Source organism: Rhinopithecus roxellana, chromosome 11 (genome assembly GCF_007565055.1).
Source record: "Rhinopithecus roxellana isolate Shanxi Qingling chromosome 11, ASM756505v1, whole genome shotgun sequence".
NCBI lineage: Eukaryota > Metazoa > Chordata > Mammalia > Primates > Cercopithecidae > Rhinopithecus > Rhinopithecus roxellana.
In genome coordinates this window covers 23,870,870-24,012,667 of record NC_044559.1, presented here as the reverse complement: position 1 = coordinate 24,012,667, position 141,798 = coordinate 23,870,870, and the positions used below count along the sequence as shown (strand labels likewise).

The 141,798-nt window shown below is 47.9% G+C and overlaps 4 protein-coding genes and 1 non-coding gene across 18 annotated transcripts; 2 read left to right on the top strand and 3 right to left on the bottom strand.

Moving 5' to 3' along the window:
• Positions 1–20,203: 20,203 nt before the first annotated feature.
• POLL (DNA polymerase lambda) lies at positions 20,204–30,525 on the bottom strand. Of its 7 annotated transcripts, none has more exons than XM_010356125.2 (9): positions 30,459–30,510; positions 29,501–29,661; positions 27,721–28,015; positions 26,859–27,021; positions 26,145–26,462; positions 25,040–25,213; positions 24,315–24,443; positions 21,521–21,689; positions 20,204–21,095 (listed from the first exon to the last, which is right to left on the bottom strand). In XM_010356125.2, the coding sequence occupies exons 2-9, from the start codon at positions 29,613–29,615 to the stop codon at positions 20,731–20,733; spliced, it is 1,728 nt and encodes a 575-aa protein (XP_010354427.1). In that variant the 5' UTR covers positions 29,616–29,661; positions 30,459–30,510; the 3' UTR covers positions 20,204–20,730. The 7 variants fall into 7 exon arrangements, with proteins under 7 accessions (XP_010354427.1, XP_030796504.1, XP_030796502.1 ...); XM_030940644.1 differs by having other exon boundaries at positions 29,501–29,658; positions 30,459–30,498; XM_030940642.1 differs by lacking the exon at positions 30,459–30,510 and adding an exon at positions 30,288–30,435.
• Positions 30,526–30,544: 19 nt separating this feature from the next.
• DPCD (deleted in primary ciliary dyskinesia homolog (mouse)) lies at positions 30,545–52,918 on the top strand. Of its 4 annotated transcripts, XM_010356126.1 has the most exons (7): positions 30,545–30,657; positions 37,570–37,650; positions 44,350–44,474; positions 44,812–44,945; positions 48,399–48,443; positions 52,097–52,199; positions 52,622–52,918. In XM_010356126.1, the coding sequence occupies exons 1-7, from the start codon at positions 30,594–30,596 to the stop codon at positions 52,724–52,726; spliced, it is 657 nt and encodes a 218-aa protein (XP_010354428.1). In that variant the 5' UTR covers positions 30,545–30,593; the 3' UTR covers positions 52,727–52,918. The 4 variants fall into 4 exon arrangements, with proteins under 4 accessions (XP_010354428.1, XP_010354429.1, XP_010354430.1 ...); XM_010356127.1 differs by lacking the exon at positions 48,399–48,443; XM_010356128.2 differs by lacking the exon at positions 37,570–37,650 and having other exon boundaries at positions 30,551–30,657.
• Positions 38,223–38,564, bottom strand: LOC115900372 (40S ribosomal protein S27-like). The gene has a single exon (XM_030940649.1). It carries the CDS (start codon positions 38,530–38,532, stop codon positions 38,278–38,280), a length of 255 nt encoding a protein of 84 aa, XP_030796509.1. The 5' UTR covers positions 38,533–38,564; the 3' UTR covers positions 38,223–38,277.
• Positions 52,919–53,917: 999 nt separating the features above from the next.
• On the bottom strand, positions 53,918–140,524 carry FBXW4 (F-box and WD repeat domain containing 4). 5 transcript variants are annotated; one of them, XM_010356129.2, is made up of 9 exons: positions 139,321–140,524; positions 121,924–122,019; positions 119,083–119,268; positions 118,511–118,643; positions 113,475–113,569; positions 69,451–69,516; positions 55,596–55,736; positions 54,874–55,015; positions 53,918–54,656 (listed from the first exon to the last, which is right to left on the bottom strand). In XM_010356129.2, exons 1-9 carry the CDS (start codon positions 140,229–140,231, stop codon positions 54,537–54,539), a joined length of 1,890 nt encoding a protein of 629 aa, XP_010354431.2. In that variant the 5' UTR covers positions 140,232–140,524; the 3' UTR covers positions 53,918–54,536. The 5 variants fall into 5 exon arrangements, with proteins under 5 accessions (XP_010354431.2, XP_030796236.1, XP_030796238.1 ...); XM_030940376.1 differs by having other exon boundaries at positions 139,734–139,843; XM_030940378.1 differs by lacking the exon at positions 139,321–140,524 and adding an exon at positions 138,929–138,947.
• On the top strand, positions 67,200–67,306 carry LOC115900550. The gene has a single exon (XR_004060231.1). It is a non-coding gene; the product is annotated as a U6 spliceosomal RNA (small nuclear RNA).
• Positions 140,525–141,798: the final 1,274 nt, after the last annotated feature.

The window sequence follows — 141,798 nt, the reverse complement described above, 5'->3', positions numbered from 1 at the left end:
CCACCCTCTCCTGCTGCGCCTACTACACCCCTTGCTTTCAATTAACAACTCTGAGGGGAGCAAGGTCATTACCAAACCCGGGCTGGAGTGCCCACCATCACCAGCACCACCTCAGGCTGTGTGCGATCCTCAGGGACTGGCCAGGCCCCCAGACACCACCTGAGCCTGGGCCCAGGGAAGGAGAGGCTGGGCAGCCCAATGGGGAGTGTGCTGTCCCCACTAAGGAATGGAGCGTGACTCCCCAAGCAGCTCAGGTGAATGTCACCTGGTCCTCATCATCCCTAGCAATCACTGGATGACCAGTCACTTGTTCACATAGTGTGAATCCCCATGCCCCTTTCCTCAACAAACACTCATGATTTCATGGAGGAAATGTGCCCTTCCCACCCGTGAGGGACAGTCCCTGGTCGTTTTCCAAGAGCACAGCCCACGTAGAGCCTGAATGGGTCCAGGAGAGGGGGCTGACAGTTTTACAGTCCCAGCCATGCTGACCTTTGAGAGACTCCTGGCCCTGAGCTCACGTCAAATGTGAGGCACTTCCCCTGGACGGTCTGATGAGCCCCCTGCAAGACAGGAGAGCCTGGCTATGACCTAGCACATGGGGGCTGGCATGCAGGGACACCCCCTCTCCAGAGCCCTGCCTCTCCCATCTTGTGCCCACCTCACCCCTCAGTTAACTGCAGAATTAGCACCAGCCCAGGCTGTGAGGGCAGATTTATGACTAGGCCTGCCTCCCTCCACTTAACCCGAGGCCGGCCCAGGCTCCAGACACTAAATTAGATTTTTGACAATTAGAGAGACTAATGGGCACATAGCCATCCCCAGAGCCAGATATCCAGATCCAGCAAGGCCATTCTTTAATATCCACCACCAGCCAGCCCAACCCTCCCCTGGCTGCCCCTTTCTCCCTCCCATGAGTGGGCATTTCTCTCTCTGCCCCGGCTCTACATGCACTCCCGAACTGTCTCTGGTTCCTCTTCCCTCTCTCACCTACTCTTGCCTTCCAGCCCCTTGCCCAGTGCCAGCCTGGCTCTAGAACTCTGCCCCTCTCATTGCCTTCAGCCTCCTTTTTGTACTTTGAACACTTCTGTCTTCAGCCCCCCTTTCCCTAGGGCCCATCTATCTATAATCTTCCATCTGCCCTGAGGTGATTGCAAGCCCCTTGAGGGCAGGGGCTTAGGCCCTCTCTGGATCCTAAATGCTCTGCACCCAGTCAGTGTTTACTGTTTGTTGTTTCCTGAGACTCCGACTCCTTCCTCTCCCTTCCTCTGAGCTGCTGGGTCTCCAAGGCCCACCCACCTTGCCCTCTTGGCCCCAGGCCCACCCTGGCTCTGGCCTGGCTCTGCTCGGCTTGGGTGGCTCCCCCTTCCCTGAGCCCCACAGCTCTGGCCAGTCTTGGGTTGGCCGGGTAATGAGATTGCAGTAAGTAGTGGGGGGAGCAGCTCACATTCACTCAGGCAGACTCATAGCTCTGTCAGGCTGATTGGTCCTGAGTGGAGGCACAAATGGCCCCCCATGGACACACTGCGATTGGTTATAAAATTACAAGCATTTGTCCTGCTGTCAGGGGCCTTCCTCCCACCCCTCTGCCTCCCTGCCTGGGCTCCCACCATTCCCCACCCATCCCTCTCCCCAACGGGGTTGGACCACAAACCCCGAAGGACCTGGCCAGGGACCACCATAGCAGGTAGGGCTAAGAGGCTGAGGCCACCAAGCTCCCAATGGGTAGGTTTTCATGCCTTGTACCTGGAGTGGTCACAGTGCAGGCTGGCCTCAGAGTGAAGTGACCCTGTGCTCAGAGTTTCCTGGCCCCTGAGGGTAAGTGGGGGTGGGGGCCCCAGGGCAAACAGGCCTTGGGATCCTCAGGAGAGGAAGAGGTGTCCCGAGCCCCAGGCCTCCTAGGGACAACCAGTGCCTGCAACTTTAGATGTGGTCCCAGGCTGGAGCTGTGGAACGAGGGGTGGCTGGAGGCCTGCCCTGCTGAAGGGGAGAGCAGCAGAAGCCCGGTCGGCCACAAGAGCCCATCTCTTCTCCCTCCAGGTGGCCAGACCCTTGCCCTGTATCCTGACCCCCAGTTAAGCACAAATCAGCCCTCGGGAAAGTCCCTGAAGCCTAAGCCAGAACGAAAAGCCACCATGGCGCACCAGAGTCTTGCTATGGTTACTGGTCTGCAGGCTGAGTCCTCTAGGCCTGGCTCTTGGACACCCCCACCCTGGGCCTTGGCAGGGGCTGGGTTACCCCCGAGCATGAGTGCCTTGAAATCCCACCTAGTGCTCTCTTATGCTCACACAGAAACACCCACTTCTTCCTGGTTGAGACCCAGGCGTCAGCCCAAGCCCTGTCACCCCAGCTGCACGGCCTCCTTCCCACTCTCATTTCTTCAGCCAGGCCCCAGACCCCAGCCCCTGACCAGCTCCCAGCTCCAACCTTGGTCCTTCCTCTCTGGAGGCACCAGGGCACCTTGTAACCTGCTTGGAGGGATGCTGAGGGACGGTTTCCCCAGCTTGAAGAGGGGAGCGTTAGGGGAGCAGCGTCTCCTGGCTGTGGGCCACAAGGTGCCTTCCTGCCATCCGTCACTCATTCGCAGCCCAGAATGTGTTTGCTGTAATTACATCTTTAATTAGAGTGGTGACGGCTCATTGTTCACCAACAATGATGGATGGGTCCTCCTGCTTGCCATCCTCCCTGTCCAGCACCCTCCAGGTCAGCTCTCCCCCAGCTTTGGGGCTGGGAAAGATACATGAGCACAGGCTCTTCTCCCACCGAGTCCCAGGCCCTGAGGCCTAGGAGCAACCGTGAGCTCTACCCCAAGGGTGATGATGTCCTTCTGGGCCCCGGGGGCTCCCAAGGGACTTGACAGATCCTGATACCTTCATCCAGGGCTCCCTGCAGCAAGGCTGCAGATCTCCTCATAGCCACCAGATGTCTCCTTGGTCCAAACTGGCCAGGCTGGGGGTGGCCTGACATTGCCCCACTCCCAGCTGCCACACACATGCCACATCACCATGCCCAGATTGGTCCCTGGGCCACATGCTCCTCATCACAGGAGCTGACAGGTGCAGAAAGAAAGACTCGCGGTTCGCAAGCTGGAGGGTGAGTGTGCAGCCTTAACTCCAAGCTCCCTGTGAATGAACTGGGGTCTCTGACCAAGGCGAGGCTTCCCTTCCCCCACACACCTACACGCACCCAGGCCGTATGCCCAGGCCCCAAGCTGCAGGTGGTGGATGTTTGGTGACTCCGAGAGCGAATGGGTCCATCAGTGAGAGGAAATCCATGCTCCTGTTTGGAGATCACGGGCTGGTTGGGGCCCATGGTGAGCAGGGGGGCCGGGACAGGACACGGAGGCACAGGAGCCTCCAGGAGGCTTGTGGAGATGAGAACCCTAATCTGGGTTAAAGCCCCCAGTGGCATGCTCCTGGCTGTATGACCTGGGTGTGTCCCCTAACCTCTAAGTGTTCCCTCATTTATAAAAGGGGAGTGAGAACAGAACCCCACCGCAAGAGATGGCTGCCTGGATTTTCACTGCAACACTACATGCCAAGTGAACACAGGAGGCCAAGGTGGGAGCCACAAGGGAAGGGGAGTGCGGGGCAGCTGCGGCCACAAGGAGCTAGGAGAGGGACCTCACACCTTGGTGTGAAAAAGACCTCAACAACTCCAAGCTTTGTTGGGCACAGAATGGGAGGAGGGGGTGGCAGGGCTGTGACAAGGGTGGCATAGGATTGGGTGCACAGTAGTTGCACAGGACATACTTGTTGATAGGAATTGGGTGGGGGGACTCATTTCAGAAGCTGAGGAAGCTCTTCCCAGTGTGGGCATGATCTGCTCAGGGCAGGGCCCTGGTGAGGGAGGCCGCCATGGGAATATAGGGATGATATCTTCTTCCTAGGATGGTCGTGAGTACACTGGGAGAGGTGAATGGATTAGAAGTGCTCAGGGGGCTGGGCACAGTGGCTCATGCCTGTAATCCCAACACTTTGAGAGCACAGATTACCTGAGGTCAGGAGTTCAAGACCAGCCTAGCCAACATGGTGAAACCCTGTCTCTACTAAAAATACAAAAAAAATTAGCCAGGCGTGGTGGCATGTACCTGTAATCCCGGCTACCTGGGAGGCTGAGGCAAGAGAATCTCTTGAACCCAGGAGTCGGAGGTTTCAGTGAGCCGAGATCGTGCCACTGCACTCCAGCCTGGGCAACAGAGTGAGATACTCTCTCTCAAAAACAACAACAACAACAACAACAACAACAACAACAAACTCATCAGGGGACTGGGAGCGGTGGCTCATGCTTGCAATCCCAGCATGTTGGGAGGCCCGGGAGGGCGGATCGCTTGAGTCCAGGAGTTCCAGCCTGGCACAGGGGGAAGGGGCACAGGGGGAAGGGTGTTGGAGAGACACCTTTGAATGCCAGCACGGGCGTGGAGCCCGTGGACTGCATCTCTTTTGTGTCAATGTTTATGGATATGTGGTCGTTGTAGTACCTTATCTTTAAGGTACTGGCCTTGGAGACAGCAGGGCAGGCAAGCACAAGTGGCTTCAGGAAGGGTAGCCAGCAGGAGTGGAGGCAGATGGGGTGTGCCCTCTGCCCTTTCTACTTTCAGCTTTACAATTCTGTGACTCCCATCCCTCCATGGGGCCTGTCATTTCCCATGGAGCTGCCCTACTCCCGGGGATGGCCTTTCAGCATCCCCGCTCTTCCCCAGCGACCCTCTCCACCCCGTAGGGACCCCCTCCCCAGGATGGAAGCCCAGGCTGGCAGGAAGAGTTGTACCTAGCGGTAAGTATGCGCAACATTACATATGTATATTGGAGAGTAAATAACCCCAAAAAGCGCCTTGTAAATAGACTCCGAGTTTATCCTTTATTAATGAGGCACCGAGTGCCCCGCTGTTTTAGAGCAGCGAGACTTTCATAATATCAAAACCTAAATTACACTTGCGTCTCATCCCAGGAACGAGCATCTTTCAGCCCCATTTGCAGAGTGAGTAAGCAGGAATCCCTCCTTGCCTGGCTGGGAGTTGGTGGCACCTTTCTTCTGACTGGAGTGAGGGTGGATGTGGACACACACACCCCAAGTCCCTGGAGAGCCCCGAGTCTAAGGCCTCAGGGTCCCATGGATGAGGGCTGCCTAGGGTACTGGCCTCCGTTCCTTGCACGGAGTTGATCAGATCCAGGGGCTGCCCCAGGCTCTGAGGTTTACTCTTTCAACATAAGGCAGTGGACACTTAGAAGCTTTGTGATCAAGTTACTCCCCATCTCTCAGCTTCAGTTTATACATGTGTAAAACAGGGATAATATCTTCGTAGGATGGCCACGGGGACACCAGGAGAGGTGAATGGATTAGAAGTGCTGGGGGGTGAGGGGGGCTGGGCGCGGTGGCTCATGCCTTGCAATCCCAGCATGTTGGAGGCCAAGGCAGACAGACTGCTTGAGCCCAGGAGTTCCAGACCAGCGTGGTCAACAAAATAAGAACCTGTCTCTACAAAAAATACAAAAATTAGCTGGGTCTGGTGGCTTGTGCCTGTAGTCCTGGCTACTCAGGAGGCTGAGATGGGAGGATCACCTGAGCCCAGGAAGGTGGAGGCTGCAGTGAGCTGTGATCGTGCCACTGCACTCCAGCCTGGGCGACAGAGTGAGATCCTCTCTCAAAAAAAAAAAGTGCTTGGGGGTGGTGCTTGACAAATGTGAGCGGTGATGATAATGATGGTGACAACAATGACTAATTCCCCTCTTTGGGATGGGACAAAGAGTGTCTTCTGTTCAATTCCTGGAATGGACCATGTTGGGGGGGTAGCCAAAACTCCAGCCCCATCCTGGCACCAAGGCGCTGCGCTGAGGATGGGATGCCAGGGCCCCTCTCACTCCAGCACGTTCAGGATCTGACCTTGCTGTGTCCCCCAACTCTGGGGCAGAACCCAGACCCTCTGGGCCCCCTCGATTCCCCAGGTCCAAGATCCCTCTCAGGCTCCCTGGGGATTGCATCTGTTCTGCTCTGGGCCTGGGCCAGACTGGCTAGGCAGGCAGGTGGGCAGGCGGGTGCAGTGTGGGCAGGATTTACAGCTTGGCCAGCCAGGTTCCTGGTGCTCCGGTGGGCGTCATGTCGCGTCTGTCCCATTATATGGACAGTTGAGTTTAATAGTCATTGTGTGCTCACTCGGAGCCCAGCAAACATCGCGGGGCGACACCCCCTCCACGCAAGCCGCCCGCTCCCCAGCCACACGGCCCATCCGTACAGTAAATTAAAAATATGAATCACTTCTCCCCACTGCCTCCCCAAACGCTCATCTTGTCAGCCTCTATGTTGCCTTCATTTGTATTACCTTAATTTAATGTTAATTATGGTCTTCATTTACAAGGAACAAGCGAGCCCTGCTCTGCCAGGGGAACTTCCCCCCAGCCCTCCCCCTCAGCCCAGGAGGGAAGGGCTGGGGGAGAAGGGGAATTTGGGGGACTGCAAGAGTGAAAAGGGGAGTTAGGGAGAGGGTATGAGATGAGATCTTGGCCATTAGTGGCTAGTGGCCATTCTGGGAGGGACTAGGAGGACCTCCCGTCTCCCCCATACACTCTGTCTTCAATCCTTTACTCATTCCACAGCTATTTACTGAACACATAATATGTGCCAAACAATCAGGAACCAGAGAGGTGGGGGTGGGTGTCTCTCTCTAATAAGCACTAATGGAGTCCCCTCTGGGATCCTGAAGTGAATGTGGATCAGAAAGACATATCCATGCCCCAAGTGGGCTGGCCCCTGACCCAGCCTAGAGGGCATAGGACACAGACAAGTTGGGGAGGTTCCTTCCCTTCCAAGCTTCCCTGGACTTCCAGTGTTACCCTGCCCCAATCTGCCTCACACCCCTTCCAGGCAGGAAGTTCTTTCTGGAGTGTTTCCTAAGTCCCTCTTGTTGCAGATCAGCCTAGGCTCAGAGCCTGAATGGGGCCAGGAGTGGAAGAGTGACTCCCACGCCACACTGTCTCTGGAGGGTTGGGAGGAAGGCATTGTGGGGATCAGTCATCCCACCACCCAGCACCCATCATGCCCCCACCTCATCACCTCCCCACAGCCAGCCAGGCAGACTCCACCAACATCCTTGTGTCTGAGAATCCTGGGAGCCCTGATTGTGACTTTCTTTTTCTGATACGGAGTCTCACCCTGTCGCCTGGGCTGGAGTGCAATGGTGCAATCTCAGTTCACTGCAACCTCCACCTCCCAGGTTCATGCGTTTCTCCTGCCTCAGCCTCCCAAGTACCTGGGATTATAGGCGCACACCACCATGCCCAGCTAAATTTTTTGTATTTTTAGTAGAGACAGGGTTTCACTATGTTGGCCAGGCTGGTCTCAAACTCCTGACCTCGTGATCTGCCTGCCTCGGCCTCCCAAAGTGCTGGGATTACAGGCGTGAGCCACCGCACCCGGCTTGATTGTGACTCTTTGGCTGTCCCTGTGCTGCCAATGGAACGCACAGTCACATTCAGGCCTGTACAGCCTGTGGGGAGCACAGTAAATGTTGGTGGCTGATGTCACACGTGTGCACACGGAGCTGGCAGAGGGCCACCTGCACACGAGCTGCCATTAACCAGGAATATCCTCCCCCCTGCCTCCCCTACATCATACAGCTCTTCCACTGGGGAAGAGGATCTCCAGCTGGGAATATCCTCTCGACAGATGAGGCTGCTGTGAGTGTGTCCTCTCCAGGGAACCTTGATTCCTGCATAGGGACATGTGTCCCCCAGGATCGGCGTGCCTCTCAGGTTCCGCGTGCATGTGTGTGTGTGCGCTAGCATCTGTCCAGCAGGCCCATGTGCATGTGCGCGTGCCTGTGCTCATGCACGCCCCCCTTCCGCTGTCAGCCGCGCTGATGACATTGGCGCAGAGGAAAGTGATGACAAATGCCCGTTATCAGCGAACGAGGCCGATGACAAATGGGCGGGCGCCCGAGCAGCCCCATTACGCTGTAATAACAGAAGATGGATGGCCTGGCGCCCCACCCCCCACCCCCACCCCGTGCCGGTAACGGGAGCCGATCCTGCTCCACTCGCCCGGGAGGGAGCCCAGCCTCTGCCGCCGGGCCGCCAATCACGGTGGGGCCCAAGACGCCCAGACCTAGGAGCTTCGAAACCACGCGGCCCTCCTCGGCGGAGGAACAAAGCCCTGCGCTCAGCGGCCGCAGGGGGGGCTCACCGGGCGTCTGGCCTGCCTGCTGCCAGGACATGCAGCTGTGCACACACATGGCCTGCACACGCGCCAGGCGCCTATGTCCTTGTAGGGTGCACCTGCAGCACTTGTCCAGGCACAACCGTGACCTCATGGGACCACGCACACATCCTTTTGTGTTATGCACACAAATACATCTGCCATCAGACATGGGTATACACCCGCCAATGTAAATCCATGCACACACCGCTGTACACACCCGTGTACCTTCAGTTCTTACACATGCCTACAGAAACCACTATGTCCATACACATGTATGTGCCTAACATGATTGCTCATGTAGATATGGAAATATGTACACATATAAGCAGAAATGCTTGGACATGAACACAAGCCCTACACACTGCTCTGTGCACAAAATTCAGGGTGTCTGAACACCCACACACGTAAAAGGTGCCCGCCCACAGCTGCATCAACAAGTATTGACTGAGTCCCTACCATGTGCCTGTCAGTTAGGTGCTGGGGCAGTTATAATGAGACACCATCCCTGTCTTCTAGAATCTTAAGTTTATGGGAGGGGGCAGACAAATGGCTATGAGTGAAGGCAGAAAGTTGCTATGTGCTTTGACCCAAATAGTCTGAGATAGAAGATTTACAACTGTTAAATCGAGATAATCTTCCTGGAGGAGGTGGCTAAAGGAAGAATTTTTTTAGAGGAACTGAATTCTGAACAAAAGGTATGGAAACCGGGAGATGTAAGGAGTGTTTGAGGACAAGAAGTCTAAGAGGACAGGAGTCCAGGTGAATGGCACTGGGTGAGTGTGGTGGGAATGAGACTTCTCAGACAGACTGGGACTGGGAGGCTGGAAGCCAGGAGGCAATCCAGGAGGGTGGAGCTGGTCCACCTGAGAGATATATGAGGCCTGGGCTAGCCTAAGACATAGAAAGGAAAGGAGAGGATCAGGAAGTCAATGAAGGGGAGAGTAAGCAGCTGGGAGGCACCAGGCAGGCTGACTTAACAGGGCCTTGCACTTACACAAGCTCCATTCCTGATTGTACATTCTGCTGTCTCTGTCTTGAAATTCCACTTTTTTATTAAGAAGCTCCGTGTTTTCATTTTGCACCAGGCCTTGAAGATTATGTTGCCCATCCTGGATCCTGAGGTTTCCAGACAGAACTAGTAAGACAGGCCAGCAGGAGTAGGTTTGGGAGAGGAGCTGGTGAGTTTGGTTTGGGAGGGCGGGTACATAAGAGGCTGGAAGTGGAATGGGGGTTGAGGAGACGGGGGAAGATTCCATGTCTCCATCTGCAAAGTGAGAATTGCTGCATCACATCTGTCAGTGCCCAAGTCCACTTCTATTCTGCAGTGAGTCCGCACCCCACCACGAGCCTCAGACATACCTATCCTGTGCGCACCCCTTGCTAGAATACAGCACTCGCAAGCTCCCAGAGTTGCCCCTACATTCTCAGGGCCTGACACATGGTAGCCACTCAGTACCTGTTTGTTGAATGAATAACTGTATTCATGAATACATGTGCACATACAAATCCACATACATACTCACAGGGCTTCCATTGTCCCCACCATGATGGGAACCTGCAGGACCGAATATCTTCCCCTTTCCCACTGTCACGGCCCCACACTTCCTCCAAGACTTTTCTGTTACCCTGTGTCTAACCTGGGGGTGGAATGCCCTTGCCTCAGTGGCCCTCTCATTGGGTGTCTCCTTTGCAGGGAGAGTTGGGCCGGAGTTAAGGAGGAGCAGAGAGCGCGAGAAGCCCAGGACCCCGGGGAAGTTGGGATAGAGGAGAGGCTATGACTGAATTCCAGTCTCAGCTCCTCCCTCTGCTGGCGGCTACTCTCAACTTCTTCATCTGCAAAATGGGGACGGCAGACAGAAAGGCATTCAAACTGGCACCTGACTGCTGACACCGAGGCAGAGTAAATCGAGGCAGGTTTTGAGAAGGCTGCTTCCCTACCCCCAATTCTGGGTTCCCAGCAGTGTTGAAAGTGGATGAGGGGCCCAGGGGATGACCCAGGTGACCTCAAACAGGGGGAGGGAGACTGGCACTCCTGAGAGGAGGTGGCTGTGGTCCACTCCCAGTAGAAACCAGATGATACAGGAACTGAGACCCCAGCCAGTGCCTTGTACAACCCACATATAAGCAGGCACAGAAATGAGGTGGCCCCCAAAGATTACAGTAACACTCTGACCTCAGGTAGCTTGGGGTGGAAGGAGGCAGAGGACACCAGAGAGAGGGGCCTGGGGAGGGAGCCCAGTGGACAGGGGTGGAGGGCACCAGGGTTCCTCTGCAAGGGTACCCTGCCTTCCACTGGCAGGGACTGCTCCCTCCCGCCTCAATCAACGCTGGCTTCCCAATATGAGAATGGAAAAGGTGTGTGTTCCCAGGAACCCCCACCACCCCCACCTGTTTCCTTCACCTTCCTGTGACCCATTTTGGGTCTCTCCAATGTGTTCTGGTCCCGCCTCTATCCCAACCCCCACCCCCATTGCAGCGGTGTTAACCATCACCTCTCAGACCTGTCAGGAGGCCCTTGGGAAGCCCTCAGCAAGGGGGCTACAGTGAAAGGCACCAGGATGAGAGGGGAGATCCGGCAGGCAGGGGATGGGCCGGCTAATGGGCCTCATCCCTCCTCCCTTCACTAGTTCACTTTTTCTGTAGCGTTATTGACCCGTCATTAGTTATCCGTCCAAGGTCGACCAGCCTGGCCCAGCCATAAATCACAGCGGCTGGAGGTGGGCTACAGGCGGAGCGATGGTCCCTGGGATGCAGTCCAGAGCTCAGCCCGGGAGGAGGCACAGACAACAACAGTCTCGGAAGACAGCCACAGTCTCGGAAGAGCTTCCCCGGGGGAGCTGGGCCCGCCTTCGTCTCCACGCATCGCGGCCCTCCTCCGTGAACCTTCTCAACTTCCCCACGCTGCTCCAGGCAGCCCCTCCCTCCGTCTCTCACGCCTTTCTCCACTCCCCATCTCTTTCTTCTCTCAGGCTCTGCGTTCAAGGTGGGCAGGGAAAGAGGGATGGGGTGGGGACCCGGGGAGGTGCTGGTTCCCGCCCACTTGGTGTTCTCACCCCACCTGGTCTCCCAGTTTAGAACATCCAGGATCAAGGATAGAACACACCCAGGGGGAAACTGAGTCCTGACCAGAGTTGAGTGTGGGGAAGGGGGTCCCACCGGATTCAGCACCAAAATCACCAGTCCCAGATCCGCGGTCTCAGCTCCCAGCGGGGTGACGGGGAGGCTCTATCCCCCTCGAAGGGCACGCCAGGCCCACAGGCATCGGGCCGCCTCCTGCAGAGAAGAGCGGGGCGGGGGCTCGCGCTGCAGCAGCGCAGTAGGGACCCTTCCGCCCCACCCCACTCCACTCCCACGCCCGAGATCGGAGAGAAGCCCGGCCGCAGGTCTCCTGCCCCGCACCCACCGCACCCTTAACTACACCCCACCCGCGCCTTACCGCGCGGCCGGGACTCTTCGCCGGTCCTCGCGCGCCCTCTGCTGGCGGCTTCCGGGAAGCGCGCCCGTGGCCTCCAATACCCGCCCCGCCCCCAGCCCGGCCCCCAGCCCGGCCCCCAGCCCGGCCCCCAGCCCGGCCCCCAGCCCGGCCCCCAGCCCGGCCCCGCAGCCCGGCAGGCCCTGCACACGTCTCTGAGGACGCCCCACGGAGCACTCCCCATCCCGCCATCCCCGTTTCTGGGCGGCCGCTCCCATTCAGATCCCAGAGGCCCGTTTATTCCCAGAGGGTAGAGAGTGTTAGGATCAGGAAGGCAGAGCCTGAAGCTGGAGAGTGAGGCTCCTCCCTGCGGAGCCCGAGGGGCATCTGCAGCCCGAATTTATTCTTCGCAGGGAGGTAGGGAGGGGCCATCTCCTTGCAGACCGCCCCTCCGCTTGGTGGTCCTGCGGCTCCCATGGGCACGGGGTAAGGGAGGGTCAAGGAGGCCCTCAGGTGGGTGGACTCTGGTTCTCAAAGGCTCTGAGGTGGGAAGCTGGCGCTCAGGACTGTTGCCGGCAGGAAAAGGAAGAGCGTGGCCTCTGGGTTCTCCTGTGGTGCCACGCCCGAGGGTCCTCGGCTCCCTCCCCTTTAGGCAGCTCAGGAGGAAGGGGAACAGGCGGGAGGTGATCCCCTTGCAAGGTGCTGTCTGGCTGGCAGGTAGGGAGGGTAGCTCGACCGGAGGCTCTGCTCAAACTGGTCCCAAAGGGCTCCACACAATGCTGGGTTCCAGGCCAGGATGATGAGGGAGGATTCCTCAGCAGACGCCTGGAGCTGTGGGAAGGGGACGTCTCAGGCCAGGTGAGGCCCCCATCAGGCCCTGTGGTGGAGTTGGCATGGGGACAAGTGACGCATGTGTGGGAGGTGGGGCCGGGCCCGGTGTGTGCAGGGACATGAGGCCAAGGGCTGAGGGGAAAGGGTCAGGTGTGTGCAGGCTCGCTGGGGCCATGGGGGACAGGGTGGGCACGTAGGGATGTCTCTGAGCTACAGAGCCCAAAGATACCCGCCTCCAGCAGGGCTGGAGCTCAGGAGTGCTCAGGCATTGGAGCCCCCGACACCACTAATTCCCAAATGGAGGTGGAGAGGTCAGGAGACCCCACCTCAGGGCAAGCGGCCGACTGCTGATTCTAAACCCTAGGTTTCAGGACCGGGGGCTGTATCCTTCAACATCAGCAAGGGAACCCTCCACAGACTAAAACCCTCAGGCTCCTTGCTTCAGATAAGGGGGAAGGAGGGAAAGAGGTTAGGACAGAAAGCCCAGTTAGATCTGAGCTCGACCCACTCCCAGAGAGAAGCCAGGGAAACCAGCTGGGCTTCCCGGGTCACACAAATCTGAGCTGAAACCCAGCTCTGTTCCTCATATGGTGTGTGACTTAGGACTAGTAAATGAACCTCTCTGGACCTCACTTTCCTCATCTGCAAAATGGGGATAATACAACTACCAGAGAGCTGTTGGGAAGCCTACATGATATAATCCATGTGCAGAATGGGTTAAGGGTGGACTGGCCAGGCTCAGGAGTCAATAAATGATGGTGAAATTCTGCTGAAACAAACCAGAAATACGGTACAGCTAACTCAGGTCTCCTCACTGGAGGCCCCTTTCATAATCTGCAAAATGTGCCTCGGTCTTCTCCAATCTCCATAGAAGCTGTTGCCTTCTATCTAGTAGCAATCAAAAACATCTTTGGCTGGTCGCAGTGGCTCACGCCTGTAATCCTAACACTTTGGGAGGCTGAGGCGGGTGGATCATGAGGTCAGGAGTTCGAGACCAGCCTCACCAACATGGTGAAACCCTGTCTCTACTAAAATACAAAAATTAGCTGGGAGAGGTGGCATGCACCTGTAATCCCAGTTACTCAGGAGGCAGAGGCAGGAGAATCGCTTGAACCCGGGAGATGGAGGTTGCAGTGAGCTGAGATGGTGCCATTGCACTCCAGCCTGGGGGACAAGAGCGAAACTCTGTCTCAAAAACAAACAAACAAACAAAAACAAAAACATCTTTTACTGGCACCAATCCAGGCACCACGAATACATACATTTGAAAAACTCTGGTTTGGGAGGAGGAAGGGAACTCTAGTTTGAAAGGGCGTCAGATCAGCCTGTCTGGAGTGCCCATAACCTAGAAGGCTCTGCCTGAGCCAATGCCACAGAAACTCCTCTTGTCAAGAACCCACTCCTGTGAGAGGGAAGCTCACTGCTGCTCACCACGCAGGGGCCCAGACTCCACCTGGGCAAGAGTCACAAATACAAATGCTTACAGGGTTCGGTCCCAGGTACAGCAGTAGGGAATGGTGAGGATTTCGGGTCCAGTCAGTTACTGCCATGTGGGAGTATAGCGGAGGGATGGCATTAGGATAGAGCACCCAGCCCTCTCCCAACTTCATCCCCTGCCCACCTCCTAGGAGCTTCCTAAGACTCCCTTCCCCTAGGCCCTGTGAGTCTGTTTCCTCTGCTGCATAACAGATTATCACAAACTCTGCCCCTTAAACCAACACCCACTTATGATCTCACAGTGCTGTAGGTCAGCAGTCTGAGCAGGCTCAGCTTGGTTCTCTGCTTAGGGTCCCACAAGGCTGAAATCCAGGTCTTGCCAGCCTGGGCTCTTCGCTGGTGGCTCTGGGAAAGGCTACGTTCACATGCATTCTTGTTGCTGGTAGAATTCAGTTCCTTGTGGCTGTAGGACTGTTTCCCTGCTGGCTGTCAGCCGGGACTGCTTTTTAAGGACCCTCTCTGACCCTTCTCATGCTTCACATCTCCCTGACTTCCCTTCTGCTACCAGCCAGAGAAAGCTCTTTGCTTTTAAAGATTTCATGTGATTAAACTAGGTCCTTTTGCCATATAATGTGACATGACCACATGAGTGACACCTCATCACAGTCATACCCACACTCAAAAGAGAGATAATCCAAAGGCAAAGATAACTGGGGGTGATCCTTTGAATCCTGCCCACCACACTCAGCCTCCGGGGTGGGGTGGAAGCATGCCTGGGGTGGATCCAGCCCTCCTGACCTCTGAGAGACCTTGAACCAGGGCATATCCCATCGCTGGGCCTCAGTTTCCTTTTTTATAAATGGGGAAGGGGGTTGGACGGCATCTAAAATTCCTCCCAGGTCCCAAATACTAATTGTGACACAGGGGATGGGGAATTCAGATCCCTTGACTGGGGGGCCCCACTGACCATGGAAGAGCAGGACTGCATTGCCCTCCAGCAGCACCCCCATCCCCACCTCCCATAGGGCCTTGCTAGGGACAGCAGTATCGGTGACAGCCACACAGCACAGCAAAGATGCCCAGCATAAGGTGGCCAGCTCCCCCACTGAGCTGAGTTGTGGGCAGGTGGAGAGGCTGCTTCTGTAGCCAGAGACCACAGTGCCTCTGAGGCTCCAAAGACCATGATGGGTCCATTATGGAGTCTGCACAGGGCAAGGTGGGCTGGATCTACTTGGGGGTGGGGTGGGGCAAAGTCCATGTTGGGTGGGCAACAACGCTTCTCCTACCTCTCCATTCAAGCTGGTTTCCAGGCTCCTCTCCCAGATCCATCTTGTCAGTCCTGACCTCGGCTTCTGCATCTCCAAAAGGGCCTTCTCAGGCTCTTCCTGCCCCTCCCACCTGGCCCTAGCTGGGCAGGGGGCATTGACCTCAGCATCCTAGGCCCTCTGAGAGTCCTAATCATTCAGCCCCACCTGCTTCACTCCCCGTCTTTCTCCCAGGCCCCTTCTACCCTCCCCAGGTGTCACTTTCAGTTCCGCACACAAGCTCATTCCCCCAGGCTCCCACCAAGGCCCAGCAGAGGGGCTGGAAGGAGACCCTCCCCAACTCCATCCAAGCGTGGGAGCTGGGTAAGAGGCGGGGAAATGAATATTAATTTATCATGATTAGGCAAATCCGGCAGGGAGAGCCGATTCCGGCGGAGGAGGCTAAAAAGACGAATTTCAGCAATAAAATTAAATAAGGACGGACGGGCAGCCCCTCCTCCCTCCCGCTTTGCTGATCTCTCTCTTTCTTACAATTTATGAGGCCAATTATGAAGATGAGGTTGGAAGTTCCTGGAACTTCACTAAATGCAAGCGGCGGTCCCTGCTGTTCCCATCAAATTAATTAACCACACGCTATTGATGGCCGCTCAAGGCTGACGCAGGCGGCCCACCCTGCGGCCTCCTCCATGGACACGAGGACACAGGGTCCGGGGCCCAGCCAGGGCTCCACCTGCAGTAGGGACTCCAGCACCACTGGGGACTTCCAGGGACTCCCACCTCCTTCTACCCAAGGCCCTGCCTGAGCCCTTAACAACACAGGGCCTCCACCGAGACCTAAACAGACAGGGCCACGCGGACACATGCCCAGGGTTGAGCACACACATGCACGCAGAGACAAAATCATGAACATGCAGCACAGACACAGGGTCCAGGAATGTGTGTTAGGCACACACATGCCCCTTCAGTGGAACATGAACACACATATGCATGGGCACTACACACACAACAACCGAGCTGAGGGAACCGGAGCAAGGGGTCGGGGGGAGGTGCGCTGTGTCTGGGGCTCTGGGCCTGCTCCATCAGGGCCAGGCTGAGTCCAGCAGGGCAAAGGTGCCACCATTGCTAAGAGGCTCCACAGCGTTGCTAAGAGGCTCCACTCAAGCAACGGGCAGTGGCCTGCCTTCCCTGGCGTCTGTACTGCCCTCCAGGGGCAACCTCGGGGCCCTACCCATTGCCCCTCAGCCCCTGGGACCTCTCTTCATCTCCAGGCCTGGGGCCTTCTTCAGGGACGTTCCCTGCAGTGTGGGGACCAGGTCTTGCCGAGACACCCCAGTAGGATGATGAGGCTGAGACCTGGCCCAGAGCCTCAGGCCAGTTGGGGACTTCATCCCTGAGGACTCCCCAGTTCCAGAGCTCAGAAGCAGTACTGCCCAGTGGCTCAAGGGTTCTGGAAAACTAAGGGCAGAGCAGACATAGGGCCAAAGGCGCCTGTGGCTGAGCCCATCAAGGCCTGTAAGCCCAGCAGCAGGTGCCCCAAAATCTGTAACTTGCCTGGGAGGCTGCTCCCTCAGATAACAGGGGAGGGCCTGGAAAGGGGCGCCCCTGTTTGGGGTGCCCAAGTCTTCTCCAAGCCAGTCCTCCATCCTGGCAAGAGGCATCCTGTTCCATTTAAAGGGAGAGTAATTCCATGATTCTCCTGGAGAAGCAAGACAATGGGCCTGGGTTTGCCTTTCCCAGCCCTTGGAACTGTAGGACGGGACATAGCTGGACTTGCCCACCTTGTCGTGCCCACTCCAGGTGCTGCCTGGGAAGCCCCTGGCCCATGGCCACACCTGCCTTGTGAGCAGCCAGAACTCAGGAGGAAAAGCCGGGGCCTGTCTTGTTCCCCTTTCCTGGTGCCCACACCTGCCCTGTGAGCAGCTGGAACCCAGGAGGAAAGGACAGGACCTGTCTTGCTCCTTTTAGTGTAGGTCTAAGGTCAAGACTGAGGTCGCCACCCCAGGCCCTGGGAAAAGATGAAGCTCCGAGCTCGGTAGGGTGGGGCAGAGCAGCCAGGGGGACTTGCATCTTGCACAAAGCGTCAGGAAGAAACTGAAATTAGGGAGGCTCGGACTGAATATGTGGCGGCCCTGGGCTCATGTGAGGCTCCCCTTTCCCCACACACTTCAGAGGACGCCCTCTACCTCACAGCAGAGCTTGCTCCCACTTGCTGTCCCTCTGCCTTTGTACAGGGAGAGCCCAACACACACTCAGTCTATCGGGTATCTGCAGTCACATTAACAAATGACACCAACTTACTGGCTTAAACAACAAAGTCATTATCTCAGTTCCACCAGCTCAAAATCCAACAGGCCTCCCTGAGATAAGGCCAGGCATCAGCAGGGCTGCCATCCTTCCGGAGGCTCTAGAGTAGAAGCTGTTCCCTGCCTTCTCTGACTCCTAGAGGCTGCTCACACTCTGCTGGAGATCTTTCCCCATCTTCAAAGCCAGAAACTTTGCATCTCTCTGACCTTTCCTCATCAAGTCTCTCTTTGATTGTAGCTTTTTTTTCTTTTTCTTTTTCTTTTTTTTTTGAGACAGGGTCTCACTTTGTTATAGCTCAGGCTGGAGTGCAGTGGTGTCATCTCAGCTCACTGGAACCTCTGCAACCTCTGCCTCCCAAGTAGCTGGGATTATAGGCACCACCACGTCTGGCCTCGCCTCACTAACTTTTGTATTTTTTTTTTGTAGAGATGGGGCTTTGCCATGTTGGCCAGGCTGGCCTCAAACTCCAGGGCTCAAGTGATCAGCCCGCCTTGGCCTCTCAAGGTATTGGGATTACAGGCGTGAGCCACTGCGCCCGGCCATGACTGTTGCTCTTAAGAACTCATGTTTACATTGGGCCCACAGGATTCCCCAGCATAATCACCTCATCTCAAAATGCTTAAGCTTCATCACATCTACAGAGTCCCTCCAGCCAACTAAGGTGACATATTCACAGGTTCCAGGGATTAAGACATGGACGTCTTCAGTGGACCATTATTCTGCCTGCCACATGTGGCCTGTCCAAGGACAACCCTGGCTCAGGGACAGAGTGATGAAGAACTGGGCTAGAGCAGGGAGCAGGCTTGTGGGGTCTCTCTCCACCTACTCCAGGCCAGGTGGTGACTGGGTGGTAGGTGTGTGGGGTGCTCAGTTGCTGGACAGAACCCGAGTTCCCACCAGGGCCCTGCAATGGAGTCTCCCTGTCTGGCAGGATGGGAGACTGGGCTGAAAACCTGCTCAAGAACCAGGTTCAGTGCTAAAGTGCCTTGGAACCCCCAATACTCACATTCCTTGCTTACTTGGACTCAGAGAACCTCATTTCACCCCCAAACTGGGAAGCCTTTCTCAAGACTCAGAAATCCCTCCATCAGCTCCTCTGCCTCAGTGGGTCTTCTCCTAGGCTTCTGTGTCAGACTGGGCAGCCAAAGGGTCACCCAGATGGGTTGCTGGAGGTGGGGCATGCTCCCTCTTTATCCCACGACTTTGTGTTGCCCTGGCCAGGAGGTGGGACCAGGAGTCTGCATGGTTTCAAGGCAGTCTCTGAATTCTGAGTCTCCTGGGGGAAGGAGTTAAGGCAGATGGGGAGGGATGTCAAGAATGGAGGTCAGACCCTGATTTCAGACAAAGAAGCAAGCAGTATCCCTCCCTGCAGTTCTGGGACTTCCCTCTGTGTAGGAAAAGAACTTGGGTGAGCTACTCTATGGCCTGCTGCACACTGGTTCCCTCCACCCCTGGCCCTGGAGGTCCTGTTCCTTGGGCCTGGAGCAGGCTGGGGCAAAAGGAGAGAAGCAACTTCCACATTTGGACCCAGACACGCGTCTTTGGACTTCTGCTGACTCCAACTCTTGCTGGGGACAGCAGCAGACACTGAGGGACGAGTCCAGAGAGGGACCAAAAGTAGCCTTCACACCCGGGGGCTCAGGCTTTCCCCAGTGCCTCTCCTGTCTACCCAGGCCCACTGTGGCTCTTGGCAGCCATGTGTCCCTGGGAGTAAACGTTCTCGGGGGAGAGGCTCGCCCCTCCAGAAGGCTTCTGGGCTTTTGATTGGCCATCTCTCGGGTTGGTGCTGAGCTGTGAAAGGGCCCTCCAGGTCCTGTGGGCTTCTGATTCCTTTCCCAACATGATCAGTGATGGGAAGACCCCCTGACTTACATGTCAGGGGTGTGAGCTTGAGTTGGGGGGCCTACTCCAGGCTGCTAGGATCCTATGATAGAGACCAGGCAAAGGCGGGCTCCACAACTCTGCAAGTCACCAACAGGCATGTCGCCCACCCAGCACACTCAAGGTGGGATTCCCCCTCTGGAGCTGGAGCTGCCCTCACGCATCACCACCCAACTCCCAGCACGGGGCCTCTCCAGGCTCCTCGCTCCCCCTCCAGTACAGTCTCCTTCTGACTCTGTGCCCGCTCCTCCTCATGCCTGGGCTGCCTGAATCTCCTTCCACGCCCCCACGCCCCCGCCAAGTCTCCCTGCCTGCGAAGCAGCCTCAGGAAGCCACCCTGCACCCCCAGCAGGGCCTGCCCGTCTGCTCATCAAACCAAGCTCTGCTTCCAGTCCTCAACCAGCCCAGACTGCTCCTGATGCCCAGCACACAGCGTCCTCTCTAAAGCTGGTCCTTAATCGTCCCCCAACAGAGCCTGCTGACTCCTCTCAGAGGCAATTTCCCTGCTAGTCTGCCTCTCTCCTCCTCCGGGAAGCCTTCCCTGGCCGCCCATCCCTGTGTGCACAGGTCACTATTTAGTTGTTCCTAATGGTTTCCTGAGTCTTGCCACTTTTGCTTATGTCCCTGATAGCCTGGTCTAAGGCAGGGCCTGCAGAAGTTGGTGATGGCTAGATAGGAGCTCCAGGTGCCTGACTCCAAGATTCTCCCTGGTCGCAACCACTGCTGTCCTTGCTGTGAGTTTAGGAGCTGACTCACGCCAGTCCTGTCTAGAGGGCAGTTAACACAGCCTTTCTGGGCTCTTTTCAGTTCCCATCTCCGTTGTCCCTGCCTGGGTGGAAGAAGGTAGGTAGAGGCTGCAGCAGTTCAGACACCAGGCAGGTTCAATGTCAAATGCACTTTACTGGGCCCCTGGGCCTTCCAACACTGTCCTCACCGAGGCTGGGGCACCCCATTCCCAGCACCACCAGCTGCCCAGGAAGCAGCATGGGTAGAGGGAACACATGTGGAATGGCTGTTCTCCTACCCCAGAGGGTCTTGGACAATGTTGACAGCACAGCTGCTTCCCTCTCCCCGGCAGCTTCTGTCCCCACCCAGCAGCTCAGCCTTTCCCATAGCAGGGCAGGGGGATGCCTAGGCTTCAAACCAGCCACCTGCTCCTGCTTAAAATGGGACAAGGGGCCACTTGCAAAATTCTTCGAGGCAGCCTGCTCCTGTCTGGGAGAGGACTGGGTAGACACTGGGAGCCATGCTGGCTCTCACTTCAGGCCCAGAGCCCTGGGCCCAGCTCACTGAGGAAGCTGGTGGTTGGAGCAGCAAGCTTTGGCCAGCTGAGGCTGGAGGGAGTACTGGGTGGCCAGAAGGGGTAGCCAGTCCAACTCAGCTCTGCTCCGCACCCCCAGCCATGGGTCACCAGTCTCGCTCAGCAGGTTCTCGGTAGGGGAGGCCTAAGAGCCTGAAGACATCCTTCTCAGTGGGAGTGGGCAGCACTCGGCCAGGCCCCACCTTGCAGCCATGGGTGTTCCGGACCACAGCAGTGCTGAGAGCATGTTCTGACAGACTCATGCCCTTGGTCTTGGCCAGGGCTCGCATGGAGCGGTTGAAGTGTGCAGAGCCGGTAAAGTAGAGCAGGGCACAGGCAAACTCGCTGTAGGGCACCACAATGATGTCCAGGCGCCGGTGCCGCCACCCTGGCCCTGGGAGCCGGCACACCCCCAAGTACTTCTGTTGCTGACCATTCTCCTCTTGGCTCACCAAGTCATCTGTGAGGAACCCTGGCCCAATAAAGGGGACAGCTGGGAGGGCAAGGAGCCAGGCATGGGCTATCCCATCCTCCCAGGTCTCTCCTGATCTCTAAGCTGGGGCTTGCCCAGGTATTAGCTGGGTGACACTACCCTCTCTGGGCCCTACTCCTTTTCTGTAAAACATGGATAGTAATTCCTATCTCCCCCATAGTGTCACAGAAAGAGCAGATGAGATACTCGGCCTCCAGGGGTCACTGAGCACCTCCACATAGGTGTGGCAGGGCTGTTTCATCTCTCCCTGGAGAGGATTCTAGCCCCGATAGAGACGGGATGCTGGCAAAGCACTGTTCCTCTGCTTCCCGCCTCGGGACTGGAACTTCTAAGGTTCTCCCTCAGAGGCCCCCAGCCCTGTGCTGCCCTCTGTCAACCGGCTCACCCAGAGATGGAGCTTATACCTTGCTGCCGAAGGCTGTCAAGGAGGCGGCTGAAGATACCCCGGTGGGACCGGCCATCTGGGTGAGTGATGAGCACGTCGACATCACCACAGGTCGCCTTTCCCCGTCGGTATGAACCACATGCCACACATAGCAGCCCGGAGTTAAAGGCCTGGGCTGCTTTCTGGACCTGGGAAAGAGAGCGGTGACAGGTGAGGGGCCGTGGGGAGCTCCTCTCCCACAGCAGCACAAGGGCCTTCCCGGACTCGGGCCCACACCCTCAGCTTATGCCCATTCCCAGATGCCTGCTGCAAGCCCGGGGGAATCCACCCTGGGGAGCTGCTGTTCTTTCCCTTCACTAGGATAGGAGAGAAGAAAAAGCTCACTGTGCAGGAGGCAAGCCTGAGAAGAGATGGGAGAAGGTGCCAGTTCTGCTTCTCAGAGTGGGCACTGAGCTTGCCCCGTGGAGCTCTTTAAGAGTAGGGAGACACAGACTCTCTCTGCCTCTGCCCCAGCCCACATGCCCAGGTCTGTGAAACTCCACTTAGGACAAGGGGCCAGTTGCTGAAAGCGCTCAGTCAGGCCTAGGCAGCCCCAGATATCTACTGATTTGGAGCTAAAGGTTTGGAATATGTGAGCTGGGGCTTGAGGCCTGAGCAGGTGGCTGGCAGCATGCGCCAGGCCCAGGCCCAGGAGAAAGTGGAGTACAGAAATACAGCTGCACCTGTGGGAAAGGAGAGGCAACAAAGCACAGAGGGGGCAGTTCTGAGCCAATACCCACATCCTTTCTTGGTGGGGAGGGAGCTGAGACGGCAACTGTCAGCTGAAGGATTGTCCCTCTGAGGAAAAACAAACCCATTAGCCTCCACCCCTGAGACACTGAGGTTCTTTCATATGCAGATGGCCTCCCGCCTCCACCCCAGGACACTGAGAATTCTGGGGCCCTGGACACCTCAAGTCTCCTCACAGGAGGGCTCTGCTAATCCCCTTACTCCCTTCTTGAGCCTCCCAAGAGAATGGAAGGAGGAGGTCCATGTGAGTAATCCCATCAAAACTCTTATGGCTGGAGCCCTTAAATGGGGGCACAGGAGGCCAGGTGGGAAGCCTCTTTTGTTCCAATGAGCTGGGGACTGACTGAGGCATTCTCCATGCCTGGATACCATGGCTGAGTGACAGTGTCATCACTAGCACCAAGGCCTGGTGATGGGCAGACAAAGAGGCCTGTCCATCCGTCTCATACCGGCCTCATAGCCTTGTGGCCTGGAATGAAGCTGGAGGCTGATTTCAATCAAACTGGGCCAGTCTCCATGGGATCCCACTCTATCAGAATCCCTGACCAAAGTGAGCAAACCTTGCCTATTATAAGCAGCTCCTAATCCTAATGCCCATTGAACAAATGACACATCTAGCCCTAAATGCAGCCCAGTGTCTCTCTAATCTAGCTTTTACATGAATTTAATCGCTAACCCAACTCTAAACCAAACCCAAATCTTATTTCTTGGACAACTACAAATCTTAACTTAAAAGCAACCAACATTAAGAAAATCCTGCTGGGTGTGGTGGCTCACGCCTGTAATCCCAGCATTTTGGGAGGCCGAGGTGAGTGGATCACGAGATCAGGAGATGGAGACCATCCTGGCTAACACGATGAAACCCCGTCTCTACCAAAAATACAAAAATTAGCCGGGTGTGGTGGTGAGCACCTACAGTCCCAGCTACTCGGGAGGCTGACGCAGGAGAATGGCGTGAACCCTGGAGGCAGAGCTTGCAGTGAGCCAAGATCGAGCCACTACACTCCAGCCTGGGCAAAAGTGCGAGACTCCATCTCAAAAAAAAAAAAGAAAAAAAGAAAAAGGAAAAAGAAAATTGAAGCCTAACTTTAACTCAATCTTTTTTTTTTTTTTTTTTTTTTAAAGACAGAGTCTCGCTCTGTTGTCTTGGCTCACTGCAACCTCTACCTCCCAGGTTCACACAAATCTCCCTCTTCAGCCTCCCAAGTAACTGGGATTATAGGCATCAGCCACAGCACCCAGCTAACTTTTTTGTATTTTTAGTAGAGACGGGGTTTCGCCATGTTTGCCAGGCTGGAAATTTTTGTGTTTTATAGAGACAGGGTTTCACCATGTTGGCCAAGCTGGTCTCGAACTCCTGAGCTCAGATGATCTGTCCACCCTGGCCTCTCAAAGTGCTGGGATTAAAGGCGTGAGCCTGGTCTTAACTCAATCTTGATGGCACTTTCTTCCAACCCCAAACCAAATCCTACTGACGCTGTGCTTTTACACCAACTCTACCCCAAATCCTGAGCCAGCCTTGCATGGGCTTTAGAAGGTCTATGCATCTGGAAAAAGACATAAACCTTTTCCACATTTGTGCATTTTGGGGAGAATAGAGTCCACAGTTTTCATCAGGTTTTCAAAGAAGTTGGTGAAATAAAAAATAAGATAAAATAAAACATTAAAAACCTCTGCCCTGACCCACCCTAACCTCAAGTAATACAGATATAATCTACCTGTAATCTAACCCTAACAACCCAATCCTAACACCAATCAGTCTAGAATCAAATCCAATCCTAATAGGCCTGACTACTGAGAACTAGAATCTAGAGGGCTGGTGTTACAGTTCTTTCCTCCCAAAGCCACCCACCCCACCTCTGGGCCTGGGGCTTCAATCTCAACTTGCTCTGTGCTCAACCTCTGGTGACCCAGTTTCCTCTGCCTGCTGTGCTCCCCAGCTGAGTCGTCGGGGGTTCTTGACTTTGACCCAAGACCTTAGAGCAGGACCTGGCTGTCCTCACTGCTCTGGGACACCCGCTTACTGTCTGCTCAATCTCTGTAGCCTCCTCCCTGGGCATGCGTTCCAGGAAGTCATTGTAATGCTTCAGGCCGATGGCCTGCTGGGTTGTCAGGGAGGCCTGGCTGTGGATGTCTTCCAGACTTCGGAAGCCCTGGAAAAAAAGCAGCCAGATGGGGAGCTGTGAGGATCCAGGACCAATGAAGAGGCATGAGTGAGCACACACATGAAGCTTCCATCGCCCCAGGCTCTAGGGAAGGCTAGAGGCAGGACCAACCTAGGGGCAGTTGGGTCTGTACTCAGCAGGACTTGGGAAAGGCAGGGGGCGTGGGAAACATGCCATCATCCAGCCCTGCCACTATCCTAAAATACTCATTCATGATTCCATCAGTCTGAGGATGGGCCTTGTCATCTTCATCCTTACCAAGCTGCCCTGGTGATTGTGGGCAGAGCCAGGATTGGGAACCACTGCTCTAGACATGCAGTGTCAAGGCCTGGCCTCCTCAGGAAGGCCCTTGCTGGTCTGGGGAGACAGAGAAACATACTTCTTGTCCCTGTCTACTCCTTCTTAAGGATACCAAGCAACAAGGCTGTTCTGGGAGCTGAGGGGTCTATATGAGTCCTGGTCCCCTTGAAAAATGGTCTCCCTATACTGTGGGTGCATTTCCATCAGAACACAGGGTAGGGAACTCTGGGGCAGGAACTCTGAGACACAGCAAAACTGAAGTAGGAGCTAAGCCAGGGTGTGACCTGTTGGTACCACATCTGGGCAGTCTTGGTCCCAGCTCCCCAGATGTTGGAGAAGAGCTCTAAGACAGGCACACTCTCACTGATATGGTCCAGCTTTCGCAGATGCCCGCTCTCCAGGATCTCTATGATTTTCTCAGCCATCCGCTTCCCAATCCCAGGGATACTGCAGGCCTCCTAGAGGAGGAGGAGGCAGAGGCAAGAAAGAAGAGTGAAGAGAAGGAAGTGGTAGAGCCAGTGGAAAGGAAGCTGACTCTTCTAGCAGATGCTGGCGTAAAAGCCCCCCCAGCTGCTTGGCAACTGTGTGGCTGTGTAAAGCTTGGGTGTAGTTGAAGATGAGAATGTTGGATAGAATGAGGGCTGGGTAATTTGTCTTTTGGTTCCCAAAAGGATGGAGACCAGCAATAAGAAGTAGAAAATAATGATGATATTAGTCACCACCACCACCACCATCACCATCATCATCATTCCAACAGCAAGAGCTAACATTTACTGAGGGCTTATTGTATGTCAGGTCCTGTGCTACAGGGACCATTTCATTTAATGGTAGCCCCTTTTTACTAATGAGAAAACCAATGCTTTGAGAGTTTAAGTAACTTGTCTGGAGTCACACAGTTAGTGAATGACAGGAACCAGAGTTCAAACCCTGGTCTGTTAGGCTTCAGAGTCTAAACTTCTTTTAAACAATTTTTTAGGCTGGGCACAGGGGCTCATGTCTGTAATCCCAGCACTTTGCAGGGCTGAGCCAAGGGTGGATTGCTTGAGCCCAGGAGTTCGAGACCAGCTTGTGTAACATGGCGAAACACCATCTCTACTAAATAAATAAATAAATAAAAACAAAATTACAAATAAAAAACTTCTAATTATGTTAAAAAATTCAAAAGTAGAGAGATCAGTATAACAAACCCCCAAGTACCCATCTCCCAGCTTTAACAACTATCAAGATTTTGCCAATCTGCTTTCATCAATTTTCCTTTTTTTTCTTTTGTGCAAGTCCTAGACCCCATAAAATCTTCACCACTGTACCTGAACCCCACTGGTGACTGACAGCGCCTTCACTAACTGCTGGCTAGTAAAGACCCCTCTTCCCACCCTAGCCCCTGAGTACCTGGTACGAGGTGACAGGCTTATGGAAGCTCTTGAGGGCATTGATGGCCTTGGCATAGCCCAGGGCCCTCCACTTGTCTCCCTGAACACTGTAGGCTTTGGCCAGAACTTCCAGCTTCTCTGTGATATGGAGGTTGTGGTTGGTCGCCTTCTGGCTTGAGGGCTGTGCACAGACCCACTTATCCAGGACCACAGGGGCTGGGCTAGGCTCACAATCCCCCTCAAGAGAGGTGGGGTAGTGGCCACTGATGAGGGCTTCCAGATCAGCTGCGCTAACCTGGGTTTCTTCCCCATCGCTGGCTTCATCATCAGAGATGGGCTTGGGGTAGAGAAGAAAATAAAACAATAAATTCTTGTCCTCCAGGAGAAGGGATCCTTAAAGGTGGGGGTCATCTTCTTTGTGCAGGGGGAGGGTCTTCTAGTCAGACCTAAGAATGAGGTGGGGCCTTCTGCATCAGACTTGGATCACCTCGGGTGTGGGGCCACATTCCCTTTGGCTCCCCGCAGTGCCTAGCCCTAGGATCCCCGGTGGTATGTGTTAGATACGGCCTAGATGAATGCAGGAGTGATGAGTGTTGGGAAGAGCTATATGGCTTCACAATGGAGTCCTCCTCTCTCAGGGGACTGGGACTTTCTGAACAGTCATCAGGCCCTCCCCATTTCTGTGATCTGCTTCCTAGGGGAAGGGAGCTCTGAGGGATGGAAGGCTCCTGACCTGGGCTTGGGTGTTTGGTGCCTCTTTTGTCTTTTGGGGAGGAGACACAGGTCTGGTGGGAGAAGAAGGAGGAGAAAGGGCTGTCTGAAGCAGGGCCTCATGGGTACCAGGAGGAAGAGAAGCATCCTGCTCTGCCTTGCTGGGCTGTGACTGGTCCAAGTACCTGTGGGGATGGTGATGGGAGGTTAAGACACCAAAGGTCTCACCCTGTTTCTGTCCCCAGTCCTAATGTATTCTGAAATACTTGGTTTCCCAGTGTGTTCAATTAAGAAAATGAGTTTTTTGAGGTTTTTGGAGTTTCTCTTGAGACAGGGTCTTGCTCTATCACCCAGGCTGGAGTACAGTGGTATGATCAAGGCTCACTGCAGACTCAACCTCCCTGGCTCAATCAATCCTCCCACCTAACCCTCTTATAGCTGGGACTACAGGCATATACCACCATGCCTGGCTAATTTTTAAATTAATTATAGTTATTTTTATTTTTATTTTTATCTTTGAGACGGAGTCTCGCTCTGTCACCCAGGCTGGAGTGCAGTGGCCGGATCTCAGCTCACTGCAAGCTCTGCCTCCCGGGTTCATGCCATTCTCCTGCCTCAGGCTCCTGAGTAGCTGGGACTACAGGCACCTGCCACCTCGCCCAGCTAGTTTTTGTATTTTTTAGTAGAGACGGGGTTTCACTGTGTTAGCCAGGTTGTTCTCGATCTCCTGACCTCGTGATCCGCCCGTCTCGGCCTCCCAAAGTGCTGGGATTACAGGCTTGAGCCACCGCGCCTGGCCAATGATAGTTATTTTTAATAATTCAAGAAGAGAGCTCAAGATGCTACTAGAAAACATTGGAAAAAAAAGACTGGGATCAGCCCACCTACTGGGGATGAAGATGCTGAATCCAGCTACATCCACCAGCCTCCTCTCCTGAAGGCACAAGCTCAGCCAGGCTGACTTCACCAGCTGAGCACCCGGAGGCAGCCGAGGTAGTCTAAGAAGGCGGAGGGCTCGCTCATAGTCCATGCCTTCATCCACCACAATGTGAGTGACACCTGGGCCCTGGACAGGGCATAACTGGCCACCATGCTGAACAATCTGCTTCTCAAAGAGTTCTGCCCGGGCTCGTCCAATGCCAGTGCGCACAACATGGGCCCGAAGGGAGCTCAGCCACTCTGGGGAAGGAACATCCAGATGACTACTGTCATAACTTTTTAATTTTTATCTGCCACCCCCTGGCCACAACTTCTAACATGATCTGAATACAACTTCTAACATGATCTGAATACAACTTCTAACATGATCTGAATACAACTTCTAACATGATCTGAATGACGTGTTCACAGTCCCCTACCCTGAAAATAAGCATCTGTCTTCCATCCAGGCAGGTTTCCTTCTACATACAGCAAATTTTCTCACAGGCCAGCACTTGAATGTAAGGGACAAGGATTTTTATACGTCTTGTTCCTTGGTGCAACCTAGAAGTGTCTGGCACATTGTAAGTAACCTGTAAATATCTGCTGAATGAATGCCTCCTCCCTTCTTACTTTGTTTTTGTTTTTGTTTGTTTGTGTGTTTGGAGACAGTCTTTTTTTTTTAGTTTGTTTGGAGACAGTCTCACTCTGTTGTCCAGGCTGGAGTACAGTGGTGTCATCTTGGCTCACTGCAACCTCCATCTCCCGGGCTCAAGCGATTCTCATGCCTCAGCCTCCCAAGTAACTGGGATTACAGGTGTGTGCCACCATGCCTGGCTAATTTTTTTTTTTTTTTTTTTTTTTTTTTTGAGACAGAGTCTTGCTCTGTCGCCCAGGCTGGAGTGCAGTGGCCAGATCTCAGCTCACTGCAAGCTCCGCCTCCCAGGTTCACGCCATTCTCCTGCCTCAGCCTCCCGAGTAGCTGGGACTACAGGCACCCGCCACCTCGCCCGGCTAGTTTTTTGTATTTTTTAGTAGAGATGGGGTTTCACCATGTTAGCCAGGATGGTCTCGATCTCCTGACCTTGTGATCTGCCCATCTCAGCCTCCCAAAGTGCTGGGATTACAGGCTTGAGCCACCGCGCCCAGTGCCTGGCCAATTTTTTGTATTTTTGGTAGAGACAGGGTTTCGCCACATTGCCCAGGCTGGTCTCGAACTCCTGAGCACAGGTGATCTGCCTGCCTTGGCCTCCCAAAGTGCTGGGATTACAGGCATGAGCCACTGTGCCCAGCCTCTCTCCATACTTTGAATCCTTTATCATTTATTCTTTCAACAATGCACGTTTCTTGCCCTTACACTCTGAGAGACCCGACAACCCTGCCTCCAAAGCCTCTGCCATTTATTTATCAATTTGGCTGCAAAACAACTAACAACAAGCCTGGGTAATGGAGGGGGGTTTCTGTCCCAGTCCCCCAGGGCAAAAATTATACTGGTCATTCCCTGAGGGTCCAGGGAGTCTTTTCCAATTGATAGGGGTCTTCAGGTAGAAAAGAAGATAACACAGCAAATGGCCTGTCCAAGACCCAGGACCAAGCTTAGTACAAGGCAGATACAAACAGACCTGCTGGCCCTGGACAGGCAGAGTCAGCTCCAATATCTGATTCTGGACATGAACAACATAGGGCTGAAGCACATGAAGGCTGAGGGTTCAAGCGCGCGAGGGTTCTGAGAGTGGGTCATCTCACCTTCTGCTTCTTCTCCCTCTTCCCTCCTGGGAATCTTTGCAAGTACTTTCGATGATGCATCAGCATGAATTTTCTTCCGCTTGGGAAATGCCTTCAAGATACCCCTGGGATCCATTGAAGTACGGCTGGATCCCGGCCTGTTGGAGGGTTGGTCAGGGCTGCTGTAAGGTGGAAATACAGAATTAAGGATCTCCAACCCCTTTGCCTATGGAGGTAGGGGGTAACAGCCCAGTTTGGGGAAGCAGGAGGTGGGGGGGTGGGGTGTCTCTTCAAACCCGGTTAAACTAGGTTTTCAAAAGCCTAGCTTCACACTCCCCAGTCTTTCAAAGTTGGAGTATTAGGGGAAATGAGGGGAAGGCTGGAGCCATCGGGGGGTACTTTTGAGGAGTAGGAAACGATACCCATTCCTCAGAGGGGTTGCTCTAAAGATTCAGCACAGCCCTCCTGCTGCGGCCCACTTCGAAGTGCTTTACCAAAATGGGATGCTGGGCTAGGAAATGGAGCTTTAGGGGATGGAGCGGAGACTGGGGAGGATCTGCACATAAACTCCACATACTCTTTCTCTACCTCCAACACAGACTTGCAGAGGAAAACCTGAGGAGGGGGGCTTTCGCGGGTGAGTGGGAACGCCCTGCACCTGCCCTGGTCTCAGCCTCTCGACATGGGGATGCTCAGCGCCGCAGCTGCGGGGAGATGGGGCACGGCCGCAGCAGGTGTGGGGAGCCCTCCGGGAATGGAGGAGTCTCGCAGCTGGGGGTGAAGACCCGGGCAGGTGTAGTGTACTCGCCCTGTACGCAGCTGGCGCAGGCCAGGGAATCCCAGCTCGGGGCTAGAAGAGAGTTGGAGTGCCCAACCCCGGCCCCAAGAGTCTCTCTCCAACCGCCAGAGTCAGTCCCCGGGTGCGGTCCACAACTGGCCAAGTTGGTCACCCGAGGGTGAGCAGGAATAGGCCACTTACCAGGAGAGCCAATGAAAACTGACGAAGGGGGGAAGGAGGGCAAATGCCCAGAATAGCTTCCGAGTCAGCCGGAAGTGACCGTCGGTGGAACGGTTGCCATGGTAGCGGCCGGGCGCGCTGCTTAGCAGAGGAAAGATGGCGGTGACGGGCTGGATGGAGAGTCTGCGGACAGCCCAGAAGACTGCGCTGCTGCAGGACGGTAACTCGAGGGTCCCCGCGAGCTCCTTCGCTTTTTTCCCCCAGGGTCCGGCCCTCCGGGAAGGGCCTCAGGGCCTGGGTCGGCAGAGCTGGAAGGGTCTCGGTCGTCAGCCGAGCCAGGTCCTGCATTTGCGGATGAGGAGACTGAGGCTCGCAGAGATGACATGACTGGAACACATGTCTCCGGACACCCCTTAAATTCCTCTACACCATCTCGCCCCGCTCTGAGTTCTGTTTCTAATATAGTAATTTCTTTTACATTCATTATCTCATTTGCTCCTCACCACTGTCCTGAGAGGCTAATTTTCCACCCCGTTTTACAGAAGAGGAAATTGAAATTCAAGAATGTTTTAGACTTTAGAGAGGAGAGAGGCCTGGGCTCTAGTTCCGACTGTGCCATTAATTCACCACGGGCTCTCCAGTCGGCACCTTTACTTGTTTGGGCCTCACTTTCCTCATCTGTAAAATTAAGTGGATGGACTACCATTGTTATCTCTGAGGTCCTTTCCAGCTGTAATATTTTTGTTAAGTGAACCTCTAAATGTTTTCTGTGTCTTTAGGGGAGCTAGAGCAAGGACCAAGGGCTGTGCCTGGAAGAAGTGGGCACAGGGGCATGGATACCTAACTTTTCCTCATCCTAGAATTGGCCAATGTCGGCCCCCTGTGCTCTTGGGTCCTTTCTGGACCCACTGGGTAGCCAGGATGAATTGCGTCTGAAGTTCCTGAGGCTTTCAAGATAATAGCTGGTGATTCACATTCACAGGCAGAGGCCAACCAGGGAAGCCTGGAGTTTGTGGAAATTAAAATCATTTACTTGTTCGTGCAACATTTAGGGAGGCTTTTACTATGTGCCACGCTCTAAACTAGAACAGAAAGAAAAAGATATGTTGTCACAGGACTTAGACTGATTGGGAAAAACATGTACTTAAATAATAAGATGTGTTAAATAGAGGTTGTAGTCTTGTATAAAATGGTAGGGAAGAGTGAAGGTGTAAGCGACATCTCTTTGGAAGAAAACCCAACAGAAGTGATGATGTTTCTGGGTCCTGAAGAATTAATAAGCAGGCACAGTGGCTCACGCTGGTAATTCCAGCATTCTGGGAGGCTGAGGCGGGTGGATCGTTTGAGCTCAGGAGTTCGAGACCAGCTTGGGCAACATGGCCAAACCTCATCTCTTCAAAAAATACAAAAATTATGGCTGGGTGTGGTGGTTCACGCCTGTAATCCCAGCACTTTGGGAGGCTGAGGTGGGCGGATCCCTTGAGGCCAGGAGTTTGAGACCAGCCTAGCCAACATAATGAAACCCCATCTCTACTAAAAATACAAAAAAATTAGCCAGGCATGGTGGTGTGCACCTGTAATTCCAGCTACTCTGGAGGCTGAGGCAGGAGAATCGCTTGAACCTGGGAGACGGAAGTTACAGTGAACTGAGATCGCACCACTGCATTCCAGCCTGGGTGACAAGTGAGTAAGACTCTGTCTCAGACAAAAAACAAACAAACAAACAAACAAAAGTCAAAAGTTAGCCGGGCATCACGGTACATGCCCCGTAGTCCCAGCTACCTTGTGGCTGAGACCAGAGGACCACTTGAGCCAGGGAGGTAGACGCAGCAGTGAGCTGAGATCATGCCACTGCACTCCAGCTTGGGTGACACAGTGAGACCCTGTCTCAAAAAAAAAAAAAAAAGGAAAAAAAAAAAGAGAAAAAAATAGAATAGGTGTTTGCTGAGTGAAGAAGAGGGGATATCTATTCAAGGAAGAACGACTCACATATGAGGGCCCATATGTAAAGGTGTGAAGGTACGTGCCTGATTACTAGGGGAGTAACAAAACGTTTAGTAATGTTAAAGCAGTCACCCAGTCAGAACAAACCACCTGTAACTATGTCAGGTACTATACTACATGCCAGGATAGAAGGGAGAATAAAAAGGTCCCTTTTCTCAAGCAGAAATAAGGGGATGTGGAAAATGAAGAGAGGTTACAGATAAATTGGGACATATTGTGATAGATTTCTTATGCCTTGCTAAATATTTAGGACATTTTCTCATAGGACAGTGGGTTTTATTTTTATTGTGGTAATAAATACATAACAGAATTTAGCATTTTAATCATTTTTAAGTGTACAGTTCTGTGGCATTAAGTACATTCACATTGTTGTGCAACTATCACCACCATCTTCAGAACTTTTTAATCTTTCTCAACGGATATTTTTTTCTTTTTGGAGACAGGGTCTTGCTTTGTCACCCAGGCTGTGGAGTACAGTGGTACGATCATAGCTCACTGCAGCCTTGAACTCCTAGGCTCATGCAATCCTCCCACCTCAGCCTCTTGAATAGCTGGGACTACAGGCATGTGCCACTACACTCAGCTCAAGTGAAATTCTGTACCCATCAAACGCCAACTCCTCATTCCCTCCTCCTCCCATCCCCTGGCAACCACCAATTGACTTTCCGTCTCTATGAATTGGACTGCTCTAAGAACCTCATCTAAATGGAATCATACAATATTTATCTTTCTGTAACTGGCATATTTCACTTAGCGTAATGCTTCAAGGTTCATCCATGTTGCCACAGTTGGACGCTTCCAGCTGTGCCGTTAATTCACCACAGGCTCTCTAGTCGGCCCCTTTACTTGTTTGGATCTCACTTTCCTCATCTGTAAAATGAAGTGGATGGGCTACGATTGTTATGTCTGAGGTCCTTTCTGGCTGTAATATTGTTTCTAAAGTAAACCTCTAAATGTTCCCTGTGTTTTTCGGGGAGATACAGCAAGGACCAAGGGCTATGCCTGGAAGAGGTAGGCACAGAAGTATGGATATTGTAGCATGTGTCAAAGTTTTGCTCCTTTTTAAGGCTGAGTGGTATCCCATTGTATGTCTGTACTGCATTCTGTTGATTCATTCATCTGTTGATGGACACCTGGGTTGCTTCCAACGTTTGGGTATTGTGAATAATGCTGCTCTGAACATGAGTATACAAAGATCCACTCCAGTCCCTGCTTTCGCTCTTTTTGGTCACAGTAGTGTTTAAACAAATATTTTATCGGCCAGGATTTTGTTAAGTTCTTTTGTTAGTAGCATCACAAAATGATGTTAGATTCCACCCTATCCCCAAACTGAAAAACAATTCAGTATCGCATATGTTGTTATGCCTTGTCAAACCTGCAGATTTACCCCTGGGTGTGTAGGAGGGGTGTGGGAGTGGGGGAGGGTTACTCCCCTCCACCAAGAATCATGGCTATTGATATCTTGGGTTGGATAATGAGAATCCAATGTCCTTTTTTTTTTTTTTTTTTTTTTTGAGACGGAGTCTTGCTCTGCCACCAAGGCTGGAGTGCAGTGGCCGGCTCTCAGCTCACTGCAAGCTCCGCCTCCTGGGTTCACGCCATTCTCCTGTCTCAGCCTCCCGAGTAGTTGGGACTACAGGCGCCCGCCTCGTCGCCCGGCTAGTTTTTTGTATTTTTTAGTAGAGACGGGGTTTCACCGTGTTAGCCAGGATGGTCTCGATCTCCTGACCTCGTGATCCGCCCGTCTTGGCCTCCCAAAGTGCTGGGATTACAGGCTTGAGCCACCGCGCCCGGCCAATCCAATGTCCTTTTGATTTTTTAAAGAAATAATTCATTGTGGAAATAAGAAAAATAAAATAAGTCACATATAATATTAAATATTACTACCTAGATAATCATAATTTCGTTTAGTTTTTTTTTTTTTTTGAGATGAGTTTCACTCTTGTTGCCCAAGCTGGAGTGTAATGGCGCAATCTCGGCTCACTGCAACCTTTGCCTCCTGGGTTCAACGGATTCTCCTATCTCAGCCTCCTGAGTAGCTGGGATTATAGGCGCCCGCCACCATGCTTGGCTAATTTTTTTTGTATTTTTAGTAGAGACAGGGTTTCACCATGTTAACCAGGCTGGTCTCGAACTCCTAACCTCAGGTGATCTGCCTGCCTTGGCTTCCCAAAGGGCTGAGATTACAGGCGTGAGCTGCCACGCCCAGCCCATAATTTATATTTTTATACATAAACTTCTATATTATTCCATGCTTACACTCACAGTTATCTTTTCTTTTACAAAAATATACTAATATACTTAATAATTTATATATACACTTATTTCTAGAATAAATATACTATTAAAACAAAGTATAGATAAGTATCGCATAATCATTGGGTAAGGGAGGATACTCTGAGCGCAACTTCTAAGGCAGTAACCACAAAGAAAGAAAATACATAGTTGACTTTATAAAAACTAAACACCTGTGTTGGGCACCTTAATCCCAGCTACTGGGGAAACTGAGGCAGGAAGCTCTCTTGAGGCCAGAAATTTGAGGCTGTAGTGTGCTATAATCATGCCTGTGAATAGCCACTGCACTCCAGCCTAGGGAACATAGGCAGACACTCTTAAACAAAAACACTTGTTTGGGAAAACCCACTTTAAACAAAGTTGAGGGCCGGGTGTGGTGTCTCATTCCTGTATTCCCAATACTTTGAGAGGCCAAGGCAGGAGGATCGCTTGAACTCAGGAGTTTGAGATCAGCCTGGGTAACATAGTAAGACCGCATCTCTACAAAAAAATTTAAAAATTAGCTGGGCATGGTGGTGTGCAACCATGGTCCCAGCTACTCGGGAGGCTGAGGTGGAGGATCACTTGAGCCCAGGAGGCAGAGGTTGCAGTGAGCCGAGATCACACCACTGCACTCCAGCCTCAGCAATAGAGCGAGACTCTCTAAAAAAAGCCTCAGTTGGCCGGGCGTGGTGGCTCACGCCTGTAATCCCAGTACTTTGGGAGGCCAAGGTGGGTGGATCACGAGTTCAGAAGATTGAAACCATCCTGGCCAAAATGGTGAAACCCTCTCTCTGTTAAAAATACAAAAATTAACTGGTGTGGTGGCATGCACCTGTAGTCCCAGCTACTCGGGAGGCTGAGGCAGGAGAATTGCTTAAACCCGGGAGGCAGAGGTTGCAGTGAGCTGAGATTGCGCCACTGCACTCCAGCCTGGCGACAGAGCGAGACTCTGTCAAAAACAAACAAACAAACAAACAAAAAGCCCTCAGTTTTCCTCATCTATGAAATACAGGTAATGAAGACACATAGGATTATTGTGAGAATTAAATTTGATAAGACGTGAAATGCCTGGTGGATTTCATAAGCACTGCATCCTGTCTGGACTCAAGGCTAGATGCCAAGGGGAGAAGATGAGCTCCTCCCAGGCAGTACCTTGGATCCCTCTCCTGACAGGAGAGCCCTTTCTAATGCTTGTGAGCCATCCAAATGATTAAGGGTGATATAACCTAGGGCTCTGCTAGAGGCCCTGCAGATTTAGGGGTGAGTTTACGCAGAATACCGATTAGGAATGGCTCAAGGGAACTGTATACCAGAGAAGTGAATTGGACAGGAAAAAGGCACCTTGGGGCTCTTATTCATTAAGCATACATAGGGTACTTGTCTACTGGATATTAGTGCTCTGTTACTAGTTTTACTGAGGAGTCTGCCTGTATCTACTTCCCTACCTATAAAAAGAAAGGGGGAAATTACATAGCCACTTTTAAGCAAATGCTCCATGGGTAGAGAAATTGGGCTAGGAGACTCCCTTAGTTTCTTCTTCTGCTTCTGCTTCTTCTGCTTCTTCTGCTTCTTCTGCTTCTGCTTCTGCTTCTGCTTCTGCTTCTGCTTCTGCTTCTTCTTCTTCCTTCTTCCTTCTTCCTTCTTCCTTCTTCCTTCTTCCTTCTTCTTCCTCTTCTTCTTCTTTTTTCTTCTTTTTTTTTTTTTTTAAGACAGTCTTACTCTGTTGCCCAGGCTGGATGGAGTGCAGTGGTGCAATCTCAGCTCACTGAAACCTTCGCCGCTCAGGTTCAAGCAATTCTCCTGTCTCAGCCTCCTGGGTGGCTGGGACTACAGGCACCCGCCAGCACGCCTGGCTAACTTATTTGTATCTTTAGTAGAGATGGGGTTTCACCATGTTGGCCAGGCTGGTCTTGAACTCCTGATCTTGTTATCTGCCAGCCTCGGCCTCCCAAAGTGCTGGGATTACAGGTGTCAGCCACTTCACCTGGCCTCCCTTAGTTTCTTCTATTCTTTCAGTGGATAGTGCATCAATGTTTATTCATCCTTTCAATCAGTATTTAGTTGAGCTCCTAGTATATGCCAGGAGCCACGCTTGGTCTTTAGGAAACCCTAGCATGGGGATGAAACCCCTCCTATCTAGTAGAAGAGAGGCAATAATCAAAGAGTCACATAAATAGATGTAAAATCATAACCAAAGTAAGTGCCATGAAGAAAATGCATGAGGACTTAGCATTGTGTTACTGTATGATAGGAATAGCCTGGAGATGTGCAGAAGAAGGCAGGGCACTGGCATGGCTAGAGGGAGTGCTTGGTCAGGAAACCTAATTCAATGTCCTGAACACATAGACTTGGTTTTAGGAAGTGGGGAGAGAGAGATAAATATGTTATCATTCATGGGAAGACAAATGCTTTTTAAAAGTATCATGGTACATAGTAAACGCTCCACTATGGATATGAGTAAAACATTAGGGAGGCACACATGAGGACGTGATTAATCCTACCAAGGTGGCTGGAGGTGATAGTGGAGGAAGACTTCCCAGTGGAAGTGACATTTGAGCTGGATTTTGAAGGGCAAAGAAGAGTTCCACAGATAGGAAAAAGTATGGAGCTGTTGCTGGTAGAGGAAACAGCAGAGCAAAGACATGTTCAAGGAAAGCTTCAGAAAGGGAGAGAGTCTCAGGACATGTTTTAAAGTAATGGTGGGTGATGGTTGGCAAGGAGTTTGGAGAGGCCCTGGCTGGGTTCCTCAGTACTCCCAAGGCTGGCGCTGTTTCCCAGATAGGCCCCTTGATCTGCAAGGGACAGGGCAAGGGGAGGCTTTGAGGTAAGGCGCTCTCTGTTTTGTGCACAGGGAGAAGGAAGGTGCACTATTTATTCCCAGATGGCAAGGAAATGGCTGAAGAATATGACGAGAAGACGAGTGAACTACTTGGTGAGTGACAGAGGCTCCCAGTGGGCCTTTAGGAATACTTGGTGCTGACCTAAGCACAGTGACTACTCCTAGCCTTAGGCTTGAGGCAGGAGCCCAGATCAAATGTAGAAGCTGGGTGAGACTAAAGCCCTCGAGACAACAATGTTCCTGAGAATAATCTGGGCACCAAAAGTGGAGTGCAAGTCCTTTTGACCAGTAAAATTCATCCCCACCCCTCGCCCCAGACAAATGAGAGAGTAATTCTAAGATGTAGAGAAACAGTTGGGAAAAAACTTTACAGAGGAGGTGGTATTGGAAGTCAGCCTTGTAGGTTTAGGAGGGATGAGGGCGGACTTTCACCACAATTTGTTTTTCCTTGTTTTTTTTTTTTTTTTTTTTTTTTTTATTTGTTTGTTTGTTTTGTTTTCTGAAGCCACACCAGGAGCAGGCGAGTATCAGAGGCAGAGCTTCTGAGCTTGCCTCAAAGGCAACACTGTAAAATACCGTCCTCATCTTGAAGAACATCTCAGTCCAAGAGGGTCAAAACAGTGATTTTGCAGCGTGGTCACTTCCTTTCTTTTTTTTTTTTTTAATATCCAAAATGTGTTTATTGAGATGGTTTCCCACTCATCTTGATTCAGAGTGCTTTTAGTGCTGCTTCCTCCTAAAGGAACATCCTTCTGTAAGCCTTGCTTTTCCTCCTGTAGGCTGGCAGAGGACAGTGGAGCAGCCAACACACAAAACTACCGTTTGTGCATGGCTAAAGACCGTGTTGATTTTATAGCATCCTGGGCATTTCACATCCATGAAGTAGGAATTGGGGCTCCGCACCAGGCGTTTCTTCTTGTGTTTCCTCTTCTCCTCTTCTGGGGAGGGATGAAGGAGATCCTTTGCGAGAGGCATGTTCTCGTGTGGGTAGGTCGTCACCGCCGGAAAAGCAGTGTGGTCACTTTCATTCCTGCAGCGCCTTTCCTCTAAGAACAGGCTCATGGGTAGTGGCTCCAGCTCAGATTTCTGGGAATTATTTGATTTGTCCACTGTGTTCCCAGGTGTGCACATCAGCATTAACCAGCTTCCCAGAGCTAGGTGGCTGGCTCTTTGACCCAGGGCCCAAGGCTGTCAGCAGTGGGAGTTGGTCTCTTTATTAAGTTCCATCTGAAATGCTAAGACCAATGATGGAATCACGGGCTGGTTTATTTTCCTGTCATTATTCTTGGCTTTAATTTCTTCCTGGGCCTGATCGACAGGTAGTATTGGTGAGGGAATTTCTTTTTCCCTTTTTCTGACAGCTCATAAATGTCTAGAACCGACAACGTGGATTACAGTGGCTTGCATTCCCTCAGTCTCCAGTCTTAAAATGTTTGTCCTGCGCATGTTCAGTCACACAGTGAAGTGTTGATCCCTCCTTATTATGAGCTGCTTGGGCTCCAGTCCCAATTGGTTTAGTCTGGTGCTATTAAAAATCTTGATGTGTTTAGCATATGACACTGATTCGGTGGAAACCAATACAGTAGTAATATCCTCACAATGCATTGTAATTTATAGTGCTCCCAGGGGATGACAGCCTTGGAATGCCTAACAGGGGAGAACTTATGAAAGCAGAGGTCACGTGGACTAGCCACCACCATAACCAGGCCAGAGACTAGCCGCAGCTCCTCACTCCCAGCCCCCCGTGCCACTTCTCTACTCCTCCACACAGAGCAAATAAAACAGCTATAGCTGCTGCGGCTGTAAAAACAAACAAATAAAACCCGATGTCTTTGTTGTGCTTGGGCATGAAACTGAAATTAAAAACAAGTCCAAGTTTCTTCATTTGTAGCACCATGTGCCCCGATATCCCACATTAACCTGTCACTTCTCCTGGTGGCAGGTGGGGAATAGACCGTGGCTTCCAAACTCTTCTTTCTTAAAAGCGGAAATGGAGGAGAAGACTGTTCACAGGAGAACACTGTTTGGCTAAAGTTGACCTAATAATGATATTAATATCATGACTCTTACTGGGCACCATGCTAAGTGCTCTATGTGAATTACCTCATTTACTCATCCTCATTAAAGCCCTATGAGGTAGATACTCTTGTCTCCATTTTACATTTGGAAAAAATGGAAGCTCAAAGAGGTTAAGCACCTTGTTGAGAATTATGTAGCTAGTTTCTAAGCCAGGATTTAAGCCTAGTTCTGTCCAATTAAGAGTCCATGCTTTAGTCCTCAACAACATAGTGCTGAGAGTTGAGAATACTTAAATCCAACTTTCTTTTCTTACTATGTTTTTCTTTGCCCAGAAAGGCCTGAGTGTGGACCGATGGGCAGACAGGAGGACCTCACTTGAGCCACTGGGCCCAGCTCTAGAATAGCAGATCTTTTTCTTACTTTTCTTCCTGCCCACCACCCCAGCTGCCCTGGCAAAATACTATTCATTATTAATTTTTAAGTATAAATAATCCCAGGGCTTGAGCTGGCTTTTGCATTCTATGAAGCAAAATAGGGACATGGTTTTTGTGGCAATAAATAGGAATAGTTTCCATTTTTCTAGCTAAGTATACAAATTTGAAAATTAGCCAAACCGGTTTTCTGTTAGAAAAACTCAAAGTAATTTACAGACGAAGAATTGCCAATAGGTGTGCGTCAGTCTGGGACAGAGTTCCTCCAGTTGGTGTTAATAAGCATGTTAGTGTCCTATTTTTTTTCCTACCTTCTCAGTGCTATTCATTCCCACCCCCCACAATGATTGCTGCATGTATTCATAGAGGAAAAAACTGAAGGCCCCATAACAATGATCGGAACATCAAACCAGCCTGAGAAGAACACAGCATGTCCAAGGGGGCTGAGGCTGAAGGGCAGGCCATCCCCCAGCGATTACATTCGGATTACCGACTTAATCTGCTTTGGTATTTGACCGCCAGCCTAACCACCCGAGGCTGCATTTGGAGGATATTGAGCACTTTCATCCCCAAGCACTTCACTGGCTTTATAAATGACCCACTCGATTCCCTTCGGCCTCCTCTGGGATGGGACATGGCAGCTGTTTAATAGCCACATAGCAATGTTGCAGTGTTTTAGGGCAGAAAAGAAGAATCCTGCATCCAGTTTAAGCTGCAGGGAGTATTTAGGGAAGGGGAATGTAATTATCCACATTGGAAGTGGGCCAGGGCTTGGAGCTTTGGGGAAAGAGGCCTTTAGGATGTCTACTTTCCAGCCCACCTGAAAGATGGGGCCTCCTTTCAGCAGTCTGGGACATCAGCCTGCTTCCTGCTGACTTAGGAAAAAGCCCCCAGGCACCACCTCCTTTATATATTCCCCATCAGACCCTTCACCAGGGTGGAAAGTCTCCTTTCCAGGGTCTGGCTGGGGCTCAGCTGGGAAGATATGACAGCATCCCGGGAAGCTGCCTCACACACACCAGTTTGGGTTTAACATATAATCAAATCAGAGTGACAGCAGGTGGAAACAGTCTTCTGTTGCCGCAGGAGCCGTCCTTGAGTTCAGGAACAAAGACAGGGACAAGAAAGACAAGACAAAGTGTGCATTTGTACATTTGCATTTGCACCTGTGCACTTGTGCATGGGAAAAATAAGAACTTCACCAAAATCTTTTATTGGTTCTTATCTCTAGAGGGAATGGGAAAGGAGACTTTCTTCTGCATTCTAACAAAGAATTTAATTCTCAAGATGTTTAAACAAGAAATAAAGATGAAGCAGCCAGAGGTGTCAAGTTCCCTGAGTGGTTTTTAATGTCAGAAGTAAGGAAACCAGCAGCTGACTTTCTTCCTTCTTTGAGTACTTCTTGGGAAGTTTTCTGTGTAAAACTCAAAATTTCTTGGAGTAAAAGAGTGCACAGAAAATCCTGGGGTGGTTATCGTCCCTCCAGGCCACCCTGGTGCTGTATTGTGCATTAGGACACCCAATTTAGCAAGGCCCATGACTTAACGGGGCACGTCACTTATCCAGCCCCAGGTAGTGAGGTAGTCCTCATATTTTACTTTTTCAGATAATCAAAGCTTACCCTTTAAAGGCCAAATATAAAAAAATAAATTGAGGGCCGGGCGTGGTGGCTCAAGCCTGTAATCCCAGCACTTTGGGAGGCTGAGACGGGCGGATCACGAGGTCAGGAGATCGAGACCATCCTGGCTAACACGGTGAAACCCTGTCTCTACTAAAAAATACAAAAAACAGCTAGCCGGGCGAGGTGGCGGGCGCCTGTAGTCCCAGCTACTCGGGAGGCTGAGGCAGGAGAATGGCCTAAACCTGGGAGGCGGAGCTTGCAGTGAGCTGAGATCCGGCCACTGCACTCCAGCCCGGGCGACAGAGCGAGACTCCGTCTCAAAAAATAAATAAATAAATAAATAAATTGAGCTACTTGAAAAAAAAAAAAAAAACACAGAAACCTTTCAAAATATTACATATGCTTATTGAACACTTTCAGAATAAAGTTTTATTAATAATTCAAATTCTGAATTTGGAGTTACGAGACCTGGAGTTTAGCTGTGGCATTTGTAAGATTGTCTCCTTGAGCCTCAGTAATTCTTCATACTCTGTTTCCTGGAGAGTAGTGGCAGGGGTTGAAAGAGAGCAGTCAGGGAAGAAATGCTATTTTTCATTTTAAAAATACAGACATTGGCCGGGGCCGGTGGCTCAAGCCTGTAATCCCAGCACTTTGGGAGGCCGAGACAGGCGGATCACGAGGTCAGGAGATCGAGACCATCCTGGCTAACACGGTGAAACCCCATCTCTACTAAAAAATGCAAAAAACTAGCCAGGTGAGGTGGCGGGCGCCTGTAGTCCCAGCTACTCGGGAGGCTGAGGCAGGAGAATGGCGTGAACCCGGGAGGCAGAGCTTGCAGTGAGCTGAGATCTGGCCACTGCACTCCAGCCTGGGCGACAGAGCAAGACTTCGTCTCAAAAAAAAAAAAAAAATACAGACATTGGAGTAGATGCTTTCTAAAGGAACTTCCACCTTTAAAATCTGTGATGGTTGTGTTCTATTATGAAGTGGCACCATTGGAGTCTAAGGGTGCTTGTTTGCCCTTACACTAAATGGTCCCAAGTATTTATGTGGTTCTGACACTGCCGTCCAATGTGAGCTGTCCCCATACCATTGTCAATATGCCTGAGAAAAAAAGTAATTTCCTGCCTTATTCTACACACAGCATTTTATACCTAGTCTGAGCAAGAATCTGAGAGTGATCTTTCCTATAGTATAGAGTAGGGTACATGGATATTTTCACAATAAGCTGCTGCTCAGAGGCATTTGTCACTTCTGAGTTCGCCACTGTGACAGAGGCCCCCAGAAGGCTGCTTCCAGTGAAGTGCGGTATTAACACTGAATAGATTTGGATATACTCCTGGTCACAGTTCATTCACTTAAGAGAGAAGTATTTGTGGGGGGAAAAAAGTTGCCTATAAAGCATATTTCCAAGTTTTACACTTCCTTATTAATTTTCATTATAAACTTGGAAATGTGTTTCTAGGGAGAATTTTTGGCCCTAAGAGGTAATAAAATCACACTGCAGAATGCAGCATACCTTATAAAAGCACATATCCAAGGGAAAATTCTAATTTTACAGCACACTTTTGTGTTCAGGTTGTGTGCCTTACTTATAGCGGTAAGGGCATTTGGATTTGACACAGCTGCTCAAAAGGTCTAAAGTAAACAGCTGGCCTGCCTAGTGCCGAGAACCTGACTGTAGCTATCAACTTCTACCTGGAAGAAGACACAAACAGAAACAACTGTAACCGAGTACTGTGCACTTTTTGAGTTGTTTAGTTCCTTAAACAGCTACAGAGGCTGCTGGTCTTTAGCACCAACTGGGCTCCTCAGGCTGGAGGATACCATAGCAGGCAGCCCCCAGATTCCAAATGCAGCAGGAAGGGAAAGGAACTGGGGGATGGGAGGTCACGGCTCAGAAAAGATTCCCCTGCAGTGATGGACTGCATGGTTCCTGAAAATGAAAATCTCAGCAGGGTTTCAGGTACTGTCCATTCAACTAGTTTCTTGATTTATAATTTTCATAATATATGTGCCTTAAAATCTTATGCAAGCATCTGGGTTGTTAAGGTAAAATAGAGATGGTTATTTGCATTCTAAAAGGATTCCCTTTTACAAAAAATTCACATTAGATCTTTTATAAACAGTGCATTTAAAATATGGCATGTGCCTACGATTTTGTTTAAATGCAGCTTTGGGGCGTTTTTTTGGTTTTTGTTTTTGTTTTTTTTGTTTTTAAAGCAAGGTATACCAGAAATGAGTGAATTTCTACATTTGGACTTTCTGAATCATGATACAGACCTGCCCAACAGCTTTCACCCTCTTAATTCTTTTTTCCTCTGCATGTTTCTGAGGGAAAAAATGTGCCTCAACTCCTTTTTGGGATCCAGATTTTCTCCATTACCAGAAACAACCCTTTTCCTAATTTTCACTTCTTCTCTTTGCTTGAAGCCATGCCTGAGGGTTTCTTGACTCCACTTGGCTCCTCTCAGAGCTTCATTCCAGTTCCTTTTGCCTGAGCACCCATGAGATGCGCTTTGTAGGTTGTCTAATGTTGAAATGCTCTACTGAAATTTCAGAAGTTGTGAGGTCCCTCCTTAAATTAACAAAGCCGAGAGTAAAGGCCCAACACTCCCACTTTCATCTTGTGCTGGTTACCTAGTGTGGTGCCGGTGATTCGACAGAAAAGAGCAGAGACCCTCTCTTCACTCTCATCCCGATGCTTGCTTCTCTCCCCAGTGAGAAAGTGGCGTGTGAAAAGTGCCCTGGGAGCCATGGGCCAGTGGCAGCTTGAAGTAGGAGAGCCAGCGCCCCTAGGAGCAGGGAACCTGGGGCCTGAACTCATCAAGGAAAGCAATGCCAATGTACGTCCATCTGTCCAGGTGTCTTGCACGGGCTGAGGTGGGGGTGGGCTGTGGGCTGCTGGGTTTTGAGGACAGGCACCACATCTTGTTCACCTCCTCACCTCCAGTGTGCCACCTGGACACAGCAATCTATAAATGTTTGTTTGAATGTATACAGACATTTTGGCTTGATCATCCCAGGGCGGGGGCTCAGGGCCTGGAGTGTTGTAGCAATAGTAGTGTCAGAGGGCAGCAGTGGAGAAGAGCTGAGGGTCTTGTGCCCCAGGGTAGAGCTCTGATGAGGGTGGAGCCTTCCCTTCCCCAGGAACAGTCCTCGAGTTGGATTTGCTTTCTGTAGCCTATCTTCATGCGCAAGGACACCAAGAAGAGTTTCCAGTGGCGGATTCGAAACCTCCCCTATCCTAAGGATGTCTACAGTGTCTGTGTGGACCAGAAGGAGCGCTGCATCATTGTCAAAACAACCAACAAGAAGTGAGTAGCGTGGAGGGCACCCTGTGTGTATGAGCAGGCTGTAGGTGGGGTTTGATCTGGGGTTAGGATCATTATTCAGGCTGGTCCTGCAGAGAAGAAGCCCTTCTGCTTCCAGGTATTGGAAGGGCTTCCTCTCTGCAGGACCAGCCTGAATAATGTAATCAGCTCCATCAGGGAAGAGAAATTTGAATGACTGTCTAGTATAGTACCTGGCATAGACAGGAGCTCAGTAAATATTTGTTGAATGAATGAGATGATGAGGGAAATCACACGAACATTAGCTTGTGGTCTCAGGTGGTTCTGCTGAAAGGTTATTATGATATTGGTCTCCTGGCTGGATCCAGTCCTTGTTAAGGGTGGCCTGGTGACATCACTGTCAGAGCTGGCAGGGAGCCATAGCTTGGAAGGCACACCTGTCTGAAGTGGCAGTGACAGTCCTTTAAAGCAGTACTTGACAGCAGTTTAAAGCAGACTGGGCAGCAGTAAACCTAATCCCTCCCCAGACTGAGTGACAGTGGGGCAGATGCTTGGGCTGCTTGGAAATCTCTTGCATAATGCTTCAAAAGGGGTACTCAACTTCCATTTGTGGTCCCTTAGAGGGGAGGCAAACTGCAGGGGTTGAAAGGACAGAAGGTGGCCACAGTGCATTTCCATTTTGGAAATGCATTGATCTCATTTAGGTTTCTGAAGCCCTGACTGATCACAGGAGATGAGAAATGCCCTGTGTGAGGCCTGAAGGGAATGGCCCTGAAATGAATCAATCTTGACCTGGGCTAGAGAGAATAACAGTCTAGGGCCACCTCCCACAAAATAGATTTGGGCATTGAGATGGGAGGTTTTACAAGTTACCTGTCTGCAAGCTGTGAAGCCATTCAACATGCCTCATGGGGATCCCATCTCCTGCTTTACATGCAGTAATGGGGACCCAGCTCCTTGTGCATCTCCTCAGGTGATGTGGTGCCAGTCTCCCCTTCCATCTCTCTCAGGCCCACGAGGCCCACAGGGAAGCAGGGTAGCTCCCAGACTCCCCCATTGCGGCCCTGGGTGCTGCTATCCTCTTGTGACTCCTATATCCCATTGCTTTGGCAGGGTTAAGAGGACAGGGGAAAGGGTAGAGATGGATGAATTAATTTCAGGATTATTGCTGTACATGCAGCCAGCAGCCCCTGCAGTGGGCCTTGTCTATAAAGTCATAATAATAAGGGTTTGTGTTTATAAAGCACTTTGAAGCCCTCAGATAAGAGGCAGTTTATTCCTGTTATTGTTCTCATCGTTAACAGGAGTCACTGCCTAAAGTGGAATTTAGCAATTTCAGACAACAGAGAAATTGCCTGTAGGAAAACAAACTCCATGCTTCAGCAAGCGTTCCCTGGCGGAAGAGGCCTTGGGTCCAAACTGGGAACAAAAGTGCTTCTGATAGCACTTGAATCTGCAGCCCAGCACTTTGTGAAGCTGGCTGCTGCCTCTTTTTTGTCCCCCAGAGGTCACTGTCGAATACAGATATCAGACAGAAATGTGATTACCAGGGAGTGAGGAAAGAGAAGCTAGCTAGCTCACCAAAAAATTCATCTGCGGGCAGATCCTCTGGGTCCCATCTCCTGCGCACATCCAGCCATAGGTGGCGCTATTGGCCAGGAGCTCCGTGGCTAGAGGCCCACGCTAGCTCTCAAGGCAAGTGGGGGTTGTTGAATATTTTTGAAATGATGGGTGAGGCCAGGTGGGATGGGAGTGATGCCCCTGGAGGGGCAGGGCTGAGGGTTGGATTCCCATAGAGGAGAGAGGAGTGTTTCAGGGCCCACTTTGGAACCCACACTGAGCCTCTGGTCCAGTGTCCCAGCCTGGCTCATCCCTGTCCTCCTCAGGTCTCTGCTTTGGGAGGTAACCTAGACGCCGCTGAACCCTTAGCCAGATCATTCCTGAACTTAGTGGCATTTTTACCTTCTACCTGGAGGAATGTGTTTTATACCTTGACTCCCATTAATTATATAGAACTCAATGGCTATTCCTTTTTAAAAAATTAATTTGGAAGGGAGAGATTTATTTCTCATCAAGGGTTATAGCCTGCATAGACATTCTTTTTTGTTTTGTTTTGTTTTGTTTTAAGAGATGGAGTCTTGCCCTATTGCCCAGGCTAGAGTGCACTTCTTGCACAGTCATAGCTCACTGCAGCTTTGAACTCTGGGCTCAAGGGATCCTCCCACCTCATCCTCCTGAGAAGCTGGGACTGTGGTTGTATACCACCCCACCTGGCTAAGTTTAAAATTTGTTTTTGTAGAGTTGAGGGTCTCTCCATTTTGCCCAAGCTGCTCTCAAAATCCTGGGCTCAAGTGATCCTCCTACCTTGGCCTCTTGAAGTGCTGAGATTACAGGCGTGAGCCACCACACCCAGACCAGTGTGGCCTCTGGCCAGAAGCCAAAAACTCAATGGCTACTCCCTTCCACAGTGTTTAGCTTTTTAAGGATACAGTACATTTAAAATCTGTTTTCTGATCATCATGCTATCGGGAGGTGGGCAGGATCCATACTTTTATTCTTGTGTTATAGATGATTATATAAATGTATATATAAAGTCGGCATGATGAACCAGCCTGCTGAAAGGAAAGTTAGTGACCATCTCTCTTGATGCCCAGGCATCTGCACTTTCCATCACATCATGGCATTTCTCTCTGATTTGACCTCTTCCTTCACCTGGAGGTTCCATACCTGCCCCAGTTCTAATATTCTGGAATGTGGTTACTGACCAAAGCCAGAGTTTCTTTACCCATACTTGCCTTGTCTTTGAAGAGCTGGGTTGGTGACTTTACTTGAAGGAATTGATTGTAGTGTATCATGTCCTTGGCCTCACATATTAGTGAGGGCTGAATCAGGGAAGGAAAAAAGTGCTTTTCTAGGATCCCAGTGTTGAACCATCTATTCCTGATAATAACATTTGTGCAGAAAGAGGGCTCCTAGCCTCAGCCTGGAAGTTGACCGCTGTAAGTGGAATGAGCCAGGGTGCAGGAGTGAGAAGTTGTTGGGTTAAATCTGGCCTCTGTCACATATTAGCTGTAGAAGGTAGGCAAGGTTTCCCCATCTATCAGAGAACACTCAGAGCTCCTTCACAGATTTTGGGGAATTGGATGAAATCGTATATGTACAGGCCAGCACAATGGCTGGCCTGAAGCAGGTCCTCAACAGTTCTTTGGAAATTGGAATCTGAGGAGAGCTTGGCTGATTTGACATCGGTGATACTAACACTGTGGGAGATGTTAATAGGCTTCACTAGAAAAAAGGATTCTGTGGTCAAATAAGTTTAAGAAACTCTGGATTAAACAGGCTGCTCTTTGGTGGGGCCGAGAGCCTTTAGTATGTGTGTGTGATTGTGACTCTCTAGCAGGGGGTGACTGTGGGTGGGGGTTCTGGGTTTGCCTAGCGCCTTGATGTTTAAGAAGATTTGCCTGCTGCTTTTCTAAGGGCGGACTGGTTGGAGGCTTCTCTGGACCCTCTGGCAGTGTGCAGGTGTGCATGGCACCCCCTCCGAGGTATGTGAGGCATGACCTGAGTGATTGTCCACAGCAGCCCTGCTCCTGCCTTCAGCCTCCAGAGTCTCTCTCCCTCTGATGGCCTGGCCTCTGGTGTCCTTTTGGATTGGAGAAGGGCTGGAATTGGGGAGGGGATACAGTAGAGAGTGTAGAGAGGGAGGCAGTAGGTAATTCCTGAAAGAGCCAAAATGGAGTTGTCTGTGGAACAGGGAGAAGATAGGGTACAGAGTTGGCCTGTTCTGGGCCCTTTGACAATGACTTCAAGTTCATCTAGTGCAGCTCTTTTATTTGAAGAAGGAATGTGGAAACTGAGGCCCAGAAATTAAGTGACCTCTCCAGGGTCACAGGGCAGGGCCAGGAGTTCTGCGACAAGCCTTTACTTCCACATACGTCTTTTGAAGACTTTTGACATTCAGAAAGCAAGGCCATTGATGTGTTGGAGAGAGTACCCAGGGGGCCCGCAGAGTGTTTAGATTCCAGGGGAGACAACCTGTTTCATGGTTGAACATCCCCACCTCCCACCCCAATATCTGCCCCATCCTTGGACAAATGCAAATAATCTAGACCATTGTGGGCTATTACTTTGTGGTGAGAATGTGGAGACATGGAGGGGTCAGGAGATTTGGGGGATTCTCACTTTAATACGGGCTTCTCTGTTTACTAGCTTTGTGAGTTGGGCAAGATATCTAACTTTTCTGGGCCTCAGTTTCCTTTTGTTTAAAAGTGAATAATAGAAGTCACCAACCTGAGAGAGTTGTTTTGACAACTAAATGTGTTTAGAACCTGGCACAGAATAAGCATTAATTTTTTAAAATGTCATCTTTCATTGTATGGCTGAGATAGAACAGTGAAGGGAGGTAGGAATTGGGGAGAGCGGGGCATCTGCAGGAAGCCAAGGAACTATCCTGCTGTAAGGATTCAACTTTTAGCAGAAACAAAACAAGGTCTGATCAGCAGGTATATGGCCTTGTTTCTTTTTTTGAGATGGAGTCTTGCTCTGTCATCCAGGCTGGAGTGCAGTGGCACAATCTCTGCTCGCTGCAACCTCCGCCCCCTGGGTTCAAGTGATTCTCCTGCCTCAGCCTCCCAAGTAGCTGGGACTACAGGCGCCTGCCACCACACCTGGCTAAGTTTTGTATTTTAGTAGAGACAGAGTTTCACCATGTTGGCCAGGCTGGTCTTGAACTCCCGGCCTCAAGTGATCTGCCCGCCTCCCAAAGAGCTGGGATTACAGGAGTGAGCCACTGCATCTGGAGGCCTTGTTTCTTCTTCATCTTTTTCTTTTAATTTTTTGTAGAGACAGGGTCTTGCTATGTTGTCCAGGCTGGTCTTGAACTCCTGGCCTCAAGTGATCCTTCCACCTCAGCCTCCAAAAGTGCTGGGATTACAGGCATGAGCCACCATGCGCACCCTCTTCTTCATCCTTAAATCCCCAGCTCACAGCTCAAGGCCTGGGACACAGTTGATGCCCAATAAATGTCTGCTGCCTACCTACAGCTGTCTGAGGCTAAACGTTATGACTCTTCCAGAAGCACAGTGGGTCTCTCTGTTGTCCAGGTGCTGGTGAGAAAGTCAAATACAGTACCCATCATGGAAAAAAAACCCATGTCTGGGGAATGGGGGTGAGAAGGGGGTGGGCTGCCCCAGGAGGAGAAAAGGCAGATGCTCCCTACTCCCTTGATTGAGCCTGACTATCAGGCGCTTCTAAGAAGTTGTTTAACCTCAACCAATAAACTAAATCCATTACAACAGACTCAAAAACCAAGCTGAGCCTCCAGGTGCTCTGCCTTCATTCCTCTTGCCTGGAGGTAGGAGTAGTTCAAGGAAAGCAGGTGCAAGCTATGCACCTTAAGTTCCCTCTGATCCTGTCCTTGCTGTTGTGGCCAAGCCCTGGGATTCGTTTTCTGGTCCCACTGCCCCAGCCTGGGGGAATGGTTCGGCTGGGCTGCTTCCCTCCTGGTTCTGCTTTTTGTGTATCTTTGCAGGGAAGATGTTAACACTTCCTAACAAGTCTTTGTGTTCATCTAATCTCTGCTGTTTAACCTTTGACTCTCCCCTATTATCAGTGTCTGCCACCTTTGCTGGCCAGACCAAAGGCCCCAGGAAGAGCCCTCAGCCTGAGCTGGCTAGGAAGAGGATGAGGCAGGCATTCCATCCCCGGTTTGCAGGCAGATGGATCGCCTTTCCCTGGGGCAGAGCTTTGGAAAATAAAGCAACTTGCAGTGCCATTAGGATCCCCCAGCCCCCATTCCTTTTGAACTGTCAGCCTTTAAGTAAACATTCTTTTCCTGCCATGGGTCCCAGTACCTTAGTGGGGAGTGGGGAACCTGGGAGGAGAGGGGCCCCAGAGTCTCTGTTGAACGGAGGGATTTGGGCAGGGAGGACCGGGGCAGAAGTGCTGCATTGATGTCAACTCTCCGAGTCCCCAGGGCATAGGGGCTTTTGAAGTGGACTCAGGGTAGCTGTCACCACAAGGACCAGGCCCCTCTGAAGTACTAAAAGCCCCATCCTCCCCAGGCCTCTCACTTGAGTTTGTTTGTACCTGCCTGAGGTGTTTCCCTTCACAGCCCATACAACCTCTGCAGCAGAAAGTGATGCCTTGCCCAAGTGACAGGTCTGGCAGCCCCTGGCCAGATCCTAAGCCACATTTCCACGAAGTAAAATGCCAAATTGGCATATTGTTAGAGATGAAGAGGCCATTCATCGTGCTTTGGTGTAGTAAGCATCAGACCAAGGACAAGGAATCTTACTCTAATCTTGACTTCCATCCCAGCTGACAACTGGCTGTGAAACAAGGCACATTTCAGTTCCCTTTTTGGTAAGGGGGGTCAAATTTCCTGCGAAGTCTAGTTATACACATTACGAACTGGGTGTTGCTCTTTTGTTTTTGTTTTTGTTTTTGTTTTAATTAAAAGGCATCATTAATCTCTGAACCAGCACCTGGAGATGATAAGGACCATGTGTGATGTGTAAAAATGGAGGAGTGGGGACTTGGGGCCAGCCAAGTAGTCCAGAGGTCCAGCTTCCATGAAGAGTAACATGGTTTGTCCTCTCAAGGAGATTTCTCCTAGTAGATACACTTTTCCCTCTGGCCTACAAGTACAGCCAGGCTAACAAGGCCTTGAAAGGCCCCAAAAGAGGAACAGGTAGTTGAGGCCTTCAGAGGACTTCTTATGTAAATGGTAGCAATAGGGCCCCAGCTTTGGGAGACAGATCTGAATGTCCTTATTCTGTCCATTGTTAGAACACGTCCCATTTTTCTGGTGTCTCCATGAGGCATTGGGTGTAGAGGAGTCCAAGCTGCTTGAGCTATTTGTGTTCCAGGCTTCTTCTGCCTGTCTTAGGGAGACCCAGCTCTTGAGATGTGAGTCACTACAATCCCTGGTCTAATCATAGAATTATAACTGGGTTCTGCTCTTCTGCCACTGGACTGGACATAAGGCTTGCATTCTATGCTTTCCAGGGCCACTGAGCTCTAAAATACTGGTGTTCTAACTGGCTTGTCTTCTTCCTCTCTGCATGTGTGGAAGGTGTGGGAGAACTATTTAGAAGCTAGGCAGCAGAGGACCTGATACCCAGCTGTTAGGTCACCTTGCCGAGTGCCCCAATGGCCTCTCGGTGTCCCCACAGGTACTACAAGAAGTTCTCCATTCCTGACCTAGACAGACACCAGCTACCTCTGGATGACGCCTTGCTAAGCTTTGCCCACGCCAACTGCACCCTGATCATCTCTGTAAGATTCACCCAGACTTCTTGGACACTGCATCAGGGAGAGTCTTCCTCTTTCCCTGCCCACTTCCCATCCCATAAGAGTCCTCAGTTCTAGCCCCAAGCCCTAGGGTGTGCTTGTGGGAGAACAGGCATCTCTAAGTCAGCATAGGGGAGAGCAGGGAGGGGGCTCAGGGAGGAGCCTGACCATATAATTCACAGCTAGAAGAGGGTAGAGGATGAAGGGGAAGCGGTGGAAATTGAACTTGGGTTCTGGTCCAATGTCTGCTCCTACTCAGGCACGTGACCTTGAGCAAATCATCAATCCTATAGGCCTCAATTTTGTTGTGCAAATAAGGGGATCAGAAGGAGTAGGGGCCCCAAGTGTGTACGGAAGGAAAAGGGACAGTGACTGAATTATTTTCTTCTTCCTGGCTCCATCCACAGTACCAGAAGCCAAAGGAGGTTGTGGTGGCTGAGTCCGAGCTACAGAAGGAACTAAAGAAGGTAAAGACAGCCCACGGCAACGATGGGGACTGCAAGACCCAGTAGTTGGCCCCTGAGCCTTATACCTCCAGCACAGGGGGTGCCGTGAGACTTCAAGGCTTGGTCCTTCTTGACCACGGCAGCCTCCTATCTTCTAGGAGCTATCAAGGGTCTACAAGAACTGGGCCGTGGGGCACTCCTAGCCAATGAGTCATGGTCGTATTTCCTGAGTAAAGTCATTCTGAGCTACTTACTGCACAGGGACTGCCCTGTTGTTTACCTCTGTATGCTACCTGGCCCCAGACCCCACTGGCCTCCCTCGGGAGGGTGTGATGACATTCCCTTCTCTATCCCAGGGACCTTCAACATAAAGCTTTCCACAAAAAGGGAGAATGGGGTGGGAGCACATGGCCCTAGTAGGGCAGGGCTGGCCTTTCCCTGCAGCCTGTTTACACAAACTCACAGGAAGACCAGGCTGGAGGGAACCTGCGCTATCGTAGCTTGCAGAAGTGGCTCAGAGGAAACTCCTGAAGATACATGGGCAAGGGAAACATTTTAAAAATGCAGAAACCGGCCAGGCGCAGTGGCTCATGCCTTAATCCCAGCACTTTGGGAGGCTGAGACGGGCGGATCACCTGAGGTCAGTAGTTCGAGACCAGCCTGGCCAACATGGTGAAACCCTGTCTCTACTAAAAATACAAAAATTACCGGGCATGGTGGCGCATGCATGTAATTCCAGCTACTGAGGAGGCTGAGGCAGGAGAATCGCTTCAACCTGAGACGTGGAGGTTGCAGTAGCCAAGATCGCGCCACTGCACTCTAGCTGGGGCAACAGAGCGAGACTCCGTCTCAAAACAACAAACAAACAAAACAAAACAACAACAACAAAAACAGAAACCTTGGAAATAGAACACAGGATGTTAAGGCATTGTGGGTAAAAAGCCAGAATAAGGGTCATAATGTTGCCAAGGGTGTGTGTTGGGGTTGGGGTCACCACAGGTAACAACTGAGCTCCCAGCAGCCTGGACCCTTTCCACAGTCCCCTCTGCAAACCCACAGGTGACCCTCCACACCCCAAAGGCTAAGGAATAGGTCGTCAATGGCAACTCTTCCTGAAAAAAAGAAACCTTTGTTCTTTGGGACACAGAGCCATGAGGCTGGTCTTGTTGTTTCAGCAGCACACACAACCCTGAGCTTGGGTCTCCTGTTCCCTTCTCCTGGGGCCTTCTGGAACTCTTCAGCCAATGAGGAACCAGATCTGTGAACAATCAAGCTTTATTTTTACAAAAATGAAAATTGTAGCTTGTCTCAACAGCCAGCCTGAGGTAGGGCTGGCTCAGAACTCAGAACTGCTGGGTTCCCTCTGCTCTTTATTGGTTTCAAAGCAAAACCAGGTCACAATGCCCCAGGAATGAACCCCCGGCCCCAAGAGGTTGGTCAAGGGTGAGGTCTGGCTGGTGCCAGTGGGCTATTGGCAGCCTTACCTTTCCTTCCAGGAAGGGGCAGAAAGGAACCATCTGGGAAGGTGGGAGCACCTCACCTCACTCTGTAGGCTATCATGGCTCTAATAAGGGGTATAGGATGGGCCTCTCCAGGCCAGATCCTTGCTCTGGCCAAACAGGGACGCAAGGCCCGGGTTCAGCCGCACAAGCAGCAGATCCTGCTTCACCAACGGGTTCCTGGGAGGGACTGCATCTCTGGTAAGCCCCAAAGCCCCAGGAGTCAGAAGCCTCTAGTGCAAGGTGCCTGAGCACTGGGGTCACAGGCCCAGGAGCACAGTGGGGCACTGGGGAGGAGATATCACTGCACCCGCCAGGCAAGAGAGGTCCCTGAGTAGCTGGTTTCCCTGGCCCAGAGGCAGGGATGGCCCTGACGGTCATGGGTTTTGAAAATCCAGGACATGGAGGTTGTAAGAGAGCGCAGCATAGAGATGCTTGGTGGTGAGACGCAGGCAGTACACAGGGCTGCTGAGGGGGGTCGACGTCAGCGGGAAGGCCTGGAAGGGAGAGCACAGGAAGTGGTAAGAGCTTTCCAAGTGGGACAGGGGTGTGCCCTAACCCAGGATCCCCAGGCCCAGGGGAAGAGGGACATGTGCCATTGTAGGCTTCTTCCAACCCTTTCTAGGCACATCCTTGGCTACCTCACCCTCTCCCAAATGCAGCCCATAATCATGAGTCTTGGCATGCTGGAGAAGAGGTGGGCAGGACACTTACGTGCAGGCAGGCCCTTTGGCGCCGGTCCCACAGCCGTACAACACCGTAGTAGGAGGAACCTGTGGCTAGCAGGTGGTTGCCATCTGTCTGCAGGCAGTACAGGGTGCTGTCATGGGGCTCCTCCCACTCCATGACACATTTCCTGTCCAGGAAGAGGAGACGCAGAAGGAGGTTCAGGGTACCCTCCACCTCTGCCCCAGCTTTCTTGGGCCTAGAGTGGCTGAGGGGAGTGTTAAGGAGCCATTCCGGGATGGAGGAGACAGAAGCTGAAATAATCAGATTCATCAAAAACCGAACTTCATGGGAGAAAGCATCTTCTGTAGAGGGCTGTCTCACCATGGCCCAGACCACAGAGCAGATTATGCCTGCACTTCTGTTTGCGTATGGCCAGCTACTTATCACTGGACTCAAGAAGGGGAGAAGTAACACAGGCCTCAAGAAAGGCTGGGACAGAATATTGAGGGACAGTACCCTGATGGCTCCAGAGGCTCTGGGAAACGCCTACCTTTGCCAGGGCCTGTTGGCTATAGTTTCCCAAGCCACTGCGACCAGGGCTGCCCAAGTGCAGGAAGTCTAAGCTTGATATGACCTTGCAGGACTCTTCCTTCCCGGCCCTGACATGGAGTCTCTGTGCCCTCTCCCATGGGCCAACCCAGGACTGGAGAAAGGACCAGGATTTGTGCAGACCCCCACCACCTGTCCTTTCTGCCCAGCACACTCACCGGACACTGGTGCGGAGGTCCCAGTAGCGAACATAGGTGTCATAGCCACAGGACAGCAGTGTGAAAGGGGACTCATACATGACATCCAGCACCCCAGCCCCTGGGGGAAAGTCACTGCCCAAGTGTGTCATCAGCTGCCCACTGGGAAGGGAAGGACAGAGTGAGGCTGCTCCACATGGGCCATACACATTCGTTCCACCTTCAGAGGGCATCAGACCTTGGGGAAATGTTCTCTTTCCTCAGCTAGAAAGAATGAGACTCAAGGAAGGGGGCTAAGGGAAGAGATGCCCAATTCCTACCCACCTCACCCCTGCTATGAGGCCTCTGCAACCAGTCCCAGGTCCCACCCCTCCCCCAGCATCCCAGGCCTCAGCAGCCCCTCCATCACACCTGCGTGCCAGCTGCCACCCACCCAGCCACTCCTCCTCAGGACGATGAATGGGGCTTGCTAAAGGGGTCGGCCCCCCTCACATACACGTACACGTACACACACACACACACACACACACACACACACACACACACACACTTGGTTACTTTATACTTCTTGATCCTGCAGGTCATGCAGTTCTGAGCTGCCTGAGTCCAATGCCTTAATTCCTGCCTGTAATCTGGGGCTCAAACCTCATTGGGGATAAAGACCACACAAAGGGAGAAGGGGAGTCCCAGGAGATGTTAAAACAAGTAAACACCTTTGTGTTTGGGGAGAGAAATCGCTGAGAAAGCAGCTTAGTGAGCTGTCCCTGGTGTTCCTGGCCTAGCTGGCCCCCAGCCCGGGGCTAGCACGCCTCTGTGATCACAGCCCCCAGCCTGCGGGACTCCAGCCTGCTCCCCCCACCCTCACCCCACCCGGTGGCCGAGAGCAGATTACTGAGAAGAACAATTTCTTTGTGACTGTGTAATTCCCTCCGTGACCGCGGCAGTGGGCAGACCCTTTGCCCTGATGCCAGACCCCTAGCAACCATGTAGGGGGGCTCCCTGTCCCTAGCAACTACCCCTCAACATCAAGTGCACCCGCTAATCCCTGCGGCCAGGGGATGGGTAGAAGTATTGAGTTTCTGCAGAATGACTGGGGGGAATGAAGGAAAAGGGGCGCCCTCCAGGCCTGATGCCTCAGCTTCCTTTACCCATGAGACGCTGGGCTCTCCCATGCCATGACAGGAGAAATAAGGCCATGGACACTTCAAAGGGATGTCCAGGTAAGAGGCCCTGGCATGGAGTGAAGGGACTTCATGGCTCACCAGCGCAGCTTTGGTCCAAGCAGCATGTCAGCAAAGGGCTTGAGGCAGACAAGGCAGCCAGCCACACGTCTGAATGCAGATGTCAGCTCTCATCCTTCCACCTCATTCAGACCCTGACCCACAACCTCCCTTCTCCCTGACAGAGCTGCCATCTTCCCTTAAGGCCGAAGTAATCAAAGGAGGAGACTGGGGGTTCCTTTCTGCTCCTTCCACCTTTCCCCCTTTGAGCCCTGGGCAGTGAGCCCTGGCCAGGAGCACTGCTGCTGCCAGTGGGGAATTAATCCCCAAGTCAGCACCCCTGCCCCCAGCCTCCTTCTCAGGGAAGTTCTGGTCTTCATCTCAGTAGCCCAGAGCTGGGCCTGCGGGGAGAAGATGAGAAGCCTCTGTTGGGGGGCTCCTGAGAGGGAACAGGGAGAAGGCCTTCTCCCCAGATCAGCATCCTTTAGAGACTACTAACCTTGGCTCCCAGAGAAGCCCTGCCTTCCCAGATGGCCACCAGCCAAGATTCAGCCACCCTGGGCAGGCCAGAGCCCTATAGGGGAGTCAGTCTCTCTCTCACAGGTATACTGGGTGCATGCTGGGTAGGGGCTGTTTGGCTCCACAGTTCTCCTCCCTCTTCCAGATTTGGGGGCCCTGCCCCCTCCATTAGTGAGGCCTTAAGGAATGACTGAGGAGCTCTCCCCTTTAATCTATAGAAGTAATTTCATGTTTGTTTGAAATAGAAGATGAAAGGCAGTGGGGGTTGGGAGGACTGAAGCCCAGCATGGCTCTACCTGCCCACCCTGGTCCCTGGGTTCAGAGGGAAGGAGAGCTGGGCACTCATGGGGCTGCACAGGGACAGCAGTATAAGAGGCCCACCCAGACTGGGCTGCCAACCTGGGCCCCTACTCCAGCATTGATGCCACCACTGGAAAATGTCATGGCCATAAGTATCTGCAGTAAGAAATACAGGACAGCCCAAAGGGTCCCTACCCTCAGGGGGAGACCCAAGGGCCCAAGTGAGCACCAGGCCCTGGGGGCCAACACAAGTCCTGAGAGCCCCTGGTCTGCCCACACAGCCTGGCCAGGAGCTGAGAAGTTTCTTTCTGCTGCGCTGTTCTCTAGTTCTCTAAAATGGCCACACACACTTTAAATGGGCCAATAAAAAGATACAATTTATTTTGCCCTGGGCCCAGGACCCTCAAGGCTCTGTTGTGTGGTGCCCGTGAGGTTAAGTTCAGAGCATAAACTGACACACCAGCCTCTGGGAAAAGGCCCATCTCTTCAAATAGCAACCCAGCAGTGCCACAGGAGCCCTGCTGGGGCTTTGATTTGGGAAAACAAACAGAAATGGCACCGTGGGCCCTTCTCGGCCCCCACCCCAAGACCTATTTAACTAGCAAACTCTAGCTCAACTGCTCTGGTAGAGAGATTGGCCCGACAATAGCCCCAAACTTTGGGGGAAAGGGGGACAAAACAAGCTGTCTGTCTCCTCATCCCCTCCTCCTGGGCTCCTTTTCTTACTGCAAGTGTGTTCTTGTAAAAACGATTAGATTGCAATTTGTATAACATGGTGACCCCCCAAATTCAGACATTTCACCCCTTTTCTCTGGAAAGAATGTTAAGAATGCTTCTCGGCCTCTCACTGTGGGGGGCGAGGGGGGGAGTGCAGAGCCTTGGCTGTTGCACAGCTTGTGTGGGAACAGGGCTGCTGGGCCCAGAGCCCTGGGCCAAGACGGGAGCAAGGGCCTGCCTGTCACTATAGAGGGCCAGACAAAAAGTCCATTCCCTTCCAACTCCCATGGACAAAGCCCAGGCCTCCAGGAGCCACTAAGTGCTGGGGGCCTCCACACCCCAGCCTCCCCCAAGCCAAGTCCAGCAATTCTCTCTTGACCCAGGGAAACATAAAGACAGATGGGGCTGCCCGTGTGAGCTTGATGAATGAGACGCAGGCTGAGGAGGGGCAGCCTGAGGGAGACCTGTTTCCTTGGCTCTGGCCGTGTGCAGGCTACTCATGGGAACCCCACTACCTGGACAGGAAGAAGCAAGCAGAGTGTGGCCATACCCCTGAGAGGTCAGGGCCCCCTGGCCCAAACTATCCTGCTGCCCAGGTGACTCTACTGCAGCTGGAGGGAGAGAGAGAACTTCCTGCCAGTCAGAGAGGAGGGACATTTACATGAAACGCTGACACCCATCACCATCTTTGTGGGGGGCAGCTAACTGGTGGTAGGGGCTGGCCCTAAAGACCTGGGTGGCCCACCAGGGAAAGGCCCTGAGTGCTAAGCTGGACTGGGCACAGGGGGCAGTCCCTGGCACCTTACCCCTGCCCAACAAGTCTGCAGAGCTAGGAAGCCTGGTGCCCTGCTGTACTTCTCCCAGCCTCCCCTACAGCCGCCTATACTAGAGCATTCCTGAGTCACTACCTCCTCCACCTCCCAGCCCACAGCTCAGCATGTCTGCGGCTCCCACACCATTTTTCAGTCATTTTTAACATACTGGGTTCCTGATGGTGTTCTCTGGAGACCCTATGGATGCTCATTCCTGCATCTGTTTGGGTCTGTGCTTACCTGTGCACCTGTCTGCCATGTGCTACCTTGAAATGCAATAATGGCTTTTGGAGAGAGAGAGAGAGGATGGAAGGGTGACAAAGAGTTGACCTTCTTCCATCTCTGCTGCCTGGGGGGCAGATGGCTTGAAGGTATAAGCTGGGCCCAACATGGTTGCAAAGAGAATGGGAAGTTTTTCCTCCCTTCTATCTCCTCCTTTCTTCAGTCGAGCATCTTCTGTATACAAAGCATTGTGCTTAATGGAAGCTACAGAGAGATGTAAGCTGTGACTATCAAAGAGACTTTGTCCCTGCCTTCAAGGAGTATTCAATCCAGGGAGAGAAAGAAGTCTGCAACATGTATCCAACTAACAAATCAAAGTGTGAGTTGGTAGGTACCACAGAGAACAAAGAAAATTCTACAAGGGGGCAGCTAAGAAAAGCGAGCATTTCTGGCTGGTGGTGTTGACTGATTTTTCACTGAGAGACAGGACTGTCATAGGCAATGACAAGATACGGAGATGGCCCAGGTGGCAGGAAGAGCAACAACAAAGGTGCAGCGCTAGGGCAACCAGGCTGTTTTGGCAGCAGCTGGCAATCTGGTTTGGTTGGAGGCTTGGGAGTGTGCTGGCAGGGTCCGGCCTCCAGGCCACAGTGGGCCTTAAGGTGCACATCCCTCACGTGGCACGAATTCCGTGAGTGGCAGACAGCCATGAAGTTTTTGAACAGTGATTGTCCTAGTTCAGGCCCCAATTGTAGATAAGGAAACTGAGAGTCACATACGAAAAGTGACACTGTCATATAGCAAGGAAGAGCAGAGCCTGAATCCATGATAAAGGCAGAGCTCCTGGAAATCCCGTCTGGTAGCAGCTTTCAGGATGACGGGAACAGAGGGAAGTAGGCTGAAGGGCCTATTCTCTTTGTCTGCTGGAGCCAGATGAGACGGCTGCAAAGGTTACCTGGTGGCAGAGTAGCCACCGCAGCAACAGCTCACATATCCTGAGTCCATACTGTGTACCAGGCAACATGCTGAGTGTTTTATTCGTATCAGCCCATTTAATCCTCGCAACAGGCTTTGGAGGTAAGTTTCTTAACCCCATTTTACAGATGAGAAAATGAAGTAACGCACCCAGTAAATCTTAGATCAGGTCTATATGCTCCAGGGTGCTGGCACTCCCCGCCTTCACAGACAATGCAGCCACTCCATCACTGGCCCCTCAACATTCTCTATTACAGTTGCACAACTGGACTTGCCCCAAGAGTTACCCAGGGCCACCTCCAGCCCTTTCCAGCTCTTTGCAGGCCTTTCCATCTCACAGATGCCCAGAGGCTTGCCCTCTGGTGGGGGTAGTGAGAGAATCAAGGGGACAGATAGGTTCTAAACGTTAACAATGAGTAGCTACAGAAGCTTTGCTTGCCTCGGCCCCATCAGGTGAGAAAGAAGGAAGGGCCTTCTCAAGCATACAGCCTCTCATATGCATGTGTCTGTGTGCGCGCACCCCCAGCACCCGCCCGCGCACATGTGTTCAGACACAATGGCTCAAAGGCCAGGCAGCCCACTTTGTACTGCTAACAAGGGGGCCATAATTACAGGAAGGGGCAGCCGGGCAGATAAAAGGATACAAAATTTCAACATCTGTTGCCATAAAGGGATAAGGAGAAGTGAAACGCAAAGTATCAGTTTGGTGTCAGCAGGCAGAGAGCCAATTTCAAAGAGTTCAGGGGGACAGAGGAGACAAGAAAGAAAAAGTTATGGGGGGAGAAAGAAAGAGAAAGAAATTACAGGGTTCCTTAAAGAGGTAAAGAAAAAAGAATGAAAAAAAGCTGTCAGTAATGCTTTCAAAGGAGAAGGGAGGTACTTTAAAGAGGGGCAGTTCCCGTAATCACCCTGACTGTGGGCCAGGCCCCTGCACAGGGTGGGGGCAGAGCGCCGGGGCAGAGACAAAGCCACACCTGGGCAGGAGGGGCACTAACAGTGCCCTCAGAGCAGCCCAGCCTGTGTGCAGGACACAGCTTCCTTCTCCAGACAGAAAGGGCTCCAGCCAAGTGTCCCTTACCATTCCAAATGTCATCAGATGCCCTGACACTCATATCCTGTGCTCAGTTCAGGATACCAAGGCCAGTTCCCAGCTCAGAGAGGGAGTTCTACCAGGCCACAGCCATGGCTGACCAGGTGGCCCTTATCAGTGCTCCAACACTGTTCAGTGGAAAGGGCCACCAACTCCAGCAATAGGGGTCAGGATCAAGGAGAGCTTCGTGGTGGAGGTGCTGTTTATGCTGAAGAGTGAGCAGGGTTTCATTAGGCACAGAGGGGGTATTCCGGGCATGGGGTTGGCTTGAACCCAGGCTCAGAGGGGAAAAACCTAGGGCGTCTGTTAGGATGGGTGAGAAGCATATTCTGCCCCTGCCTTTGTTGAAAAAAGGGGAACTTGGGAGCTTTGAGGTGGAAGTGGAGGTGTAACAGGGGACCAGGGATGACCCTGGCCCAAAGGGGAAGGGGAATCAATGGGATGTGTGCAGGGCTTGCCACACACACAGGGCAGCACAGGGCCTGGCCAAAGACTCAATACCCTAGGAGCAGCCAGGTCACCAACCACCTCCCTATCCCCTTCCCCACCCCACAATCTCAGCGGGGCTTAGGGCTGTGGCTGTGGTTGGACCTACTATGACACCTTCAGGTCTGGGATTAAAGGGCTCTCCATCCTGAAGCCCACCTGCCCACAGGCTATCAGGGGCCCAGCTGTGCCCTGTGCTCAGGGCACCAGTGCTAGGTCCATCTTAATGCCCCTTGGCAGAAAAAAATAAAACCCACAGCAAGAGTAAGCCCATGGGGGAAGGGGGCATGTGTGATGTCAGGCCAGTCAGACCCACTTGGGCCTTCCAGCCACCAGGAGCTGGGCCCCACACAGTCAACACATGGCACCTTCCCTGGGGCCTAGCCAAGGAAGGGTCCTGCTCAAACATAGAGGACACAAGATGAGCCTCAATTCCTCCAAACCCCAGGCTCGGGCAGGATGGCTTTGGCACAGTTCCCCAGGGTCTGATAGGATCATAGGGCCTAGCTAGGAATACTTCAGTGGTTGGTCAGTCAAGATGAAGGTACAGGAATTCCTGGCACCTGGGAGTTAGGGAATGGGCTTGAAGACTACCTACCATCAGAAGCAGGAATATTCTGGCACTTTGAGGTTGGGTGAAGGACTCTTTCTCGTTTAGATAGTAATCCCCTGTCCCTGGGCCTAACCCCATGGTGCCTGGCTCCAGAAGACAGAAAGGCAGAAAAAGAGGAAGGGAGAGGGGGACAGCCAAGTTCCTTGCCACTTAGGCAATGGCTGTGTGCCTGTGACTGCCTTCTGACTTGTGTGCTTTAGTCAGCAACTCCCCCTCCATCCCTGTTCCAGCCCAGCCTGCAAGGAGAACAGTCTCTAGAGGTCTTGATGGAATGAGGGGCTGAGGGAACAATGGTGACCCTGAAAGTGGTACAGGTTCTGTGAGAAGCAGCATTGGCTGCCTGAGGGTGAGCAGCTGAGAGACACACATAGACGTGGGTGATGGCTCCCGATGGCAGCGCTGGTGCCCAGCGGGTGGCTACAGCTTTGAGTGTGTCCCAGCCCCCACCATCATCCAGGGTATAGCAATGCTTAGGGCAAACTGCCCCTCCAGTACTCCCCGCTCTCTACCCAAGCCCCAGCACATACATAAAAGAGAAAATCCAGGCACTCCTCAAGTTTCAGCGGTGACAGGTTAAAAGCAAAGAATCCATCCAGCACCGCTCACCACCCAGCCCCAAGTCCTACCGGCAATGCTGCTCCACCTCTCAGATTGGCCTGTCAGTCAGGCTTTGGTGTTATTGAAAGATCAAACTTTGTCCTGCCTGTTCATTACCTTAATCCTATTTTCTACATGGCTTTATTATCTACTTGGGTTTCTCTGGGAAAGACAGCTCTAGAGAGTCATCCTGTACATCCATTTCCTCCCACCAAAAGCAAATGCCTCCACCAGGGCATCTTTCCTCAATCACTGTACCACTTGGTCCTCCAAGCTTCTCTGGGGACAGGACAGATGTTTAAACAAAGCCTGGTTCCTCCCAGTAGATGAACCTGGGGCTGGATAGAAGGCACTGCTAAGTGGTGCCCAGGGTAGCCCTGCCACAAGCAGCAGAGCCCAGAGGCTGGCCAGAGGGGGCAAGGCTGTTTCTTCTCAGGCTCCAGTAAGAACTGAGGCCACAGCTGTTTGTTTGGTTTGTTTTGTTTTTAATTTTTTTGGTAAGAAACAAGGTCTCACCATATTGCCCAGGCTACTTTCAAACTCCTGAGCTCAAGCAGTCCTACTGCCTCAGTCTCTCGGAGTGCTGGGATTCCAGGCATGAGCTTGTTGCTGTCTCATACCCATTCTCATTAGGGTCCAATCTGGTTTCAATAAAGACCCAGTGTTTGGGGTTGGTGAGATCTAGGGGTTTCGTAAGAGAATAACAGTCAAAGAAATGGTGCCTTAGAACTCCATCCTGACCATAAATCTGCATGGAAGAGTACCCTCCACCAAGGCAACCATAGGCAGAAGAGGCCATTCAAAGATTACCCAACCTTTGAGATGATGCTGGGCCACAGTGGTGTACCCAGCCCACCACCCGGCTTGTGTGTCATCCTGGGCCCAGGCAGGTGATGATGCCAAACACAAGGCCCAGCTATGTAACCAAGTAAAAACTTTCATCAGAATGCCCATCTTGGTGACCCACAGCCCACTGTCAAGAGCGTTCCCTGTGCCAGGAGGTCAGCAGGTTCACCTCCTCGTCCACTAGTCATTAAGACATGGATATTCTGGCCGGGTGCGGTGGCTCAAGCCTGTAATCCCAGCACTTTGGGAGGCCGAGACGGGTGGATCACGAGGTCAGGAGTTTGAGACCATCCTGGCTAACACGGTGAAACCCCGTCTCTACTAAAAAATACAAAAAACTAGCCAGGCGAGGTGGCTGGCGCCTGTAGTCCCAGCTACTCGGGAGGCTGAGGCAAGAGAATGGCATAAACCCGGGAGGCAGAGCTTGCAGTGAGCTGAGATCCGGCCACTGCACTCCAGCCCGGGCAACAGAGCAAGACTCTGTCTCCAAAAAAAAAAAAAAAGACATGGATATTTTGAGAATTAAAAGCCTCCACAAGCCAGGCACCTATAATCCCAGCACTTTGGGAGGCCAAGGTGGGAGGATCACTTGAGTCAATGCGTTCGAGACCAGCCTGGGCAACATAACAAGACTTTGTCTCTACAAAAAAGTTTAAAAATTAGCTAAGCATAGTGGTGCATGTCTGTAGTCCTAGCTACTTGGGAGGCTAAGGCAGAAGGACCATTTGAGCCCAGGAGTTCAAGGCTGCAGTGAGCCGTGATGATGCTACTGCACTCCAGCCTGGGTGACAGAGCAAGTCCCTGTCTCTCAAGAAAAAAAGAAGCCTCCACAAACTCCGAGGTACTAGTTTGGATGGGGAGGAAGAGCAGGAAAGGGACAGCTTGCATTCGTTGAATGCCTCCAAGGTGACAGGCACTGTATGGGACACTTTTTCACAATAATTTTGTTCATACCAGTTCTGTTAGGTAGGGATAACTAATTTCCACTTTACAAATGAGGAAACTGAAGTCCAGAGGGCCCCAGATCACAGCAAGAGGCACAGTAGTTCTGGAAGCCAGGTCTGTTTGGCCACACAGCCAGTTCTCTCTCCCGAGCTCCTCACAGCCTCCCATCACACTGGCCCTGGCACCAGGGGAGGGGCTGCCTCTACCCCAGCCCCATTCAGAAGAAAGGAGGGCCTGTGGCGGGAGTTTGGCAGGGTGAGCTCATGGGGAACAAGTTTCACAGACTGTAGGAGCTCCAATATCCCAGGGGCTAAAGCACAAAGCAGTCCTGGGAAGTTTCAGTTAGGCTAGCAACAGTGGGGTATGACTATTGGCTTTATTAACAAAAGCAGAAGATTTAAAATGAAGGAGGTGCCAGCATCTGCTACTCATCAGACCACACCTGGTCTGTCCAGTAATCAGTTATGAACATGCCATTTCAAGAAGGATAAAACGAGATAAATTAGAGAAACTTTCAGGTGAGAATGGTCCTGAAACCAATGTGAGACCAACACTATAGGTCACCTATCTAGACATTCCTCATATTCTTTCTAGCCAAGCAAACCCAGCTTCTATGCCATCCCTCCCTGCACCTGCTGCTGCTAATGTGTAGGGGCAGGGGTGGAAGCTGAGTTCTTCCCTTGGCCCAGGAAGTGAATCTTGACTGGTCATTCCATTCCCCTTGCCAGGGTTTGGTTTAGGGCGAGTACTGGAATACAATTTTGACTATTAGATGTGAGGAAAAGTCTGCTTGAAAAATTCCTAAGAAAGGCTTCCTCATCTTAAAAAGGGGCCCCAGACAGGGACATATGCTATTCCTATTTCCCTCTGAGTGTTGCCTTGCAAGCTCGTGGAGCAGCTCTAAACAAGCTTGAGAGCAAAAGCCACCTTGACCAGGGTAGCAAAGCAGAAAGTGAGAGAATCTGGGCCCTCATGATCTCGTGGAGCTACTGAACCATCAACCCTGGAACCCGTCCAACTTCTGGGTTCCTTGTCATCTAAGAGAGTGATAATCCCATTGTTGTTTGAGCCACTTTGTGTTTTGGTTTTTGTTTTTGGAAACAGTCTCACTCTGTCACCCAGGCCGGAGTGCTGTGGCAGGTGAGCCACTGCGCCGGGCCTATTTGAGCCACTTTGAATTAGGTCTTCATTGCAGCCAAAGGCTATGGCTAACTTATCTAGTATGTTAATGAGAAACAACTGAAGGACCTAGAACTTGTGGCCTGAAGAAGAGGAGGCCCTGGAAGAGCAGAACCAAGGTTTTCAGATATTTAAAGGTCTGTTCTTCAGGAGAGAGGTTCAACTTGCTTGTCTCTTGTCCAGGATCACAGCTTCAGGGAGCAAATCAATCCATGATAAAGGGTGGGCATTCTCACTCACAGAGCTACCGAAAGACGGAATGGTTGTTTGGGGAAGTAGGGAGTTTCCCATCCCTGTTCTTGGATGACTATCTAAAGAGAATGTTGAAGGAAAACACCATGATTCATTGATTAAAATATCTCGTGTTGTTTTAAAAATTTTGGAAAGACTGACTATAGAATGGATTTTTCAAAAAACAACAACAAAAAAAGCTATAGCTACTGCTTTCCTAGGGAGATGGAGAAAACTGGAGAAGACAAAACTCAGCGACTGAGGAAGCGGGTGAGAAGAGCATCCTCACTAGTGCTGCCAATTGTGGCATTTAAGACACAGACTCTGGGGCCTCGGACGAGGTGAAGAGTTCTTAGACTTGACACCAAAGGCACAGTCAATGAAAGTCAATAATTTAGATTCCATCACAATTTTAAACATTTGCTCTTCAAAAGACCCTGTTAAGAGGATAAAAAGACAAGCAGCCGGGCACAGTTGCTCACGCCTGTAATCCCAGCACTTTGGGAGGCGGAGGCGGGCGGATCACAAGGTCAGGAGATGGAGACCATCCTGGCTAACACAGTGAAACCCCGTCTCTACTAAAAAATAAAAAAAATTAGCCGGGCGTGGTGGTGGGCGCCTGTAGTCCCAGCTACTTGGGAGTCTGAGACAAGAGAATGGCGTGAACTCGGGAGGCAGAGCTTGCAGTGAGCCAAGATCGCACCACTGCACTCCAGCCTGGGCAACAGAGTGAGACTTCATCTCAAAAAAAAAGACAAGCTACAGATTGGGAGTAGATATTTGCAAATCACATATTTGACAAAGGACTAATATCTAGAATACAGAAAGAACTGTCAAAACTCAATGGTAAAACAAAACAAAACAAAACAAAAATTGCTTGCCTCGGCAGCACATGTACCGAAATGGAAATGACACAGAGAAGACTGGCATGGCTCTTGTGCAAGAATGACATGCAAATTCATGAAGTGTTCCATTAAAAGAAAACAATCCAGCAGGCAAAAGACATGAACAGACGTTTCACCAAAGAGAATATTCATATATGAAATATATGGCAAATAAACACGTGACAATATATTCAACATCATTAGCTATTAGGGAAATTCAAATTAAAACATGATGAAATATAACATCATAGTTTAAAAATAGTGAATCCAGGCATCATGGCTCACACCTGTAATGGTTTAAAAATAGTGAATCCAGGCATCATGGCGCATGCCTGTAATCCTAGCACTTTGAGAGGCCTAAGCAGACGGATCGCTTGAGCCCAGGACTAGCCTGGGCACAATGGCAAACCCATCTCTTCAAAAAACCCACAAAAAATTAGCTGGGCATGGTAGTACAGCTGCTAGGGAGGCTGAGATGGGAGGATTGCTTGAGGCCAGAAGTTCAAGACCAGCCTGGGCAATATAATGATAACCTGTATCTCTAAAAAAATAATAATAAATACAGATTTTAAAAAAGAAAAAAAGGCCGGGCGCGGTGGCTCAAGCCTGTGGTCCCAGCACTTTGGGAGGCCGAGACGGGCGGATCATGAGGTCAGGAGATCAAGACCATCCTGGCTAACACGGTGAAACCCCGTCTCTACTAAAAAAATACAAAAATCTAGCCGGGCGAGGTGGCGGGCGCCTGTAGTCCCAGCTACTCAGGAGGCTGAGGCAGGAGAATGGCATAAACCCGGGAGGCGGAGCTTGCAGTGAGCTGAGATCCGGCCACTGCACTCCAGCCCGGGCGACAGAGCGAGACTCCATCTCAAAAATAAAATAAAATAAAATAAAAAAATAAAAAAATAAAATAAAAAGAAAAAAGAAAAAAAATAGTGAAATACCAAATGCTGGTGAGGATGTGAAGAAATTAGATCTCTCATACATTGGTGGTGGGAATGTAAAACAATAAAGATACTCCAAAAAATAGCTTGGCAGGTAAAAACTAAGCATACACTTACCAAACAACTCAGCATTTGTACTCCTTGGCATTTATCCCAGAGAAATGAAAATATATGCCCACACAAAAACCTGTATGCGTCGTACTAGCTTTAGTTGCAATAGTCAAAAAATTGAAAACAGCCCAAACGTCCTTCAATGGGGAAAAGAAACTTTGGTATATCCATACCACGGAATACTACTTAGCAATAAAGAGGAATGCACTACTGATATATGCAACAACATCTGTGAGTCTCAAGGGAATTACGCTGAGTTTTTAAAAAGCCAGTTTCAAAAAGTGACATACTGTATGATTCCATTTATATAACATTTTCAAAATGACAAAATTATAGAGATGGAGAACACATAAGAAGTTGCCAGGAATCAGGGACAATGGGAAGAGTAGGAGGGGAGAAGGATGGGTGTGACTACCAAGGAGTATATGAGGAATCTTTGTGCTGATGGAACAAAGAGTTCTGTACCTGGATTGTGGTGATGGTTATCTGAATCTACACATGATAAAATTGCAAAGGACTAGACACACACAGACATAGACCTACACACACACACACACACACACAGACACACACAGAGTACAATCTGAATAAAGGTCCATGGATGGTACCAGGGTCAATTTTCTGGTTTATTATATTATATATTATGTAAGATGTTACACAAACACCTTTCCATCTTATTTTTGTAACTTCATGTGAATCTATAATTATTTCAAAATTAAAAGTCAAAAAAAAAAAAACCAGAATGGCAGATAATCAGATGGGAACATGTCAAGCCTGCCAAAGCAGAGAATTGTGAATAAAACCTGGATGTATTTTCACTGTTATGTATAATTCTTTTTATAGGTCTGTAGGCCACCTTCAAATTTTATTTTAGCAAAATCATCTCTGGGGATAGATGGGATTTTATATAGCCACATAGGCACACCTCAGAGAAAGAGTATCATAAATCCAAATTGTTGTTATCATAAATTCTGCATGAAACTATTTACCTATTATAAATTACTTCAACAGTCTTCTCCAGCTAACCCCGAATGATTCCATGTGAGAAGGCACCACAGCAGAGGCCTCCTACTACACCACTTTCCAGCCTTCTCCTGGACTACTCAGCCAACCGAGGCAGAGGCTGGCTCGGCAAGCTTTCCTTCACCTCCTGGGCTGGAAGCCAGGGTGGGCTCAGGAATCTCTTACCTGTTGAGGTCCCAGATTCTCAGGGGTGAGAAGTGCCCGCAACAAGCTGTCCCTGTCACAAAAGAGCTGCCAAACAAAAGGAGAGCAGAATCAGATCTGGCTTGTCAGAACCTGCGGTGGAAATGGCTAACAATGGGAAATGCCGTGTTCATTCCCAAGGGGATTGTGGGTTAAGCCAGAATGGGAGAAGTGGCCTAGGGAGCCATCACAGGAGCTATGGGAAGACATCTGGGAGCACTGTAAGGGGTGTAGCCCCGCAGAGGTGCCTGGCCAGAAGACCCACGAGCTCAGCCACAGCTGGGCCTGCTGCACAGACTAGGTTGAGTGGTCCTTGTGCACCATAAAAACAGATCTCTAGATTTGACAAGTTTGAGCCCAAGGGAGAGCAAGCCTGTCGGGCTCCTGTTTAGGAACCCCAAGAGCACAACAGCAGGGCACAGAAAAGGGCTCCAAGGAACAGGCTGCTGGGGCTGGAAGGTGATGCCCCTGGTCAGAAGTAGGAACAACTGAGGGGCATTCCTGAAGGTTTTAAGAGCTGGGGGAATCTGGTAATGTGGTATAAGCACAAGGCAGGTATAAAGGCACCAAAATGAGAAAAGGAAAAAATATGAAAGGTGAGTGAATCCCTTGGATGGGTATATGCTAGTACATAGGTGGAGCGGAGTGGGGAATGACAGGGGCCAGGCAGCCAGGGCTTCTGGAGGGTGGAATGGGAGTCCGCCAGAGTCCTCTGAGGCCAATAACGAACAACGCCAAGAGGCACATGAGAAGGAGCAGGCTGACCCTGTTGCCCAGAGTGTCCCTTAGAGCCCTAAAAACCTCAACATATACAATCTGCAGAGTCTCACTTTAAATGGAGGCACAAGCCTGGTGTAAAGGATCCATGCAGTGGGCCAGGCTGGCTGTAGCGCTGGCCTAGAACTTGAACCTATGAGCCAGACAACTCTTGTTAGAGGATTTGGTAGGGTGGAGAGGGGAAGCCTTCAGGAAACCTGGGCTTAAAACTTAAACAGCAAGCAAGCAAATTGAAAAGAGTGGTGTCAGGAGCCCTGGGGCAGGAATGGGCCATGTCCCTACATGTCTTTCATGGGGGGAAGGAAGACTGGACATACTAATAACACATTAGCAATGTGGGGGCAACAGCCCATCCGCTGTGGCCCAGCCCAGCACCTGTGGCTCTCTGATCCCAAGCATGTCAGTGAGGAGATAGATTTCCACAGAGAGGGCCATGGAGAAGCCAGTGGCTTTGGCTGGGGGGGAGGCTGGCCTGCCAGTTGCTGATGGGGGAGATGTTAGGGCAGGCACTGGCCAAACCACTGATTTACAATCAAAATTGCAGGGCAGTTATCTGCTCTTCAGCCCTAGGCTGATAAAAAGGCCATACGAGCTATCCTGGGGCTTTCATGACTCAAGCCAAGACTTCCTCCAGGGACATGCCCCATCATCCTAGCTTCTTCAAGGCTGCCAGCAGCCACAAAAACTATAGAGTGGGAGTGCCAAAACAGCCACTGTGCCATGCCGCAAGTGACTGCCAGCCTGGGAAGCAGCCAGTGGACACTGAAGAACCAAACTACAAAGTCAGAAGGTGTTGCCCTCTCCTCCCTCCCCCAACATTTTTCTCTTTAGGGTAATCCATTAATAACTGGTAAAGCCAATTACCTTGGGCTGGAAACATAATAGCCACTTGGAAATCATTCGAGCAGGCAATTGGACTATCCAGACTTGAGGAGTGGGGGCCAGGTGAAGGGCGCCAGCACAGACACAGGCATCTTTTTTTTTTTGAAAGGAGTCTCCCTCTGTCACCAGGCTGGAGTGCAGTGGTGCAATCTTGGCTCACTGCAACCTCCACTTCCTGGGTTCAAACAATTCCCCTGCCTCAGCCTCCTGAGTTGCTGGGGCTACGGGCATGCCCCACCACACCCAGCTAATTTTTGTATTTTTAGTAGAGACGGGGTTTCACCATGTTGGCCAGGCTGGTCTCAGTTTCTTGACCTCGTGATCCGCCCACCTCGGCCTCCCAAAGTGCTGTGATTACAGGCGTGAGCCACCGCGCCTGGTCAGGCATCTCTTAAGGCCTATGGCAGGGCCTCTGACTGGCCACAGGCCTAAATTAGCATCAAGGTAAGTCAATAGAGAGGGGAGCAACATGGAACTTTAATCTTGCTGGAGATCAGAGCTGTGGGAGTGGCAGGGATGAGGGTGGGGTGGGGATGCAAACCCCCTTCCCAGGGACTCCTATCCCCCTCTATTCTGGCCCACCAACATCTGGCCCTGATCATCTGCCGCCAGGAGGAGTGCACCTCACCTTCATACCCTGTACAGGTCCTTTTTTTTTTTTTTTTTAAATAGAGACAGGGGTCTCTCTATGTTGCCCAGGCTGGTCTTGAACTCCTGGGCTCAAGTTGATCCACCTGTCTCAGCCTCCCGAATTGCTAGGATTATAGGTGTGAACCACTGGCGCCCAGCCTCCTGTGAAGCGCTTTCTTAATTGCCTAGATGTGACATCTATAAATGTTTCTTTCCAAAAGCTGCCTTTTTCTCTCGCCTAACCACTGTGATCAAGGAGGAAAAGAGGGAGAGAAAGTAGAATGTCTTCCCGGCACTTAGGAGGACTTAAAGAGTTTAATCAAATTTAACACTCAGTAAAAAACCATCAACAGTCAAGCAGATTTTTGAGCAAACACTCACCAGGACTCACACCCAAACCACACGGCCTTCCCAGGACTCTTGGGGGTCAGGCTGGTTGCAGACACAGTCTTGTACACCTTGAACTACTCCCGACTACCTGCAGCCATTCTTGCCCCCTTATTCCCATGGTCATTAGGACGAATGAGCAGAAGCTACAGACCAGCCACACTCAAAGTCAGAAGATTAGAAAGGGTGTGCCCACATGCAATCTCAGGGTACAACAGACACATGGAGCAGAGGAAGAAAAGGAATTCACTACTCTCCAACACCCAAATGGTGCGTCACATCTCACAATGAGCCCACGAGATAGACATTATTCCCATTGTGCAGAAAGTGAATATGAAGCAAAAGCCAAGCTTCCATGAATGGACTTAAAATATTGTGGCTGCACACAGGACCTGTTACCCCCACATTCAGACTCCTCCTTTGAGACTCACGGGATAAAGCGCTTTGAAAAGGGGCTGGTGGGGTGGGATCTGTGCATCACAAGCAGCCTCACTCCTCAGTTCTCTAACCCAGGTGATTTAACCCAAACAAAAAACTGTGCTCTGATAACCTGTTCGATTTGAATCCGCCACATGTCTTCAACCAGATTCTCGTCACATCCCTCACGGTGCTGGCTCCTGTGCTACGCATGTCAAAGGCTCTCAATAAATACTTGGAGATCAATGAAATGAAAACATGTATCATTTCCTCCATGGCTCCTCCCAAGGGATTGCTCACTGAATTTTCCCCACTAAAGTCCTTTGCTATAACTTCAATTTTGGGTTTGAAAGTGATGAAAAAGCCAGCTCTGCTCAGAAAAGAAAGAAAATTCAAATGGCTTTTGCCTTCAGTCCCATCTCTTCCCTCAGGGGTATTCCAGGGACGAGGACTTCAAATCTATGTTGAACAGGCAGAGGCAAGAGCTGGTGGCTCCCCAGGTAGGCTGATCCTCTGAGTCCCTTCCATACTCAAGGGACAAATGGCATTTTTGGTTTATCTTCCCATCTCCCCTTTGAGATCAGAACCCTTTAGAGGTTCTTGGGTACTAGCAAGTGTCTAGCACAGTGCTTGGCCCAGAGAAAGCACTCACTACAAATTTGTGGAACTGAACTGAGAGGGCCTTCCAGAGCCCAAAGCCTGCACAGCTGGGAAAGCTAGTCATGTGCACTGTGAAGCTGGTCCCTCTGCTTCCTAAAGGAATAATTCCCAAATACCAAAGGCTCAAACTTGAATGACACATGACACAGGCATACAATATTAGGGGAGTGAGAAGTCCCTCATAAGCACCACAACTAGGTAAGAGATGAGAGGTACCGACATCTAAAAATTAATGTCAAAACACACACACTCAGGCACACTAGTACAAGTACACCTATCCCCTCTTAGCTAGAGGGTCTAAAAGTCATTCTGACTCCATAAGCTCTCCTCTTTTTGGAACAGAAAGCCCTTACCAGAAGCCAGCCTTCTAATTTCTCACCCTGTCCCAGACCTTAACCAGATCTTCAACCTGCCTTACTCATCCCCTGGCCCTAGCTCAGGCAAACCTGGCATCATGCAGACTTTCATCAGGCTCCAGAAGCAGACACAGGAGCCTGTCTCACTAGAGGAAGATGCCAGGGAATTAGGGTTTGTGTATTCAAGTTGAGAAATTAAAAATAACAAGACATAGAAAAGAGGAGAGCAAGGTAAGAAGGAAAATTAGTTGGGCATGGGCAGTCTGAAAGGCAGGTAGATTCCTGCTGCTTCTGCATTAGCTTAGGCCCTCTTAATAACACTAGTAATTTACTGAGCACTTACTATGTACCAGGTGCTGAGCACGTGTTTCAAAAGCATTATCCTATCTAATCCTCATAACACTATGCAGTAGGTATGCAGTAGCTACCACTTTCCTTTTTTTTTTTTTTTGAGACAGAGTCTCACTCTGTTGCCCAGGCTGGAGTGCACTGGTGCAATCTCGGCTCACTGCAACCTCCATCTCCCAGGTTCAAGCAATTCTCCTACCTCAGCAACCCCCAGTAGCTGGATTAACAGGTGTGCACCACCACGCCTGGCTAATTTTTGTATTTTTAGTAGAGATAGGGATTCCCCCATGTTGGCCAGGCTGGTCTCGAACTCCTGAACTCAGGTGATCCACCCACCTCGGCCTCACAAAGTTCTGGGATTACACACATGAGCCACAGCACCCAGCCCCACTTTCCCTATTTTACAAATGAGGAGACTGAGGCTCTGGGAGGTAATTAATTTGCTCTAGCTCACAAAGGTAGCAACTAGTGGACTGGAATTGGAACCCAGTCAGTCTTGATTCCAGGTCCAAGTTATTATACCACCCCTCGCACAGAAGCTCTCATCTTGGCTACATTTCAAGAGTTAGTCTTATTTGAATTTCCAGCATCTAGTATAATGCCTGACACACACTGAAAACTCAAATGCTTATTGATTGAATGAATGAATGAATGAATGAACAAATGACTCCACCTGGAAGAAGAAAGAAGCAACTGAGTGGTTTGAGGTGGGGCAGCAGAAGTGGCGTGCTCAGCAGCTGTGTCCCGTGGCTGGCCTAGAGCCGCCCAGCTGGCCCAGGCCCCAGCAGCCTCTGAGCCTGGGCTGACACACTTTGGCAAGGGAGGCCACCAGAGCTGTCACATCATTCACCAATATGCCCATCAAGTGTATTCAGTTCTCTTCAACCCGCATTGGCATTTTAATTACTGTTGGGTAAACTAATTTGTACAAATGAAGGCCAGGCTGCCTAATAGAATATGCAAGCTCTCTGACCTCTGACAGGCACTGACACGAGATACAAAGGCAGCCAAGGAAGGCTTTTTATCTGAGCCTTATTACTCTCTATTACTCCAATTAGTCAGGCTCCAGTGCTCCTAATTGGAGGAAAAATTGCAATTAAATCAATTTTTGATGGGCTGCAAGTGGGCTCCCGAACCGCCCTGCTTGTGAAACACTGATATTATAGCAGCAAAGGTCACAGGCCTCATCGGCACCTGGGGGCCCCCCGATTTCCCTTGGCCCCCTCCTTAAATACCTCAAGGAAACCCCTGTCCATCCATTGGCTCAGCCGGCAAGGGTAGGAAGGAGGAAGTCATTAGAACATGTCAGGTCTCATTGCTGCTGCCGCCATCTGCTAACCTCCGCCACTGACATCATTACAGCAGTAAGTCCCAAAGCATGAATACAGTGCGAAGGTCAGACAAACTCACTCGGTGAGGGGAAGCCAGGAGCATAGCTGCAGTGACAGGACTGTGAGGGAGGGACCAGTGGAGTGGGAACAGGAGGTCAACAGCAATCAGGAAGGGGAAAGACACAGGCAGGGGGCAGGTGAAAGTGTGAGACAACCAGTTCCTAAGATCCAGCCAACAGGGCACCCTGGGTCACTAAAGGGATAAGGAAATAGATGTGATGGGAAGAGGGAAAAAAAGAGGCAAATCTTGTTCTCTGTCTAGCAACCATCCCACCTTGCAGGTGGGGAAACATCCACTTGAATGCCCTCTATAGCGCAGCTCCAGAAGGCTGCTCCAGTCACATCTGTGATGAGTGGACAGGGCCATGCTTGTGAAGCCTACCATCCACAGTGGCATCTGTTTCTGAAGGAGGAAGGGAGGCTCTAGGACCAAAGCTGCAAGACCAGGCAGGGGAAGATAAACACAACTTTTCATCAAACTAAAGCCAAATAAGAACAAGACACCTAGCTGAAGCTTAAATTAATAAAGTTTAAAGCAAATAAAAAGAAGTTCCATTTCACACAGCAACTGGCATACCATTACCTCAAAGAGACGGTGTAGATGGAAAATTTAAATTCAAAAGCTTAGCCAACTTCACGGATGACTGAACCATAATGGGTTAATAGGGAAAGGAGGATATGCCTTGCCTTCAAGAGATAAAGACGAAAGCATGTTAAATAAATGATGTTCCATCTACTTAATGGAATATTATACAGTCATTTTAAATGATGTTCCCAAATAATACAAGCAAGATACTTACGATGTACTATTATAAGAGAAAAAAGCGGGGTACAAACAGCACTGTTACAACTACTAAAAAAAAGGAGCCTATGCAGAGAAAAGGAAAGAGTGGAAGAAAACTAAAATGTTAAGTGATTGTGTTTGGGCAGTAGAATGATAAGCAATTCTTTCTTCTTTTAAATTTTCTTCATTTTTCAAATATTATTTAATGAGCATGTGCTGTTTTTTAAAGGGAAAAACACATTATTTACTTTTTTTTTTTTTTTTGAGACAGAGTCTCGCTGTGTCACCCAGGCTGGAGTACAGTGGCATGATCTTGGCTCACTGCAACTTCTGTCTCCCGGGTTCAAGCAATTCTCCTGCCTCAGCCTCCTGAGTAGCTGGGACTACAGGCGCCCGCCACCGCGCCCGGCTAATTTTTTGTATTTTTGTACAGATGGGGTTTCACCGTGTTAGCCAGGATGCTCTTGATCTCCTGACCTCATGATCCGCCCACCTCAGCCTCCCAAAGTGCTGGGATTACAGGCGTGAATCACCGTGCCCAGTCATTATTTACATTTTATAAGAGAAAAGACAACATAACACTCCTGTCTATGACTTGGGGCCAAGGGCAGGCAGACCTGAAGGTGAGTGGTACAGCTAGTGTTAGCAACCATGGCCCTGGCACACCTTCCCCTGAAGTGATGGGACTGATCAGTAGCTCAAGGTTAGACCAAGAAGTCCCAGATCAGAAGGGAGGTGTCCCACTGGTCTCTTTCTCCCAATTAGGCACTGGCCACTAGGGAGCAAGACTGACTCCAGATTCCTACAGCTTCTGGTGGTCTGGGACACCTCTCCCAGTACACATACTACACATATTCCCTACACACACACGCACACACACACACACGCACACACGCATGCACCTCTCTCTCAACCCAAGTGCATCAGGACAGGATGGTGCAAGTAGGCGCCTAGGTCAGGCTCTGGATAGTGTCCAAAGGCTGAAGCTCTTACTGCTTGCTCCCTGCCCCCAACTGCAACTCCAACAAATAAGGGCCAGCAAAGCAGGGTTTCTGTGGAGGAGTGCGTTCCTACAGTCGGAGAATGCCTACAGAGAAACACAAAATGATTATTCTCTATTTTAACCAAGGGTACAAGGTCAGCCTAACCAAAGATAGGAGAACCTGGCCCAGGCTAGACAAAAGGAAGCCTAAGGTTTCTGATTCACTCAAGAATCAGAAACTTAGAAACTTGAGGAATGGAAGCACAGAATTAATAGAGAGGGAAAAAAATAACAAAATAAAAACAAAAACTCTCAGTACAGTGGAATAACATAAGTTAATTCAGCCTATTGAATTTAATAAGGTGTTGGGAGCTGCAGGGAGAAGAGTTTCTAAACTGTATTTCCATCTACATGGCCCCTTAAACAACTGCTCCATGTACTCCTAAAAGAAAGAAATGGCAATGTGTCCCAGTGCTAAAGCAAAAACTGACCGGTTCGACTTCCTGGGAAATGATGATACAATATTCACAAAATGAGATACCCAACAAGAAGCATGCAAAAAGACAAGCTATACATAGTAATTACTTGCAGACAATATGACTGTCTGCCTAGAAAATCCAAAAGACTCAACCAAAAAACTATCACAATTAATACCAGGGTCAGATGAGGTAGCTGGCATGCTGCATACAAGAGTGGAAAGGGGTGCAGGTGTGGACCCCTGGCTCTGCCACCTAGTAATCATGTGATCCTGAGTGTGTTATTCAACCTCTCTACAGCCCTGTTTCTTCTTCATAAGACAGGAATAATAATAGTACCTAGGCATTGGCTTGTTATAAAAATTATATGGGAAGTGTAAATTAGTTCAACCATTGTGGAAGACAGTGTGGCGATTCCTCAAGGATCTAGAACCAGAAACAACATTTGACCTAGCAATCCCATTACTGGGTATATACCCAAAGGATTATAAATCATTCTACTATAAAGGGGACATGAATGAAGCTGGAAACCATCATTCTCAGCAAACTAACACAAGAACAGAAAACCAAACATTGCATGTTCTCATAAGTCGGAGCTGAACAATGAGAACACACAGACACAGGGAGGGGAACATCACACACCAGGGCCTGTCAGGAGGTAGCGGGTTAGGGGAGGGATAGCATTAGGAGAAATACCTAATGTAGATGATGGGTGGATGGGTACAGCAAACCACCATGGCACATGTGTACCTGTGTAACAAACCTGCACGTTCTGTACATGTACCCCAGAACTTGAAGTATAATAAAAAAAATTATTTGGGAAAATATGCTTAGAACAGTATATAGCACATAGCACACACCCACAGATATTAGCTATTATTATATACCAGCAATAACCAAGTGTTATTATATATCAGCAATAACCAAGTGTTATTATATACCAGCAATAACCAATTGTAACCAAAACGTAATTAAAAATCCAGGCTGGGCGAGGTGGCTTACACCTGTAATCCCAGCATTTTGGGAGGCTGAGGCGGGTGGATCACCTGAGTTCAAGAGTTTGAGACCAGCCTGGCCAACATGGTGAAACACTGCCTCTACTAAAAATATATATATATATAAAAATTAGCAGGGCGTGGTGATGGGCACCTGTAATTCCAGCCTCTCGGGAGGCGGAGGGAGGAGAATCACTTGAAACTGGGAGGTGGAGGTTGCAGTGAGCCAAGATCACACCACTGCACTCCAGCCTGGATAACAGAGCGAGACTCTGTCTCAAAACATAAATAAATAAAATAAAATAAAAACCCATTCACGAAAAGAATTTAAATACTGTAAAATAAGAATAAATCTAACAAAAAAAGAGAAAAATGAACAAATAAACAAAAATCACTAGAAAAGATCCATATAAAAAATATAAAACTTTACTAAAGGAGATAGAATTGTTGAATAAGTTTAGAAACATATTCCCAGATGTGAAATCTTGATTATAAAACTGTCAGTTCTCCCCCAATTAATCTATAAATTCAATACAGATTTTTACTTAATCTACTCAAGATTTTTACTTAATCAATTGATTCTAAAATTCATCTAGAAGAGGAAAACCACAAGAATAACCCAGAAGTATCTGAAAAAGAACAGTAAGAAGTTGTTCTACCGGATCAAAACATACTTTGTATGATATTCATGCTGAAATAGGTGAATAGATCAGTGGATGAGAATAACGAATCCAAAGCCACACCTATCTACTTGTAGAGAATCAATAGATCCTAAGTGTGGTCTTTAAAGAGAGTAGATAAAGAATGAACTAATCAATAAATGGTATAGGGTCCACCAGATACACATTTGGAAAAAAAAATTAGAGGCCTACCTCCCAGCAGACATTGATCCCAGATAAATTAAGGAGATAAACATTAAACTGTATGAAAACCCATAAAGATCTAAGAAAAAATACATAGGAAAATAGTTTTATAATCTTGAAAAGACATTCTTAAGATAAACATAAAATTCTAAAGCCATGAAGGTAGTGATCAGACAGACCTAACCTACAAATAACAAAAATATCTACACAACAGAAGACATAAAAAATAACAAGCTGAAAGGAATCACCATATATAGGAGGGGTCTCCAACCCCCAGGTCACAGACCTGTACCAGTCCATGGCCTGTTAGCAACCAAGACACACCGCAGGAGATGAGTGGTGGGCAAGCAAGCTTCAACTGAATTTACAGCCACTTCCCATCACTGGCATTACCACCTTGAGCTCCACCTCCTGTTGGATCAGGGGCAGCATTAGATTCTCATAGGAACATAAATCCTATTGTAAACTGTACATGCAAGGGATCTAGATTGTGGCTCCTCATGAGAATCTAATGCCTGAGGATCTGTCACTGTCTCCCATCACCCCCAGATGGGACCATTTAGTTGCATGAAAACAAGCTCAGGGCTCCCACTGATTCTACATTATGGTGAGTTGTAAAATTATTTTATTATATATTACAATGTAATAATAATAGAAATAAAGTGCACAATAAATATTATGTACTTGAATCATCCCAAACCCTGACCCATCCCCCTCCCACCCCCGAGGCTATGGAAAAATTGAAAACTGTCTTCCATGAAACCAATTCCTGGTGCCAGATAGGTTGGGGACTGCTGATACATAGTCAAAAGATTAATACTGAGAATATTAAAAGAGGTGATGGGAGGCCAGGAGTGGTAGCTCATGCCTGTAATCTCAGCATTTTGGGAGGCCAAGGCAGGCAGATTGCTTGAGCCTAGGTGTTCAAGACCAGCCTGGGCAACAAAGTAAGACCCTGTCTTTACGAAATATGAAAAAGTTAGCCAAGTGTGGTGGCATGCACCTTTGGTCCCAATTTCACAGGAGGGTGAGGTAGGAGGATCTGCTCCCTTGAGCCCATGAGGTCAAGGCTGCAGTGAGTTATGATTGCACCACTGAACTCCAACCTGGGCAACCAAGCAAGACCCTGTCTCAGAAAAAAAAAAAAAGAGAGATGGAGGGGCACTCGTCCAGCATCCTGTCTTGGAGCCCACTTCCTCCCTACCCTGGGGGGGAAAAAGAGCAATCTTATAAATCACAGGGAAAAAGGTAGATAAATGAGTGAAAACTTGAACAAGTAATTTATAGAAAAAATATACATGGCCAAATACACAAGAAATAATGTTAAGCCTCTAGTAAGAATTGCAAATTAGGCCAGGTGTGGTGGTTTACACCTGTAATCCCAGCATTTTGGGAGGCTGAGGTGGGCAGATCAGTTGAGGTCAGGAGTTCAAGACCAGCCTGGCCAACATGGTGAAACCCCATCTCTGCTAAAAATACAAAAAAGAAAATTAGCTGGGTGTGGTGGTGTGTACCTGTAATCCTAACTACTCAGGAGGCTGAGACAGGAGAATCACTTGAACCCAGGAGACAAAGGTTGTGGTGAGCCGAGATTGAGATTGAGCCACTGCACTCCAGCCTGGGTGAGAGAGCGAGACTCCATCTCAAAAAAAGAACCAAAAAACAAAAACAAAACAAAACAAACAACAACAACAAAAAAGAATTGCAACTTGGAAAAACAACAAAAATAATTACAAACACATATAGTATTTAGTGTGTGCCCAAGTGCTGTTCTAAGCACTTTCTACCAATTAGTTCACTTAACGCTCAAGACATTCCTCCATATTTGATAATATTTTTCTAGGTATGATAATAGTATTATGATTACTTTTTTTTTTTTTTTTTTTTTTTTGAGATGGAGTCTCGCTCTTGTTGCCCAGGCTGGAATGCAATGGCGCGATCTCGGCTCTCTGCAACCTCCGCCTCCCGGAATCAAGTGATTCACCTGCCCCAGCCTCCCAAGTAGCTGGGATTACAGGTGCCTGCCACCACACCTGGCTAATTTTTTGTGTTTTTAGTAGAGACGGGGTTTCACCATGTTGGTCAGGCTGGTCCTGAACTCCTGACCTCAGGTGATCCACCCGCCTCGGCCTCCCAAAGTGCTGGGATTACAGGCATGAGCCACTGCACCCAGCCTATGATTACATTTAAAAAGTATCACTATCTTTTAGAGTACAGACTGAAATATTTATAGATGAAATTATATGTCTGATATTTGCTTCAAAATAATATCGGAGGGGGAAGTCTGTAGGGATTAATGGAGCAAGGTTTAGCCAAAAGTTGGTCATTATTCTACTTTTGTAAATTTTGAAACTTTCTGCTATAAAAACGTTTTTAAAAAGCCACCATGGGCCGGGCGCGGTGGCTCATGCCTGTAATCCCAGCACTTTGGAAGGCTGAGGTGGGCGGATCACGAGGTCAGGAAATTGGGACCATCCTGGCTAACACAGTGAAATCCCATCTCTATCAAAAATACAAAAAAAAAAAAAATTTAGCCAGGTATGGTGGCAGGCGCCTGTAGTCCCAGCTACTCGGGAGGCTGAGGCAGGAGAATGGCGTGAACCCAGGAGGCAGAGCTTGCAGTGAGCAAGATCGCACCACTGCATTCCAGCCTGCACAACAGAGCGAGACTCTATCTCAAAAAATAAAATAAAATAAAAGCCACCATAAGCCAGGCGTAGTGGCTCATGCCTATAATCCCAGCACTTTGGGAGGCTGAGGTGGGCAAATCACTTGAGGCTAGGAGTTCAAGACCTGCCTGACCAACATGGTGAAACCCCATCTCCATTAAAAATACAAAAATTAGCCAGGTGTGGTGGTACATGCCTGTAATCCCATCTACCTGGGAAGCTGAGGCACGAGAATTGCAGGAGGCAGAGGTTGCAGTGAGCCAAGATCATGGCACTATACTTCAGCCTGGGTGACAAAGCAAGACCCTGTCCCAAAAAAAAAAAAAAAAAAGGTCACTATGAGGTTTGTACAGCCAAAATTACCCTCCTTTTACAGATAAGGAAATTGAGGAACAGAGAGGTAACTCACCAACATTACACAGCTAGTAGGAAAGGGACTCATGATTTGACCCCAGCCTTGTGGGCTGCAAAGTCCACCCCTTAATCACTATTTTATACTCACTCCCCAAATTAGATATCATTTTTTACCTATCAGAGTGGCAAAATTTTTCAAAAAATGGATATTACCCAGTATTCATAAGAGGAAATGAGTAATTGCACACACTGTTTGCGGGTATAGAACCTGATACAGTCTAACTGGAGGGCAATGTGGCAGTGCCTAAAAATTTTCGGTGCACTTCCTCCTCAATCCAGCATGTTCTTTCTAAGCTTCTTTCCTAGAAAGATACCTGACCATATGTAAAAATACGCAAGTACACAGATGTTTCCTAAAGGACTGTTTGTAATAGCAAGACACTGGAAACAACCTACATGTCCATCAGTGGAAGGATGGTTACAAACTGTGGTTTGTAAGGTGTGGAACTAGAATGCTGCAGTCAAAAAGAACATGGTAGGATGGGGTGCTCTGACATGAAAGGACCTCCAAGCCTCATAGGGAGATGAGAAATTCAAGCTGCAGAACAAATGTATAATGTGAGTTTAAAACAAAGCGGAACTATATATCTATATATGTACACATATTGATGAAACTATATGATATCTGCTATTTGCTTCAAATGAAAAGATCTGGAATGACACATACTAGACATCCTGCAAAAAAAAAAGTAGGAAAACGGGAGGAGACATAGGTCACTGAAGGAGATTTTTCCTCTCTATTCTATGTATTTTAAATTGTTTGAATTTTTACAATTAGAACATATTTATATATCACTTATGTATAAAACAACAAAATAGAAATTCAGAAATTAAAAGGAGAATGGTAATTAAAATACTCATTTTGAAATTACCTGAAAGATGGGTTGCATATTAGTAGCACACTGAATTAAATGTGATTCTGATTACAGCACAAGCCACACGATATCTTGGCTCCATCTGGGACCTGACAGAGACCCTTTACCTGGATGGCTTTCTGAGTGGTGAAAGCCTGGGAACAGCTGCCTATGAGAATTCCACTTTCCCTGCAGCTCTGACAGTGCTTTCCGCCTAAACTTCGGCTTCATAACCACTCTCTTTGTAAAGAGATGCTATGCATCATGACTTATACACAGCAAGACTACAGAAGTAGGATCCATGACAATAAGACCTACTGTATCTGTGTACACAATAGGTAAAGACTATCCCTCACAAGAAAGGAGTGCTCCATTTTTAGAGGAGTGCTAGCAGCAAGCCCTGGTGCATGTGTCAACTCCCTGCAGTTTAATCCCAAATCATGCAGCTTGCTAATCATTTTCCTTTGGAGGAAGCCTGGGCAGGCCAGACATGTGCCACCCCAGGACTTGGTTCCAGTCTCTCTCTGCTCCTCTGGGAGGGTGCTAGGCCACTGCTCATTCATACGACCTCAGGTGTCTGCAACCAGGTTCTTTCTCTGTGCATGTCACATTAGAAGATGGGGGGGTTTTGCTAAGGGCATCATCAACAGCTTACAAAGGAGGAATCCCTGATTTGCTGACTAGTAATAATGTGAGGGGGAGGAGGTCAAAGGCTGTACAACAGTTCCTATCAGACTCTTCACTTTGTTTAAGAGTTGGTAGCCAAGGTCTCTAAGCTCAGTCACCATTCACATAGACACTTTGGGATTGGACATCATGGAGTAATTTGACCTTTATGAAACCAGTAGACACCTATTGTTCTGTGTGCCCTACACTCTCCCTCCATACATGTGATTCCTGAGAGATCCACCATGTTCTGACATGACTTTCCCTCCCTGGCCACAGTTAATTAATCAAGAGATGCACAGCTGACCCAAAACAGGCCTGGGATTTTTAGAAGCCAGTCACTCTCTCTGATTTAAGCAATCAGCTGCCAAACTCAGGAGCTCTTGGCAGCCTCATGGAATAAGCTGGTCAGCTTGGAGAAAGGAAGGAGCTAAGAGCAATAAAGAAAGAGATGAGCACCCCAGAAGGATAAAGCCACAGCAGCACTGCGGCCTCTGGGTTCAGCTAGTCCCAAGGCTGTATTTCAGTTCTGCCTTTGGCTTGGTTTTTCACCTTTTCCCTTGGATTTCATGAGCCAAATATTCCGTTTTATTTATGTGAATTTGAATTTGGTTTCTGTCACTTATAATAAATGTGTCCTAAGTAATATAGAGCCTCGGTTCAGTAACTTCTGGGTTTCTCACCCATCTGAATGTCCTCACTGAGAGATGAGCAAAGGGCTTTGCCTGGCCTCTACTGGACACCTTGGGGCCTACGAAGAGACTTCAACCACAGAATTAATATCTACCTGTTAGGTCTTCTAGGAAAGCAGATGAAACAGAACCACACAGGCTGGCCTGGAACTTCAGAAAGGAGATGAGGTGTTCTCTTATACCAACGCCCAAGAACAGTGCCAGGGAAAATCTACCTGCCCACTCCCAGTAGGGGGTGAGGAGATGGTCTGGACAACAGAAAATAACAAGGATGCTGCTTGAGGGATGGGAGTCTAGTTTTCAAGGGACAAGGCCCTGATCTTCAGAGATTTGGTCCCTTGAATCCCTTTTCATGGACTGATGAGACTGAATGTTCTACTGGAAACCACATGACTCATTCTAATGGGACAGAGTTTGGTTTACTCTCAAACCCTTCCATTTTCTTTTTCTTTTTTTTTTTTTTGAGAGAGGGTCTCACTCTGTTGCCCAGGCTGGAGTGCAGTGGCAGATCTTGGCTCACTGCAACCTCTGCTTCCTGGGTTCAAGCGATTCTTGTGCCTCAGCCTCCCAAATAGATGGGATTACAGGCATGTGCTACCACGCCCAGCTAATTTTTTATATTATTTTATTTTATTTATTTATTTATTTTTGAGACAGAATCTTGCTCTGTTGCCCAGGCTGGAGTACAGTGGCACAATCTTGGCTCACTGCAAGCTCCATGTCCCGGGTTTACGCCATTCTCCTGCCTCAGCCTCCCGAGTAGCTGGGACTACGGGCGCCCACCACCACGCCCAGATAATTTTTTGTATTTTTAGTAGAGACGGGATTTCACCGTGTTAGCCAGGATGGTCTCAATCTCCTGACCTCATGATCCGCACGCCTCGGCCTCTTAAAGTTCTGGGATAACAGGCGTGAGCCACCGCGCCCGGCCATTTTTTTTTTTTTTTTAAAGTAGAGATGGGGTTTTGCTGTGTTGGTCTCAACTGGTCTCAAACTCCTGGCTGGTCTCACACTCCTGGCCTTAAGTGATCCACCTGCCTTGGCGTCCCAAAGTGTTGGGATTACAGGTGTGAGCCAACCCGCCCAACCTAGACCCTTCCATTTTCTTTTTTCTTTTCTTTTCTTTTTTTGAAATCGAGTCTTACTCTGTCGCTCAGGCTGGAGTGCAATGGCATGATCTCGGCTCACTGCAACCTTTGCCTCCAGGGTTCAAGCGATTCTTCTGCCTCAGCCTCCCAAGTAGCTGGGAATACAGGCACCCACCACCATGCCCAGCTAATATCTGTATTTTTAGTAGAGATGGGGTTTCACCATGTTGGCCAGGCTGGTCTCGAACTCCTGACCTCAGGTGATCCATCCGCCTCCACCTCCCAAAGTGCTGGGATTACAAGCGTGAGCCACCGCGCCCAGCCGACCCTTCCACTTGCAACAACCATAGTGCCAGGCATTTAAGAGATAGATAATTTAAATATATTTTCCATGTATCCATCTAATTTTAAGTAAAAGCCTGCAGAAATGGATAGGAGAAATTTTGAGGGGGAAAAAAGGAAAAAAAAGCATGCATAAAATAATTAAGATGCTGATGGAAAACACAGGGGTTAACTTTACTATTTTCCTCTTTGTTTATATTTGAAAATTTTCAGAATTAAAGTTAAAAAATACACATCCACAATTAAAACCAATTGACTGTGATCTTTCTTTGTAACCCCAAACAACTTCTTTGTTACAACTTCTTGTATCTCTTCTCCACCCTGACCTGGTACAAATGACCCAAAAAACAAGGGAAAAATAAATCTGACTATAGAAGCAAACTCAAATATTCTACTTCTGAATCCCTCTGAGTGACATGCGCACACAAACACAAAACACAAGATAAACCAAGCAGAAAATTCACACATTGCATGTAAGATTTTGTTTTTCTCCAAAAAACAAAAACAACACACATCACCTTAAGTGTGTCCCCCGAAACCCTCTCACTCTCTTTTTTTAAATGAACCTGGCCCCAAATCAGCAAGACATTTGAAGTTGTAAATCAGAAATTAGGTACGAGGAAACCAAAGCTTATTTATGGAAAATCACATTATGGTGTATCAAAATAATACATGATATGTTACATAAAAACTCTATAAACATATCACTGTATAGAACATCAATAAACACACATGTGGCCAGGCACAGTGGTTCACACTAGTAATCCCAGCACTTTGGGAGGTTGAGACAGGTGGGTCACCTGAGGTCAGGAGTTTGAGACCAGCCTGATCAACATGGTGAAACCCCTCTCTACAAAAATTACAAAATTAGCCATGTGTGGTGGCACATGCCTGTAATCTCAACTGCTTGGGAGGCTGAGGCAGGAGAATTGCTTGAACCCGAGAGGCAGAGGTTGCAGTGAGCCGAAATTGTGCCACTGCACTCCAGCTTGGGGAAAAGAGTGCGACTCTATCTCAAAAAAATAAAACAAAATAGTCACACGTGTATGTGTTTAGGATATATGTCTATGAATATATACACATTTAAAAATTGAAGCAAAACATGACAAGTGGCCAGGCACAGTGGCTCACGTCTGTAATCCTAGCACTTTGGGAAGCCCAGGCGGGAGGACTGCTTGAGGCAAAGAGTTCAAGACCAACCTGGCCAACATAGCGGAACCCTATCTTTATTTTTTTTTTTTTTTTAATTAAAAAAAAACATGACAAGTATCTGAGCCTCAAGTTCCTCTGAAGTCCCATTTCCTTACAGGCAGCCACTATGCAGAGCCTGCCACAGTCAGCTGCCCCTTCCTGCTCCTCTCCAAGCTACAACACCCCTCTGGGACCTCCAACTTCCAAGCAGTTCTCTCTATAAAACCTCTCCTCCATGCTCTTGCTCAGGACTTTGTCAACAGCCCACACACCTCCCCACTGCCAGTCTGTAGGCACCAAATTCTACCTCCTAAGCCTCCTTGGTAGGCAAATAACATAGCATATTTGCTTTCTGGGAAAAGTCTGCCCCTCGATGTTTAATTTCACCTCTTTGGAACATTGGAATAAAGGCCAAACACCTCATGAGCCACAGGGAAGCACTGGGGCCAGGGCAGTGCCTGAATCAATGCCATGCCCACCATCAGTGCCACCAGGCCCTCCTTTAAAGTGCCAAGATTTAGGGCAGGGCTGGGGATGATGCCTATACTACCTGTGATCTGGGGGTACGCACATACATACACACCTGTAAACTACCAGATTATAGACTACTGATGCACGGGTCAACTTTCCTCCCTGCCGTCCTCCCCAAATAATATAAAATAAGATCACCTTATCTTTCCAACTGGTGCTACTCCTCAGAAATAGGAGAAGGCAGGGCTTCGCCAACAGGAGACTCTCATAAGCCACATCAGCCAAACTGGAGACCAAGAAAGCATGTGTCAGCCCAGGCCACTGATTCTTCTACTGCTGAGTCTCCACACCTCACCTCATCCAAACAACATGGGAGCAAGACTGTAAAGATTAGCGTGTCTACCCTTCAATTCCTCGCACATCACTCCTAACCCAGGCCCAGTAGGTGGCTGCTGGCCATTCAGCCTTCAGTTGCCAACTGTCCAAGGTGGAAAGCTGTGCTGTGGCTCAACTCCCAGATGCTGGGATTTGGCCCCTGGGAAGAGAGAGAACATGGGCCCAGTCACAGCCTTGGGAAGAGGTACATGCCCGCTGGGTTGTCCTGACCTTGCCATCCTTTGCTGAGAAGGCACACACACACATACACGCAGCCGCGTTTGCTCCCTTCGATAAGGGGGCACCCAGGATGCTGCACACATATGCATGCACTGCATTGCATCTCCACTTGTGCTAAGGAGCGGACAGTGGTCTGTGGGTACAAATGTCCCACACAAGGAAACTCCACACAGATCCTGTAGACACACTGTGCCCACAGGGGTCTCTTTACCTAAACTTACTGGGCAGTTGTGATTTTGCACTAGCCCAGGTGTTAAGCCCCTGCAGTTCTCTCCTCCTTCGGCCAGTCTCTGTCCCTCCCTCTTCCCTCCCACGGTAAGTGCTTTCAGGCCACACAATGAGTGGAAGGAGGAGAAACACTTCTATTGAGGAAGGCGTTTTGTTGTTTCATCCCTAAGGGGGCCTGGGGTAGGGAAGTGGGGGGGGGGGGGCACAAAATTTCTAATAAGCAGTTTCTGTCCTCAAAGCTAAAATGATTTTCTTTAATTGCTTGGTGGGAACAGTTTATTGTGGGGGTCTCTGCCCTCCCCGCAAAGCCTAATTGACTTACTGAAGTTTAACAGGGGCTTTCACCTGGAGAGACTGCAATTATTCCCCCCATCCCACATTCGTACCTGGGCTCTCCCCACAGGGGGCCTTTGTTCCCCCTAAATACAGCAGTGACACAAATGTCCTCAGCAGCAGGGGAACACAGGGAAATGGTAATTTTCAGCCCAACTCAATTAGCTGAGGGGCTTTTCAGCCTTCCCAGTGAATGGTGGGGAAACTTTGGCATGTGGGAATGGTGAGCTGGGGCTGCTCTGTGCAAGCCAAACAAAAGAGGACTCTGAATTGGGCCCCGTGGTGAGCCAGAGCAGGACTGGTGGGGGCAGCTGGGACTGGGGCCTGGACAAGGGGAAGAAGGTGCTGCCATCTATTACCTACATTGTCATCCTCCCAATCTGCATCTCCCAATCAGGGTCAGTAGGCCAAATAGCTTTCTGGGAAGTGGAGACACTCAAGACAATTGACTTGTACTTAGCACCACAGCCCTGCATTTATGAAGCAAGGAATAGGAAAAAGATGGCGAATTGAACCTGAACAGCCATGGGCCAAGGGAGAGGGCTATGCAACAGGGTGGCCACAGTGCTGGAGCTGCTCTGCTCTCTCCTCTGAAGGCCTGGGGCTGGAGCTCACATCATATTTTGGGCCTTCATGGGCAACTCAGAGTCAGGAAGCTTTAGGGAAAAAGATTCTCCCAGGAATGCCACAACCTTCAGAGCCCTGTCTAGAAACTCCAGAACCAGGCACTCTCCAAGGCTACTCCACTAATAACATTATGATCCAGCAGAACCCAGGACTGATGAAAAGGAAGACAGCTGAGCTGCCCATAGCACAGGCCACTGCTCTATAGCCCTGTCCTCCAGTCATGCCAACAGAAATGAGATCATGCCTCCATTTGCCACCCAAAACCTCACCACATACAGAGGAGTCTCTGACAGCCTAGGTGAGCTATATTCAGGGGCAATCATGGCCGTGGGCAGTAGGAGCAGTTTGGCACATGGTTTGTAGGTGGTGGTCAGGTCACACTTTTTGCCTGTTTGCTCGACATTGAGATCTAACCATGAAAACTACTGCACTATGATGTGCTACCCCAGCCTGCTCCTTCAACGGCTTGGGCTGGCTGCTAAGAACTACTGTCCACATTCTCACCCCCACCTCAAGCCTTTGCAAAAGAGTTTCAAAGTCATTCTCTATAGCAGAATCTACAAAGAAAAGGGTGGCTAGTCTCAATACCCACAGTTCAGATGTGAAGCCAGACCCTGCCCTCACACCACTACGGCATGGAACAGCCTCTTCTCTTTGCGGGGCAGCCCAGTCCCACAACCTGCCTGAGACAAGTAGGCCTGCAAGATAAGAGGCCCATGAAGATTCATGAAACGGGTTGCTCAGAACAACTGGCTCGGCTCCCCAGTCCCATCTGGCCTGGATTCTTTCTTCCCATCTTCCTGTGCCCCTACGTCAGTCTTGTGTCCCACTTGTACAGGACACCCTCTCCCTGTCACCTTTTCCTCAGACACGCACAGGCTGCCTCCCTGGGACAAACAGAAGGTCCCACTCTGGGACTCACCACCCCTTTCACAAAACAAGATTTTGCCTGGGCAATCCCTGAGCGGGGAACAGACAAAAACAGGGCTTCATTCCTTCAACAAGTACCCAAGGGCTCTCCAAGCCAGCCCTGTGATAGATGCTGGGGTGTTCAAGAAAAAACAAATTCATATAGGCTTGCCCTTAGGCAGCTTAAGGTCCAGCCAGAGAATCAAGTCTTGAATTTATTTTTTTTAAGTTGGAAACAATTCAAGACAATCAACAAGTTCTAATTCCAAATGAGATTGCTCAGCACAGGATGGGGAAGCAGACAGAGTAGCACGGAAGTGAAAAAGCATGAACTCTGGAGTCAGATGCCAGGGCTCCAACTCTGGGTGTGTTGGCTATAAGATGTGACTCTGGCTGTTTAGTTAGCCTCTCTTAGGTCTCAGTTTCCTTTTGTAAACTAAGGATGATGATGGTACCTATCTGGGAGGATTAAATAAGGTATAAAGTGGTCAGCATAGTGCTTGGCATTTCACTGGCACTCTATAAGTGCTAATCACTCTTGTCATTATTGTGATCATCATCATTGGCCAGACCATAGAGCATCAGTTGGGATTCTTGATCAAGGAAATGGCCTAGTAAAGGGAACCTATACTGTTCCCCTGCAGTATGGGGTAAGAAGTGAGGCCTTGGGTCCCCTGTCCCTATTCTGTAGACCACTTCAGAAAGCTACCGTCGAGGCTGACGACAGACAGGACAAATTTAACCTGGCCAGGGCCTCAGGAGATACTGAGCCAACCAGGCGCCTTAAAGGGGCAGACTGGAATTTGAGCCCCCTCAAACTGACCACAGCCCCCTTAGCTGTCTCCCACCCCTCACTCCCTACCATTAGCCTGCTGGCTGGAATGCAGGGGCCCCTGTGCCAGAAGGCCCAAGCTAGGCAGGAGGCCGAGAGGCACAGGTGGTTCTCAGAGGAGATCCCTGGGCTCCAGAAAGCATTTCCCCCACAGGAGCAACAAAGCCGGGGCTTGTTGCTGGTCAAGGCGCCTTTGCTTGCTTGGGCTGGGGCCCAGACTGTGAGGCAGCCGGGCAGGCCAGGGGACGCAGAGCTGGGAGGAGCAGCAGCCAGCCCTTTTGGCACCAGCTTCCTTCTTCTCTGGGTTTCTCACTTTGTTCAGCACGGTAACCCAAAGGAGGCTGGAGAGAGCACTTTTCACTACCCAGCAAATAAAGCCACAGGGAGAGGGAGAAGAATGAAACGTTTGGGGGTTTTACATTTTGGTTTTGGGGTATTTAGTTGGTTTGAAAAAATAATAAAAGGAAGTTGTTTTCTAATCCAATTAATTTCAAACCCAGGACTTGGATCATACATAGCCTACAGTGATCCCACAGCACCTAATACCCATTATCCCTCTTCTAAGATTTAAAGTCCCAGTGGAGCCAGCGTTGGTCTCAAGAGGCTGGAGGAAGGTTTTCTATCACCTGGTGGGGTGGGTGGTGGTGGTTAGGAATGGGGTGAAAGCATGGCTTCAGTAAACTCTACCACAAAACTCTAGGACCTCAAGTTCCCCAAGTCTACACACACTCATGCAGTACTGCTAGTCATGTGTATGTGTGGCTTTCCCAATGGAGGCTGCCAGAACCCAGTTATTCTCAAGAATCATGTTTTCTGGGTCCCAGTCCTGGGCAGGGATGCCTACAATGTAAGGAGATTCCAATGGTAATCTTAACTTATCTGTTCCTCTCATTATTTCTAGGGAATGGATCTCTCACCCACAGGTCATTCTGCCTCCATCAGCTCCTTTCCGCCAGGCCTCAGAGTGCTGACCCTGCACCTTCCTTGGGTGACCACCACCTTAGAAAGATGACGGGAGGAACGACTTGCTGGGTAGTTCTTTGAAGCAGGAGAGGTTTACACATAGGTACTTGAGGAGTTGCTAAGCCTGGGAATCCCTTCCCTAGGCAGCTGCCTGCCCATCCCATCCAATCTCAAGTGTAGTTCCACCCACTCACACCATACCAACACTTGCTTTGGAATCAATTTTTTTCCCCCGATGGCATGTTTTTGTCATGCACTTCTGAAATCCCAAACTGTAAAACCATGAAGATTTTTCTCCTTGGAAAAATAGTAGGACACCAAAAAATGACCAAAAAGTCATTTCACTGGAAGCTTCCTTTCTTTCCCACTAAGCCATTTGGGATAGGATACAAACCTTTCAGAAGAATGATAAGAAAGGTCACAAATTTGCAAATACACTTGACAGTGGTATATATGCCTGATTTAATGGCTGGGTGACCCATCTTACTTCAGGCTTTCACTTCTCCACGGTACCTGTGCCAGGTGCTAGACAACTGCTAGCTGCTGACTTGAGGTACCCGCAAGTCTAGTTTCTAGAGAAAACCAACTTCCCATCCCACCCCCAATATTCTGCTATTGCTCTGTGAAAAGCCAAAGAGCTTAGACCCTGATGATAACCCTCTTGGAATCTGCGGGGAGGGAGATAAAAATGAGCTGCCTCCTATAGGTGCTCAGTGAGCTCATAAATCACAAGTCGCCCAATCACCAGGGAGGTCCCTGTCCACTAGGGAAAGGGATTAGGCCTCCATTAGGGATGAGATCTACCAACCAGAAGAAGATAACCTGCGTTTTGGGTTTTTTTGTTTGTTTGTTTGTTTTTTCCTGTTTTTATCCTGCATATCTAAAGTCCCAGGTACCTTAGGAAGGTTGGACTAAGCATAGACTTGCAGTGAAAGCAAAGGACAGGTTGGGAGGAAAAAAGCAAAACTTCTGGACCTTTCATTAAGTTACAACAAGCCTTGATTTGAGATGACTGAGATTTTGTATCCCCTGCTCTTGGGTATAAACTCTCCCATCACAAAACAATACCTTTTCTCAGCTTTCCTGAGAACACCAGGTAATTTGATTGACTAGACAGAACTTAGGTAAGCCACTTCTTTGAGCAAGCACCCTGGATCAGAGTTTTCTGGGGGACTCATTATACTTTAGACATGAGCCCCAGGGCTGCGGCAGTGGCAACAGGTAAAGGAGTCAGAACTGTACAGCCAAGTTCATTATGTCAGTCGATAATCTTCCATGGACACGACCAGTGCCCCTGCCCGGACGGAAGTTAATGTGCATCCAACCAGGCCCAATTAAGGCCACACTCAACCCAGCCTTTCCCTGGCCCACGATGAGAAGGTCCTGTGTATGCTGGAAAACAAGTTTTGTCAGACCTTTACCCTGTATCTGCATTCCACCATTTTACCCTTTTAACACAAAAGTTAAAATAGTCAAATATCAGATCTCCCAGAAAGTTCAGGTTTTCTGATCAGTATTGTTCCTGTCATTCCCAATTCCTCAATCTTGGCCTGAGAAGTGAGGTTCCCATCCCCACCAGAGGTTTTCCCACCTCCTTTTTATCATCAAGGAATGAGGCTTCTAAGTGCCCTCTCACCAATCCATCTCTCCCTCTCCTCTACCTTGCTCCAAACTCTGCTTTAAATCCCTGGGTGCTCTACAAAGTTACTAAGAGTCATTCCTGCTTCTTCCTCCACCATAAATACAATTACATTTTTTAAAGGAAAAAGGCAGCCCAGGGAATCCCCAAAGAGGCTGCTGTACTCTTCCCCTTGTAATGAAGCTAATAATGAAGCACCCTGAACTCTAATTAGTAAGAAATGCTTGTTTTCTCCAGTTGAACACTCCCTATAGATACATCTAATTTGTTTCTATGATTTCATCTCTCTCCTCCATCAAGTTTGCATTTAAAGGTTATGATGTGCCATTGCCCTCCCAGCCAGGCCTTGGCAGGGCAGCCTGGGGGAGTCACAGTGCTTCCTACAACCTGGGAGCCCCAGCCTAACCATCTCTGACATGGCCCATCCACCATTATCACATCCATACATATAAACTCTGTTTCTCTCAGGCTTTTTATGAGCTGTCCACAAAATGGAAGAGAAGGAAATGGAGGAACAACATTTGGAAAAATTAAGGAAAAAAAAAAAAAACAGTAAAGGAAAAAGGAGGGGTGGGTATTGCTGTGAGTGCCTATTTGCCAATGAAAGAAATGTCCTCTGAAACAGAGTGACCCAAAGCAGGAGCTGCTTCTTACTAGTGGGTTCCTTTGGGATTTAGGCCCCTCAAAGACCTTGGACCTCCAGCTTCTTTCTCCTTGTCAGGCCTGGCAGTGTGACTGGCACCAATTCCCAAGACAGTCTGAAGGATGCCAACAGCAGCACAGAGGAGCCCCTGTGCTTGGTGAACCTTGGTGGGATGCCTCCCCAGGGCCACCTCATCTCAGTGGCCAGCCTGCATCTCTGCCTTCCAATCCATATGGAAAGTGAAGACACAGCCCCTTTCTAAAAGCCTGATTCCAGATGATGGCCCCCAGCCCCAGGACCACACGGATGCCAGAGCTACAGCCTGGCCATCATTGGGGGCCCAGAGACCTTCATCCACTGACTTCCTGATTCCAGGTACTCGAAGTTGTGCTCTCCCCAGAAGCAGAGGAGACCCAGGCTGAGGCTCCCCAGAGTCTCCTCTCCTTGAGTCATGCATAGGTATCTTGTATCTCAGTAAGACTTGGGGTTCGAGATAGGGTACCCACACAGACCCCATCCCCCAGCTCCTGGTACAAGGCTATACTGCAGCAAGGTGAGTGGTAAAGACAGAAGACAGCCTGCTCATTGGTCGTTGGCCCCTTCAACTGCCTGAGATGAGCATTTGTGATTTCCTGAAGCTTCCCCAGACACTCTGCCTCTTTTCTGTCTGGTCCCTATTTTCTCCTGTCCCTTAATGATTGCAGAGTAGTCTCTGCAGCTGACCTGTGCTCTAGCACCCCTCCTGCCTGCCCCCACCTCCCCCAGAGCCCTGCAAGCAAGGCCCTGCTTTGGCTCCCTGAGGTTCACAATCTGTGCTCTGCCAGACCCAGTCACAAGGGGGGTTTAACTCACTTCAAGCTGGCAGCCCTATAGGGTAGAACTAACCGCCCCCCTCAAGAGGTGGTGGGGTGCCAAGCAAGTGTGTGCTCGAGCATCCCAAGGTGCTCTTGTTTTCTAGGCACCCCACAGTGGTCTGTGACAGACACATGGATGGGGGAATCCTTTGCCAGCCAGAGTTGGCATCTCACCCTACCTCTCAAATCTGCCACCAGCCTCTAGGGCCGAAGACCCTCCAAGAAGAAAAAGCCCTGCAAGACAAAGACTTGAGGCCCCCCAGCCTGGCCTCTCAGCCCAACACAGGCCCGCATTAAAATCAACACTCCGTGAACACACAAAACTGACAGGGCAGAGGGGGAGCACACATCGGATACAAAGATCGGGCTCTCGAGAGACGCGGCCTGTTGGTCTCCCATGTTAGCTCCAAGTGACTAAGCGCAGGGTGGGAAATAACGCCACTATGCCGGCAAAAGCTCCCGCCTGGGCCCTGAGTTCGGCAGCCTTTTCACGGGGAAGATGCCTCTGCCTGGAAAAAAATGCAAGCATTGTGTGGGGACCATTAATGCATGCGCCTCTGCGCATTCCTTCGAGAAACAGGAGCACACCAGTCCCTGAGCCCCCGGCTCTGTCCCCCAGCAATTGTACAGGCCTGGAAGACACCACACATGCCACCTGGTCCTTCCCCTCCAGGCCCCAGCTCTGTTAGCGGTGGGAAGGGGCCCGCCAAACACCCAGGCTTCATTGTGCCCCAGAAAGAGGGGACTAATTACTCGCCTACACTCTGGAGCGCCCAGAGAGAAAACAGAGGCCAGTGGGGTAGAGAGGGTGGGAAATGGGTGGGGGGTGAAAGAAGGGAGAGAGAAAGCCACAGGATACATTTCAAAGTTTCTCTAGCAATTTGGGGGTGGGAAAAGAAAGCCTGGTCCTGACGTGAAATCATACAGAGGTCAGGGCTGGGTCTCCCACCGTTGTGAGAAAGTGGTGAATCGGGGACGGTTTATCAAACGATCATTTTTTCTTTTGAAACCGGGAGGCAGCAGCTTGGACAATTCTGCAGATGTGCTTGATGAGTTAGGGACAAAAATGGCCCTTCTCTGCCCCCCTCCTTCCCTCCCTCTATAAGGGCTCCCATCGGGGGTTGCTTCTCCCTCCACTGCCTCCTGGGCCCTCCCCTCCCTTCTTCAGTGGTCAGCTGAGACCCCCACCCACTGCTTGCTTTTGTACTCTTGGCCTTTGGACATACTGACAGGGGCCTTTATGAGACCCCAATCAAGACCCCCATGTCACAGGTACCTAGTAGAGACACCAGACCTTTTCAAACAAGGGACAACAAGGAAAATCGGCTGGCCCATTGTCTCTCCTCTGTGCTAAGTGAGATGAAAGGGGGCCGCGGCCCTCTCCCTGCAGCCCGCCTGCCAATCACCTCTAGTTATTAAGGTCACAATGTGTAAATTCTTTTGACCTGCACCTAATCAAAGATTCACCGGCCCTTTCAAATCCGAATGGGGAGGAGGGGAGAGATTCCCTCCCATAAACCCAGCAAACTCTCCCTCAATAAAATTTCTCTCTCTGATTCCTTCTTTGCTTCCCATCTCCACCCCCTCGCTTCTCCTCACTCCGCCCTCCTCACCACCAGCTTCAAACACAAATGACAAGCCCTGTGGAATTACTACCATCAAAATCCGAGGACTTGAAAGTTTTTAGTTAATTCTCTTAAAAAAAAAAAAAAAAAAAGTTTTCAGACAGCCATAGCTGCCCAAGCAAGCCCAGAACCTGAGCAGCTCCTATGGCTCTGATGCTAAATCTCTCCAAATGGCAACATCTGTGGTCAGTAGCTTTTTTCTTGATCCTAAATCAGTACACATGGAGGAAACAACTGGGATCCATGATATTCCCCCACTTTGTCACTTAGCATCTCTAGCTCAGTTGCTGACCCTCCAATCCCACTGACTGGTTTTGTGAGCTGAGGGGGAAAAAATTACCAAGTCCAAAGTAGGCAACCCTCAAGAAGAAAAAAATAATAATAACCACAGGACAGAACAACAGAAAACATGACAAGAGCCAGAGGAAAGAACTTGAAAAAAAGGCAAATTTATTATAGTTTTAAAACAAAATGCTAAAATCAAGCAAGGAAAAGAAAATGCTTATGAATCTCCATGCATCAATATTAGGGGTATGCATTTTTACCTTATTGGTGATATCCATCAATCAGAATAGGGAAAAGCCATAACAAGCAAGGCAGAGATAAATTCATTTATGTAAGTTGCCCCCAGAATTACTCATTTGTCCACCATCTACTCTGGCTGGCTGATCTACTCTTCTCCAGGCTCCCAGTTTTCCTCCTGCCTCTGATTGGACATGTTGGCTCTTTGTTTCTCCTTGCTCCACTGTCTTTATTTCTGAGTTGTCCTTTGGTGCTAATCCCTCACATTATTTCAACTGTTGTCCCTTTGCTGAGGCCTTCCACATCTCAACTCCATGTCTGAGCTCCAGGCAACCATTCCTGGGCTGTCTCTGGCCATTGCCACCTGACTGTCCCATAAAACAAAATTCAGTCTTCTCAAACCCAGTGCCCCCTCCATCATCAGGCTCACAGAGGTACTCGTCTCTTCCCTCTCTCCCTGACATGCAGTCATGTCTGACTACTGATTTTTTCCTACATAGTTTTTCTGAATGCCAAGTTGTCTTCCCACTATCCCTATAAGTCTGGTCCCTTCCTGCTAACAAAGTATATTCCTGGAAAAGTATCCAAACAGCCTGTCTTTCCCCTTCAAAAAATCCTATATGCTGTAGCACAACATAAACCATTTAACTGTTTCAATCTGGCCCAAAATGGTCCATAGTTCCCTATTTTCCTCAAGTTAAAGTCAAGCTCTGCTCTTCGACACCCTCCAAAACTAGACTCCAAATTTCCCCTGCAGCAAGCCAGACTTGTCCACTCTGAACTCCCAAACCTACCTTTAGCTTCCCCATCTCTTTGTATGCCTTTGCTCAGACCAGTCCCCTTGCTTGAAGTTCCCCTATGCAATTTCAATACGGGCATCATGTAAATCCCACTTCAACTTCCATGTCATCCATGAAGCTCTTCTGACTTAATAAGAAGGCTACAGCTTTCCTCTGATTTCCTGTCAATAACCCCAGTAGTTGCTAGCACTTACACTGCATATATAACCAAATGAATTGTCGTTTGAGTACATGCAGTGTTTCCCCAATTGCACTATAAGCTCCTACACGGTAAAAATAGTCTCTTGTGTTTCATACTTCCCATGTGATCTTGCACACAGCAGCATTCAATACATCCATAAGCCAGGCACTCGGGGCCAGGCACAGTGGCTCACGACTGTAATCCCAGCACTTTGGGAGGCCAAGGCAGGTGGATCACGAGGTCAAGAGATCAAGACCATCCTGGCCAACATGGTGAAACCCCGTCTCTACTAAAAATACAAAAACTAGCTCGGTGTGGTGGCATAAGCCTGTAATCCCAGCTACTAGGGAGGCTGAGGCAGGAGAATCACTTGAACCTGGGAGGCGGAGGTTGCAGTGAGCCGAGATTGTGCCACTGCACTCCAGCCCAGTGACAGAGCGAGACTCCGTCTCAAAAAAAAAAAAAAAAAAAAAAAAGACAGACACTCGGAAATATGTATTACCAAAAACAAAAACAAAAAAAAAAGCCAAAGCTTATATTATCCTTTAAAAACAAATTATAGGCCAGGCGCGGTGGCTCAAGCCTGTAATCCCAGCACTTTGGGAGGCCAAGATGGGTGGATCATGAGGTCAGGAGATCGAGACCATCCGGGCTAACACGGTGAAACCCCGTCTCTACTAAAAAATACAAAAAAAAAACTAGCCAGGCGAGGTGGCGGGCACCTGTAGTCCCAGCTACTCGGGAGGCTGAGGCAGGAGAATGGCGTAAACCCGGGAGGCGGAGCTTGCAGTGAGCTGAGATCCGGCCACTGCACTCCAGCCTGGGCGACAGAGCGAGACTCCGTCTCAAAAAAAAAAAAAAAAACAAACAAATTATAGTGTGTTTACTTATTTCTGTACCCAAAAGGTCCCAAGCATGAAACCAGGTTTAATGCTGCAAAAGCAAATGTAAGGAAAGATCTTCTGAAAGTGTTGGAAATGTTCTCAAATGAAATTGTGGTGATAGTTGCACAACTTTGTAAATTTTCTAAAAATCATGGAATTGTACACCTAAATTGTACATTTTAAATGGGTAAATTTTATGATATTTAAATTATACTTCAATAAGGCTATTTAAAAATAGAAAGTAAATGTAGGTCTATGCATCCTTAATTTTACAAATTATGTAAGAAAAAAGGGGGGTATTCTCTCCACAGCTGCCTGATATTAAAATAGACATTTAAATGTAATTTGTTTTTTCTAATTATAAAATAGGATCATTATAAAAAATTTAAATACAAAAAAGTAAAAAGTAAATATCAACAGAAATCCACCATATAAGAAAAAACCCTGAAGAGATATTTAAATAAACTATCATACTATTTTCTGACCTTTTTTTCATTCCACAATCTGCTGTGACATATTTTGGGTCCATAAATGTACATCCGTATCATCCTTTTAATGGCTACATAGCATTTTATTGAGGGAACATAGTATAAAATATTTTATCAGAACCCTACTAATGGATATTTATGGTTTCTTCTGGGTTTGTTTCTTTTTTGAGACAGACTCTTGCTCTGTCACCCAGGCTAGAGTGCAGTGGCATGACCTCAGCTGACTGCAGCCTCGATCTCCTGGGCTCACGCAGTCCTCCCACCTCAGCCTCTTGAGTAGCTGGGACCACAGGAGTATGTCACCATGCCTGGCTAATTTTGTTTTTAGATTTTTTTGTGGAAATGGGGTTTCACTCTGTTGCCCAAGTTGGTCTTGAACTCTTGGGTTCAAGTGAACCTCCTACCTCAGCCTCCCAAAGTGCTGGAATGACAGGTGTGTGCCAGCATGCCTGGCCTATTTATGTGTTCTTAGTATAAGTCTTTGTACATATATCTTGCATAATTGTCTGGTTATTGCCTTACAATGAATTCCTAGAAGTGGAATTTCTGTGTCAAAAGGTTTTCATGTTTTAATTTTGATACTCACTGCCAACCTAATGCAATTGAAAACTCTAACTTTTCCTCTTTTTATTCTTGAACTCATCCTTATCAGCCTGCAAAGAAGGATTTTCCGGGTCAAAGACTTCTAACAACTGGAAGAATCCTTTCAATAATTTGTCTTTCTTTCCTATTATTTTTTTTTTTTTTAATTCTCAACCACAGCTCACCCTGGATACTAGTAGGAGTCCAACTGGCAGGGAAAGAGCACTTCAAAGGCATTAACACATGTGTCTCTTCCTCTTTGCCAAATGTTACAAATCTCACCATCATGCCCAGCTGACCCTTCTCTTGGGTCATTTACCATAGGACCCCACCCTAATCACTCACTTGGTCTCCTCCCATTCAGGCGCAGGAGGAAAGACCCAGGTTTCTCTAGGACAGCTAAAGCTGCAGCAGCAACAAGGCGGAAAATAGCAGGAAAAGGAAACATCCTGCATGAGTCGAGTCCTCAGGAGAAAGAGGCGGTAAGTCTGGGGTGAGGAGCATGTGCTAAGCAGTGGCTGATTACATCTGAACAGCATCCTAGTGGGAGACTGCTCCTGAGACTCAAGTTCTGATCAGGCACCACAGCTCGGACCCAGGGCAAGATTTGAGCTAATTTCTCTTTCAAAATTCCTCAATCAATGAAGAAGCGAGGAAGGAACACTCATGGTGGTGACAGGCAGAAAGGGTACATTTCACTTTACCCCACACATCTCAGCTTTTTCTTCAGCCAATGCATGTCACCTGTGCACTGAAGGCCCACACAAAGGAAGCAAAGCGGCCACAGTTCCGTAGTATTCTCTACAACTTGGGTATATTTACACTGGAAAAGCTCACCCTTCACACTGCCTTTTGGCCTCTTTTTGTGTCTTCTTGTCTAGCTCAGCAGCTAGAAAGAAACCAATCTGAAGCTTCTCACCTGAACACTTCCTCTGCCAACATAATCAAAGTGGTGGCCACCCCATGCTTATCCTATTGGCCAGTATCCCCAAAGCATCCAGAGGCAACACAGACGTGTCTCCAGCCTGGAACCAGAAAGTCACACCTCTCTAGAGGTATGGGAAATCCAGAGAGGAAAAAGGCCCGCTGGCCTCACATTCTACTTCATCAAGCCTACCCGCTGGTCTTGAGAGAGAACACAAAATGAGGAGCCTTGGCTTTAACACCTTCTCAAAGCAGGCAAGCTGCTGCCTTCAAGAGACATGTTCTTTAGCCCACATATGGAGGCTCCAGTGCCCAGGACCATTGTGGACATTTTCTAAAGTGCACTGACTTTGGATGGGGCTACTGTTTCCCAGCCTGCTGTGAAAACCAAAATACTATACCATGACTACCATGGCCATTGTTCTAAAAGCTGGATTATGGCTTTGCTGCAGGAAAGAGCAGAGGAAGAGGCAGCAGAGCAAGCTGAGCAGGCCCAGAGACAAGCCTGAACACAAGTACACGGAAAATATGGGGGTGAGGAGGTCACAGCAAAACGTGCTCTAACATTATTTTAATCTCTTATAAGGTTCTCTCTTGTTACTTGAAATTCTCTTCTGCAAATTAAGACCCTGCTGAAGATTTTGGATGTTATCACATCCCAACTGGCACCCCACCTGTCCCCGCTACACTTTTCTGTGCCCATTTATGTTTTCAATTTGCATTACAAACCATGAAAAGAAAAGCTTCTACAGAAAGCAATTTCCTGGGCCAGCAGCTCCTGGACTAATATTCCCTTTGTAATTACCATGGCTTCTGCATGCACATAGTCACTTCCCTCCTCCTTCCAATCCTCCCGCCCTTGTCAGCACCTCAGATAGGCCTGAGCCAAGCCTATATGACAGGGTCCCACAGACCATGTTACCTACTACTCCCTGTGGAAAATGTCCTGGCCCAAGAGAGGAGTAAGAACAAGCTTGGAAATGAGGCAAGGGTCTTGGGTAATCATCTTACTAGGACACCCCAGAGGGATAGGGGTTTCGTCTGAGGCACACAAGCACATAACTCTTACATGAGACAGGAAATAAAACCCCTGCTTCCAAAAGCTCACTATCTGGCCAAGCGCAGTGGCTCACGCCTGTAATCCCAACAGTTTGGGAGGCTAAGGCAGATGGATCACCTGAGGTCAGGAGTTCAAAACCAGCCTGGCCAACATGGTGAAACCCCATCTCTATTAAAAATACAAAAATTATCTGGCCGGGCGCGATGGCTCACACTTGTAATCCCAGCACTTTGGGAGGCCGAGACAGGCAGATCACGAGGTCAGGAGATCAAGACCATCCTGGCTAACATGGTGAAACCCCATCTCTACTAAAAATACAAAAAATTAGCCGGGCATGGTGGTGGGCGCCTGTAGTCCCAGCTACTCGGGAGGCTGAGGCAGGAGAATGGCGTGAACCCAGGAGGTGGAGCCTGCAGTGAGCCGAGATCGTGCCACCGCACTCCAGCCTGGGCAACAGAGGAAACTCCGTCCCAAAAAAAAAAACAACAAAAAACAACAAAAACAAAAATTAGCTGGGCGTGGTGATGCTTGCCTGGAGTACCAGCTACTCAGGAGGCTGAGGCAGGAGAATCGCTTGAACCCGGGAGGTGGAAGTTGCAGTGAGCTGAGCTCACGATCATGCCACTGCACTCTAGCCTGGGCAACAGAGCGAGACTCCGTCTCAAAAAAAAAAAAAAAAAAAGCTCACTATCTGAAACTTCTAAAGAGTCTTGTTCAAGAAACTCCTAGAGAGGCACAGGGATTAGCAGATGTCCAATCCATAGTCAGAGACCTTTTAGTACTGGTCTGAAGGAATAGCCAAAAATATTTATTGGTCTGCTGATGCATAAATGTATTCTTTATTGTCATCATGTGTAAAATTCTAGTCAGCAAAGCAAAATTCAGAATCAACACAACCTTTATGATTCATAGTCTCTACAGTCAGCTTCCCACATCAACAGTGTCAACATATTCTACTGGTGTACAACATGGTGCCTATTCTCTTTCTCCATGGTATGAGGAAAATGTCCTAGCTCTTACTTCCAAGCTTCTAACTGCCAAATGGAACTATAGTAATGATGAAACTCACTAAGACTCACTGATTCAGAGAAACTGTCATGGGCAACAGAATTCCTATTCTTGAGCCTTAAGCCCATTATCAAGTGGAGCCACGTGTGATTGTCCTGAACTCAGAGAAGAAATACAGCTGGCACCATGTACTGCTGCCTGGAAGTCCTGGGGACCAGGACTCTGGTATATAGAAAGGGAGAGGGAGGCCCATTTAAAAAAAAAAAATGGTTTGAGGCCGGGCGTGGTGGCTCACACCTGTAATCCCAGCACTTTGGGAGGCCGAGGCAGGCGGATCACAAGGTCAGGAGTTCGAGACCAGCCCAGCCAACACGATGAAACCCCGTCTCTACTAAAAATACAAAAATTAGCCTGGCGTGGTGGCATGAGCCTGTAATCCCAGCTACTTGGGAGGCTGAGGCAGAAGAATTGCTTGAACCCAGGAGGCGGAAGTTGCAGTGAGCCGAGATTGCACCACTGCACTCCATCCTGGGCAAGAGCAAGACTCTGTCTAGGTGGCGGTGGGAGAATGGTTTGAAATGAAAAAAAAAATGAGGAAGGTAAGACTTGACTCTAAATACTGAAATCTGAAATACTGAAATGTGCTCCAAGTGGTCTGAGAGCCGCCTAATTGCAGGAGGATGGGGTGATCCTTCTACCTCTGATATGAGCCTCCTCCACATAAAAACATACATTCTGCTACTAATCCAGCCACAACCTCATTATTGCCTTTTTTACTCATTCTCATTAGAAACCCCTACCCAGCCCCTAGTCTACTTACAAGAGTAAGCTCCATTGGCTCAAAAAACTAAAAACACAGATTTTTCATGAAGATCCCTCTTTTGACTGATCTGAGTGTTACAGCTAACAGGTGGGGAAATCTTCTTAAATATATGAGCATTATCATGACAAGGCCACTGGAACGGATCAGTGCCATAAGTCAGACAGGGCTACAAGTTTCCGCTCTACCATCAGGTTCCTCTTTAGCCTTGACAGATCAAACCCCAAGCCGAAGCAGGCTATAGAGATCAGTTCAGTCTCCAAGCCAAAGGTCTTCACAGTGAGGGACCAAAGCAGCCCTGGCTGGGCCTCTGTCGGCCCGTGTCCCAGATTAATCACCACCAGGAGGGGCCTGGACACCAGCCTGCAATCTGAGCCCAAGCAGCACCTGCAGAGGGGTTGCCCCAGCACCTCCCTCACTCCCCTTGGGCAAGACCCCAGGGCATGAGGGTGTCCACCTGTTCACAAGGTTACCTGGCACAGAAGGGCAAAAACACTCAGCCATCTTGAACCCCGCAGATAAGTCATGGATGGTTTGAGTGGCTTAGTGGAGGAAGGAGTAAAGATGTAGTGACTCGTGCAGTAAAGTGCAGGCTCCAAGGGAAAGGAAACTCTCAGCCTCTGGACAGAAAGAGAGAAAGGTCCCAATGCTTCTCTCTTCACTGTCCAGAGAAGAAAGCTAACTAGAGACCAGCGGTGGGAAAACTAAGCCCTCAGACGTTATGAACTAATGAGATGCTTCATGTGTGTTTAGTACACATTCTTGTCATCTACAGATCAACAGGGTGCTGATGGGAAGGAGACCAGAGCAGGGATGTCTTTTCAAAATCTCCCCAAATGCTGCCAGATATTTCTGTGTGAAAGGAAGCTCAGAAACTTGAGGTTGTGGTAGTTTCTTCTGAATGCATAGATTGGGGAGAATAGCTTTGTCAAATCATCTCCTAAATCAGTAAGCTATTTCCAACAAGGTACATAAAGAGCTAGTGACTAAGTATGGCATGCATATGCATATCCATGTTAGAATACACTTTTTAGGACCAAAGGACCCTACTGTAATTACAAATTCTTCTCAGATCGTAATCCCATTTATTTTATTACTTCTCCAAGAATCAGTGGAGTAGGAGGAAGTATTTGTGAGGCTAAAATATAATAATAATAATCAATGGGAGGAAGATAAACATGGAAATCTATATCTTAGAATAGTCTGTCCCTGGCCCTAACTTGCAATATAAGGAGAAATCACTTGAATGGACTGCACACTTTCCCACCTGCCCCATGGCCCAAAGGAAGGAAGGGCGGGAGGGGTCAGAATCAGATTGAAGTGTGTGTCCCTCGAAGAGCTGAGAAAGCACAGGTCAGATAAGAGGAGAAAGAGCTCCTACACAGCACCTTCATTTGAGGAGTAACACCCACATCCTGACTATTATATCTTGTACCTCCAAAACTCCAGCTCCCGGAATTCCCTTTGAACCTCCGACTGCAACCCAGAGTTAGGATACAGCAGTGGCTACAATTACACACTTGCTTGGGAAGGGGTGGGGGGGTGCTGCATGTGACAGGCCATGAAAGGTCCCTGCCTATAAAACAGACTGAAAAACAAACCCTTAATTTAAATGTTAATGAAAGTGCTGTGGAGACATCAGAGGCTTCCCGGCTGCTCAGAGAACAGCTACACCAGCCACAGAATTTATGGCTCCCCTTCACCCTCCCGCCTCCCTCTCTGCCTCATCACCCACTGAAATTTAAAGAGAGAAAAAAAGAAAACTAATTTTAACATTAACTCCATGCTTCCACCTTGGGATGTGATTGCTAAATTATCTGTTGGCAGAACGGTGATCAAAGGTGGAAAAACACAGGCCCGTTGTACACACAACCCAGAAAAGTCAGCAGCAGCTAAAGCAGGAAAATTCCCTTTTCCCTTCCTGATGAGCAGAGTGGAAGAAAGAGTGGTGCAGGTAGGGACTGGAGCCGGGAGGTGTAGGCAGTGGGAGGAAGAGAAAGATGACTGATCTGTCCAGCATGCTCCCAAGGCCCTGTCTCAACATCATCTGAGAACTTACCACACTCTACTACCTATTTTACTTGTCGGTCTCTCCCATCAGAACAGACTATGCTGTCTAGTTCACTGTTGGCTCTCTAGTGACCAGAACATGGTAATGCTTAAGCAGAATCTGAAGAGGGAGAGACAGAGAGAGGAAGGTGGGTGTTGAGGAGGAAGGGAGACAGAAAGAGAGACAGAGAGAGATGGAGAAAGAGAATTTAAACACTAGACTGAGGGATAGAAATGCATCCCTGTTAGCAGGGGGCCAAGTCTGGACACATCAACTCTGTACCAACAGTATTCAGCAGTCTGCAGCAGCCTCTGTTTCTACTTGTAGGGTTTCATTTAAGTTAGCTCTTGACAAGTGGGCCAGTCGTGCTGGCCAAGGAAGGAGCTGCTCCCACAAATGGGTTCTGGGCCAGTCAGGGCTGGGAGAGTGCTGGTCTCAGGCCAGCAGCTCAGCACATGAGCCTCCCTATGCCTATCCTGCCCTGGGTAATGGCAGAAATCCAGGGTCTTGAGGAATTGAAACCCACCCCTGTGGTATTTGTTCCTTGCTACTGATGGATATGACTGTCTGAGAGGCTTGGATATGCACGGGCAATGAACTCCAGGGTGGAGGGCACTGTACTGAGATTTAGCAGGACCTAACTCCAAATCAATGACATCCCCACACTGATCCCTTTCCAATTTTAGCTCGCTGCCAGTTGAACCAGTGGACCCACCTAGAATTACCTGCAGCTTCCATCTTTCTCCAGGTGTCATGACTCCCCTTCCAGCCATGCCAGCCCTGGGCCCTCCATGGTGTCTTTGTCCCTGCGATTCTCTCATCCAGGGCACCACAGGCAGGAAGCTCCCTCCTCTACTCTGCAGTTTCGCAAAGGGGGACACCAAGCCACTCTTTGACTAGCTCTTCAGGTCTTCTTTCCCTAGACAAGACCCAGAAGAAACTAGCCCCTCTGCCCCTGACCCCGGGAAAGGAGAAGAGAGAGGTCCCCAAGTCAGCTACAGTCCATGCCATCAGGAGGACCAGCTACAATGCAGAGCACTACAGTCATCCACCTGAGTCTTTCCTCAAGTTATCAAGGTCAGGCATCCCCTTTACACCCAGCTGTCCACAGCCAGCCAGAAAAAGAAAAACTCAGAGGCACAATCTTCACTTTTGATTCTTCCTCCCCTAGAAGCACTCAGTGAGTTATAAAGTCCAGGGCCAAAGGACGGCTGCACCACTGGCAACCGAAAGACTCTGAACTGCAAGTTGGCTACCTCTTCTTGCAATCTTTCAAATCTCTCTGTCAGAGAAAACTCCAGATGCAATTACTTTTCACTAAAGAAAGATGTATTTCAACAGGCCGCTGAATATGCATCTACCACACACACACCACACAGTAAACCCTGTAGCTACTGGGAACAAACACCCTCCTTTCCCCAAAACCCATCCCCTTACCGAACAGTACACAGTGATTGCTTTCCTTCCAGACTCTCCCTCACCTCTGGGAGAAATGAAGCAAGAAGGGGCAGCTCCTCCATCAAAACCCCCCAGAGGCTGCAACTCACTTCACAAATTTGAATCGGTACATTTCATGCAGACTTGGACTAATCCCCCCAAAAACAAACAGGCCACCACAGTGAGCAAAGTTACACAAAATTATATTGTATATTTAATAACACAGCTAAGTCAAGTTTCTACACCTATACCACTCATATATTTCCCTAATGACAGAAGCGGGAGAGAAGGGATTAAAATCCAAGTGTCATGGGAAGTCTTCCTGACCACACTCACTCACACGATAAAAAGTGTCCTTTGGAGATGGGGAAAGGGTTCTGCTGAGCACTATTTTTTTTCTTGGAGGGTGATAAATATGGTGTCTGCAGAGGGCCAAGGAGCTGTGGGCTCCTCTCCCTTCCCCTCCCAGGCAAACAGGGTAGGTAGGTCTACAGATTCACTTTACCACCTGCCTCCCATGGCTGGCTTGGAGGGGGCCCTGAAAGCTGAAGATCTGTGCGCATTCACACTCCTGGAATGGTGCAAGCATTCACAGCTACCTGAGTGAGCCTAAGCCTCAATCATATGCTGCCTTCTCCCACCCCTCCCTGTCTCAACTCTGGCCTCCAAGAAAAAAGAATGTTCACAGGTCCCCACAGAGCCTTTTATAGGCCACAGCTACCATCCAAGATGCTGGTGAATAAGGCACAGCAGTGATCAAAGGCCTGCTTGTCCCTCAGCACGCAGGACATGGGAACAGGCTAGGGACCTGGGTACAAACTACTGCCTCTTCTTCCCCATTCCACATGTGGCCCTGCATTGATCTTCCCTGGGCCTCAATTTTTGCCTTTCCCCAAAAGAAAATGACACTCCCCCTTCCTCCCCAACCAAGGACAGCCTAGGTTAAGGCACTTAGTATAATCTGGTAATCATTACAGCCATGTGCCTATCGTATCCCCACCACTGAATAAGATCCTTGGGGAAGCTGCTACGTATCAAGTGTTCAGTAAATACATAAGGAGTGAGGTGAAAGGGTAAGAAGGGAAGAGATGGAAAGTCAAAGGGAATGAAGTTAAGTGTTTAATATTTCTACATTTCCTCATACTTTAGTATTTACTGCATTCAGCTGGAAATAATTTTTAAATGGCAATAAAACATATTACACATTTTTAAAAATCTGCTTTTTGGCCAGGCATAGCTTCTCACACCTGTAATCTCAGCACTTCAGAAGGCCAAGGTGGGAGGATCACTTGAGCCCAATAGTTCAAGGCCGCAGTGAACTATAATTGTGCCACTGTACTCCAGGCAAGATCCTGTCTCCAAAAAAAAAAGAGTCTGCTTTTCTGTGTTACTCATGGGAAGTTGCTCAGAATTCCATGTGACCTCAGGAGGTTGGATCTCTGAGGCCTGTAAGCTGAAGGTATTCCTGCCCCAAAATTACACTCAGACATATGCCCGTCCACCCCAGGCACGCCTCCAGCATCTCATTCCTGGGTCATCTTAACCTGTCCTTCTGTCAATCATCCAGCAACTCCAGGTGAGACCTTCTCTACAGGAGAAGGGTTTCTTTTCTAAGTCATGAATCTTAAAAACAGGATTACTGGTGTTGAACAATAAGATGGGTAGGAGGGTATGTGGGAGGCAGAAGAAAAGGTCCTTGCCTACCACTTTCCTTTGGAGCCTGCTGGTTCTCCTTCTCTGTTTTTTGACTATCTACACATGGCTCTAAGCACATAACCAGTATTAAATACCATCCTCCATGACTCTTTACAAATTAAGAACTCAAAGTAAAGGAAGAAAGGAAAGAAGACATTTGAACACAGAACAGATACCTGCTTTCTCTCAGTTGTGAGGACCTCAAATTAAGCCTCTGGATTGAGGTTTCATGTTTCATACAAGTGCCTGAGTATATACAAAAGAAGAGAAGGTAGAAAAGTCCCAGCATCAAAGATAAATAAGATTAATATGTCTGATAAATTATTTAAATAGAAGAAAGAGATAAATTGAGAAAAGAGCTGTGCTAGGTCTCCTAACCGTCCAGGTTCCTCCTAACTGCATAAGGGAGCAACAAAGGGCTGAGAAATTGGCAGGTAAACCAGGAGTACTTGCCCTAGGGCCAGTACACTGGCTGCCACATCCCTTCATATTCTCTATGAGGAGTCCAGGGTCTATCACATTAGTGACGCTGACAACCATACTCAACAGGAATGGTGGCAGAGAGGGGAACTGAAGGTGGTCACTGAGGGCAGGAATGCTACAGGGGGAAGAGAGATTCCTACTGAGTCCCCACCCCAATAAGACTGCAAAAGAGCAGGGAAACTCCCTGGGGCCAGGAGGAGCCCAGGAAAAGGGTAGAGACTTGACAGCAGTTGAAGCCACTAAGCAAATGCTAAACCAGGCAAGAAAGGATTCTGGTTGACATTCCATTATAGCCCTTTTTGAGAATCACTTAAGGCCAGGAGTTCATAACCAGCCTGGGTGATAAAGTGAAACCCTATCTCAATATGCATAACACATATACATTACAGCCCTTTTAGCTTTTCAGAGTATTAATATTTTCATATAAATTATTTCAGGTCATCTTCACAATAATCTAATAAGATCTATAAATGAAAGAGTGTTCATATTTAATATGAGGAAACTGAGGCCAGCAGTGGGAATGACTTGTCTGAGGCCACGCTACTAGTTGAAGGCAAAGCAGAACTCATCTCCCAGACTGCTTTAAAGAACAGACCCTGAGGCTGGGAGGCAGTGTCTCTCAAGACTGAGAAAATGAATGAGTTTATTGAAAGGTTCAAATTCACGTTCACATTGAGAAGAAATGGATCTAATAATGAGGTCAAAAGACCCTATCCCAGTATATTCTTTGGGTAAGAGAAAAAGAGGCAGAGATAACACCGGCATACACTCTGGTCATCTAGTGTAAAGACAGAATCTCAAACACAAACTATTTTTTAAAAGACTCCAAGACCTCATTTCTGGAGTCAGGGGAAGATCATCTTAAATAACTGTGGGTCAGGAGCTGACAGAGTGAAAGAATCATCCCAAGGCTGAGGTGGGAAGATGGCTTGAGCCCAGGAGTTCAAGACCAGCCTGGGTAACACTGTGAGACCCCTCTCAAAAAAAAAAAAAAAAAAAATTCATCCCAGGGCCAAGAAGAGGACAGGAAGACCCTGAAGATGAATGTGAAGAAAACATAAGGCCTAGGTCTTCACCAAAGATGAGACACATCAAAGCCTTAGCAGAGGGTCTGGCACAGAGCAGATGACTACTAAATGTTAGCTGCTAGTAGTAGTGGCAGTCATATAGTAGTAGTAATGCTAGAAAGCTAGGTCCTTCCCCAAAGCCAGTCTCCAAGTTGTGACCAAAAAACCCAAAATCAGTTTACTCTAATCTTAAATGTTTCTTAATGATGAGGGCAGACTCTGTCCTCAACCTCTTTTATTGACACCATCTTCAATAGCTGTTGTGCCCTATTCTGTTAAGAGGTAGCCTAACACATTCCAGAAGAGGAGGCTGGAATAGAGAAATGTGGGGTAGGGATGCAGGGCAGAGCCTGTTTGTGTTCTTTGGCTTCAATCCATATGCAGGAAGCACATGGACCATCTCCAGCCCTGAGAGCGTCTCTCTACCACCACCTCCACTCTAGTCACCCCAAACCAGCAGAAGTCCACAAGCAACCATTAAGACAAAGTCACCAGCACACTTGTCACTTCTCACTGGCTATAGCACTTTCCTTCTATTCAGCTTACAGATGCCCAGGTCTGGCTAACTGGCTTTAAAAAGGGCAGCATTAGGAAGAAACGGAGGAGGAGACAAAGCTCAATGGCTCCATTTTCCACTCTTCGCTCCCACACACTTAGCCTCTCCACTCCCTGCTGGTCTTTCCTTCCCTCTTTCCTATGATTGCTAGAATGATTTGTTTTGAACAGCGACAGGTTTATAGGTTAGCCGACACCTCTGCTCTGTGGAATTTTAATTAACTTCTCCCATCGTCAATATGCTAAGGAATGGGGTCTCCATTCTCTGGGGTCAGCAATGTGTTTCAGGTCCTGCTATATCAGCCGTCAAATTGAAGAATTAATGACATGGCTAATCGGCTCTAATTCTTAGAAAGAAAAAAATCTGAAAGGGAGTTGTAGAAGGGAGCAGGAGGAGGGGTGCAGGCTCCATGGGGTGAGGAGAAAGAAGCTGAAGGGCCTAAGCGAAGTGGGCAGGACCAAGTCTCTTATAAAATAAGCGACTGACTTAAACCTAGTGTTGGAGGGTGGCAGCCCTACAGCTTTCACATTTCCATGTGAGTAGGGTGAAGAAAGTGGACGAAGATCCTAGGAAAATGTTGTGATAGAACAGGTACAGGAGAATCAAAGTACCCTGCAGGGAAGGAGAGGGATTCTGTCTCAGTTCCAGAGAGCCTCGAAAGCAGAAGTCGGGATGCAAACCTCACTTGTCAATAGGTAAGGTTAGAGACATAACAGTCAGGGCCAGGTGCAGTGGCGCATGCACTTTGGGAGGCCAAGATGGGAGGATCACCTGAGGCCAGGAGTTCGAAACCAGCCTGGTCAATATAGAAACACCCCATTTCTAAAAACAAAACAAAACTAAACAAAAACAAACAAACAAACAAACAAAAAAGAACAACAACAAAAAAAAAAACACCCCATTTCTAGGGCCGGGTGCAGTGCCTCACACCTGTAATCCCAGCACTTTGGGAGGCCAAGGCGGGCGGATCACAGAGTCAGGTGATCCAGACCATCCTGGCTAACATGGTGAAACTCTGTCTCTATTAAAAATACAAAAAATTAGCTGGGCGTGGTGGCGGTCGCCTGTAGTCGCAGCTACTTGGGAGGCTGAGGCAGGAGAATGGCGTGAACCCAGGAGCTGGAGCTTGTAGTGAGCCGAGATGGCGCCACTGCACTCCAGCCTGGGTGACAGAGCAAGACTCCGTCTCAAAAAAAAAAAAAAAAGAAACACCCCATTTCTAAATATAAAATAAAATAAATAATAATAAAAAAAGAGAAGTAACAATCAGGCCAAAGGGTACAGTAAAGCCATCATCAAAATTTCACAGTTTTGCTATAATAATCAATGTCACTACTTCACATACATGTCTTTGTTTGAGGACCCAGCTGGATCTGGGCCCCAAGCCTCTCCTGATGATTTAAGTCTATAAGGGATACTCCAGAGGACATTTTCCAAGGGGAGCAAAGCAGACATGTGAGTTGTAAGAGCAGGTTGGCTGGTGCTGTCACCTTCCAGGGGTGGTGAGAGGCCTCCGCTTTGGGAATGACCCCAGAGGACAACTGTTCCAGAAGGGACACTCCTGGTTAACAGCTGGATTCTTAGTTATATTCTCATATAGTACGCTTTCTTTAACATTTCTGAGGTTAGATGCTTAGGAAATTCGCATTTAGAAGGTTATCTCAATCCCACTCATATATGAAGTGACTTAAACACCTCAAATCTCTGGAGGATTAAAAAAATCTCCAAGACAGTGACTCAAAGCAACCTGGAATACACAACAGGAAGATTTTCTAGCTCACCTGATCTAGTAAAATAAAAGCATTATTATACAGGACAAAACTACATCCAACTATGTCTCCCTTACCTGAGTAATGGGCTGATAGCAATGGACCAGACTCGGTCTTCAGTCTGGATGGTGTGTAAGCACTGCCCCAGCCGGCCTGAGGCCAAAGGCCACACCTAGAAACGGGAGAAGAGATGCTCTCGTTGGCATTGCCTGGGATCAGCGGGGAGGAGAGGTGCTCCGGCAGGGGTGACTGTTGGAGGTGGAGAAATGGGGAATCCTTTATGCCCTGCACACACAGAGCTCAGGTATCAGCAGAGGAGCCCCTGCAGCTTCTGGCTCACCTACCCCCGCAGATAGGGCCTAGCTCTCCATCCTAACCCCCCTCTTTTCCACTCAGAGCCCTTACTTACCAGCCAACTTTATATTGGGGAATCAGAAGTTCCACATTCCTCAGCTGAGACTTGACTGAGAAGAAGTGGGTGGGTGGGGCTTGCCTCTCTTGACAGCTTTCCTGTATTTGTGGATTTTCCTTTCTCCTATCTCTCACCAAGATTTTACTTTGGAGAAGTAGGGAGAGGGAAGAAGATCAAGGCACAATATAGGGGGACAGCAATAGAATCAGGGAGAGAAGTAAAAAGAAAGATGCAAGGGAAGGAAAGAATGGAAGAAGAAGAAAGACTTCCAAGTGGGAAGGTGGTGTGTTGTTGTTTGTTTGTTGATAATGCCCAGGATCTAAAACTATTCACGTCAGCAGGGAATTTAGCACCTAGTGTCACCAAAAGTAGCAGAAAAGCTTAACTCTTTTAAGCTTCCATATCTCCTACAGGTTAAAAATATTGCTTGGAGCACATTATCTGGTCCCTATCAGTCAGGAATGTACATTAGCAGCCACTCTGGGCTTAACTCTAATCAACACTCACAGAGCCCTCTCAGCATCTCCCATTAAGCACAGGACTCCCCCCTCACCTCACCCTACCCTAGATGACACACACAGGGACATAAGCCTCTAACCAAACAGAAAGGAAACCTCAGACATACAGGGCTATCCCAAGACAGCAGCAACAGAGGGATCCAGAGGCAGCCAGATGGATCAGTGACCTCTTAAGGTCCCAGCAGTGCTATAAGGGGAACATACAAAACTCAGGCAGGACCTTAGATGGAAGAACTTTAAAGGAAACATTCCTTGAGTGTAAAGGGTAGGTGATGGAGTAGGGGTGATCCTGGCTTCTTAGGGTCACATGATAACTCTTCCCTATAAAAGGAGAAAGTGTTTCTTAGAGTTTGTGTGCATGATGGGTGTGGGGGATGGGATGATTGTGTGAGTTACTTTTCCCAACACAGTGAAAAGAAAATAAATGTAACAAGATCCTAAATGAGGAGGAGCAGAAAACAAAGGTAAACACCACAACTTTTCCTGAGTGCCATGATTCAGGCCTGCTCTTTGGACTCTATAGTCAGTCCCCTTTGGCAATAACTAGATACATTTCCAATGTACTCTTTTAGGCAGCTCAGCTAAAAAGAGAGCTTTGCCTTTTCCCTGACACAAACTCCCTGGGAGGCAGATTCTTTCTTGGGGATGAGGAAACACTAAAGATTCTGATTACAAAATCTATGGGGAAGGCCTAGGCCTGAATTCACTAATGTCCTCCATGGAAAGGGAAGGTGGATTCCTAGATTCTGCAAACCACAGAACAAGGTTCCTGGTCTCCAGAAGCGGCTCAGGAAGCCTGCCACCAATTCTGAGCATGATCTTAAGAAAGTGGCCCTCCTGGCTTGGCCCAGCAACACATTATCCTCCAGAAACATGAGATTCCATCCTGGTACCTGAGGGACAGGAGTTGACAACAATACGCTGATCCTATCTTTGCCCTCCATGGCCAAATTCAAAACAGATCCAACCCTGGAAAAGATTCAGTGGGAGTGGTCTTTTTATTTTTTTTTCAAGATTTTTTTTTTTTGAGAGTCTTACTCTGTCGCCCAGGCTGGAGTGCAGTGGCGCAATCTCGGCTCACTGCAAACTCCACCTCCTGGGTTCATGCCATTCTCCTGCCTCAGCATCCCGAGTAGCTGGGTCTACAGGCGCCTGCCACCAAGCCCAGCTAATTTTTTTGTATTTTTAGTAGAGACGGCGTTTTGCCATGTTATCCAGGATGGTCTCAATCTCCTGACCTCGTGATCCACCTGCCTCGGCCTCTCAAAGTGCTGGGATTACAGGTGTAAGCCACCGCGCCCGGCCGAGAGTGGACATTTATGCAGTTCTTTTAAAAAGCAGACTGGTGATATGCATCACGACTTTTAAAATAATCACAGCCTTTAACTCAGTAATTTTGTTGATGAAAATCTATCCTAAAGAAAATAATCCTAAAACAAAAGAAAAACCTAAATGGTAAAATATTCCCTGCAGCCTGCAATTGCAGAAAAAAGCATGCATAGGCTTTGGCATCTGACCAATCTGGATTTGAACCCTAGTTGCTACTTATTATCTTTGATCTTAGGAGTAACTTCTTAGCTTCCGTTTCCTCATCTGTCAAATGAGAAATGATGCCTATCTCAGAGTTATAGTGAGGAAAAGTGGAGATAAGCATAAGGCATCTAGCACAGCAGCATAGTATTTGGCAGGTATCAGGCAAACAATAATGGTGGTTCTTATTACAATAAATCTTCCCTTCTAAGCCAGATGTGATCTGATCTCTCTACCTTCTAAATTTTATGGCTCTTTCCCTAGAGCTTTATACTCCACAGTCCTAGCCACTTCCAATCAGCTCCATGGCCAGGTACGCACATCTCTTCTCAACCTAAGGATAAGAGGCTGTATCTTCCTTACTTCTGAAGAGCCCAGGTGCCTCTGTACCAAGCCTCACACACAGTAGGCACTCGTAAGAAAGAATAGAGAAATAAAGAAGGAAATGAAGGAATGGTTAGTACCAGCCCAGGCTCATTAAGAACATAAGCTACCATCTTTTCGCATCTCAGGATGGGGCTGGCCCCACTAAAGCCCAGAGACACAATCCAAGCTAAGCCGCAAAAAACCTGAAACTGAGATTGTGGGGGGTGGAAGGAAGAGGGTTCTTTGGACAGTCCCTAGCTCAGATGTCTTGCAAAGAGATTGTTTTACTTCCCTTTACCCCATAAAATAAATCTCTTTCCTAAAATACAGTACATATTTGGGGAACTCCCCAAAAATAGATGGTTACGGGCAAATATCACTGTAAATTCTTATGAAGGTTCAGGTGTATTAGAAGCCTGGAGAAGCAGCTGTAGAATTTCAGATGCCACTGAAAAGAAATGATGTTTCAGTTATAAAAGACAAACTGAATACAACAGTAATGTAGAAATGGCTCAGGATAACAAAGGGCTGGATGCAAAGACAACAATAGAAAGGAGGGAAACCCAGCATCTGGAAAGCCAGGAAAGAAGAGTTGGCAGAGAAGTCACAAGGGAGCTGCAAACCAGCTGACCAGCTTTCAGGACCAGAGAAGAGAATTCTGTCACTGACCTAAAAGAAATCCTCAGAAGGATTAAGATGGACTGTGGTGACAATTTTAGAAGGAAGCATTTATTTTAGATCTTTTTAAAAATCTAAGATACTAAATAGGGCTAAACTAGTACTCAAACATGAAACTAACCCAATACCTCAAATAAACTTGCTATTATTCTTCAACTGTAAGCAATCCACACCCTTAGATTGCTATCTGTGTTTATAAAGCTTAGTTTTATACTGCTCTGGGTGTCAGACCACAGAGAATAGAAGAAAGAGGTGTCACTGAAAAGGAGGAACTGGGGGAAGCCTGAAGCCATGACAGGAAGATGGCTAGAATAAGACAGGAATACCTAGGTCACACATGCCACAAAAGGTTTCTATGCAAACTGACTTTTGAGCAGTATAACACGTTTAGGTCTGGATCTTTTCAGGGAATGGTACAGGACAGTGACCAATCAGAAGCCTGAAGTAAGTAGGAAGTAGGGTAATAGGAAGCAAGTGACAGGAAATTCAGTTTCCATGTTGGTTCAAAAGATATGCTGGATTTTTCTCAAGCTTCCTGTGCTGGTGTGCATTCTCTCTGACAGAGTACAAAGTAAGGCAGAAAATAGTAAAGGGAGGAGAAACTTCCATAAAAAGAAGAGAACATATTTAGCCCTTCTTTTTACATAAATTAGCAATATTTCTATATGGAGGTGTAATCACCAGAGGGTACATGCAGTCAGAGAAGTTACTGAGTAAAGATTGCAATTTCCCTCTCCTGAGTCCTCTCCCTATGTGTTTTTGAGGCCCATTTGCTGACATACCAGCAAGCATTTTGTTCCTGTTAGCACTATGGAACCTAGATGCTAGGAAACACGTAACAAGACACTATTGGGCCTCCTGTATCACCAATTGAATTGTCGGCGAAGTTCCCACAGCAACCCTAAAGGACCAGGCCTGTGTAGGCCCTGGCTACGGCTGTTGGGCACATGCCTGGAGAAAGACTTCTCTGTCTCACAGGTGGGAGCCTATTTGACCCAGATGTGGATGAGTCCATGAAGTCAGGATCATGCTATTTATCAGCCTCACTTTCTTTTATGCTTTGCTTTGGTGGATATCTGTGGACAGGGCAATTTGGCAAAGATGCAACAAACAACACCCCTCTCTCATAGTCTCTACCGCTTACTGACCACATGACTCTCCAGAGAAGCAGTGAAAACACATTTTAATTATCAGCTTGATTGCTTATAAACAAGGTGGTGAAAAATTAACCTCCCTAAACAGAGAGCAGGCAATAAGGAGGGAGATTTTAAAATAAAATATTAGGGCCAGAACTCAACCCACAAACTTGAGGAAACGCAACTCAGGGAGGAAAGGCTGCCAGGTCCTCTGTTTTTGAGTTCACGCCACGTTGCAAGTGAGTGGCAACCTTCCCAGCCACTGTCCACTCCTTTCCCAGTCCAGTTGGCAGGGACAACGCCTGGCATGGCAAGCTGCATGCCAGAGGCACATAAGTGAGTCCTTTATTGTGTCGTTTTTCTCCCCCGCCCCCAGCCGATACTCTCAGCCAATCCTGGGACTCGGGGCTCTATCCACCCCACTCCCTATAGACAGGAGGGAGTAATAGTATGTAACGGGGAGACCACCTCACCTTGGCCGTCCTGTCCCTGGAGCCACTCACAATGATGCCTCCTTTGCAGTCCACACAGTTCACCTCCTGTTCATGAGCCGAGTACTTGACAGTGAAGGTGCTGTGAATCTTATGAACGCCAATCTTCCCATCTCTAGGAGAAAAATAAGGAGCCGATCCCCAAGAACCAATTATTCTTTCTGTAGGAAGAGAACAACTCTCCAGAAACAGCCTAAGTCTCCAGTGACATCCAAATTTGCTAAGCATTAGGCAATTCAGCCCAGTAAGGTGCTGACTTTCTAGATACATCTACTTCTTCAGCACACCTGACGCTGAACAGAGCTGAGAGACAAAATATGTTTTCCCCTGGAGAATATCAAAACCAGCTTCACTTTTCATTAGAAGCTCTTCCTGTTTTCCTTCTCCAGCTAACCCTATTAACTCCTTTTAGTAAAATCTCTCTGCTTTAAGTGGAAAACCCTCTTGTCTCCCTCCTCATCCCTTTGGAGTTAAGACAGAAAAGTCAGAGACAGGCAGAATGTCCCCGAAAAATAAGATGGAAAAGGGTGGAAGGAGACACCTGCAGCACTTACCCTCCTGCACTGATAATATGCGAGTTGGCCAGAACAAAGTGGCAAACGTCCTCATCATGCCCAGCAAAGACTCCCAGAGGCCGACGGTTCAAGCTGGCACCATCTGGACGGAACTGGTAGGCCAGGACGAAATTAGCCTGGGATATGTACAGAGAATCATCCTCCAGCTGCATCCAGGGCATCTGACTGAAATGATGGAAAATAAAATTTAAGTCATCAAGATAACAGTATGAAAACTCAACTCCAATCTTTGAAGAGGCTGACCAATCCCTAACTTAGCAAGGATAACAAGGCTTATTATCTATACTTGATACCCTCCTTCAAAATTACCTACCCCTCAGCTATCCTCAGAAAACTAGAGTAACTGAACTTTGTGGTGATCTAATCTTCCTTGGACTTTCTAAAAGAGACTCAAAATTAAAAGATCAACTAAATACCACTTTTAATTGGAGAATATTTAATATTTCAATCACTGGCTACCTGGACTTCTCATGGGTAGGCAGAGCTTACAAAATTCAATGGTCAAGGGGTGAGAAGGGTAAAAAAGAAATCTTCGGCCGGGCACAGTGGCTCACACCTGTAATCCTAGCACTTTGGGAGGCCAAGGCAGGTGGATCACCTGAGGTCAGGAGTTCAAGACCAGCCTGACCAACATGGTGAAACTCCATCTCTACTAAAAATACAAAATTAGCCGAGCATGGTGGTGCACGCCTGTAATCCCAGCTACTCTAGAGGCTGAGGCAGAAGAATCGCTTGAACCCGGGAGGCGGAGGTTGCAGTGAGCCGAGATCGTGCCACTGTACTCCAGCCTGGGTGACAGAGGGAGACTCTGTCTCAAAAAGAAAAAAGAAAAGAAATCTTCTAGCCAGGTGAAATAACTTTCTTTCATTCGGCATCCTCATCAATTTGAAGTATAAGTGGGAAGTTTCAAGGTTCTAGGATTCCCATACATACCTCTTCCGCAATATATCAGTTAAGGTATGATGGAGAAAAGAGAAGAATAAACCTGGGAAGCCCCATTCCCTTATTCTTTTAGAGCTAAGGGGCCATTTTTAAGTGAAAGGAATGAAGCCATTTAGGAAAGGATGCTAATGTACTGATTAGATATCTAGATCCTCACAAGGATATCTACATTTCTGTATTAGAGGGTAAGTGTGGCAATGGAAAAACACAGCCCCAGAGCATTCTGCTACAGTTCAGGGGCTACAGAGAAAGTCAGCTCTCACAGGCAACTGATAAGAGAAATCCACAAATAGTTAAAGATTCCCTCTGCAATCTTACAGGAGGAAGAAAGGCTAGAAGGCACAGACAAGTCCTGCGGCAGGGAATGAGCCTTAAGAAGAAAGAAGACTAGGCTCTCTGGTGGAAACTAAGTCCCTTTCCCAAGGTGGACATCCCACCTGTCCTATTCTACATAGGGGTCCTAGAGTTACCAGGTCCCAAGAAAAGCACAGGGACAGCTGATTCATCCCCAAGAACAGCCACCATCTCCTATTGCCAAGCCTGTCTGAGCAAACTAGGCTGTGTTTCTTCCCCAGACTCAATACAAGCGTCATGGGAATGTGGAAAAGTTCTGCAAATTGACTTGACGGGCCATTAAATGCAGCTTAGACTTTGTAGTAACTGAGTTTCTGCTCATGAGGTTTTTACAAGTGTGTGCATATATTACATGGAGCATGTGTAGAGTGTGTACAGATGCCTGCTTCCTCACTCATTATCCACATTCCTCTTGAATATCCCCTTACGTGAGTGTGTGGCACACTCAAGTAGGCAGCAAACAGAGAGGGTGGGAATTTTTGTGTTTACAGCCATCTGGTAAACAGCCATTTGCCTAGGACAAGAAACCAGGTTCATGCCAGGTGAACAGTGGAGAATCCCAGGGCAGCCTGGTAACCGTTCTGTGTGTTTATTTGCCAAACTGCTTGAAACTAGCCCCAAAAGGCAATGTGGGAAGCAGAGGGTAAAGTCCTTCATCATAAAAATCCGTCTTTCTCTCCTGTAGTTTCTTTACCATCACCACAACCACTACCCAATACCACATTATTCACAGCATCTGATGCCATGGAAACCAGTGGAAACTGGACACAAGCAAGCAAGAAAGGTTCATCAGATGAAGAGGCCTGCCTGTGTCTTCAGCACAGGTATAGGTCACTCCAGAACGTGGAATCATGATGTTCCTTATCCATTGCAACCAATCAACAAGGAGCAATTTTTTGGTAGGGAGTCAAATGATAACTATGAAATCATTTAGCATCAATGAAGCCCAAAAATCGGTGGCATTAGCAGTGCCACAGGCATTTTCTAAATTTCCTTATACTTGTTCTAAGCTCTAACTCCTGTAACATATGTATCCAAACCTTTAGATCCTACCCTGCCTTTTAATAAAGTACGGGAGAGGACTCACGGAAGCCAAGAATGAAGAAGTAACTCCATAGAGTAGAAGATTTAAAGAAAAATATTTGTAAAATAATATTAATTGAAACCTTGATTTCATTTATTTCCTTTGATGGCATAAGTTAACAGAGGTTACCTTTGAGTGGTGGAGTTACAGGTTAGTTTTATTTTCTTCTTTAGAACTTTCTTTTTCTTCACATTTCTAAAATAAGCATTGATTTCTTTATAATCATAAAAAAAGTCATTTGTTAACGTACATTTCTTGTATTCCCTTCTTTAAATGTGAAAAAAGTTGTCCTTCTGATGCCCTCTTTGTGGTATTCAAAGGCTCACCAGTGCCACCCCACCCAAGATAGCCCCATTAGCCTCTATGTAGGACCAGATTTTTTACTTTCCATTATGCTTTTATGTCCCAAGTAGCTTTAAAAAAGTCAAGAGGCTACTTGCCTGCATCTCCACTTCAGCAGAATCGCCTCTCGGCAGCGCCCCAGTCTCCAGTTCTGAGACACCTTCACCCGTTCCTTCACTGGGACACTGGTCATCCTATGTCCAGAGAGAACAAATAATCCAATCACTACAACTTATTGCCAACCACAGAAAACTCCATGGGCTTACTGAGTCAGGATTCAGGAGCATCCAGAATACAAGTAAAGAGTTAGGAGACCAGGAAGGAGTAACTGTTCTCTCTCCATACTTGACGAACTAAAAAAGCCAAGGAGAAAAGCCTGTCCTTTAAACTATTAAAAATGTCCACAGTGATGCCAAAGCAATCTAATGGAGAATGGATGACAATCCTGGAACCCCTGGATGGTCCAGATTGGGAGGAAAAAAAAAAAATGAAATGAACCCTGACCCCTACCTCACACCATACAGGAAAAGTAATTCAAAACAGGTCATAAACTTAAAATCTAAAACTATAAAGCTGTCAGAAGAAAACAAATGAAAACATCTCTTTGACTACGAAGGCAGACATAGATTTCTTAGGACACAGAAAGCAATAACAGACAAAAAAATCCAATAAATCAGACTTCATCAAATCCAAAACCTCTGTTCACCAAAATTAATACACAAGCCGTCATCTGGGAGAAAAGATTCACAGAATGTATATCTGATAGGAGTTTGTACCCTGATGAGGAAGTCCTCTCTGTATTTGTTTATATATTTTTGGAAGACCAATAAGAAACTCTCCTACATTGTTGGTGGGAAAGCAAAATGGTACAGCCATTTTGGGAAAAGGTCTGGCAGTTTATTATAAATCTAAACATATTATGTACTCTATGAACTAGCAATAACTTTAGAGAAACAAAAACACTTGCACAAGAATGTTCATAGGAGTTTTAGTAATAGCCAAAAGTGGTAAACAGCCCAGGCATCCATCAACAGGAAAGTGGATAAACACACTAGGGTAGGTTCATATAATGGAATACTACTTAGCAAGAAAAGAAAAGAAGTACTGATACACATCGTAATGTGGATGAATCACAGAAACATTATGTTGAATGAAATAAATTTTACACAAAAGAGATCATAGTGTATGATTTCATTTACATAAAGCTTGAGAAGAGAGACAACTAACCTATGGTGAAAAAAATCAGAACAATTATTACCACCAGGGTAGGGATGGAGACTGACTAGCAAAGAACATTTGGAAACTTTCTGAGGTAATATTCTATATTTAAGTCTTGAGGGGGTTTGGGTTATACAAGTGTATATGCATTTGTGAGAAATGGACCAAATGTGCAGGATGTGGTGGCTCACAACTGTAATCGCAACACTTTGGGAGGCCAAGATGGGAGGATCACTTGAGCCCAGGAAATTGAGGTTACAGTGAGCAGTAGTTCCACCACTGCACTCCAGCCTAGGGAACAGAATAAGATTCCCTCTCTAAAAAAAAAAAAGAGAAAAGAAATACATCAAATGATACACAAGATTTGTGCAGTTCACTCAAATATAAATTCACTGTATATATATTTTTCTTTAAAAAAACCCATAAACTAATATAATCTAGTCAATGATATGCATGCACATTGAAGCCTTTAGGGATAAATGTACTGATACCTGTAACTTATTTTGAAATGCATGATAAAGCAAATACAGCCAAATATTAATTGTAGAACCTAGATGGTGCATATATGAATGTTCATGGTACAATTCATTCAACTTTTCTTTTTTTTTTTTTTTTTTTTTTTTTTTTTTTTGAGGCGGAGTCTCGCTCTGTCGCCCGGGCTGGAGTGCAGTGGCCGGATCTCAGCTCACTGCAAGCTCCACCTCCCGGGTTTACGCCATTCTCCTGCCTCAGCCTCCCGAGTAGCTGGGACTACAGGCGCCCGCCACCTCGCCCGGCTAGTATTTTTTGTATTTTTAGTAGAGACGGGGTTTCACCGTGTTCGCCAGGATGGTCTCGATCTCCTGACCTTGTGATCCGCCCGTCTCGGCCTCCCAAAGTGCTGGGATTACAGGCTTGAGCCACCGCGCCCGGCCTCATTCAACTTTTCTATGAGTTTTAAATTCTTCAAAACATTGGAGGGCGAGTGTCAACAGTACTTTCTGGGTGAGCTGAGTTAACAGCAATAAGACAGCACACAAGCAACAGGAATGGCACTGTTTGGGGATGGGTTAATAGGCAATAGGGAGAAGAGCTCTAAGTCCCTTAGAGAGTATACCTTTGAAGAGAATTTTGAAATCATGAGCAAGAATTTGAAAATTCCATTTTAGGCTCCCATATATCTCCTGTGTCTCCTTAGGCTTGCCTCACTGCCCATACAAGGTACACTGCTTGGGACACAGAGTGATAACTGCCATGTCTGCCTGGAAATTTGCTGGCCAGGGAGAGATACACTCATTTCTTCCAGCCTCTTCACATTTACCACATTTTACTAAAAGCCAGCAAACAAGTCCGGCTTTCAAGATTCTAACGGACACAGCTTAGAAAGAATGGTTTTGGCAGGCAGAGAGAAGATACCTACTTCATTTTTAGCTAAATAACACTCTGCCTCCTGGTGTTATTTCATTTATTTATTTGTATAGAATAATTATTTTTGGTTAATAAAGTAATAAATGCACAGGATTTAAAAAAACACACAGATAGTATGAAAGGTTAACAATGCAAAAGTGAGTCTTTCTCGAAACCCCTAGCCAAGACTCTCCCTCTCTAGAGACAACTATGTATTCACTGTAGATAAGTATATATGCATGTTGCCCAGGCTGGTCTCCAACACCTGGCCTCAAGCAATCCTCTTGCCTTGGCCTCCCAAAGTACTGGGATTACAGGCATGAGCCACCACACCTGGCCAACTGAATACTATTTTTAAATGATATAGAATGTTATAAATCTCTCTGGATCATTATTCCAATTGCAATTTATTTAACCAACATTTAATGTGGTGTTTACAATATGCCAGGCACTGTTTTCATTTGCCCAATGCCTTACGCATATCAATAAGTGCTGATAAAGAGCAATTATATTTCTTATATTTCTAGAAAGTATATTCCTAGGAAGTATATTCTTTTCAATTGGAAATAAGCAATAAGCAACTGACTTTGATTTTAAAAAAAGAAAGCAAGAAATGGCCCAAACTGATATGAATTTAATAGATAATAAACAGAAAATTGTAAACTAAGGAAAAAATCACTTTAATTAGTGCTATTAGGTTTGTATAGCACGTTGACTTTATTAGAAAGAAAGGAGAGAGGGAATAAGAATATGAGTGGCTAGAAAGAACACTGGAAGGATAAAATAAAATACCCATAGTTAACTGTGGGTAGTCAACTTTGGGTGTTTTTATTTTCTCCTTTATGTTTTTACACATTTTCTAATTTTTCTTTTTTAAAAATTTTTTAATTTCAGTAGCTTTAGGGGTACAAGTGGTTTTGGTTACATGGATGAATTGTATAATGATGAAGTCTGGACTTTTAGTATACTAGTCACCTAAGTAGCGTATGTTTTGTACCCAGTAGGTAATTTTTCTATCACTCACCCCCCTCCCACCTTCCTCCCTTCTGAATCTGCAATGTCCATTACACCACTCTGTATGCCTGTGTGTACCCATGCCTTAGCTCTCACTTATAAGTGAGAACATGCAGTATTTGGTTTTCACTCCTGCATTACTTCATTTAGGATAATGGCCTCCAATTCCATCCAAGTTATGTCATTCCTTTTTATGGCTGAGTAATATTCAAATACTCATTAAAATAGTAATAATAAATGCTGTTGACAAAACTTGTTGAATATCAATAGAGAAAAAAACTGATTTAGATTGCCATCTCATACCACAATATAATAAATTCCAAAAATATGAGGGTGAATTTAAAAGTTTAACTAGAAAAAAACAAGATATATACATATTTCAATGACGAGCAGAGATAATTTCCCAACTGAAATGGGGATAACAGAAATTATTCTATTGAAGCAACAGAAATGTATCAATTATAAAGTATTTGAGTTCAATGCTATAAATTTGAAATGCTACATAAAGGGAAAAAAGATTAAAAGCAACAGAGTAGGGGAAAAATTTTAACTAACACTATAAACATAAGTTTTATCTCTAAAACTTTTAGGGAGCTGATAAAAATCTCTCAAGATAACACCCTGTCTCCAATACCCTATCATCCATGTCTGACAGAGGAAAAGGACAGTCACAGTGTTCACATGGTAAAACACTGGAGGAAACATCCCCCAAGAATAGTTTACAGGTATGTACATTAAAACAATTTTTAAAGTACCACCCCACATCTATTAAGTAGAAAAAACTAACACTAGCTTTAATTTGATAGAAGAGTATGGATTTGGTTACATGTTGCTTACAGCACATTCAGCTGGTACAGTCTTTCAGAAAGGAATTCTGTTAAGACAAAAGTCATTAAATGACAGCTTATGATCTAGCATTTCTACTTTGAGCACTTTATCACGAAGAAATAATTCAAAAGAAAAAATTTTACAAAGATATTTTTAGCTGCAGCTATATATTAGAGCTAAAATCTGGAAACAGCCCGAAGGTCTGTCTGTGGGGGAGAATAGTATACTAATGCAATGGAATATACTGCCACTAGAAATGACAAATGTGAGGATTGCAAAACATTTTGGCAACAACTATAGCAAGTAATGGTATTTTTAAAACAAAGTTAAATTTACAAAGGTAGAGGTGGGGAGACTACATAAAATTATGCCTCCATAAATAACAGGTTGAGGCCAGGCGCCGTGGCTCACAACTGTAATCCCAGCACTTTTGGAGGCCAAGGAGAGTGGATCACCTGACATCAGGAGTTCGAGACCAGTCTGGCCAACATGGTAAAACCCTGTCTCTACGAAAAATGCAAAAATTAGGCAGGTGTTGTGGTGGGCGTCTGTAATCCCAGCTACTTGGGAGGCTGAGGCAGGAGAATCACTTGAACCTGGGAGGCAGAGGTTGCAGTGAGCCGAGATTACACCATTTCATTCCAGCCTGGGTGACAGGAGCAAAACTCCGTCTCAAAAAGTAATAATAATAATAACAGGTCTAAAGATGTTAATAGATGGTGTTTTATTAAGTGATCAGTTGTTGAAAATATATCACATAATTGTTGATGGTTATGTCTTCCTATTTACCTTTAACTAAAGAGCAGATTAAATAAAATTGAAAAAGCACAGAAGGCAGGCTCAGGAAACTGGGATCTATATCCCAATTCTACCACCTACTAATTATACAACCCAGGTAACTAACTTCTCTAATTATCCATTTCTTCACCTATAAAATGAGGATAATATTTCATACAATTGTTTTCAAAAATGACACCTAAAACGAAGTACAGCATATGTCATAAATCACTACAAAAAAGTTAATTATCTTTACATAAGTATAAGTAGCAGATAATATCCATTAATGATGTCGGCACTAATGTGACTCTAATAATCATTCGTTTTTCTTCTAACTAGTTTAGTTATAACTATTAGAAATTATTCCTCCAATATCAAACTTTTTTATCTTTCAGGCTGAACAATTAGGACTTGGCTATACACATGTTAAGGCTAAAATCTTTTACTGAATTATTCTATTGGGTGAATGTAGTCCCTGGTTTTAAATCACTATAGAGCCACCTACACTACCAGACTACTACTGAGGACAGTTAAAGATACTTAACAGGATGGGCCAAAGGAACTGAAATCTAACCAAAAAAAAAAAAAAAAGACTTCCTGTCTAATCTTATCTGCAAATCCCTCCCAGATATAAAGGAAGAAACTGTTTACAGTTATGTCTCTTCTCTTGAATTAGGTCTAAAATTAATGAGTAGTGATGAAACTAAAAAAGGAATATTCTGGATCATAGCAGGAAGAAAACAAAAGCAAAAGAATGAATATATTTCCTGAATTGGAATAAGGACAGCACTTCTCTCATCTCCCTGGTCACTTAACTGCCATGTGACACTTTACTAGGGGTCAAAACACTCTCCTGAGGGTTTGATCATAGCACCAAGAAACTTTCAAAGTTGAACTTTAGAAGCTGCTACCAAACAGCAGGTGCAGGCATCCTCTCCCAAGATGAATATCATAATCAAAATACTTGGCTGTAGTCCTTCAAATTTAGACTTTGAAAAAAAAAATTCAATTTGGCTTTGACTTGAAAAAGCTCTACTTTGTTAAAAACAATTTAACAACTCAGCTTTTTCATATCTTTTGTCTAACCATCTTGAATGGTTACAGTTTCCCTAACTGTTGGCCAAATCATATCTATATCTTCATTGGTTTCAGGACCTGAAAAATCCAAAGAAATTTTTTAAATATCTCCTTTCTCTGAAAACAGGTATCCCTCCATCCCTATGGGAATGTGTCACTGCCAGTCAAAGGGGGTCAGTAGAACAAGGCAGCAGAAGAAAAGTACCTGAGAAGACAGAAGTAGGTGCCCCTTGGAATACACCAGGGACCCTTGCTCCCATCCTTGAAGCGGCCTCTGGCCAGCCATTTCTCCATATGGTTACTAATGTAAAGTGAGGGTGCTCCTCTCAAAAAAATGATTAGTGCCCTGTAAATAAATCTCTCCGTGGATGTTAACGCACAGAGGACCTGGCCCCGTGGGCCTGGCTGAACTGCCATTTTCCCAGCCCTCCTTCTCTTGCCTCAGGCTCATTTTTCCACTAGGCCCCCTCCCTCTCAGCTTTCCGGCACTTAGTAACCATCAGAGTTTGCATTCCTGGGCATATGACCTATTTTAAACAAAAACAATACAACATGCACCCACAGTAAGCTATCTGGCCCCTTAAAATCTTGGCAAGTGAGTCCAGAGGGACAGAAATTAATCTAGGCAGTTATCTAGAATGACCTTTCATTTCCCCTCTCCTTGTTCACACCCAAAACCAAAAGCAAATAAATAAACCTAGTCTGAAGAAAAATGGCTGGGGGGAAGGAAGGGGAAGTGTAGGTATATCGAAGAGGTCTCAAACTACATATCTCTGAGATCAGAAAACTCCTGGAACACAGATCAATTTCCCTCTCTGTCCCATCTCGCAGCTTGATTCCCCTGGAAGCTACCAATGCTGACCAACTGCATGGATGGCATGATTTCCATAAGCATAACATCCTGCTGATTTGGACGTAAACTTAGGAAAGGAAAGTGTCTCCAAGTGTAGAACAAGGCCATATCAAGGGGCACTGGGCCAAGGGTTACATACAATGCTTGGGGTTTGGAATTTTATTTTATTTTAATTAATTTATTTTTTTTTGAGACAGGGTCTCACTGTGTCACCCAGACTGTAGTGCAGTAGTGCAATCTGGGCTCACTGCAACCTCTACCTCCCAGACTCAAGTGATTCTCCTGCCTCAGCCTCCCAAGTAGTTGGGATTACGGGCACATGCCATTACTACCCAGCTAATTTTTGTATGTTTAATAGAGATGGGGTTACACCATGTTGGTCAGGCTGGTCTTGAACTTCAGACCTCAAATGATCCACCTGCCTCGGCCTCCCAAAGTGTTGGGATTACAGGCATGAGCTACAGCACCCGGGCCTTGGGGCTTGGAATTTTAAATTAACACTATATCTTGATTTCTCTTATCTTCTTTCTCTCCAGATTTTTCCCCAGATTGCCTATTCTCACCAGTTCTATCAATGCTAACAACTTGGCTTTAGTGTAAAGTATTTAAGCAGTCAAAGATAAGAACCTTCTAACTTTTCATTTATACTTGCATTAGCCTGAATCTTCCAATAGCTTCAGTAGCAGAGGTTTATAATTAAGGTTCAAAAAAATTAATCAAAAATCTTTATATCATGTTAAATTGCTTATCCTTTTGACCAAGGAACAGAGAATAGCCCCAAAATTCAGAGTGAAGGGAGACTGTAGGAAACATGCCAGCATGAGGACAAGACCATGCACAAAGAGGGCATGGAGCTGACTGAACTGACCCACAGCTCCCTTGAAAGACCCCCAACTGTCAACCCACTTTACCCATTCAACTCACTTTTCATGCTTCACACTATGCAACTGGACTCCCACCAAGCCAATCTCTTCCACGTCCATTCATACACCCACACTTTCACCGATATTGCCAGCCCCAGCCTACCTTTGCCCCTGACTGCTACTTCTGGGGACTAGTCAAATTCATCCATTCTTTAAAATCTAGATAAAGCCTCTACTTCTGTGACTCTTCCAAACATGACATCTGAACTGTGAGAGGGAACCTACCATACACCTAGGCATTGCTAGCTTTTCACAGCTATACATCATCTTTTTTGTCTAATTTAGTCATAAATTCCACAGGATCAAGTCTTAAACCACTTTGTGCTTCTAAAAGTGGCTCTCAACCATCACTGGGCAGACAAGTGATATAGCAGTAACCCTGAATAAGTGCACCACCAAATTTTAAACAATATATAGAATTTATTTTTGTTCAACTAACAATCCACACTTTTACAGGGATTTCTATCAGACATTAAGCCGAAATATTGCCCATGATACAATTTGCTGAAAATAAAATAAAGATTGCATGTTCAGAGGAACATATATGAACTTTACCTCAAAGGATATAAGAGAACAAGGTCAGGGCTGCAAACAATACTGTTCAAACAGTAACACACCAGGGGGTGAACAAGTAAATAGTATAAATAATCGTGAACAGGTTTTTCAATTTTCTGAAACTTGCTTCTAAAAAAAAAATGACATTCACCTTTAATCCTTTAATGTACTATCAAAAATTCTAACATCATACAAAACTATGTCTTTAACACAAAAAGGGAGAACCATGGTCCTAGCATAATAGGTATTTTGATAGACATTGCTTAGGAACTGCTCAAGCAAGAGTTTCCAAAAACATCGTTCTCCATTTGATAAGTCACACTTTGAACAATACCTGTAGCTCCAAAGGCCCTTCCTTAAAATGTATAACATACCACATCTTCAAGAATTCAACCAAAGTCTCCAAATTCTTATTCTAGAGAAGCTCAAGGGAAGAAATCTGAGCAGATAAAGTATCTTAACATGGCACCCACATGTCGAAGATGTCTAAACAGTTTCAGAAGCACTGAGCATAACCCTGGTCCTTTATATGCATGAGCTTAAATTCAGAACTTGGCTGTGTTCACATCCTTTTCCTCCTGGCTTTGGTTAGGCTCTGTATTTGCACGGCACTTGACCAGTATGTGTGTTCTGCAAGATGTTAAAGAGATATTTAGCAGTGAAAAAGAGAATTTCATGGTCAAAACATTTTGCACAATGCTGGCTGAAACAAAATCAAACAGGTCCCTCTATCACAGGACTTGCCAGTGCCTTTAATCCCCAATGGACATTGTGATCCCTAAGAAAGGGAATGTGGCGCATAGCATTTTCCCCCACTCATTTGATTACAGAATTAGTTTTTCAAGAATCCCACAATACAACTTTTGGAAAGACTGATCTGGTACTTTCTAAAAATGAACAATGGCAAGAAAGATGCCAATTTTGGGGGGGCAGGGAGCGGTGAACAGGCCTTCCTCTAAGTGAGTCATGAATTAGGCACTAGCAGACTAAGAGGTAAACTTTGTTCTCATACCTTCAAAATGATTTTTCCCTAGACTCCTCATCTGATATGTGAGAAATAATTATACTGCTTTGCTTCCCAGGGTTGTTTTTTATTGTTTTTAATCACGAAACTGTGTTCTATATTAATCATCAAAACAGGTTCTCAACCCAAGTGACCAGACTTCAAAATCCCTGATGCCCTTCCAGCCTGAATGAAGGGATGAGGAGAATATGAACCAGACATCACCCAGAAAGTTTTTACATATCCAGCTTCTAGGCCATTACGATAAAGTCAAACTGCATGCAAGATAAGGGATGAAGTTCTCCCTTAGCAACTCACTTCTGGAGGGGACAAAAACACATACCACCCATATCTGAACCTTGATTCAACTTTTTGACGTAGACTTTCTAAAGGAAAACTCAAAGAAACATGGGAGGTCAAAGCTGGAACTACAGGGAAAAAAGAAAAAGAAGTATTCAAAGACTATTTCCCTTTCTTTAAGGAGAATGAACTCATTACAGGGTTAGTGAGCAGGGGAAATATCATTCCTTTCAGGGAAACAGCTTTCCAGGAAAAGTATCTCAACATATTTACTATAAAACAATTTAATTTCCCTGTCCCATCACCTGCCACCCCATCCTCATCCCCCTACAAAACCCACAGATTGTGGATTTCCTCTCATTCTTGGCAGAGTTACCAGAAGAAATACAATACCCCCTTCGGACTGCTCCCAACAGCTGCTGGAAAAAGACGGGGGAGCTGGGGGTATCCCTCCAAAGCTGCCTCTAAAAATGACCATTCCCTCTTCCAACTCATATAGCCAGTGAGCATAAGACTTCTATTTCTCTGCTTTCTTAAAGCAAGGGGAGACCACAAAAGCAACAGCGTACCCTAATCCAAAATACTTGCTTCCGGCCCATCTGTTCTCCTCAATATGACTCTAAACTGAAGCTTCTGTACAGTAACCACCATTCTATTTCTCCCCTAACATGTAAGTATTAAAACAATCATCTACTACCTCGCAAAATCAGTATTTCTTATTTGTTTGTTTAATCTACCAATCTCCAAGTTAGGGTTCCTATCAAACTCCTATTCACTGTAATTTCCTATCTCTGCCCACCTGTCCCAATACCACACACTTCATACAAATAAGAATCCCCCTATAGGTCAAGAGACTTGAACAACAAAAGTCTAGGAACAAATTCATCAATGGCTACCCTACACCTCAGCCCTTGCCCAATATCATCACACACTAAATCCTCTTCAATTCTGTCTAAAAACGCCCCATCACCAGGCAACAGGAGACATCCAATTATCCTTCAGCCTCTCAGCTGGGACCACCAACAAAGAAGTTCATGGATGTCAACTGGGGGCACAGGCAATATCTCTCTTTGCCGAGGAGAAACTAGAGAGAACCTCCAGCATCATTCCCCAAAGGTGACAGCTAGGGTTGAGTGAAGACCGTGAAAACTGTACAAGAGCTGGGGGAGAAAATATAATGTAAGGAATGATTTGGAATCAGGGGCAGGAGAAGGCGGAGGGATGAACTGGCTGACCCCAAATGTCTTTTCCATCTCTAACTCCTATGATTCTTTGACCTCCAATTTTGTGCTGTGGACAAGGAATGGAAAGTCAACAGACATGGTGATGTTTTGAAAGAGCCTGGCAGTCTGCTCTTGTCATTTAGTGGCCTTTGCATGTATTTTTTAAGGTGTCTCCAAGCCCTGTCTTCATTTCACAGTTGTCACCTTTCTCAGCAATTTGAGCTCATGTCAAATACCAAAAAAGAAGATGAAGAAGAAAGAATGTGCTGGCAATTAATTGTGGGCTAAAGAGGGACAGCAGGCACAGGGGCCCATTGGGTGGGCCCAGACTTCCAGGGAGGGCAATGTGGACAGTCTGGATAAAATGAAGAACTGACTAAAAATTGAGACAAGGCAGCCAAACCTCTCACAGGAGGTAAATTCTTTCTCCAGATAGTCTCCTACTCATTTTTAGAGAAAGCTCAAGTATTTACATGATTCAGGGTACATAAACATATTCTTAATTACCATAACCATCTTGATTCAATTGATTACAATTGGAGTTCCATCTGAGCAAGACTGCTGAATAGGAAGGACTTTCCTTAAGAGTAAACCAAATCTTAGGATTCTCAACCTTGACTCATGGTTGACATACCTGAGGTAAATTCTGAAGCTTAGCAAAAGTCAGTTTCTGCAGATCAAAGTGGGGAGTCTGCCAATTTTCACTGAAAATTCAAAACCCAATTTTCTCCTCTTTTTTTCAAACAGTTGATCTCATCTTAATTTTCAAATATTTTTGGAGCCTGGTCTCAAGAAGAATCTGCCTAAATTTCTCACTGTTCCATGGTTACATGTCAGGACCAGAAACTAATCCAGTGCCAGGGTCAACCCAGAGCTAAGGTTAAGTTGTCACACACAAGTAATTCTTTTCTAAGTCACACATTCAAAAATAATTTTTTAAAAAACCTGTATACTGACTCAGTGACCTCACTGTCAGTTGGGGATTTCAGCAGCTCAAGCACAATCTTTACCTTAGATGAAGGTTCCAGGTGCAAAAAAAAAAAAAAAAAAAAAAAAAAAAAAGTATGGAGTACTGAAATATTTTCAGAGCTCTCATTACAGTATGAACTTATACTACAGATTGCTCATCTCACAGACTGTGAAGACATTGGGTTTCTCCATGTTTCTGTCTTGAAAGCTAGAAAATTCAGCCCCTACCACTCAAGTTTTACAAGACTGGAAAGGATATAAACAGCTTCTGTATTCTCATGGTCTTAGAGAAGGCTTCTTCCATTCTTCCAGTTCGCATTTGGAGGTAGTGACTGCACTAGACCATGTCCTGCTTCCACAGGTGTACTGTTTTATTTTGAACCTGTAAACTAAACTCTATTTTATTAACTCATAGAAACTATTAGAAATAAGGCCTTTCCAAATGCTAAAGACAATAAATACATCCATATATGAAATCATTCCATGAATCAGAGAACAAATAAGTGACTCTCCTCCCTGGGAAAGGCAGAAAACTGGAGAAAGCCTAAGCTACTTTGAGTTGTTAATTGTTTTCTGAAGATCACAGTTTAGGCCTTAAATGTAACCAGTTAGCAATACCTTCTCCATTCAGAGTAGGAAACTAGTTAGGAAACTATATGCTTTCTGGGCCAAGAAAATGCTCTTAGGCACAATCATTTTAAAACAAATAAACACACTCTGCTTATCTGTGTCTATCTCACCACTCTGGACGTTAATCATCACTGAAACAGATACCCCAGGCCCCCAGCCTCAAACAGCTCCAAGGCTACAGGACCCCTCCACAGGAATGAATGTACATGCCAGGACAAACACCTCAGGAGCCTCACTCCCTGAACACCTATTGTTAATTCCAGGCAAATCTATCATAGGCAAATGCAAGACAGCACCCAGATACTGCTCAAAGGCTATTTAAAATAAAATTCCTGTTTGACAATATGTAGCACTTCATTCGGGAGGAAGAGGATCAAGTAAGCTTTCTTTAACGTAAGACTGGCAGTAGAATATTTTAAAAATAGCTTTACATGCACAGATATACTTTTTCTCTCCATTATTTGCATTTGTTAATTTTCAGTATCAGAATTTGCAGATAGCACTCCTGTTCTTCCCCTGTCATACTGTCTACTTCTTGCATTCAGCCTACATTATCAACTGACAGCTGAATTCCACTGTCTTGTTCTTGTAAACGGAACTAGGTTAGTTTATCCTGTTACTCTTTAGGGAAAATTTGAAAGACTGCTATATGAAACATTTCTTTGATTTTTATTGTTATATTCAGGATATTTCTATTCCAACAGGCTTCATAAAATTTCCACACAAAACTGATTTTAAATCAGATGACTGACTCCAACTATCTTTGCGTCCCTTTAAAAAGAAAAAAGAAAAAAAAAGCTTAGTACCTATTAGTGTTCACTGTTCAGGCAAAAGGGAAGCAAATTGTTTGTTTGTGGTTTTAAAGTGGCCAGAATGCCTTCAAGCACAAGTATAAGACCATTAGCAAATCACAAGGAACCAAAGCAGTTCATCTTACTCAACAAAGCTATGATCAGTTAGGAACAGCCAAACTGAATGGGACTTGCCCTGGGCCGGAAGGTCAGTAAACCTTAGCAGTTTGTGTTTCTGAGAATCAAGAGGCTCTTCATCCCCAAGTGCAGGCCCTAAGTCCACAAGTTCTGCTGTCATGTTTCCAAAAACATTCAGGACAGGTGAGAGAAACCAAGCAGACTGTGTGTGTGTGTGTGTGTGTGTGTGTGTGTGTGTGTGTGTGTGTTCCCCTTTGTCTTTAGGCAGCACCTCTAAGTCAAACCATCCCCACTTTTGCTATATACAGACTACCTAGAGGAGAACCCAAACAATTAAAAAGTTCCATTTTACAATTTATTGAGTGCCTGCTATGTGCTTAATGCTGTACTAGCCAGCATTCTACATTTAAGCCTCATTTTATCAGGCAAGGTTATTCCCATTCTTTATAGGTAATAAAACCTAGGGCCAGTGAGGTTATGTGGCTTCTGATCAAATCCAGTTTTGTGTAATGCTGATAAAAACTCATCTCACTTATCTAGTCTGCAGTTAATTAGCCCAAAGCATGAACAACAGCCCTGCCACTATCCACGCAGCCATACTCTTGCTGTACTTTGGGCCCGGCTTTGCTGACTCCCTAAGTGGACTGGGGTGCATGCCTTCTTCCTCCAGGGATGACAACCACCTCTCTCTGTGGCTTATTAAGTCTCTGCAGCTGTCCAGAAACGGACCACACTGGTAAACATTCTCTCCACCTGCTGTAACACGCGTAACTTCTTCCCTCAACCCAGAAAACCCGAGCACTGACCCTGCTCTTTATCAAGTGCTATGGTAAAACAACTTCCCTAGAAGGCCAGGACACCTTACCCTAGGACACAGGCGAGAAATCAAAACACACATGTCTAATAAATAATAAAGCCATATCATTTGGCAATCTCAAAGCATTTTACACCATAAATTCACTTTCATTTTTGTTATTACTGCTACAGAATGTAGATTCATTCCCAGTATCTCTCTTTTAGAGCATTTGAAAATAAACACCAATTCTTTCATTCATTCACTCAATCTCTATATGAAGAGAGAGAAAGGCAAACTTTGCCTTGGCTGGCTTGGGTTCCAGTTGTTTTAGACTTCTCTTATAGGTCAACTGATAATATTCTTTGAAATAGTTATTCTCATAAGAAAGGAAGAGAATAAAAAACTATTTCTGCAGGTGACAAGACTGCATGCCCAAGAAGTCCCAAGGAATCATTATCATGAACAAAATCATCCTAGAATAAAAAGAATAAAAAACCATCAAATTCAAAATTTACAAAAGTAATCTTCTACATTCAGTAATACCCAGCCAGAAAACATACCGAAGAGAGTATATTTGCAATAAAAACGAAATGCATAACATATTCAGAAATACATAGCAGTGCAACAACAGATATGTGAGAACTTTATCATGAAAACCACAAAAGTCCTTGAAAAAGTACAGAATTTTTTTTTGACGGCGAGTTGAACAGAAGTGTAGAGGTGACACACACACATAAATCCAACAGGATAATCTTACCCTGACAGATTACTAGACTCCATCAAAAAGTAACAATATTTAAAATACTATGGAAATGGAAAACTGTATCAGTGACACACAATGAAGAGTTCAGATACAGATCCAATATACACACATATATGTATGTGTATATACATGTGTATATTATATTATATATATATATAAAAACTTACTATATGGCAAAATAAGCTTTCCAAAACAAAGGAAAAGAGAATTACTTAACAAAGTTGTAGTGATAACTAAGGTAGCTGTTGAGGCTACCTAACAAGAATAGTAAGTTGAATTCACCTCTTGCACCAAAAGTGGTATTGATGAAAGTGTTAACTATTAAAAAATCAAATTAGGCCGGGCACGGTGGCTCACCCCTGTAATCCCAGCACTTTGGGAGGCCAAGGCAGGCGGATAACCTGAGGTCCAGAGTTGGAGACCAGCCTGACCAAAATGGAGAAACCCTATCTCTACTAAAAATACAAAATTATCTGGGTGTGGTGGTGCATGCCTGTAATCCCAGCTATGCAGGAGGCTGTGGCAGGAGAATCGCTTGAACCCAGGAGGCGGTTGTGGTGAGCCGAGATCAAACCACTGCACTCCAACCTGGGCAACAAGAGTGAAACTCCGTCTCAAAAAAAAAAAAAAAAATCAAATTTGTAAGAAAACCAGTGGGAAATAGATTTATCAGGTCTGTGGAGGAATTATAAATTTCTCAGCTTTGGAGAAAAAAAGAGAAAAAAAAAATCACAAAAGACTGGCAGAGCCTAATAAAGTGTAAAACAGTAAAGTACAATGAATTGACCGGGAAAAATATCTGGTTCAAAGATGACAGACTAGATTCTAACATCTAAGACCCACAAAGATTCCAAATTTATAGGAAAAACACAAAGACCCCAGTAATAAATGGGCAAAGAGTGGGAACAGACAGTCTCGGAGGTGAAACAAACACATGGGAATATATTTATCCTGGCCAGTGGTAAAAGACATGCAAAATAACACAACTTTGGTACCTTAAATGACCACTAAAGTAGCAAAGATTTTCTAAATTCTCACCTAAAATTTGTTCACTCTGTGCTGTTTCCACTATAAAGTGGTACAGCACCTCTGCAAACCATAACCTTTGCTATAATGCCACCTTGAGACTTTATCCTAAGGAACTAATTTTTTTTAAATATATATGGTATGACATGTGACTTATACTTCAGTAAAGCTGTTACTCAAAAATGCATCATTTCATTATCTATAATAACAAAAAGCTGAACACAACATGTAAGTTTAATAGTAGAGGGATGTTCTTTAATCTCATTATGGGACAGCTCACAAACATTTACTATGTACCTATTCTGTCAGGATCAGTAAGACAGCAACTATGTGTGCAACTGAAAAGTTTTTTAAATTAAAATAATTGTCTAGAGGTGATGGTATTATGGCTTTTTATGTTTTTAAAAACGTTCTTTGTCATAATGTACTAGAAAGAACTACTTTTTAAAAAACGGGTGGAAGAGGGGGCAATCTGAAAGGTCTTACTCCCTCAATTCCCTACATGTTTTTTCCTTCCTATTTAACAGCTTAAGTGGTTCAGAAAAGTTTTTCATTCACAGGTCTCAGACCCTACCAAAAACAGGCCAAATTGCAATACCATGTCTTGTGCACATCCTGGACCGACTCCAGCCTCCTGCCTCAAGCAGGCCCCCTTTTTCGTATCGCTCTGCCTGTCTGAAGTCATAAACTATGGCTGAACACTGGGACCGAGGGCCTTGCATTAAGGTCCGAGCCCTGAAGCTTAACAACCTTTAGAAAAGGGTAGGGAGGATGAAAGATGAAAAGTCCACAAAAATTTATGATAGACCACTTAAGGAACCTGGGTCCTAGACCTGGACTGGAGGAGTCGTCCAAAGCACGAAGGAACCACATAGACCAAACTGGCTCCTCTGGGGCTAAGGAACCCGGCAGCTAAATCTCTGCAAAAAGACACAATCGAAAGCTTTAGGGATTGCCTAAGATGGCTAATTGTGAGGAGCGGCCCACCGGGTAGGGTGCCTACTGAGGGATGCTCTCGGGAGGCTGCCTCAGATGGAGGCCTTGGGGAGAAGGGGCAAAAGGGCCCCCGAGAGTGCTTGGGAAGGGGTGTAGGCGGAGGCCAGCTGTAGGCCTAGGAACTCGGAGTGCGACACGACCCCGGGCCGACCAGGCCGCGGCGCCCCGCCCTTTCCCGGGACGCGGGGCCGGCCCGGGGCGGGGAGCGGGCGGGCGAGCGGACGCTTACAGGTCGGTGCCGAGCCGCGTGAAGCCGGAGTTGAGCGAGGCCCGGGCTATCCGGCGCCAGAGCAGGTCGCAGCTGGTGAAGCGCCGCAGCCAGCGGCACACCTGGGCCAGGCGGCCGAGGGCCCGCATGTCCAGGTAGGAGCAGATGAGCAGCAGCAGCTCCTCTGGCAGGCGCCAGAGCGCAGGCCCCGCGGCTGGGCGGGCGGCCGACTCCCGAGCCGCCTCCTCCTCCTCCTCCTCCCCGGCCGCCGCCGCCATGGCCACCCCTGTCCCCGGGATGTCGGCCCAAGCCTGACCCCCTCGTCTCTGTGCTCTTCCCGGCCTGGCGCCCTCCCGCCGCCTAGTCCTGACCCTCCATGCCTCCTTCTTCCTATACTCTCTTCCTTGTGCCTCCTTCCCGGCCCCTGCACTCCCCTCATCTCCCTTGATGATGCCTCTCGCCCCTTCCTCCACGCTTCCGCCTCCCTCTGCTTCCTCCTTTGGGCATGCCCTCGCTCCCGCCTCAGCCTCCGGCCCCGCTGCCTCCTTCGCCGTCTGTGGCCCGGGCTTCCCTTCCGCCCCGCTTCCTCTTCCGCCTTGCCCCGCTCTCGCTTTTCCCTTCCCCTTCCCTTTCCTTCGCTTCCCCCTCGCCACCCTCCCTTCCTGCAGCTTCCTCGCCTCTCCGCCCTCGCCCTCGCCCGGCCCGCCGTTCCCGGGGGGCCCCGAGCGGCCCTGGCTGCCCATGAGCGGCGACGGGGCCGGCCCGACGCGGAGCCCAGCCCGAGCCGCCACCGCCGCCGCCCCGGGAGGAGGCGACACCATGTCGGACCGGGTCACATGGGGCGGCGCGGGCCGAGCCCTGGGCACGCCCCTCACACCTGCGGCCTTGGAGCCACTTCGGGGTGCGGGCCGGGGCCGGGGCGCGGACACCATCCCCGCAAACCCGGGAGCCCTTGGTGGAAGCACAGGAGTTCGAGTTGCAAACACGTGAGGCCGGTTTCAGGGCCCTGCCTAAGGCCACAAGAGGACCTGCTGCCCTCAGGAAGCGGCCATTTGGAGCACCTGTCCTCAAGAAGCCCGTAGTTGGGTGGCCTTCCCCCTCTAGGTGCCCTCCTCTTCCTCGAGTGATGCCTCCTATCCACAGGCCACATGTGAGGGCCCAAAGAATCTGCAGCCCTAGAAGTTGACAGGTTCCAAAGCTTAGGTTCTCACACAGGCCTGGAAGCACGGTCCTGGTGTGAGCTTGGGTATTAGACATATTTGGGGATTTGCAGTCTTCTAGATCCTGAGTCCATAACTTCAAAAACAGTCATGTATCAGGAAATGGCACAGCTAGGGATTCTTATCAGTCACCACCCAAGTGCAAGTTGATTCTCCGAGGACTTAGCATCCATTCTTCATACCACCCATTCGATTCACATGGCATTAATCTGAAGGGAGAGCTACTGAGGTCTAGACCTGTGCTGTCCAACAGTGTCCTCCCTAGTCACATGTGGCTGCTGAGCATTTGAAATTTGGCTAAAACAAATTGAAATGGGCTATGAGTGAGAAATGCACACCAGATTTTGAAGCCATACCAAAAAAAATGCAAAATATCTCATTAATAATTTTATATTGATTACATGTTGAAGTGTTCATATTTTGGATACGCTGTATTGGGCTAAATAAAATATATTTTATTTTATTTATTTATTTATTTATTTATTTTTGAGATGGAGTCTTGCTCCGTCGCCCAGGCTGGAGTGCAGTGGCCGGATCTCAGCTCACTGCAAGCTCCGCCACCCGGGTTTATGCCATTCTCCTGCCTCAGCCTCCCGAGTAGCTGGGACTACAGGCGCCCGCCACCTCGCCCGGCTAGTTTTTTGTATTTTTTAGTAGAGACGGGGTTTCACCATGTTAGCCAGGATGGTCTCGATCTCCTGACCTCGTGATCCGCCCCTCTCGGCCACCCAAAGTGCTGGGATTACAGGCTTGAGCCACCGCGCCCGGCCAATACAATATATTTTAATGTAACTACTAGAAAATTTAAAATTATACATGTGACTTGCATTTGTGGTTCGGGTTATTTTTCTATTAGCATTGGGCTAGGCAGTAAAACTTGGAGGAGGGGAGGAAGATGCCTATTTCTGTCTGTTTATCCTGTACTCCAAATCCAGATAGGAGGGACTGGGGAGTTTTCTTTTGTACTTACATCTTAACACCCATTTTCAGGGAGCGGGAAAGAATAAAAATCGACCCCGAAATTATTCAACACCTAGCATAGCCAAAGGGAGATCTAAGAAGCAACTACATTGTATTATGGTGCTGCAAGAAGCATCGTGTAACAAGGTCAGACCGGAATCTGGCTTTGCCCTAGAATTACTTTTTGATCTTAGCAAAACAACAACAACAAAAAGCCCCACCTATCTTGGCCTTTTAGTGTTCTCAATCTGTAGTGGAGATAATGCCTCTGCCTTACTTTCGAGGGATAAATGAGATGATCCCTGTAAAATGCTTTGAA

What these genes read in the sequence shown, in the direction of transcription:
- LOC115900372 (XM_030940649.1), bottom strand. Translation starts at nt 38,532, where the DNA reads ATGCCTCTCGCAAAGGATCTCCTTCATCCCTCCCCAGAAGAGGAGAAG.
- DPCD (XM_010356126.1), top strand. Translation starts at nt 30,594, where the DNA reads ATGGCGGTGACGGGCTGGATGGAGAGTCTGCGGACAGCCCAGAAGACT. An exon ending in GTCAAAACAACCAACAAGAA is followed by an intron (nt 44,946 to 48,398) that starts GTGAGTAGCGTG and finishes TGCTTTTCTAAG; the next exon opens with GGCGGACTGGTTGGAGGCTT. An exon ending in GACCCTCTGGCAGTGTGCAG is followed by an intron (nt 48,444 to 52,096) that starts GTGTGCATGGCA and finishes GTGTCCCCACAG; the next exon opens with GTACTACAAGAAGTTCTCCA.
- POLL (XM_010356125.2), bottom strand. Translation starts at nt 29,615, where the DNA reads ATGGATCCCAGGGGTATCTTGAAGGCATTTCCCAAGCGGAAGAAAATT. An exon ending in CCCAGATGTGGTACCAACAG is followed by an intron (nt 24,444 to 25,039) that starts GTCACACCCTGG and finishes CTTTTTTTCCAG; the next exon opens with GGCTTCCGAAGTCTGGAAGA. An exon ending in CTACAGAGATTGAGCAGACA is followed by an intron (nt 21,690 to 24,314) that starts GTAAGCGGGTGT and finishes TCTCTTTCCCAG; the next exon opens with GTCCAGAAAGCAGCCCAGGC.
- FBXW4 (XM_010356129.2), bottom strand. Translation starts at nt 140,231, where the DNA reads ATGGTGTCCGCGCCCCGGCCCCGGCCCGCACCCCGAAGTGGCTCCAAG. An exon ending in CTGCTGAAGTGGAGATGCAG is followed by an intron (nt 119,269 to 121,923) that starts GCAAGTAGCCTC and finishes CCATCATTTCAG; the next exon opens with TCAGATGCCCTGGATGCAGC. An exon ending in GCCAAAGGGCCTGCCTGCAC is followed by an intron (nt 54,657 to 54,873) that starts GTAAGTGTCCTG and finishes TCTCCCTTCCAG; the next exon opens with GCCTTCCCGCTGACGTCGAC.